The sequence below is a fragment of the Jaculus jaculus genome, chromosome 4, assembly GCF_020740685.1.
Source record: "Jaculus jaculus isolate mJacJac1 chromosome 4, mJacJac1.mat.Y.cur, whole genome shotgun sequence".
NCBI classification, from domain to species: domain Eukaryota; kingdom Metazoa; phylum Chordata; class Mammalia; order Rodentia; family Dipodidae; genus Jaculus; species Jaculus jaculus.
Window position 1 is genome coordinate 3,082,210 of NC_059105.1, and position 122,121 is coordinate 3,204,330.

The 122,121-nt window shown below is 48.5% G+C and overlaps 1 protein-coding gene across 3 annotated transcripts; it reads right to left on the reverse strand.

Annotated features, from left to right (window-relative positions):
* Window positions 1-32,264: 32,264 nt before the first annotated feature.
* LOC101616850 (ankyrin repeat and SOCS box protein 1) lies at window positions 32,265-121,316 on the reverse strand. 3 transcript variants are annotated; one of them, XM_045146697.1, is made up of 19 exons: window positions 121,188-121,316; window positions 116,690-116,758; window positions 115,683-115,844; window positions 113,213-113,350; window positions 112,690-113,115; window positions 108,578-108,649; window positions 107,429-107,504; window positions 93,638-93,658; window positions 92,097-92,181; window positions 91,618-91,701; window positions 89,527-89,650; window positions 89,312-89,348; window positions 88,168-88,244; window positions 66,530-66,753; window positions 64,646-64,807; window positions 49,088-49,234; window positions 46,187-46,489; window positions 38,385-38,770; window positions 32,265-37,171 (listed from the first exon to the last, which is right to left on the reverse strand). In XM_045146697.1, exons 1-19 carry the CDS (start codon window positions 121,308-121,310, stop codon window positions 37,044-37,046), a joined length of 2,844 nt encoding a protein of 947 aa, XP_045002632.1. In that variant the 5' UTR covers window positions 121,311-121,316; the 3' UTR covers window positions 32,265-37,043. The 3 variants fall into 3 exon arrangements, with proteins under 3 accessions (XP_045002632.1, XP_045002633.1, XP_004662915.1); XM_045146698.1 differs by lacking the exon at window positions 38,385-38,770; XM_004662858.2 differs by lacking the exons at window positions 64,646-64,807; window positions 66,530-66,753; window positions 88,168-88,244; ... (10 more) ...; window positions 116,690-116,758; window positions 121,188-121,316 and adding an exon at window positions 52,801-52,942 and having other exon boundaries at window positions 49,088-49,229.
* Between the last annotated feature and the right edge of the window lie 805 nt (window positions 121,317-122,121).

Consider the following 122,121-nt stretch of genomic DNA (forward strand, 5'->3'; position numbering starts at 1 on the left):
GCAGAAAGGGAGGGAAGAAAAGACGAAGTAGAGGAAGGGAAGGAGGGAGCCAGAGGAGGAGGGAGGAGGGAGGAGGGAAGAGAAGGACCAGGAGGCATAAGAACCATGGCTCTAGGATAGCTCAGATTTTGTGCTCAACTGCTTTCATTTCCTCACATCTACTTTTGTTTTGGGTTTTTTTTTGGGGGGGGGAGGGTGGGAGAAGGCTAAATTTTTAATCACATAGAATAATTAATATACACACAAAGACCATCTTCCAAGAGGTACAAATGAGTAAATAGCCCAGAATGTAACCAAAAAGCTCTATTGGGCAGTGGTCAGCCAGAGCTTGTGATATATTCAGCAAGTAGGGTGAGCAGGCACCAGGGAGAACTCTAGCCAGATCCATATGGGGGCTGCAAGCTCGGGCTTGCCGGAGCCTTCTCACCCGGGCAGACTCACTGTTTGTGGACTGCAGAGCCCTTGAGTTCCCACCATGTAGGTTCCTCAGGAGGCCTTACAGCAGCCAGGGATGGAGTGGGGGTGTTTCCCCTAAGGCCCTTGGAGAGCTTCTAGGGTGGAAGATGCCTTCCTGAGAAGGAGTCAGGTAGCTCTTTCAGGCAGTTAGGGTGACCCCTGAAAATAAAAAGGCATGACAATGTGCACTTGCTAGAAACTGAAGGATGATCTGACTTCCTATCTCTTGCCTGGTTCCCTAGACCTGTTCTTCCACAAACAACTTGGACCCCTCCTGGAAGGAAGGTCTGTCCTAGTATTTAAGTCTAATGCTAACATTGTGCTTGGTCAAGCTGAGACCCCAGAACTTAGCTAGCCTCTTCCTGAGTTAGCCCCTAGCCGTAACCAATCTGCTGTCCCTCTGGCTCGCCTGAGCTGGAAGGTAGGGCCACCACCATAGGGTTATAAATATTGTTGCTGGGGGACAACAAGCCCCCTGGGGTGCCTGACCTCTCCTGACCGCCTAACTCTGGTGAGTTCCTCCTCTGCTTGGCCCAGTTGGGGCGAGCCAAGGGGAAAGCCCCAGGTGCCCTCACCCTCCACATGGGCTCTTCCCCCTCCCGCTTGCCACATGGAGGAGCTCTCTGTACTTTCTCTTCTGACCTCCCCATGGTTTTTCCAGGCCCTCCACATGGACTCTCAAGCCATGTGAGTGTATTTAGTCTCCTTTCCTTGATTCTGCACTTCCCTAAATAACTATAATAATTTAATAATTATCCCTATCAGTCTAATTTTATTCAATCCTTTGATTAAAATTAGAAATGAGCCTATGGTTTGCATTTCAATGACTTTCCTGAACCCCTAGCACCCCATTACATTCCTCCCTCTAACACAGAATGTAGATCATCCAGACCTGGGTGTCAGCTTGGAGTAGCTACTTATAAGGCACAACAGATCCAAGAGGTTCTCAACTTCCAGGGACCACCAGGAAAAATGGCTTTGCACCGTGGACATCAGGTATGAAGTCCTCACCTGACTGCAGAATCCCTGAAGGCCATTCTATGTCTTCAGTGCCTGGCACACACAGGCCCATAACACCACCTATGGCCAGAAGTAGATGGCTGAGGAAGGAGAGGAGAGGCTGAGGAGAACTCAACTATCCTGAGGTCAGCCTGCCAAGGGGTTGTGGACATTTAGAGAACCTTGCTGCTCAAAGCAACCAACTTGCTTCCAGGTGTGAAAGGGTAGGGGAGAGACTTGCCAGTACCCAGTGCCTGAGTTTACAGTTCCAAAGCAATGTGGTTCAAGCCTAAGAAGAAAGGCTGCTGTTGCAGTCAAGTTCATGTTGCTGGCAGAAAACACCTGATCAAGAGCAGCTTGTGGGAGAAAAGGGTTTATTTTGGCTTACAAATGTGAGGGGATGCTCCACAATGACAGGGGAAAATGATGGCATGAGCAATGGGTGGACATCACCCTCTAGCCAACATAAGGTGAACAATAGCAACAGGAGAATGTGCCAAACACTGGCAAGGGGAAGCTGGTTATAACACCCATAAGCCCACCCCCAACAATACACTGCCTCCTGGTGTTAATTCCCAAATCTCCATCAGCTTGAAACCTAGCATTCAGAACGCCTAAATTTATGGGAGACACCTGAATCAAACCACCACAGCAACTCTACACAAGTTTTCAGGACACGGGCATAGCAGCAAGCCTCTCACACAAACTGCTTCCAGCCTAGTTGGAGCAAAACTCTTTCTCACCCTCATAAGCCAAACATCACATTCCATAGTTCTTAGTACATTCAGGGCTTTCAACTCTGACCAGAGTAGTCCATGAAGCTGTACTTACAGCACTGCAAGGTGTCTCTTAGGGCAAAATTTTAAATTCTTCCACATTCCTTCCTCAAAAATCAGCTCCAAATGGCCAATAGCCACACAGTCAGGTTTTTAGCAGCAATAATCCCACTTCTCATTAGAAATTTTACTGTTGCAGTCAGGTTCACATTGCTGGCAGAAAGCACCCAACCAATAGCAGTTTGTGGGAGAAAAGGGTTTATTTTGACTTACAGATTCAAGGGGAAGCTCCATGATGGCAGGGGAAAACTATGGTATGACCAGAGGGTGGACATCACCTCCTGGTCAACATCAAATGGACAATAGCAACCAGAGAATGTGCCAAACTAGCAAGTGGAAGTTGGCTATAATACCCATAAGCACTCACCCAATAATACACTGTCTCCAGGAGGCTTTAATTCCCAAATTGCCACCAGCTGAGAACCTAGCATTCAGAACACATAAGTTTATGGGAGACACCTGAATCAAGCTACCACAGCTTCCTTCCTTGCCTGTTTACACATCATTCACTCATTCCTTTATACACAGCACATGCACGTGTATGCGCGCGCACACACACACACACACACACACACACACACACACACACACACCTGCTTGCTGGTCCCACACAGACATAAACCAGTCACTGGAATCACACATCATTCCAGGGCTCCAGCTTCTACACACAATTCCCAGGGCTGAGTCAGCCCCTGAAGTGGGGGTCATGGCCCCCTTCAGCTGCGGCAGAGGGATTCCTCATTGCAAAGTCCTTCTACAAAGTGCTGCTGGCAATTTGTGGTTTTCCTTCGAGAGGAGCCAGAGCAGTTCTACTCATTCCCTCTAGGGGACAGGAGAAACTAGAGGGAAGGCAGGGCAGGCAGGAGCCAACATTCCCTTCCCAATGGCTAGTGGCCATAAATGCTGTGTCAGCCTGGGCACAGCCCATAACAGTCCATAACAGGAGCATGTGGCCCACAACCTCAGGCGGATCCAAAGCCCTGGTCACTCAAGCCTTGCTTCAGGCCTTCCTGGGGGAGGTGGGCCACAGAGCTAAGGGGAAGTATGGCTGGGAGGGAAAGAAGTTTGTCAAGATGATGATGGCCAGAATACAAGAACTACTCAGCCTGTGATCAAAGAGCGGCCTCTCCCACTTCTGAATAACTCTAAACACGTTGTAAGAATGTGGACCCCACCCCCAGCCTCAGCCATGTAGGCCAAAGGTGAGGCTAATTAGAAGCAACTCGTGGGAAGGCCTGGCGTGTGTAGGATGTGGTGCAGCGTTGCGGGGAGACTCCAGCCCCCGAGGAGCACTCAGGGACAGCGCGCCAGCTAAAAGCTGGCTCAGATCTTGTCCAGGATGATATCATTAGACTTGAACTATAAACCATGGGCCCTAAACCAGGCCACCATCTGTCTGCCCTTCCCCAACCCTGATCTTCTAGGCTGTTACATAAAAATCCTAGCATCCACAGTTACCTCCATTGTGAGGCTCAGGCCTCTCAAGGTCCACAGGCTCCAGAACACTGCTGTCCCTGAGGGAGCCAAAATCCTTGGGCTTGTGGCCAAGGTTCTTCCTTAGGAACCACATGACAACCCAGCAAGACTCTGTTATCTGTGCACAGGTCACTGGGATAAATGCCCAGCTAGTAGAGCACTGGCCCTTTCACCCTGTGCCAAACACAGTGTCTGGTGGCTAGTACTCAGGACATGCTGTGGTGACATAAAACAAAGAAAGTATCCTTTCATTGTCCTGGAGCCAAAAGTCCAGGAGAAAGGTGTCAGTGGCTTTGGTTCCTACCAGAGGCTACGAGAGACATTGTTCCAGGCCTCTTTCCTGCCAGCAGCCCTGGGCGTTCCCTGGGTCCTTCTCCAGTCTCCATGTGGCCTTCTCTCCCTCCTGTTTCTCTCCTTGGACAACAGGCTGATGCAGGGCCTACAAACCCAGCATGACCTCATCTTGACTTGTCACATCGGCCAAATTCACAGGTAGCCCAGGTTCTCACCAGGACACTGTTTAGAGGATGTCACCACAAGAGGAAGGGACAGAGCCTGGCCCTAGATGGAAGCATCTCCAGTGCTCTGACTCCCTAACTGCCAAATCCCTCAGTGAGGAACTTTCCTGCACAGAAAGCTCAGTGCAGGACCCCAGGGGCTGTCAAGGGCCACCACCCTGAGCCACCACATCCCAGGTCTGGGACCCACACATGGACAGCAAATATACAGTGATCCCAAACACACATGCCAAGCCACTGTTATGGGAACATACGCAAGACTGGATGTACTTATGCATGTAATGGGAGTATGGTGGTGTGCAGTCTGTGCTGTATGACATGGTGTGAGTGTGTGTGGGACATTCCATGGGTTGCCTTTGCATGTAGTATGTCACGTGTGGTGATGTATATGGTATGTATGGTGTGTAAGGTGTGTGGTGTGTACATAAAGTATGATATATGGTATATGTGATGTGGGTCTGTATGGCTATAGTGGGTGCGTATATACTATATGGTGTTTGTGATATTTTCCAAGTGTGGTATGTAGTATGTGTGACACATATGTGGTGTGTGTGCATGTGGGAGTACATGTGGTATAACAAGGGGGCTGTGGAGATGGGATGACATTTATAGTATATATGGCATGTGGATAGGGAGTGGGCATGCGTGCTTGTGGGATATGTGGTACATATGGTAGATGTGGTTATGATGTATGCTGTGTGTGGTGCGGGGGTGTATAGTGTTGACAGTAAACTCCATGTGTAGTATATATGGGCGTATTGTAATACATGGTATGGAGGGGGTGGTTTGTGTATGATATATACATGGTGGGGCACATGGAGAGTACAGGGTATGATGAATGAGTATGGCATGGTGGGGGGCGGAGTGTGTGTGGAGGGCAGGGGCATGAGGAGGAGATGGTAGGTATGGTGGATAGGCAGGAAGGTGACAGTTCTTTGTTCTCCTTAGTAAACTTTGTAGGCAGAGGACTAGATGTGCTGTGTATGATAATATTTTTAAAAAGCCAAGAGAGTTGGATATGGTGGCACATGCTTATAGTTCCAGCTACTCAGAAGGCTGAGGACAGAGGACTGCACACTCAAGGCCAGCTTGGGCGACCTAGTGAGACCCTGTGTCAAAATCAAAGGTAAAAAGGATTGAGGTTATAGCTCAGTGGTAGACCTTGCCTAGTATATATGAACACTAAGTTCCAAACCAGTGCCCAAAAATGTTGTGTTTTTTTTTAATGAATTAAACCAGGGGCTAGGGAGATATCTCAGTGGTTGAGGCACGTGCCTGAAAAACCTAAGGACCTGGGTTTGATTCCCTAGTGCCCTCATAGAGCCAGATACACAAACTGGCCCATGCATCTGAAGTTTGTTTCTCTCTCCTCTCCTCTCCTCTCCTCTCCTCTCCTCTCTTCTCCTTGTACATAAATTTTAAAAACAATTTGGCTTTTCAAGGTAGGGTCTCACTCTATCCCAGGCTGACCTGGAATTCACTATGTAGTCTCAGGGTGGCCTCAACTCACAGCAATCCTCCTACTTCTACCTCCCAAGTGCTGGGATTAAAGATAAGTGCCACCACACCTGGCTAAAAATATTTTTTAAAGGAAAAATAAACTTAGAAGAGGACTGGGGACATGGTTCAGCCATTAAATGGGCTTTACAAAGGCTGCAGCCCAGGCTCCATTCCCCAGTACCATATAAAGCCAGATGCACTCTGTTGCATGCACTTGGAATTTATCTGGAACAGCAGGAGGCTCTGAAGTGTGTTCTCTCTCTCTCTTTCTTTCATAAATAAGTAAATAGAATTTTTTTGAGGTAGGGTTTTACTCTACCCAGGATAACCTGGAACTTACTCTGTAGACCCAAGCTGGCCTTAAATTCATGGTGATCCTCCTGCCTCAGCCTCCCAAGTACAGAGACTAAAGGTGTGTGCCACCACACTTGGCTTTTTTATTTGCTTTTTAATAAAAAAAAATATTTAAATAAACACACACTAAACCAAGAAGAATGTGTGGCTTCCCCAGTATAAAGAAGCTCTGTTTCAGGAGAGGGCCAGTGCTAAATGAGATGTGCTGGTCAGCTCAGGCCGCAGTAACAAAGCTCTCTCTGCAAGCTGGTAGCTGGCATGGCATGAACTCCTCTTCACAGCTCTGGGGCTGGAAGCGCAAGGCCAGCATGCTGTCTGGCTTGGTCTGGTGAGGGCTTCCCTCACTCCCCACGGTGTCCTCTCACAGCATTTCCACTGCATACAGGAAGAAAGAAAGACCTTCCTCTTCCTCTTCCTTTTCTTATGTCACTAGTCCTGTGTATCCAGCCTATAACCACACACTTAGGCTTAATCAACCATTAAAGGGCCCATCTCCAAATTCAGTCATGCTGGGGCTAGGACTTCTGCATGTGAATTGGCAGGTGATACAATTCAGTTCATAGTGAAAGGTGATTTGGGGAGATAGATATCAAGGTTGAGTCTACTTAATGCTGTCAGGAGAAAGGACACCTGAGCTGTGCTGAGAAAGGACAGCCCATCTTCTCTCCAGGAGGCTAAGGCAGGAGGTGGGCATATGATCAGTTTAGCAGTGGCTCTGTGGGAACCATGTGAGGCTGAGGAAGTGTACCCTGGACCCATGCTCACAGGAAGCGAAAAGAGCACATCTCACAGGAACAACTGCCAGGTGTCCCTCCAAGTCCCCTGGAGGGTCTAAGGAGGACGAGTGGGAGATGATGCATAGACTCCAGGAAGCTGGCCTGAGAGTTCTGGCCTTGAGCAACAGTGTCAGGGAACCTAATACCACCTGTCTTAGGCGTATCAGTGATCCTCCAAAAATGCACTCACAGCACAGATACAAAAGACAGTCTTAGAAGCAGCATATGGGCGCCTGACACCCACCTGTTCTCCCAGACCCTCCCTGGGGCCAGCGCTGTGAATGTTAGACCCTCTATCTCCGTGTCCTGCTCGTTCGTCACACACCCTGGAAAGTTCAGTGACTCTCAGGGAAGCGACTTAGGGAGGAGCACACCTCCTGACAGATGGGGATGGGGGGCTTCACTCTGTCAGTTAGACCTGGAGAAGGGACCCTCTACTGAGGCTCAGGTCCCAGCAAGGCTTTCAGGGTCTATCTGAGGGTGGGAGGGGTACCCTCCCTGCATAGACAACTTCCTCATCTTTCCATTGCTTTCTCTCAGAAAAGCTAGACTGAGTGGTATTCTGGTAGTGAAATCAGTTCACAAGCTGTCAATACCAGCCAGGGGTTCACGATTCAAACACACGGGCGGGGAGGGGGTGGGGAGGGGGCTGTATGGTCCTTGGCATTAGAAGCATGTCAGAAGCAGCCACCTCCACCACCAGGGGGACCCCCACTTCTCAGTTCTGCCTCTCAGGCCTCAGCTTAGGGGAGGTGGCGATGGCCTGGCTTTGCTGTGAGTAAAGCAGGTTCATTCACTGCTGGAATCTCCCAGTCACTTACACTAAAATAATTGTGTCCACGTGGTATTCGTGTACCAAGCATTTCAAGTGTTTCATGGAGGGCCTTTCCTTTGACTGAATGGCTGGCTGGGCCACCACCCACCAGGTTCCTGTTTCCATAGCTTGGATTCCATCAGATGACCTCACAAGGCATCAGACAAGGGTTAAGATGGCGTCCCATAGACTAGCTTTGTAAATCTGTCAATCACTCAACTTCAGTGTCCTGATCTGAAGGTGGGGATGGAAACTTTGTCAACACCTCACAGGTTATTATGATAACCACAATCCTGAAATCACCTGACAACATTCTGTGAACTGCAAGTTCTGCGGAGACCAACAGTGTTAGACTTATGTCCATCTGCCTCTGGCTGGACAGAACAGGATGTATCAGACCAAGCTACCTGCTGCAGCCCTAAGACCCCGGGGGAGGGGAGCTATGGGCAGCTTTCCCCTCCAGGAGCTGGAGCACTCCTAAGCAGCATGGATGTCAGGAGGAAAATCCACAGGCAGAGGCCAGGAGAGGAGCCTGTGCTGAGTCCTTCAGTGTCTGAGCACTACGAGAACCACAGTGGAGTTCATGTCTGTCAACTCAGCCAATGGCTCAGGGTCAACCTCCTCAAGGTCCTGACTGATTGGCCCTGGAGAGGGCAAAAGTCAAGTGTCTACAAAACCCAAGAGCTCTGGCAGTCCACTCTGCTGTGTGGCGTTCAGGGTGCAGGAGCATCAGGCAGGAATGAGGATGACCTAGACACGAAGGTGGCCTTGCAAGGAGTGAGATCACCCCAGCAGCTCACTGCCTGCTTGCATTAAAATGATCTGCCTCAGTCTGTGTGTCATGGGCAACAGTAAACTTTCTCTAAAAAGGAAGGAAACACCATCAGAGCTGCAAAAATCATAACAATGTCTGACATGGCATCAAAAATTACTGGACACAAACACACACCTCTTCTTGCTACCATTATGTGACTGTCCCAGGTCCAGGCTGCCCCTTCCTAAACTTCACTGACATCAGTCCTGTCTCTGCCCTCTACCACCTGCCCCACCACAGGCCCCATGGCCAGCGCTAAAGCTCGACACCAGCAACAGCCACACTGTGGGCCTCTCTCAGGCATCAAGGTCACTCCCACCAACAGTTGCTCTTTTCCAAGTGCATGTCCCCTCGGACTGCTGTGATCACCCCTACCATACTGTCACATAGACACTCCATGACCTCCACCTGCTGACCTCTCTGACCTCCAGGTGTCAGCACGTGTCCCCACTGGGCTCCTCAAACCTGCCCCTTCCATTAGGAGCTCCTCTCAGATGTCAGACTTGAGCTAAGTGCAGCTTCCCATCAAATCCCTCTCCCTGGAGGCATGGCTCACCAACCAGTGGTCTTTAGGCACCAAAACCTTCTGGGCATGCCTGTGAGGGATTATCTTGATTAGGTTAATGGAGGTAGGAAGACCCACCTTAAACTGTGGGTGGCACCATTCCACAGGCTAGGCTCCTGGACTGCATAAAAAGGAGAGAATTTGGGGTTGGTGATTTAGCTCAGTGGATGAGTGCCTACCTAGCAAGCACAAGGACCTGAGTTCAATCCCTAGCACGAGGGAGACAAAAAGGAGTTGGCTGAACAGCAGCATTCATCTTCCTCCTCTCTCTCTCTCCTTCCTCACTGTTGGTTCAATGTGACTAATTGCCTCCAGCTCCTGCCGCCATGCCTTCTGAACCATGATGGACTGTAACAGCCATAGCAATGAGAAAGTAACAAATACAGCCTTGCTCTGTAGATGTCACACAGCCCAGAGAAGAGAGGGGAGGGGAGGGGAGGGAAATGGAGGGGAAGGAGAGGAAAGGAGAGGAGAGGAGAGGAGGGGAGGGGAGGGGAGGGGAGGGGAGGGGAGGGGAGGGGAGGGGAGGGGAGGGGAGGGGAGGGGAGGGGAGGGGAGGGGAGGGGAGGGAAGGGAAGGGAAGGGAAGGGAAGGGAAGGGAAGGGAAGGGAAGGGAAGGGAAGGGAAGGGAAGGGAAGGGAAGGGAAGGGAAGGGAAGGGAAGGGAAGGGAAGGGAAGGGAAGGGAAGGGAAGGGAAGGGAAGGGAAGGGAAGGGAAGGAAGGGAAGGAAGGGAAGGGAAGAGAAGAGAAATGGCTAGGGTCTCAGAGCTGGGGACAGGCCCTGCTCTTGAGAAAGAATAAGAGGCTCAATTCTCAACCCATGGATGGAGAAAAGGTATGTATAAGAAACACAGGGTTGCCAGGTGTGGTGGCGCACACCTTTAATCCCAGGAGGCAGAGGTAGGAGGATCACATTGAGTTTGAAGCCACCCTGAGACTTCATAGTAAATTCCAGGTCAGACCGAGCTAGAGTAAGACCCTACCTCAAAAAAAAAAAAAAAAAAAAAAAAAAAAAGAAATAAACAAATAAAAAAACAAAAGAAAAGAAAAAAGCCAGGTGTGGTGGTGCACACCCTTAATCCCAGCACTCGAGAGGCAGAGGTAGGAGGATCGCAGTGAGTTCGAGGCCACCCTGAGACTACATAGTGAATTCCAGATCAGCCTGGGATAGAGTGAGACCCTACCTTGAAAAACCAAAAAAGAAAACAGAAAGAAAGAAAGGGCTGGAGTGGTCAGGGTCCACCCTCTGCAGTGCCCCACCCCCACCCTGCCCATTCTGCTCTCCCTGCATGCAGTAGCTACAGGCATTCCGTTAAGTGTTTCTCAAGGAAGCAGACTGAACAGTCTTTCCCACAGATTTAAACATTCCTTACAATAAAAATGTCAAGGGTGAACTAAGACAATGCATGTTCTCAACCCTGTATCAGGCCAAATTACATACAAGGGCTAACATCTGAATAATAAAACTCTGAGAAGGGTCACCTTGGACTTCCTAGAATCCTGGTTAAGATCAAAGCACTCAGAGGTTGGAGTAAAAGTCTTCATTCTGCAAGGCTTTGCAGCTATGAGGCATAAATCTACTTGGCCCTTTCCACCCTCCTCCCAGCCTGCCCCTGCTTACCACCAGGCCCTGCAGACCATTGCGGTGCCTGTAAACCTCCGTGAATTTGACTGAGAAATTGCTCTTGCCAGAATCACAGTCCGCCCCATGCCTACTCTCAGTGCCTCTGTGGGAGGGCAGCAGGAGACACCCCTTCCTAGTTGGTGCTGGGTTCCCTACCTGCTCAACTAAAGGGAGGGCTGCACAGGCATACCCCACACAGGCCAGCTCTGCCAGGCAACTGGGATAGCCTGAGTCAGTGTCCACCTGACTGTACCAGGCTGGGCAGAGCTTGGGGTCCAGACATCCAGCACAGGGCCCATCATTGTCCTTTCTCTTCAGGGCAGCTCAATCCCCTGCTTCCTACTTTGGGGGAGAGGGAGAGGGTCTCATTCTATAGCCCATACTGCCCTTCAACTCAAATCTTCTACTTCGGCTTCCTGGGTGCTGGGATTACAGATGTAAGCCATGTGTGGCACATGCATCTATGTGATTGCCCATTTAAACAACAACAACAAAAAAAACTATTATTTGGGTCTGAAGGAACCGGATTCCTCTCCCAAAGTAGATAGAATCATCTTTTGGTCCCAACACCAGTGTTGTTTGAAACAGCAGTGCCCCTGGGAACTCGTGACATCAGAAGACCGTGCCCAATTCTCTCAGAGCCTCTGAATGCATGGCACCCAGTCTGGGTCTGTGGAGCCACAGCGCTTCCCCAGCCTGCATCCTTTCCCCAAGCCAACCTGTCCCCAAGATTTCCCTTGACAAACCAGTGTGAGATCGCCTCAGCTTTTTGGGACCTGAATGGTGGCAAAACTGATGTCAATGTTGACCTTGGGGTGGGGGAGGGTAATGTTTTCTAGAGCTGCACAAGTTGGGGACTGTCCCTGTGATGCACTGGTCCCCAAAACCTCATTCTGTTCCCTTACTCAGGACAACCACATTCAAATTCCCCACACTGACCTACTATGCAAGGGAAATCCAGTCTCCCAATAGTTGTGTGCCTTACCAAACCTGATTTTCAGCACAGACGGGATAGGGAAGTCCAAGTTTCTTGGACTTAAGTCACTCTCTGGAGCCTGTGTCCTGCCCCCTTTATTTGCAGAGGAGGAAAACAGTTCCAGAGCATCGGTTCATCCAGCACCAGACCCAAAGCCCCGGAGCCCTTCCCCCATGTTCTGCATCCACAGAAGGCTTGCCTTGCTTAGGACAGTGTGGCCAGTTCCTTCCACAAGGTCTGCTATAGCCAGGCCGCGGCTGCTACGCCTCCACCTTGTCTTTCTGACTCTATAAAGCTCTTGCATTTTCACACAGTTCTCCATGGAGATTAAGAGATAAAACTTGAAACTTTTGGTCCTTTGGGTATTGATGACAAGGCAACATTGGATAAAATTTTCCAAATAGAGTGAAAAAAGCAAAACTATAGATTCAAGAAGCGATGTGAATACTGAAAGGCCCAAGAATTCAGAAGCCCAGAAATACTATCACGCTCCAAAGGGAGCTTAAGCGGGCCCCTGCATACCTCAAACTCCAGGCTTTACTCTCTGTTGGAAGCAAGTAAAGAATCCCTCTTCTCATTATATCAGAGCCCGCTCCTAATATAAAACTAGGTAAAAAGGGCATGAGATAGCCCTCAAGGATGGGAAATGAGTAATGAAGTGAACCACTTATTTGGTTTCTGTAAATAGCCTGCACCATAAGCCTTAATAGCCCACACTGTAAGCCTTAGTAGCTCGCACCATAAGCTGTAGCAGCCTGCCTCAGACCACCAAGGTCATAGGAGGCTGATACCATACTCTGTTACCCCCACCTAAGGAATTGCGCAAAGGCTGACCTCCAAGGTCACAGGAGACTGATACCACACTCTACTACTCCCACCCAAGGACCTGCGCAAATGCTGACCACCAAGGTCATAAGAGAATGATTGGTCCACGAGGGGCATGAACAAATTAAACTAATTGGCTTAGAAACTATGGGGTGGCACAAACTGACTGGCTCGCACCCCGCGGGCTCCTGATGTTAAAAAAATGATTGGTCTAATGCACAGGCTTTGTTAGAAACCCTATAAAAACTGTCCCGTTCCTGCATTCGGGGCTCTGCAGTCCTCTACCCCTGTGCGGTGCATGACTGTGGGCCCCAGTGCGCTTGGAATAAAATCCTCTTGCAGTTTGCATCAAGACCGCTTCTCGTGAGTGATTTGGGGTGTCGCCTTATCCAGGCAGAGCGTGGGGGCCCCCTCCTGGGGTTCCTTCAATACCAAATAGGATAACCCAAAGCAGGCCTCTCACAACACATCGTACTAAACTAAGGATAAAGAAAAAGTCTGTCTGTTTTGTGGTCCTGGGGGATGAAGCTGAGCCCCACTATGCTAAGCAATTGCTCAACTATGACACTGTATTCCTAACCCATAGAAAAAGTTAAGGCTGTTGACTGCAAAGCCAAAGGACCCAGATTCAACTCCACAGGACCCACATAACCCAGATGCACAAGGGGCGCACACATCTGGAATTTGTTTGCAATGGTTGGAAGCCCTGGCATGCCCATTCTCTCTCTCTCTCTCTCTCTCTCTCTCTTCTTGCCTATTTCTCTCTCTCTCTCTCTCTCAAAACTAAATAAATTTTTTAAGATTTAAAAATATTAAAAAAAGAAATACCACCTGTCCTCTGAGAGAAACACCACCTCACCTAGGACAAAAATACCACCTGCCCTCTGAGAGAACACCACCTCACCATGACAGAAATACCACTTGCCTCTGAGACAGACACCACCTCACCTACGACAGAAGTACCACCTGCCCTATCAGAGAAGCCTTTGAATAATGGCAGATTTCCTCTCCAAAACCATAGGGCCCAGAAGAAAGTGGCACAACATTTTTTCATTGCTTAATAAAAGATGTGTCAGTGAAAATATCCTTCAAAAATGAAAAGGATTCCGGACGTGGAGTAGCTGTGGCATTCATGACCTCACAGCACCACAATGTTGGGCCCATCAACATGTCATCATGGAATCATGGATAATGGAAAGAGGCAAAAAAATAAAAAATAAAAAAGACATGAAGTAGAAGAGGAACCAGTTGGGAAAAAGAGGTCCAGAAGAAGGCAGATGATGGATGGGGACAAAAGACAGTGATGTGAGAGAGCTGTGATCAAAATATATTATGCACATGTATGAAAATTGTTTTATTAGAAATTTTTTATAAATGATTATGTTCCATAAGAGATTTTTCAACAAATGAAGAGGCGGGATGGAGAGATGACTTAGTGGTTAAGGCACTTGCCTGCAAAGCCTAAGGACCCAGGTTTGACTCTTCAGAACCACAGACCATGACATGCTAAGTGCCTCTCTCTCTCTGTCTCTCTCTCTCTGTCTCTCTCTCTCTCTCTCATAAAAATGAAGAGGAAGTCAATGCATTGTCATCAGAAGTAAGTCTCTAGGAGAATCTGTCTCCACCTGACCCAGCCTCAAAGAATGGCTAAAGGAAGAAAAACAAATGATGCAGAAGAAATCTTGGAATAGCTGGAGAAAAACAACAGCCAAAAGAGTAAAAGTGTCATCATTTGAAGGTCCTTACTCACAGTACATGGTGGTGAGCAGCGGGGAACGTCCTGTGGTTGTTGGGAGCTAATTTAAAGAGATAAATTCAGGTTCCACAAAGGAAAAATGATGTCTTATCACTCTGCTTTTCAAAATATTCCCTGTCCTTATTTATGTCAGATTTCCCACAGGGAGCATTACACACTCATAAAATCTTGAATGTCAAATCTCAAGTTTATACCAAATGAAGTTGCCAGAGTTAACCAATAAAAATGCAAGAGTGCAGTTAAATTTAAATATTGCATGGGACGTAGTTATACTAAAAACTGCTCACTGCTTACTTGAAATTCAAACTGAAGTGGGCCTCCTGTATACAGACTCACAGCCCGATGGGGTGTGAGTCCCCAGACTCTGTAAACAGGGGCTCTTCCCAGTCCAAACAAATAGCTCTTCAGGAGTCAATTCATCAGCCCTGGACATAAGGAGCTCTTCCTCAGAAGTGTCCTGTCACCATGGTGCAGTGGTAGAATGCAGATGGCTTAGGCAGTAGGTGGTGGACCTGAGCCCACATCCCCAGCACCCACATAAAAGCCAGGTATGGTAGTGCACACCTGTAACCCCAGCATTGGGGAGGAAGAGGCAGGAGGATCCCTAGGGCTTGCTGGCTAGCTACTCTAGCTGAATCCAGGAGCTATGGGCTCAGTGGGAGAATACTGTCTCAAAAATAAAGTGGACAGGCTTTGGGAAGATACCTGACATCAATCTATGGTGCACACACACATGTGCCACAGGCATACAAACATGCATTCACATATGCACACATGTCAAGAAATGGAGCTTGGGCTCAGCAGTTAAAGGCACTTGCTTGCAATGCCTGCTGGAGCAGTTCCAGTTCCCCAGTACCCAGGTAAAGCCAGATACACAAAGTGGCACGTGCATCTGAAGTCCATTTGCAGTGACAAGAGCCCTGGTGTTCTTTTTCTCCCCCTCTCTCCCCACTCCCTCTCTCCTTGCAAATAAAAAGGTTTTCTGTTTTGTTTTGTTTTTCAGTGTAGCATGTCACTCTAGCCCAGGCTGACCTGCAATTCACTATGTAGCCCCTAGCTGGCCTCAAACTCACAGTGATCCTCCAACCTCTGCCCCCTGAGTGCTGGGATGAAAGGCTTGTGCCAGCTTGCCTGGCCCAAGTGTTTGTTTTTAGTGGATCTTCAGGGAAGTAGCCAGGCTCATTTGCCTCTCTGCACTTTCACCATGTGAAGACTGTCACCAAAGCAGAGACCTGCCCTCATAGGACACCAAGTCTGCTGGCACCTTGATCTTGAACCCCCTCAATTTAGCTGTGGGAAACAAACTTTTATTATTTTAAAGATATCCCAACTTTGTTATAGTAGCAGAAACAGAATAAAAAAACTTGGATCATGTGACAGTTAAGTTCTGTTATCAACTTGATTCAATCAGGAATGATGTGAAAAACATGCCTCTTGGGTGGGTCTGTGAGGGTGCTCCCAGGAAAAGAACTGAGAGAGGAAGGCCTTCCTCCAGAGTGGGTGGCCTCCCCGTGGGGCTTTCCATAAGAAGCTCCAGGAGGCTGCGGGCCGGTTCCTCATCCATGGGTCTGTTCTGCTCACAGGCGCGCCCCGCCACCTGGCTCGCCCTGCTATGTGCTTATGTGTGTCTACTGTTGAGCTACCCTCTGTGGACATTGGACATTGCATCCAGACTCCTGGACTGGGCACCTCCTGGACTCTCAGACTCTCCAGCCTACGGACAGCTATTGTTGGACTGTCCAGCTCTTATCCTGTAAATCCAATAAACTCCCTTTTTAATACCCACTCATTCTATTGGTTTCATCCCTCTAGAGAACCCTGACTGATACAGACTGGGATGCTGAGTTTTTTGAAGTTTTAATTTATAATGCTAAAGCATATCTGGTCCCAATGGCCTTAGAGAGGAAATGAGAGACTCTAAAGCTAGCCAGGCAGAGACCAACTGGGGGCATGTGTGCAAGATGACTCTCGCACATCTCTGAGGCCAGGCTTTGGCCCACATGTGTGTACTGAGTGTGATTCCAGCCCCTTGACATGGGGAAATGACTAACCTGCACTTCAGTCCTCATGACAAACACTCATCTAAGATTTGCCCAAGATTGCAGACCTAGTGGGGGCCATAGAGATGGAGGGGTGGGAAGTCTCAGCAGAAGGGGCATCTAAAAGGGGGCAACTCTTAGAGAGCACGGTACTAGGAATGAGCAAGGCCTGGCTAGAGGCAGGTCTGCTGGGCACAGGACTCACCCTTCCCAGGCTGCCACAGCAGTGGTGGGAAGCAAGGAATGAGCTGGACTTGGCAGCATTTGCCCAGAACTTTCAAAGTCAAGCCCATCAAATGCAGCTTTCTTGCACACCTGGAATTCCGATTGGGTTTTACAAGCCATGAAATGCGAGCTCTTTGGTGAAGCAGGACCCCCTTCTGGCCAGCCCCATGGTCCCCAGAGCCACCCCAGAGCCCACAGCTCACCACAGCTTGGCTCAGGGCCACAGCCACTCCTTCAAAAACAACATGGACAGCCCACTTGGGATTTCAAAAGCATAAAGCATATGTTCCAAGAGCTCCCTTCTCAGGCTGCTGGATGTCAGGTCAGAACCCCCCAACGCAGGAGCTAGGAAGGTGCCTCAGGGCCACAGGGAGCCCAAGACAAGGCGATGGCATGTCATGAGCTTTGCAGTGGGTTCTACAAAAACAAGTTTCAGTCTACAAAATACATTCATTCTTTCCAGAACATATACTCACCCATTTATTCATTCATCCAACCAACCAACCTTTATGAAGCACCGGCCTGTAGGAGTGAGCAAGGGTACCTGCGAAGGGAGCGGGCTATCCTTCCCCAGCCACAGGCACCAGCCTCTGCGAGATGCCATCCTAATTCACGCTGACATGCCCCCAAAGAGCAACCTTATCTCCAAGCACCTGGGGCGGGGTGTGGCGTGGGGAGGCTCTGGCATCGCCAAGCTAGAAGAGCGAACCCCCCCTAGCAGCAGCTGCGCCCCTCCCGTGCCTGCACCTCACCAGATCCAGCCCGAGCCTCCACTACAGCTGCTGCCACCTCAACGCCCGGCTAAACCAAGGAGGCCCGGTGCCCCGCCTGCCGCGGGGGCTGTGAGAGAGCCACTGAGAGCAGACTGCGCGCTCCACGAGAGGAGGCGGCAGTCACTTCCTCCCTCCAGAATAGAAGCTGAGGGCTTCCCGGCCCTGATCCAAAGCACTTGGGTCCAGTAATGCTGTGGACTTTCAATTTTTCTCTTATTTTGGAATATTTGCACATGGATAATGAGATACCTTGGAGTTGAACCCATCTAAATGGTAAGTTATTTTGTGCTTCATAGACACCTTCAGCGTACTTTGAAGGTAGTTTTGGATGCATTTTTAAGACTGTGCAAGAAGCAGTTTTAGGGTGGAATTTTCCACTGCGGCGCGGCGTTGCACTGATGCTCGGGCTTTGGATCATTCAGATGCCGGCTTTCCCCCGGGGTGCTCAGCCTGCGCCTCCACACAAAGAGGTGAAGGAAGAGAAACTGCAGGCCTAACATCAGAATACGGGGACCAGGAGACTCATGTCAACAGCACGTGTGGAATTTGATTCAGAGATCAAACCACAGGCCTACTGGTGGATCCAGTGTTCTGTAATTGGGGCTCAGGAGGCCCACCTTGTGCATGGGAGCTTTCTGTGGGAAACCAAGACCAGAACTAGGAACAGTTAAAGCCCTGATGCTTAATTCTGTCAGGCCTGAGTCCCCACCCAGCTCACCAGCATACACTGGAGCGCTTCCAAGTCTCCACAGCATCTCTCCAGATCTGTGAAGGCACTACGTGACTGCAAGCCACGCTGGAAAGGCCTGGGTGCCATCATCACTCAATAACAGAAGCGCCACGTTTGTTTTTTCTGTCCAGCAGACACCACTGTCCACATTCTGCCACCGCAGGGTGCCAGGAAGCATGACAGTGAGAGGGGGCACCCAACCGTGACTGGCATGCTCAGTTCCTCTGCCAGCACAGGTGTTCTGTGTGGGTGAACAAGGCCGCACGTCCTTCTGAGCAGGGGACCTGCACTGTGTCATTGGTCCTTCCCAATGTACCTCAAAATAGCCATCCCTACCCGTGGACTCCACATCTGTGGATTCAACCAACTATGGGTCAAAAATATTCTGAAAAATATGGGCTGGAGAGATGGCCTAGCAGCTAAGGAACTTGTCAGCAAAGCCTAAGGACCCATGTTTGACTCTCCAGATTCCTCATAAGCCAGATGCACAATGGTGAGGCAAGTGCAAGGTCACACATGGCCACTAGGTGGTGCAAGCATCTGGAGTGTGATTATATTGGCTGAGGGTCCTGGTACCCCAATTCTCTCTCTCTCATAAAAATAAATTTTTTTAAATTCCAGGAAATAAAGCCTCATCTGTACTGAACATGTGCAGGGAGGTTTCGTGCCATGACTCCCTACATGGCAAAGTGTAACAGCTGTTTGAATAGTTTGCCCTGCTTTGGGTATTATAAGCAATCTGGAGATGATTTAAAGGTCATGGGGGTGGCGTTTACAGGCAAAACTTTCCCTTTTTAAGCTGTATGTGGTAGTACACACCTCGGACCCTGGGGAGACACTCAGGAGACAGCAGCAGGAGGAGCACTGCCAGTTCCAGGCCAGTCAAGGTTACACAGTGAGACCTAGCCTTAAAAATAGCACTGGGGAGATGGATCCATGAGTAAAGTTCTTGCCCCAAAAGCATGAGGACCTACTTTCAGTTCCTTGGCATTCATGTAAAACTGGGCCTGTTGGCACACCTGTAAGCCCAGCGCTGTGGGGAGGAGGATCTTTGAGACTCACTGGCTAGCTAATCCAGCTGAACCCAGTAAGCTCAGGCTCACTGAGAGCCCTTGTCTCAAAAAGGAAAATATTTGAGGGAAAGTGGTTGGGCATACTATATCCATTTATGGTTTATGACCTCCCCAGCAATAAGCTTTTTTGTAATTAAGTAGAAATTTCGTATGGACACATCATGTGTTGGTACCACTATTTCCCTCCTCCCGGCCCCATTCCACTGAGGGCCCTCCTGAATGGGATTGCTGGAATTTGCCATGGAGTGGTGGGTTATAAGTTGTGAGAGCAGCAGTCAGTCATGGGGAGGTGGTGGGAGCCATGTTTTTGGATAGTCCCTTCCACCCTGTGCTCTTACAATCTTTCTGCCCTCTCTTCCACAATATCCCTGAGTGGTAGGTCTGTTTTAAGTCTACTTCAGTGTTGAGCTCTTAGCAGTTTCTGGATTCCTGCTTTATGCATTCTGAGTCTCCTCAGTGTCTGTCTCCATCACCCTGGCGCAGGCTGTCAGCTCACCATGGAAGCAGCCCCCTTGCTCATCTCGCCGCTGCCTCTGTGGTTTCACCTGGGCCGTAACTGCTGTGCCAGAGGTGATTTATCTCCTGCCAGGGGGCAAGCTATCTTTTTCTGTCTTGGTAGCATTGGTTGTCCTTGGTTCTCAATGCCTTCTGAAAAAGAAAGCTTCTCCAGTGGAGGGCGAGAGAAGCATAGGTCAAAAGGGATAGGAATTGCTAATGTAAAGGTATTTTGATGGGTGTAGCTTGTCTTTTGGCTAAAGACTAATTAACGGGAGTTTCTCGTTGGAGTCCATATTCTTGGTCTCCATAGGTCTGATTCAGTTCCCTGTTGCAGCTATGGCTTCCTTTCCACTGAGCAGATCTCTTAGCCAATTGGTTACCCACCTAGGCCGGGCACACACTGCACAGGTGTGCACATCTTGTCAGGCTGGCTGCTTCTGTATATCAGTGTCCCTCCTTGCTCACAGCATTGTTGGCTGTTTTCCCCCAGAAGCTCGTGTAGCGCTTTCCAGCACTATATGCACTAACCATCTGCGGACTGGCTCTCTTCCAGATTCCAGCCGGGTCTCTCCGTGCTCTGTGTTAGCAGCATGTGGTGTCTTCAGCAATAGGGTCTTACCTTTACCTCAGGCAGGTAACCAAGGGTTTTGACAGAAGCCTCTTTTGGGGGGGACCTTGTAGTTCTCTCCAATCAATAGCTCAATGTGGGTTGTAGCCAATTTCTAATACTGGGGGTTACAAACCAGAGCCAAATGTTTTAGGGTTAGGCTTCATCCCACCCTCTCCAAGGCCCTTATTACCAGTCAGTCCCCACATACTCCTGTTGAGGGTTGTATCTTTTAGTCTGCTATTCAGGAGGAAGGTTTCTATGGTACCAATTCATTTGGATTTAGTTTTATGTGGATCTCCCCACCTTTCCATCCGTATTATGTGTCCCTTGAGTGGCCTGTCAGGTATGCCTGCAACTCAAGCCGTTCCAGGTTAGGAACTACACGAGGGAGAACATGAGATGTTTGTCTTTCTGTGCATGTGAGTTTGCTTAGTATGATTTGTTCCAACTCTGTCCATTTTCCTATAAATTTCATATTGTTTTCCCTTACTGCTGAGGAGAATTCCATTGTGTATATGTACCACATCTTTATTATCCATTCATCAAATGATGGGCCCCCCGGTTGATTCCAGTTCTTAGCCATTGTGAATTGAGCAGCTGTGAACATGGTTGAGCAAATTTCTGTGCAGTGAAGAGAGGAACCTTTAGGGTAAATGCTCAATGGAGGAATGGCTGAGTTAGTTGGTAGCTCTACTTTCATGTTTTTCAGCAGTCTCCATACTGATTGCTATACTGGTTGTACAAGTTTGCACTCCTACCAGCAGTGAATGAAGGTTTCTCCATAAGCTTGATTTTAAAATGTTTATTCATTTGAGAGAGAGAGAGAGAATGGGCATATCAGGGCCTCTAGCCACTGAAAATGAACTGCAGATGTGTGTGCTACCTTGTACATCTGGCATTATGTGGTACTGGGGAATCAATCTTGGGTCTTTAGGTTTGTCAGGCAAGCACCTTAACTGCTGAGCCATCTTTCCAGCACCCAACCATAGCTTTTGATTAGGTTTTCCATACCTGGTATTAATTCCCTCCCCTCGAGAGGACCTTAAATCCAATTAGAGAACAATTAAGTTTTCCCCAGAACTGACATGCCACCAAGTTGGCACATTTTGCCTGACTGGCCAATTGTATAGTTTGCAGGGTCCACTGTGGTTATCTACACAAGACCTGTATAATATGAGGCAAAAATTTATGACATTGGGGCTGGAGAGATGGCTCAGCAGTTAATGTGTTTGCCTGCAAAGCCTAATTACCCAGGTTTGATTCCCCAGTACACCAACATAAAGCCAGATGCACAAAGTGGTGCATGCCTCTGGAGTTCCTTTGCAGTGGCAAGAGGCCCTGGTGTGCCCAATGCCCCTGCCCTTCTCCCCTCCCTCTCCTTGCAAAATAAATAAATTTATTATAATTAATTTTTTAGTAACAACTTCCATGATTGTAAACAATATCCCATGGTAATGCCCTCCCTCCCCCCACTTTCCCCTTTTAAACTCCATTATCCATTATATTTAAACTCCATTCTCCCCTTCCCCTCTCAACCAGTGTATCTTTTATGCAAAATAAATATTTTTAAATGATAACATCAAAATAGAAGAGCCAAATGTTACATGTTCTCTCTCATATATAGATCCTAGCTACAAATGTTTAAACATGTATGTGAATTGGAGTAAGAAATCAGTATCAGAGACCAGTAAGCTAGAAAAGGGCTATGAGCGAGGGAAAGCAGGAGAGGACTTAAGAGGATGGTATTGTATATATGGAAGTAGATGAACAGATTACTGGGGTGCAATGACCTAAGTGAAGTCATAGGAACAGATTGAGTAAAAGAAGGGTGGGGGAGAGTTAATCAAAATTCAAGATGTGGGCTGGAGAGATGACTTAGTGGTTAAGGCACTTGCCTGCAAAGCCAAAGAACCCAGGTTCGATTCCCCAGAACTCAGGTAAGCCAGATGCACAAGGTGGTGTATGGGTCTGGAGTTCATTTGCAGTGGAAGCTCTGTGTGCCCATTCTCTCTATCTGCCTCTTTCTCTCTCTCCTCATGAATTAAAAAAATCTTTAAAAATAATCCAAGAGGCTGGGCATGGTGGTACACGCCTTTAATCCCAGTTCTTGGGAGGCAGAGGTAGGAGGATTGCTATGAGTTCAAGGCCACCATGAGACTACATAGTGAGTTCCAGGTCAGTTTGAGCTAGAGTGAGTCCCTATCTCAAAAAAAAAAAAAAAAAAAAAAAAAAAGAGGTTATGAATGAGCCATATGGAAACCTACTTTTTTGGATAATGGCACACCCAGAAGCCACTTACTTTCTATTCCTAGAAAATTTTCAGTGCCAAGGATGAGATACCTTCTACTGAGCTGTTGTTGTCAGGGAGGTCCTTGATGCCCCCAGAACATTACAAGCCACTGTCAAGGTTCTTGGTTTCCCGCCAGAAATAGATGGTAAGACCCTATTGCTGATGACTCCACATGCTTGGGATACATTGTTACTGAGAAATCAAGATGAAAACAATGGACACTTCAAGCCTTAATTTGGCCAGCCAGGCCAAATGACTGAGCAGGTGCAATAGTGGCATGTCTGTTATGGGGGAAACCAACTGCTCTATGATTGTAATGGAGGCCACTCCATGGGAGGAAATACATGCCTGAAAACTTAATCTATGGCAAAAACTTAATACTATGGCAGGGGAGGTCATGAGCCCTAGGAGTGTAACACCTACCCTTGTCTGGCTAAATGCATATATTATGCTCACCAACCTGCCCAACAGGGGGACAGGAGAAGGAGAAGAGGTGGTAGAAGGGGATTATGATCAGAATACACTGTATATATAAATGGAGGTTGTCAATAAATTTTTAAAGGTAAAATAATATGAAATAATAAAATACTACCCTCTTCTGTGGCAGGATTTGGCACAGTGGTTTGAGGTTCTGTATTTCCCATGGACACTGAGGGAGGACTGTGCATCTCCATGGAGGCCCATCATGTCACTTCAGAACCGAGCTCAGTGGCCCACAGCTCTCCCAAGGTCCCACACACTGTTGTCAGAGCTCTGATCCCAGAGCCCTGTCGTCCCAGCTCAGCACCACCCTCAAACAGCTGCAGTGTCACAAGAGGGAAGCTGCTCACCCGCTCTCCCTCTCCATCCTTTCTTTCCATTCCTTCCTCCCTCTTTTTCTCTTCCTCCCTCTTCTTTTCTTTTCTCTACTTCTTTTACACAGAGTCTTTTGTAGCCCAGGCTATCATTCTGCCTCAGCTTCCCAAGTACTGGGATTGTAGACATGAGCCACCATGCCTGGCTCCCACCCAGTTTATCAAATGGGAATTATTGTGTTCTACACCTTGCAGATGAAAAACTGACAACACAGGGGCCTTGGAAGCTGCCTCAAGGCCTTGTGGTCAGGCAGTGAGTGGTCAAGTTAGAACTCAAGCCCAGCAGGCCAGTGTCAGAGCCTGCCACAAAGCACAGAACAATGGACCTCAGGGCTCGGAGCAGGGGTTAGCTAGGGCTGAGCAAGGGCTCTAGGTTGTGGACTTTTTCAACTCATTGGGGTTTAAGAGAAAAAACAAAGAGGCAGACAAGCTACAGACCTCAGGCACTCCTAAGGTTGTATCTATTCTGATCTATGGGAGGGGAAGGGACATAGGAGCATGGAGAGCAAGAAATGGGCCCCAAAACTGGCTGATCCCATGGGGAACACAAATACCACCTCAAAATTAGAACCTGGGAAGATGGCTCAGTGGATAAAGCACTTGCCATGCAAGCTTGAGTACCTGAGTTCAGATCCCTAAGACATACATCAAACCAGATGCTGTGGCAGGTGTCTGCAATCGCTCCCAGAAGGGAGGCTGAAGCCAGAGAATTTCCTGAAGGCTTGTAGGACAGCTATCCTAGTGAACACATTTTAAAAAGTGTTGTTGACAACCTCATTTATACACACGACGTACACTGATCATAATCCCCTCCTAGCACCTCTTTTGTCCTCCTTTCCTGTCCCCACACCGCTCAACCTCTTCTGTATCTGATCTTCTAACATCTCACAACCCCATGCCTAGGGAGCTTTCATCTTCTATGCCCAGGCATGCATGCTAGCTGCCAAAAGCCTGCAGCAGCATCCCACTGGTGAGAAGTGGGCAGCACCACAGCTAGGGGAAGGCGAAGTGCCACTTTTGGTGGAGGGCTAGCTGACAGAATAAACCCACAGTAGTCCCAATGCATTAGATCACACACATTCCTAATGCTCACCAGCTGGGTGCGTTTTCCTTAGGACTTAGCATCTGTGCTTACCAAGATAGGCTGGTATGAGGCCCTTTCTCCCACTGTCTTCTGGGTTTTGGCACCAAGGCTGTACCATCACAGGAGTGCCCTGCTCATGGTGGTCAGGGCACCACATCTCAGCATGGCCCTGCTAGGATCCTGGGTCCTTCTCTGCTCCCTCAAGATTAGGCTCTTTCACTTTCAACCAGCAGAGGTCACCAGAGGGACACTGGAGGAAGACACAGCTTCCCTTCCTGTCTCCTCTGGGCATATCCTGCTGGACTCAGCTCCCAGTGAGTTTCAGGACAGCCCAACTGGCTTCCCCATGGAGGGCTAAGGGCCTCTCCCCCAGGCAACTCCCCAGAGAGTATGGCGGGTCCCCCAGCCATCCCCATAGAGGGCTTCTCACCAGCTAGCCTGCCAGCCCAGCTGGCCCCTGCAGGTTTCAACAAGTTTGGCAGCAGCTTCCATCTGCAATGAGAAACTTCCTCATGAAGCGAGGGCACCTCCCAGAGTGGGCTGGGGAGTGGCTGCCTCCTATGTCAGCTCACTATCCTGTGCTCACCCATCCTGGTCCCACGAACATGGACTATTTCTGGTCCAGGTAAACCAGCCAACTTCGCCATCAGCTGAGCTGAAACCACACATCATCTCTCAACAGGTTTTCATCTCTATCTTAGGAAGGGCTTAGATCTGTAGCTACTAGAGTGAATCCAAAATGAGCTCCCGGGTCAAATACACACTGCGCCCCAGGCATAGCCTAGGCACCTAGAAAATGAGCAGGATTGTCTTACTTACCAGAGAAATGCGTGGCAGTGGCCCCAAGAGCAAGGAAACAATGTACAACCAGAGCCGACTCAACGTCCTGCTGGGTAGTTGCTAGGGGCCCTAGAACTAATAGCTCCACTTGAGCAGCTGGAGGGGGCCTGGCAGCTCACCTACTGCTTGGCTGACGCTCGAACTCCGAAATGGCATTTGCTAAGATTGGGATGCACAGAGGACAGGTCCCAAGGGGATAGACAGGGCGCCGGGGATGCTGGACCGCAGTCTGCATGTTACCTGCCTCCCAGGGGCAAGCTTCAGGGAGGCCGAAGAGCCCATTCCACTAAGGCACTCAAGGCAAGCCGAGAGCAGCCTGCGCCCTTGGGAAGTTTCAGGACAGCTCCCCTTGGTGGCAGGGGCAGGGATGATGGCATTCTGGGGCAAAGGTCAAGTGGGTCAAATGGGAGGCAAAGGCAATGGATATACATCCACCCCAGGAGAGCAGCACGTACATGCTGGCAACCAAAATGCCTTGGTCCACTGGAATATGGCTAATTGAACATGGTACCCCTAAATATACAAGATTAGTAATATCTCACCCCTCAAGAAAGGAGGGGAGAGCCTGGCGTAGTGGTGCACGCCTTTAATCCTAGCACTTGGGAGGCAGAGGTAGGATTGCTGTGAGTTTGAGGCCAGCCTGAGACTCCATAGTGAAGTCCAGGTCAGCCTGAGCTAGAGTGAGACTCTACCTCGAAAAACCAAAACACAAAGAAAGAATGGAGGGGAGAAGGCTCTCCCTCTGAGAAGGAATCCTGCCACCCTGCCTCCAGTAAGCACATCACCAACCTCTCCATTATCCATAGCTCTGTCTGGGCTCTGGCACTTCTGACAGTGGACATGAGGGGAGTTTATCAGTGGAGTGCACTGGACATGCACTGGGAAAGATACGGTCTATCTCCCTGGCTCCATTTCACTTTCTTTTCTTACCTTGCTTCCTAGTACGTGGCTGGGCGCTGGACACCCAGCTCACCTATCTCCACCAACTTTCAAGTTCTGTGGCCACCACCAATGGCTGCATTCTACACAGGTCCTACGCTGGCTTTCCCAGCCACATCCACTCACATGGCATTCCCAGGTAGCCCACCCTGCTTCCCAACAAGTTCAAGGCATGCCCTCCCTCTCCCCAGCAAGCGCTTTCCTGACCAGCTTTGCTCTGGGCCCAAATTACACCACTGGCCCAGGACAACCCAATGAAATTCACAGCTTGCAGTAGGCTGCAACCAATATGAAGCCTTAGATTATTTGCTCTGAGAGAGCATAGCTATACAAGACACAGGTCTGGGGGTCCTGTTTCCATACACGCCAGGCTCAGAGGACACTTACTGACAACTGTGAATGTCTTGACTCTCACTTTGGTTGCTGCAAGGACACCTGAGCAGGGGTGGTTTCGTCTGACTCAGTACAGTTCTGGAGGCTGGGTAATGCAAGATGAGGAGCGCCCTGGGGAAGGGTGATGCTGCCACCATGGCCTGAGGCGGAGCAGGGCAGTCGGCACAGTAGGCAGATGAGGGCAGCCTTGCTCTACTCCTGTGGTAACTAAATCAGTCCCAGAAGAGTGCAAACACCCATGAGACAGCACGAGTCCAGTCAGAAAGGCAGAACCCTCACAACCCACTTCTCCTGAGACTGAGGGACACCCTCAAATCAACAGCACCCTTTTCTGGGTATGGGTACAGCCCATATCAGTGAATCCTGAGAAATGGCATTTTTGTTACAGGGTGCAGCTTCAGTTCTGTGACAAACACTCATATGCCACTGAATGCCAGACCAGTGACCACATGGTCAGTCAGAATACAACCTGAAGTCTGATTAGCTACATATTTCCAGAAACTTACCCCTTCCTTCTAAAAAAATTGATAGCAAATTTCAAGTCTTTCCTCAATTTTCATTTATCATGATGAAGTTGTTTGATACCCTTATCCTTTTTTAAGATATTTGTTTATTTTTATTTATTTATTTGAGAACAACAGAGAGAGAAAGAGGCAGATAGAGAGAGGGAGAGAGAGAGAGAATGGGCACGCCAGGACCTCCAGCCACTGCAAATGAACTCCAGATGCATGTGACACCTTGTGCATCTGGCTAACGTGGGACCTGGGAAATCAAGCCTTAAACCGGGATACCCTTATCTTTTAATACCTCCATGTTTAAGAAAAACCTTTGCACTTGGATGGCTATAAAGGCAACAACTTTTTAAAAATGCATAATTTACTTCCTGAAATGTTGGTACTTGTCTTTTCATGTTGTTGACAAGCACACAGTTGATAAACTCTTCTATGTTATAGTAATATAACATATCAAGGCTTTATTCTTTGTGGTAAATCATGCTTTATGGTGTCACAATAGGAACCAGCATTCTAATTAGATTTACTATATGGAGATATGGTTCAAATAGGACTAATAGAGTACACTGAACACTAAAGCTATGAAACAATTACTTTTTTATACTAAAAAGACCATGGATTTGACTTATGAAAACCCAAATGCAGGACAGTAATTTCTGTTTACTTTTTTAGCCAAACTGAATTTTTGGAAGGCTATTGTAAGTATTAAAAAAAAAAAAAAGAAGCAAAGCTGGGCTGGAGAGATGGCTCAGCAGTTAAGGCGTTTGCCTGCAGAGCCAAGGGATCCCAGTTTGATTCTCCAGGACCCACATAAGCCAGATGCACAAAGGGGCGCATGCATCTGGAGTTCATTTGCAGTGGCTGAAGGCTCCAGCATGCCCATTCTCTCTCTCTCCTTGCCTTTCTCTGCCACGAATAAATAAATAAAATACATTAAAAAAAAAACAAAGCTGTTTTATCTAATACTGTTAAGTAGTTGTCACTCATGGAAAATGTAGTGGTTTTAGAGTTAAGGTATCTCCTCCCCTTGGCTAGGGAAGAAGAAAGCCCTTCGCCATGTGGAATGATGCCCTGGCTTTCAGCTCCATGTCACAGTTCTTTTGAGAATTACATTTGGTGATTATAATTACAGAAACCAGTTTGCTGGCAGATTTAGCCCAGTACATAGCACTCTGGGCAGGTTGAGGTGTTCTTTCACTATGGATGGTCTGTAACACTGTAAGTTACTGATCTTTACAACTGTTTAATCTGTTTGGTTTTTTGTTGTTGTTTTGGTTTTTCGAGGTAGGGTCTCACTCTAGCCCAGGCTGACCTGGAATTCACTCTGTAGTCTCAGGATGGCCTCAAACTCAGTAATCCTCTACCTCTGCCTCCCAAGTGCTGGGATTAAAGTTGTGCCCCACCACGCCCGGCTCAGTTTTATTTTTGTACAGTATTAGTGACCTGAGTTATTTTTTTTGCCATTTTGTAAATCAACCAAGTTGTAAAAGAGGAGTCTGACAGTCGGTATTTTGTACATATGTTGTGTAAATAAAGTTATGATTAAAAAAAAAAGTAAAACCTTTAAAAATGTTTAGTAGTAATGGCCAGCCATAGCAGTACATGCCTGCAATCTCAGCACAGGGGAGGCAGGAGCTCAAGTTCATCCTCAGCTACACAGCAAGTTCAAGGACAGCCAGGGGTGGTAAAGTCCCTGTCTCATAAAACAAGGCTTTTGGCTGGAGAGATGACTTAGGGCTTAAGGTGCTTGTCTGCGAAGTCTAAGGACCATGTTTGGCTCTCTAGATCCCACCTAAGCCAGACACACATGGTGACGCAAGCGCACAAGGTCGTACACGCGCACAAGATGGCACACGCACCTGGAGCTCAACTGCAATGACTGCAGGAGCCCTGTTCCCTCTCATAAATTAAAAAAAACAAACAAACAGCAGGACTGGAGGAATGGCTTAGCAGTTAAGGAATTTGCCTGCAAAGCCCAAACTGACCCAGGTTCAATTCCCCAGGACTCATGTTAGCCAGAGTTCATTCACAGTGGCTGGAGGCCATGGTGTGCCCATTCTCTCTCTCTTCCTTTCTGTCAAATAAATAAAAGTATTTTTCAAAACAGGGCTGGAGAGATGGCTTAGCGGTTAAGCGCTTGCCTGTCAAGCCTAAGGACCCCGGTTCCAGGCTCGATTCCCCAAGACCCATGTCAGCCAGATGCACAGGGGTTGCACGCATCTGGAGTTCCTTTGCAGTGACTGGAGGCCCTGGCGTGTCCATTCTCTATCTAACTATCTGCCTTTCTCTCTCTCTCTCTCTCTCTCTCTCTCTGTCACTCTCAAATAAATAAGTAAAAATTAAAAAAAAAAAAAAAAACAGCAGCCGGGCGTGGTGGCGCACGCCATTAATCCCAGCACTCGGGAGGCAGAGGTAGGAGGATCGCCATGAGTTCAAGGCCACCCTGAGACTACAGAGTTAATTCCAGGTCAGCCTGGACCAGAGTGAGACCCTACCTCGAAAAAAAAAAAAAAAAACAAAAAAAAAACAGCAAAACAAAACAAAAAATTATCAATGTCTTTTAACTTAACTGAAAGCCTGTTTCCCTGAAGCAGTAATTGTGATTTTCATTACACATCTGGAGTGTTTACGAATCTCCGCCCTTCACTGCTCTTTAGGCTGTCCTCTGGCCTGTTGATTCTCAGCCCTTCTCCCTGTGAGGCATGTCCCTGACCCCTCACCCACACTTCTCCTGGAACCTCCACCCACCCTCCATCCCGTCAGGCTCTGGCACTGTTCCCTGGGTGCCATTCTCCTTCCCTCAACTGTCACATTGTATGACTTTTTCTTTCTTGCCTATTTTTCCTTAGTCATGCTCCTTACTTTTCTATATACTTAATAACCCCGGCAGAGAAAGAAACGTGCTATGAAGAGCTCGTGAGCATGCGAAATTGTATTCTGTGCATTTGATTAGAATCCCAGCTCCTAGTCAGCGCAGTCAGAGGCAGCAAGCGAAGACTCCCTACTACATCTCGGGAACGTCTAGCCTAGGTGCACTGGCCCATTCCTGGTGGTGGCCTTTCTGCTGGGTCCTCCGTTCCATCTCCACAGCCTTCTCTTCTCCTGGCTCACCCCTCATTATGAAGGTGTTCACTTCTAGCAACTTCCTAAACAGACAGTGCCCAGTCTGTCAACATGACTTTCTGCATATGAAGCACGTATGATGTATGCATGTGTTGTGCACCCATGCACATACATGTAGAAGACAGAGGATGTTGGGCGTCCTCCTCTACTGCTTGTCTCACTGAATCTGGAGCATCCATTTTTTGACCACACTGGATGACCAGCAAGCCCCAGCCATTCTTGTCTCTTCCCCGCAGGACTGGTGTTACAGGTGTGCATAGTCATGCCCCACTTTAAAAAAACTTTTGAGAGAGGCAGAGAATGGGCACACCAGGGCCTCCAGCCACTCAAACAAACTCCAGACACATGCGTCCCCTTGTACATCTTGGCTTACATGGGTCCTGGGGAATCAAACCAAGGTCCTTTGGCTTTGAAGGCACATGCCTTAACCACTAAGCCATCTCTCCAGCCCACACCCCACTTTTATATAGGCACTAGGGACTTAACCCAGGCCCTCTTACCTGATGAGTCACCTCCCCAGCCAGACTTTTAATTGACCTGGAAATAATTTCCCTTCAGAAATCTGGATAAAGGTCCACACTGTCTCCTTGCCACTGTGGCATTTGAGAACTCCAAAACTGCTGACTCCTGGTGCTTTGTTCAGGCAGTGTATTCTCCTTTCAGTTCCTTGTTCTTGACAAAGAGCTCCCTTCTCCTTCCCCTCCCCACAGTGACAGTACTGGGTTTGGCCTGGTAGCTTGGAAACTTCAAATCTTTGTTCTCAGAATTCTCTTACCTGTCAGAATCCACTGTAAGAAGTGTGAGATCATTTCTGCAGCCACATCCAGCACATGTATTTTCAGATCTTTCCTCTGGGCTGCTGTGATTCCCCACAGAAGTCTTTCTGCTTTCTTGGTGCCTGGAGGACAGTGCTGAGGATTTTGTACCCTGAAAGCTAAATGTGGTCTTCCACTGGGGCGAAGGAGGCTAACTGTCCACCATGTGGGAGCGGCTGCCTGCCTTTGAGACAGACCGACAGCCAGTCCCCAGGGCTTCACCCTTTCCTCAACTATTTCCAGAGCTTCAGGAGCTCAGATTCTATTTCCACATTTTCCTTACAATGTCATATTCTTGGGGATTTCTAAATAAGTCACCATTCATCTACTTCTTAAAAAGTTCTAAACTTCATTGGTAATTTTAGTCATCCTATTGAGTTTATGCTTCTCTAAAAAATGTCCTGTCATTTCAAGGGCATTAAGGAGGAGCAATGGTAAATGGCCACATTTGGCCATACAGATGGTTGAGAGATGCAGTCCTTATCATGTGACTCCAAGTGTCCAGCCCTAAATGAAGAGATCCATTGTGGCAGACGGAGAAGATGGGTGGCAAATGGGAACTGGCAACCTTCCTCACTCAAGTAACTGGTAGGACTGAGGCCATCTGCCAGGGAGCCTGCCTTACCTTCAGCAGTGTAGTGGGGCGGGGGACTTCGGTGTAAGGAATGCAGAAAACATCTCAAGGGCAGAGGCAGAGAAAGGGAGAGACTGGAGGTGAAAAATACCTTTATTCAGATCATTCATCCCATGTTCATCACACATCTTTCCACCCTCACTCCCACCCTCCCACTGACAGAGTAAGTCATGAAACAGGGGCCACAAATGAGTGTTCATGGCCTCTCCAGACCGCAGAAGGCATAGTGTGCTGGCTGAAAAGCGGTGGGCTGCAAATACTCTCAAGGGCACAATTCGCTTCCATCCAAGGAACCATGGCTACTACATCCAACAGGGGGTCAGGCAGTTTATGACCACGCTGCATTTTGGACTCCTCCTTGTAACCCCAAGGTCCCTGGACCAATGGCCAACACCTGCTTCAGAGCCTTCTCTTCAATCCCTGGAAAGTGTCCAAAGAGTTCCTTCTGCTTGGATTGTGCACACCAAGATTTCACATGGCTAAAGCGTCTACCTGAGACACACAGTCCACAAAATTAAGGCATTTGGGAGGGGGAGCCAAGCATTTAAAATAAAGCATTTATTCAAGTTATAACACCAAAATGTCCATCACACTTTTGAGAGCTCTGAACTAGGCACAAGGGCAGAAACAGACAGTTGTGGCCACTGTAGACAAGCTCATGCTCAGTCTCAAGGTTGGTGATGAGCCTTCTCTCCAGCAAATCACCAGGCACACAGTCCCCAGGGCAGGTCACATTTCACATGCCCAACAGCTACAGAAGCAGTGGGAACTGTGCCCACATTGCAGGACAGAGCAGGTACTGCTTGCTAAATGTCAGATGCACACTGTATGTACAAGACAGCTACCTTCTTAAATGCCAACCTCAAGTCAGATTTAAGCACATTTCCCCATTATTCTGTATACCTAAGAAAGCATGAAATTAAAGCAATTTAATAAAAGAACCATCACTGGAGGGTTATCTTGTCTATTATGCCCAGGCCCTGGGTTCCATCCCTAGTATTGAAGGCTGCAATGAGGAGCTCCATGCATTCCTGACACTGAGCAATACAAGTTAAGACAATCTAAGCCCTCCAGTAAGCCAGCCCCTTTAAACTGCTGTGCTACCTCACCACCCTGTAAGACCCCTTGTGTCCTGGGTCCATCTCCACCCCAACTAGAGTGTATAGTATATATCCCATGCACTAGCATCTACTTCAAAGCCTACATGCTCCCTGTGTGGGACTCTCCTGGAATGGAAGGTGCAACCTGGCACCCACTTATGCATGCCTACCAAATATTTTCAAATGCTTTATTGCACTGGGAGCAGAGGTAGGGAAGCAAGGCAAAAGTGCGCACAGAAGAGAGAGGTGCTCCTGTAATCAACAGGCACTTTTGGGAGTCTGTCTGTACCGGTGGAAAGTTCAGATCCCTGTAGGCCACAAATGGTTACTGAGTGCCTGATGGGCTGGCACAAGCCACCTCTGATGCCATCATCAGCATCCCATCGTAAGCTTCTTGGTCCTCAGAGACAGGGCAATGCTCACCAAGGCCACACCACTTCACATGACTTGGAGTGGCTGGAGGTCCAGCAGAGATGTCTATACATCTCAGACCAGTCAGTGATCCCAGGATTTACTACCAGACCACAGTGGTGGGAAAGCGTTCATGCCCTTCACCAGCAGCAAGTGACTGAAGAGCCCGAGATTTTCTCCCTAATACGTAAACATCCACTACCACTGCACTGTGGCTCCCTAACTTCAGGATTCCAGCAACAAGCTTAATCTTAATTCAAAAAGGAAGTCTGGAGATTGACAAAGGGTAGTTAAAATTTTGTTCTTCAATCAGGAGCATTGCAGAAAGCAGAAGTACCATCCTAGGCTGGAGAGATGGCTTAGTGGTTAAGGTGTTTGCCTGCAAAGCCAAGGGATCCCAGTTCAATTCTCCAGGACCCACATAAGCCAGATGCACAAAGGGCACATGCCTCTGGAGTTAAGTTTGTAGTGGCTGGAGGACCTGGCATGCCCATTCTCTCCCTCTACCCTCTCTCTCTCTGCCTCTTTCTCTCTCTCAAATAAATAAATAAATAAATAAAATTATTTTACAAAAAAAGTACCATCCCATGTCATGACTTTGTTTAGTTTGTTGTCTAACTGGGAACACTGGACCCAGAAATGGACAATTTTCCCCAAGTACGACACACAATCCTCAGTCTCTGCCTGCCTGCAGAGTTCTCATACCCGCTTACCATAGCCCATGGAAAGTGCTATGCACGTGAGCTCATACCAGCTCACCAGAGCCCATGGAAAGTGCTGTGCACGTGAGCTCACACCTGCTCACCAGAGCCCATGGAAAGTGCTGTGCACGTGCGCTCATACCAGCTCACCAGAGCCCATGGAAAGTGCTGTGCACGTGAGCTCACACCTGCTCACCAGAGCCCACAGAAAGTGCTGTGCACGTGAGCTCACACCTGCTCACCAGAGCCCATGGAAAGTGCTGTGCACGTGAGCTCACACACCAGCTCACCAGAGCCCATGGAAAGTGCTGTGCACGTGAGTTCACACACCAACATGTGGAGCCTAGCAAAGGTCCCACAGGAAGAGCTTCCAGTGCTCAGGACAGAGCTGAGCCAGCTCAGGCATTCTCAGGCACATAGTTGCTGCCCATTGCTTTTTTTCTTTCATGAACATTTTAAGAATCCATGCATCAAAGAAGTAGAAGAAAAACCTTAAAACAATGGCACTCATGCATGGAAACAGAAACATTGCTAGGAATTTACTAATTTACCTGTTTAATGAGTATATTTTGCCCATACTTACCTAATATCAAAACAAAACATCCAAAGACAAAAAAAAAAAACGCTGCCTTAAGCCCTCTTTTTGAATTAGGAAAGGTATAAATAAATAAATAAATAAAACAAACAAACAAACAAACAAACAAACCAACCAACCAACAAACAGATGTGAAACAGTCAAAGAATGTGTGACATTAGCAGGTTTCTGGAAATTTATCTTTAAAACCCAGGACAGCAAAGCTGAATTCTGAGCCATCAGTGCGGCCTCGACCCGTTTGCCTAGCCCATCTATTCACAGCAGCCAAGACTCAAGGTGCACGGCTCTATTCACGGCCGGTGGCTGTCCCAGGAGTATTAACAGTCACACAGACACTCCTGGGATGAGCTGAGGCACCCATCGAAGGCACTGAGCTTCTCTGCTGGCGACAGCCCAGGGCCAGGAAGCAGCAGCTTCAAGCCCCACCACACTTCTTTGCTATGTAAGACATGGTACCAAGGGTTTAAAAAGGGCTCACACTTACAGAGCTGCTCCTCTGTGCCCATCTTATCCCTGACCTCCAAGGAAATGTAACACATTAGAAGAGCACCATTGGAGACAAGGAGAAACAAACTTAGTCACCTCCAAATGCTGCTCCATATTCAGGTCAAGCAGCTATAAGGTCCAAAACCTAGCATAGGGGAAGCTGACCATGTCCTCTACAAGTGAAGAGCTGTGTGACTCAAACTTCCGCATAATGATTCCTCACACCCTAGAGCTACTGCCTGGGCCACAGTCCAACTTTGGTTCTCATCCCACCTGGAATGCCACAAAGAACCCAGGGAACCGGTCTCTCTCTCGCACTAGGCTCCAGCTGCATGCCTGCACACACCACCCGCTGCTCCTCTCCCCTCTGAGGAAGGCTCCCTGACTTCACCCACAGGAGCAGCAGTGTTACTGAGCCTCAGCAACGCAGCCTGCACTTACATGCCATCCCTGCTCCAACCATGTAACTTCAGCTAAGTGTGTGCCCCACTGACTCGGCTGGTGGCGTTTCTCCCCCAAATTGCATGTGGCACATGTGAGCCAGCTAGGTCTTCCTGCAGAGCCCACCTGAGACTCTCAAGGCCACAGAACACAAAGGACATTCACTGCCCATCTGGTCAGGTGATCACATAGTGATGATGATGATAGGTTCGATTTCTCTTATGGCTGAAAATCTAAAGAAATTTAAAACCTGCTTGTCCCAAAATATGCAGTAATGATGATTATTAAAGGTTAGATGTTCCTTGTGATTGAAAATCTAAACAGATTTTTAAAATCTTCTGAACTCTGGAATCACCACAGCTCCACACAAAGGTCCTCAAAGGCTTCAAATGACTTGACACAACTTCCCTGGGAGTAGCAGGGAAAGCTCAAAGCCAAAGCCTCTGGCCCACCTCACCTGCCCATGACTCACACGGCTGCACAACTGGGGCAGGACAGCAAGCCCTGCCCACACAGGCAAAGGCACTAGCAATGATAGCTTACGTCCTCTCACCCACCAAGCCTGGGCACAACAGAGTTCCAGCCTCCCTGCCACCCATTTGCACACTCGAGGAGCACCTACCAAGGCATTAGGTCCAAAGAGGGAGGCTTGAGAAAGCACTCATCAAACATTCTGCCCGTGCCCAAATAAGTGCAGCTGGAGCCACCCAGAGGACCAACGACATTCCCAAGTTCTGATACGTGAGGGTCTGGAGGGCATCAGGTGTCATCTTCTGTGGGGACTGGCAGTGAGAGCTGTTGATCTAAACGGTCTAAATGTGGGCAGTCACTTACTGGCAAAGCTCTGTGTGGGCCTCCTAAGGATAATCCCTGTCTGGAAGTTCCCTAGGGTGACATGACAGAAAACTCCTTCTACCTGCCGCCCTGATTCAAGGCACGGGAGAGAAAAGCAGGTGCAGCACTGGGACCTTCACACCTGGGGTAGCAGCAGTGCGAGCAGCCAGGAAGCCATCCTGGGATGCAGACAACTCCCAACAGAGGACGCAGCGGCAGAAAGGAGTGTGCGTGCTCCGCATGCAGCACTGAACCCCAAGAGCAGGAAGACAGGCCAGCGAGTTCATGAACTGTATTTCTGCTCCTACTTGTTACCCGGCTCCCTTATCCCTTGATACCAGGCCCTAAAAGAACAATTAAGTTGCAAAGTAGGAAAACAAACGGAAGCACAGGTCCGGAAAATGCAAGGAGTCTTCCTTTCTTGGGGTACCAGCAACCCCAAACCTCAGCCCACACTGCACACATTCTACAGCCCAGTTCATTAATATGCAACCACAAAAATCCAAAACAGATAGTTAGGAAGAACAAAATTAAGTTTTGTATGTGCCTCTCGGTTAACAATGACCCCAGGAGTGTTCAATGGCCCAAGCACCTGAGATAAAATCACAATCCATGAAAACAAGGCCGTTCCTTGTTGACCAAGAGCCAAGGGAAAGTTGGCAGCACAGGATACGGTTCACAAAATGTGCGGGTCAGTGTGAGCGCTCACGGACAACACCTTGTTCCTCACTGTAGTCAATGCTGCCACTCAACTCTACTCATAAAGTAGAAACTTCTTTACGGGGTCTGGCAGAGGCAGCAAGGGAACCAGATGTAGCCGGTATTTGCCAAGTGCTCTCCTCACAGCCACTCGGCACAAACTCAGCAAGGTCCTGGGAACACCTGCAAAGCAGAGAGAGAAAGGGAGAGAGAGGCAGGAGGTTAATTCCATTCTACTTCTGAAGGCCCAAGGCTGGCTGTGCCAGACAGTACCGCTCCCCAGCTTCCTAATCTCAGAGTCAGAAGGATGGGGCCTGGGAGCAAGGCCTTGTTATCTGCTTGTCTTCACTGCCTCCTTAACCAAGGGTAACCTTTCCTGCTCTGCTACCATGAGTACCCTAAATAAATAAGGGCTCCCCATCAAAGGTTCCCAGCTCTCAGTCTGTCCTAGAAGGTCCCAAACGGCCCAGGACATGCAGTGTGCAGTACTTGAGGGGAACAGGCTGACACTCCCGGCCCAGATCACTTGTTGAACAGGGTAACAGGTACAACAGTCAAGGACACAGCAGCTTTATATCCTACATGAGTCCCACCTGACCCAGAGAATAAAGAAGAGCACGTTTCTACTAACAGAACACTGTAGTGAGTGTTCTGAGGTCAGATGTCCTCTGATAGGAAGGCAGGATGGCAGTGGTGTACAGGCAGAAGACAAGGGAACACGAAAGGCCAAGCCACAGATCATTCCAAACTCTTTGGCCATTAGTTTAGTAACTCCTTAGCAAAATCCTTCTATACAAATAAGCAACTGTGGACATTATTCTAACAAAAACTTGACTTAATCACACCACCAAAGCTAATGATATGTGAGTGGCACTGAAGGAAAGAAAGTGAGGAACTCTAGAAAAATGTAAACAGGGAGAAGAAAGAGGTGAATAAGAACAAAGTATAATGATATGTGTAAAAATGTCACGATGGAACCCACTATTTTTTGTTTGTTTGTTTTTTGAGGTAGGATCTCACTCTAGCCCAGGCTAACGTGAAATTCACTATGTAGTCTCAGGGTGACCTCAAACTCACCAGTTTTTATACAAATTTAAAAATGCAAAAGTGGTGAAAAGGAGCCATTACCTAAGAACATGGAATCATGGAGCCGCACAGAGGGGAGAAGAACATAGTTCTAGGAACTCTGAAAGGGACATGTACTTTTACAGACCTTCTGGAACAGCTTTTGGTACTCAGCAGAAATCTGTCTGAATGGCCATCCTGAAAACCTACGGACTGGTCCTGAGACTGGGGTCGAGTGCTCATCCGGAGCTCATTTTGGCTGGTTTCTGATTACTACTACATCTCATTGAGTCAGTCAACTACAAGTCAGAGCTGAGTTCAGGCCACTCACTTCTGGCCTCTCTGAAGACCTGCAAGGCCTCGGGATCCACCTTCCTTCTGCCTCTCGCTTCTGGGCCCAACGATTCCCACTTCACCAGATTCAGGTTGGCTCCAAACTCGACCAGCAGGCTCACAAAGGCAGCCTCACAGCCATGGCGTAGGACAGCATCCATGACACAGCCAGGGGAGCCTCTGTAGAACTCCTGGGTGTTGACAGGGCCATTGCAATTGAAGTCGGGGTTTGCCCCAGCCTGCAGCAGCAGCCTGAAACACTGCAGGTTGTGGTAGGCCGCGCTGATGTACAGGGGGCAGACCACCAACGAGGTGAGCCGCCGGGAGAAAGGGGGCTGAGTGTCAGCAGTCAGGTGGTGGTTGACATCAACGTCTGCCCCGTACCTACAGCAGAGAGGAAAATCAAGCCATGTAGAGAGTCAACCTCCATCCACAAAGACAGCCCAGCTACCCTGGGGGAGGTCTTGCTGCAGTGACTCAGGGAGCTACTGGAGGCTCCACATATCAAAAACACAGCCAGCCTTCTGTGCCTGCAGGTTCCATAGAGAATCAAACTTACTGGGGGGAGGGGTGTAAAAAAACTGAGCACACAGTGAACACCCAATCACTCTGTTATTACTAGAGCAAACACACAGTCACTCTGCCATTACTGCCTAAACAAGAGCGAACAACCACTGTTTACATAGCACAGTACAGTGGGCACTGCAGAAATCTTGTCCTAGAAACCACTCAGAGCAAGGACTGGGTGCACAGAGGCCACATGCAGAAACTAGAGCACCTTATAGAAGGAACCTGGGTATCCTCAGATCCTGGTTATCAGAAAGGGGTCCTGGAACCCATCGCCTAGAATTTACTTTAACTCCAAGACTATCTGAAGTACTTCAGAGTAAAGAAAGAGGAGGAGAGCTGGGCGTGGTGGCAAACGCTTTTAATCACAGCACTCAGGAGGCAGAAGTAGGAGGACTGCTGTGAGTTCCAGGCCACCCTGAGATTACATGGCGAATTTCAGGTCAGGCTGGGCTACCATGAGACTCTACCTTGAAAAACCAAAAATAAAAATAAAAAGAAAGAAAGAAAGAAAAGAAAAGGAAAAAAAAAGAAAGAGAAGGAAAACTTTCAAATTCATCTTATGAAATTAGCACAATAACCAGATTCAAATTTAGCAATCTTAACAAGCACAGAAACTAGCAAAGAAAATCTGAGCATCTATTTAGAAAGCAATATACCATAACCTCATGGGAAAGTTAGTTCCAGTATTAGAAATCCCATTAACATAATCTATCATATGAATAGAACTAAAGGAAAAATCCCAATTATCACGACAAATTCAAAAAGGGGGCATATTAAAAAACTTAACATGTTTAAAAATTCTATAAAGGTTTGGAGAGATGGCTTAGCAGTTAAGGCACTTGCCTGCAAAGCCAAAGGATCCCGGTTCAATTCCCTAGGACCCACATAAGCCAGATGCACAGGGGGAGCATGTGTCTGGAGGCCCTGGCACACCCATTCTCTCTTTGCCTCTTTGTCTCTCTCAAATAAAGAAAATGTATTTAAAAAAACTCTGGATAGTGATGACTATATCCTTAGAATGATAAAATACATTTCCTCAACCCAGAAGGCATCTTCTCCCTTCACCAGTATGTGCTAGAGATGCTCCTGCTACAGGCGAGCACAACACAGGCCCCCACATTCTGACCTCTGTGCAACATTGCCAAGGCCATCAGGAGTGCAGGAAAGCAAAGGAAGGCAATCCAATGAACAGAAGAGCACTTCCCACCCTAACAGGAAGCAGTCTCTATGTCTAGAAAGGCCTAAACCAGAAACATAGCAGTAAAAGAATTTAGCAATGCAGCCACTTGTAAGATTGACTGCCTTCTTTTATGTTCACAAACAAAGCCAAATTTAAAGATAAATTAGAAGACGCCCATTATGACAGCAATAAATGGCCTACCTAGGCATTAACACAACAATGAATGCAGAACCGATAAATTACCAGTGAAAGCTATGAAAACAGACACCAAATACTGGAGAAGACTCAACATATTATAACAGCAATTATCCCTGTTTATATAAATGAAATGTCATCCCTGAACTATTTGCACAGTATCCCTGTATAAAGTTCACTGGGAATATCAAACAAGATGGAAAAGCAAAACAACAGTCCTGGGGAGACAGCCCAGCCCTCCCATAAATGAAAATAGTTACAAAGGCCTGGAACAATATAGCAACAGCATGTGGACAAACCATCAGACCCATGAAACTTTACCAAAAATCCAGAAGTAGATCAAACAGCATGCAGAAATTCAGTATACAGTAAGACAGCATCTTAAGTGTATCGGGGGAGGACATATGAACTCCTCAGTAAGGTTTTTCAGAATTAGATATCACATGGAAAAAGATAGTTCAACTCACTTACCATAGCATACACCAGAATAAATTTCAAACAGCTCAGGATTTAAAATGTAAAATATGAAAGAATACAGAAACTAGGAGAGCTGGGCATGGTGGCGCACACCTTTAATCCAGCACTAGAGAGGCAAAGGCAAGAGGATCACTGTGAGTTCGAGGCCAACCTGAGACTACATAGTGAATTCCAGATCAGCCTGGGTTGGAGGAAGACCCTACCTTGAAAAACAAAACAACAAAACAAAAAAGAAAAAGCCAAACTAGGAGAAAAAACAAAACTCCAAGTAAATTTGTCACCTGGTCACAAAAAAGAAAGGAAGGGGGGTTGTTGTTCTTCGGGTTTGTTTGGGTTTTTAGTCTGAGTGTCACTGTAGCCCACACTAGCCTTAACTCACAGGAACTCTGTCTCAGCCTCTCAAATGTGGGGACTACAAGTGTGATTCACCATACCCAGCTGAAAGAAACCTTTTTAACATGAAAATTAAAGAACATATCAACCCCACAAAAGCAAGCAAACAAAAAAGGCAATATAAGCTGAGTCAAATAATAAACTCCAATGTTGACAGACACTTCTTATCCCAGCACATAGAAGCTAGAGGCATGAGATGAGAAGTTCAAAGCCAGCCTGGGCTACGTGAGACCCTGCCTCACATAAACAAGTAAGCTATAAATGGAAGCAATGTAAAGGTCAGTACCTTCACATGCAGTGCTACTAAACAGCAAAACTCAACCATGCAGCACTGGGGAGAGAGCGCAAGGGTCAGAGTGCTTGCTGCACAAAACTGAGCGCCTGAGTTCAATCTCCACAGCTCACATGAAAAGCCAAGCATGGCTACAAGTGCCTGTAACATAGTCCTGCAGAGGGGGAAACAGGAGAACCACTGGGGCCAGTCTACTCCAAAAACAGCAGCTCCAAGTTCAGTGAGAGACTTTGTCTCAAGGAAATGAAGAAGAGCTATACAGAAGGACACCCAATCTTCTCTTCTGGTCTCCCTAAGCATGGGCATGAAGTGTATGCATCTATATATACACCCCAAGAAATTTTAAATAAAGTAAGCTTTCAAAAAAAATCAACAGTGTTATTTAGAAAATAAACTAGGGAAACAGACAACTGTAAACACGAATGCAAGGTCTGAAATACCCTAAGGTCCTACCTCTCACATATAAGTCTAGGAAAAACTCCAGGTTTATTGACAGGCCTTAAGGAGACAAGAAGCCTCATTCACTGCTGAGGCAATGTGAAATGAAGCAGTCACAATGCAGAATTTGGCAATTCTAACCAGAATTGCAGACACACTCTCACCCTTTTTGGGACCTATTCCCAAGATACATTTGCAAACAGAAGTGTGCATAAAGCAATTCATTAAAGCACATTCTGGAGCTCACCCAGACTGGCAACAACCTCCCAAGCCACTTGGATTCCAGCACCAGGCCCAGCCTCACTTTAGTTTCTATATACCATTCTTCACTGAGAGAAACCAGATTCCTTGGGAAAGAACTAATTCTAGGACTAATACAGGCAAAGTCTATGACAAACTTGACACCTTGTTATATGAGAAACTCCTCAAAGAATGATGGGGTCATGTCAAAATCACGCAGAGCTGGTTCAAAGCATCTAGTGTTAGCCACATACAAGACAACTTGATCAGCAACGTAAGTAACTAATGGTAGATTTTCACTCCCTGGACAAGGTAAGAAACTCCACATGATCATAACAAACACCACAGTCTACATGAAAGATGCACAGAAAGTAGACAGTCTGCTTCTCCACTCACAGGACAAAAGAGTCACTTGACAATGGGAAGCCTGACAGATGCATCATAATCAAAACATCAAATGAATCACTGCAGTAATGGGACAAACTGAAATGAGGTGCCACCTGGTAGCAGCTAATGAGACCCAGAAGTTCCCTGGCTCTAAAGTGAGCTAACACTAGACAGCTGGCACCTGTTTTCTTGAGTCGTCTTCAGCCCCAGCCAGACAGCCCTGTGATGTCACACAAGCTGCGACATCACCTGAGTATTTCATCCGAAATAGGAAACAGCAACAGCGAGAGTGATGACAGGGGTCCAGGGAAGATGACTTGGTAACAGCTGACCAAAAGTCACGGCAAGCAATCCTGCTTTCTAATGTCTCCTTAGCATTCCAAGTGCCCAAAGGAACTTTCACCTAAAAGTGCTTCTTTGGGGTGGCATAGCCTGCGCACAGGCCATCTTTCCCTCATGATGCCACACTTGCACTAAACATGCAAACCTCATCATTCTCCAAGATGCTCTAGGAATGAGAATACTCCAAAAGATCCATATGAAACCAACCAGAAGCTCATGTCCCACTTCACATATTCACTAAGAGAAAGAAAACTAGATTTACTTCATATAGTAATTACTTTCCTCCTCCTCCTCATTCTTAGGGACACGTCTTCTAAAACATTTATAACTGTGGGCAGTGTGATCATCTTACACTAACTGAAGTGTGGGAAAGACAGTCTTGAACCACTTATAAAAATATTCTGGATGGGATCCAGTTAAATTTAATTCCCAAACTGTTTTTAATGTCTCTGGCATGGAACCACTGGGACAAGTCAATCAATAACGTAACTTACACACACAGAAACATCACCTTCCATTACAAAACATCAACAATATGGAGTAACAACAAAATGAAGGTTACTTACAGAGTTAGGAAATTACAATAGTGAAAGAGGAGAAGCCTCACAGACAGGCAGGCAAGTTTAGATGACACTGAAATAGAATCACCTATTTAGTAACTGGGCAGTATCACTGCCATTTTCCAAAAGTCAATCATGCTGGAATTTAGACTCTAGAATTCTTCATGGAATAATATATTTTCCTGGTACTGTCTTGTATAGTGTCCTGTTTCACAGAAAACAGGATGCGCTGACTGGATACTTGAAAAGGATTTCTGAAACCAAAATGGAATTTCACTGATTAATCCTACTCAAAAATGTTCCACATTAGCACCTTAACATTCTCCAACATGCAAAGACATGGACTGGGGTAACCTGGTTTGTGAGCATAGAACCCTTGAGAAGAAGCTTCAGGGCCAGAGAGATGGCTTAGCGGTTAAGTGCTTGCCTGTGAAGCCTAAGGACCCTGGTTCGAGGCTCGATTCCCCAGGACCCACATTAGCCAGATGCACAAGGGGGTGCACACGTCTGGAGGATGTTTGCAGTGGCTGGAGGCCCTGGCACACCCATTCTCTCTCTCTCCCTCTTTCTCTCTCTGTCGTTCTCAAATAAATAAATAAAATGAACAAAAAAAATTTTTTAAAAAAAGAAGCTTCAGAGCTTGATCACTGCTACTATATAAAAACCTTCTTGCTCTCACTTTCCCCTAAGCCCACTCTGCAGCCATTTAGAACATTGGCCTTTTGAAAGAATAAATATGTTCTCAAAACATGGCTCAGAGACCATCACCTGTGCCAGTCAAGGAGTCTGGTTGCTCACTTGACCCCACTGACTGCAGCCTCCAACAAGGAACTCACCTGCTCCTTTTCTGTAAGAAACAACCTTACCAAGAACTAGCTACCTAAGCTGGAGAAGCACACCCCAGAACCACTGGCCTCTAGAATAAGGAAGAAAAAGGCATCTATCAGAGAAAGAAGTCACTGCGCATGAAAAAGGAAAAACTAGTTCAAGCAAAAACAAAGGTAACTGTTAGTATGATTAAAATAAGATTGTAATGTAACCCTTTTAAGCAATAAAAGAGGACAGCAAACAACACATCATGAAACAAAAGATACCAAATAAAGAAAATAGCTAAGACACAGACTGATAAAAAAATACACTCGGGGGCTGGAGAGATGGCTTAGCGGTTAAGCACTTGCCTGTGAAGCCTAAGGACCCCAGTTCGAGGCTCGATTCCCCAAGACCCACGTTAGCCAGATGCACAAGGGGGCGCACGTGTCTGGAGTTCATTTGCAGTGGCTGGAAGCCCTGGCACGCCCATTCTCTCTCCCTCCCTCCCTCCCCCTCTCCCTCCCTCCCTCCCTCCCTCTCTCTCTCTCTGCCTCTTTCTCTCTCTGTCATTCTCAAATAAATAAATAAAAATGAACAAAAAAAAAATTAAAAAAAAAATACACTCGGGCTAGAGAGATGGCTTAGCAGTTAAGTTGCTTGCCTATGAGGCCTAAAGACCCAGGTTCAATTCCCCAGTACCGACATAAGCCAGATGCACAAGATGGCACATGTGTCTGGAGTTTCCTAGCAGTGGCTAAAGGCCCTGGTATGCCCCATTCTCTGCCTCTTTCTCTCTCTTAAATAAATTTTTTAAATTAAAAAAAAAAAAAAAAAAAAAAAAGAATACACCAAACATCAGCTATGGCAGTAATACTCACTGTATTTAAAACAAACCAAATTCCAGAGAAATGTGAGCACACAGAAAACTACTTCACTGCAGAATTCTACAAAGTACCTTAAAGGAACCAGCAGGGCTCATCTGGATAATGGGCGCAATCCATGAGCAACAATTTTTATGCACCCAATTAACAACCAAACAGTCAAAGAAAAACCTAATGGAAATATAGGGGAAATGACAAAAAGAGGAAACAGTGATTAAGGATTCATAGATTGCTCTCAGTCTTGCAAGTTTGATGGCAAAAATGTACAGAAGAGCACGAGGGACTCTGAAGAATAACTTATGCTCACAGTGCACAATACAATGAACTCCATGTGCTTTATCTCAAGCACTCACAACAATGTAGCTTGCTATTAGCAAAAAATAAAAACCCTAACGCCTCAAATTATCTGCATACAATACAATAAAATTAGAAAGTCACAGAAAGCTCTATTACAGCTCTCTCTTCCTTCACTATAAGGCCACAGAAGATATTAATTTGCAAGTACAACTATTTAAAAACTAAGGCTCTTCTGAAGATATAGCCAAAGCTGTAAACAAAGGTAAGTTAGACTGAAAGTTGACATTATTAATCAAAAGCATGGATAAGCATACAATTCAAAAACTTAGGAAAATAATGCTAAGACTACCTATAAATGAATCTTTTCAAGACAAATAGCCACATTCTCTACCAAGTATAATCTTTTTTAAAAAAATATTTATTTATTTGAGAGGGAAAGAGGGGGGAGAGAGAGAGAATGGGTGCACCAGGGCCTCCAGCCACTGCAAATGAACTCCAGATGCATGCACCCCCTTGTGCATCTGGCTAACATGGGTCCTGAGGAACCGAACCTGTGTCCTTTGGCTTTGTAGGCAAACACCTAAACTGCTAAGCCATCCCTCCAGCCCCCAAGTATAATCTTGAAGGCAGAGGAAAAACAAACAAAGAAACGAGGTGGGAGGAAGTGGCTCATGGCCTGGCAGGGGGAGTCAGCCACCTGCTCTCCAAGACAGCTACAGCAAGCATCCCAGTACTGACCTGATGAGAGCCCTCAGGATATCAGCCCTGCCCACGCGAGAGGCATGGTAAACAGGGGTGCTGCGGTGGTGCCGGCTTCCGTTGGGGTCAGCACCAGCTTCCAGAAGGATCTCGGCGCTCTCTAGATGCCCATTCACAACAGCTACATACAGTGCAGTCTGTCCCTTGACATCTACCAGATCCACCTCAGCTCCCTTGCGAATCAGGAAGTCCACACAGTTCCCGTGGCCTGCAGTGGCTGCAATTCGCAGTGGTGTACAGGGCAGCCAGCCACAGCACCAGACAGACTTCTCGTTGATGCGGCTAAGGGGAACACAGGAAGCTTGTGAGAGGCACTTGGGCAGGCAGGCCACTCTTACCTTGTCTCACACTGCAGCGTGTAATCAGATGCTCCCAGGGAAATCAGACCCTTAGGCAGCCAATCCCTGGGTTTGAAAATTGCTCCACTTGTGATGTTTTCTTTCTAACAATGTTTGAAACTGAGCCCAAGACTTTTCACATGACAGGCAAGCATTCTACCTCTTGTGTTCTGCTTCCTGAAATGCTGCCATGGCTTTCCTATCCTGGGCCTGGGCAAGGCAGCAGGAACAGCCCCTTCTAGAGATCAGGAAACTTGAGGCTGAGACAGAATGATAAGCACAAAAACTCAAGAGTTCTAGTTGTTAGATTTCCTGACCCACATTCCAAAGGCTGTTCTACAAAGCAGAGGTCCACCAGAAAGAGGGCCTGGAAATCTGTCAGGGTCCTGTATCCCCTTCTCACCAGTAACCACTCATGAAGGCCTGAGGTTGGGGCTCTTTGAGAAGAGGTCACTATGTCCACCAACCCTGGCCCAGCATGACTGAGAAGCGAGTATTCACTAGGGTGGCATAAGGCTGCACTCCTAGGCAATAGCACTGACAAATTATCCACATTGTTCTCAGAGTATGACCATCAAACAATAGCCTGTGCTGTCCACCGGTACTCCTTGGTCAGTAACCAAAGTGGGGTTCTTTCTACTGAAGTAGGGACTCAGGAACATGCAGTGGGCAGTGTGATAGTTTGAATGGATGTCTCCCAATAAATTCAGGAGTTTTAGTCAAGCTTGTAATTTGATATTCAGCCCTAACGTGTGTTTGGGGGCAGCTATGAATTCCAGTCTAAAGATATGCAGAGTGCTTGAGCTCAGCCTGGGGTTCCTGGAGCGTGCTTGCTGGTACTGGTGATGGTCTTTCTCTCTGCCTGGGCTTGGGTGGGGGGGCAGCTTCTTCTGCTGTTGTGGAGCATCCCCCAGATCTGTAAGCTTCAATAAATCCCATTCCTCCCAGAAACAGTGTCTGGTTCCCAGGTTCATCCCAGCAATGTAAAACTGACTGTGCCAGGCAACATCTCACTAACCAGTCCTCAGCCTCCTCCTCTCCCAGTGGCACATGGGTTGAAGACAATGTAGGACCCTCCAGAACTCATCACTAGGGAAATGAAGAGCAACAGAAAAGGCCTTAAAGAAATGGCATATTCACTAAACCTGATTTAAGAAAAAGGGAAGCAGCGTGGTTGAATACACCTATATTCCCAGCAATCGGGAGGGTAGAGGCAGGAGGATCAGGATTTCAAAGCCAGTTGTGACCACACTTCGAGTTCAAAGGCCTGGCTGGGCCTGGCATACTGAGCCTTTGCCTCAAAATAAAAAAAGATATTGTATACATGTAAGTAGAATGATTGAGATGGGGAGGTAATATGATGGAGAATGGAATGTCAAAGGGGAAAGTGTGGGCGGGAGGGAGGGTATTACCATGGGATTTTTTTTATAATCAGGGAAACTGTTAATAAAAATTAAATTAAAAAAATAAAAAGAAAAAAAGGTGTAGAGCACAATAGGGACCCAATGAACTCTCATTCTACTATTACATTTGCACGTTGAAAGCTTTTAGGGGCTTGAATCACATTAAATAAATTTAAAGTAAATGTCTAGAATACTGATAATCTGCTCTGATCACTGTGGTAAGACAACAGAAGGACAAGATGCTCTTGACCTGTGAAAACCTTCTACATGGAACTGTTCACCAAAAACAGTATTTCCTTCTCCATGGACCTGTAGGTACTTCACTTCTATCCCCATCCACAAGGAACACAGAAACAGGGAAGGGTGATGGAGAGTGGAGTTGCAAAGGGGAAAGTGGGGGGAAGGGAGGGAGTTACCATGGGTTATTGTCTATAATTATGGAAGTGTCAATAAAAAATATTTTAAAAAAAAAGACATGGAGAAGGTTCCAGTTGCAGTTGTCTTTAAAGTCTAGCTGGGAATGGCTTAGTCACACAGAACAATCAAGGACCACTCCAGAGAGGAGAGGTCCTCTCCTAGTGCTCTGCACAGGAAGGTGAATGAGCAGGATTCCCTGCTATGAAGCAAGAGCTGGGCTAGAGTGAGCCTGGTAATCAAGAGGCAAGACACTACAGACAGGAGAACAACAGGGATGACCTCCAATCTGTAGCCAGAGGGTCATCGGGCCTATGGCCAACAAGTACAAGCCTGGGAAACGAGGGAGAAGAGGGTCCCAAGTTAAAGTAAGGTGGCTGTGGACACAGAGAACTACCTGGGATGAAGAGCCATGGGGGACTTGGGAGGGGCAGGGCCATAGCTGAAGATGCTAGCGGTGCTGGATTCAGAAGTAACCCTGAGGAAGCTGGCATCCAGAGAAGGCCAGCAGTTGTCAGAAAAATGACACAAAGGTCAATGACAGAGCTGGACTTGAACCCAGGTCCCCTGCTCATACTAGCTGTCCATCTCCTTTAGCCTCCCCTTTTGTTCAGTCTCTAAAACTGGAATGCACTTGTGAGCAATAAGTGTAATCTAAGCTGTGAGTCTTGGCCTTGTGCAGACCCACAAGGCAATACCTGTACCCACCTGACAGCGATGCTCACCTCAGGTAGCTCTCCTCTTGCAACAGGTTCCTGAGGGTCTGAAGGTCTCCCACATAGGCCGCATCATGGAGCCTCGTATCTTCACAGTGCTCCAAGGGGTGGTCACAAAACTGCTCCCTCAGCCACTCCTTCAGATTGGGACCTGCACTGAAGAGAGGGCTCCTGTCAACACAGGGAAACCTTAGCAAGGCCAACCAAATGGGGCACCATCTGCAGTGGGCTGTTCTTATTTAGCCACAAGGGTACTTTCAAACTCCTAAGAAATAAATCACAAAGTCGGAGTTCCCCATATCAAACTAGTACATTCCTAACACCAAGCCTAAGGAATTTAAAGAGTGCTGAGTATATGAGTCAGCGAATAAGGGAACTCACTGTAAAGCTTAAGGACCCAATGCCCAGCACCCAAAGAAAAAGCTGGGTGTGGCCTTGCACAAATGTAATCCCAATGCTGAGGAGGGGGCAAAGACAGGAGAATTGCTGGGATCACCAGCCAGCCATTCTGATGGAAACAAAGGTAGCTCCAAGTAGAGAATGGAAATAAGATGGAAAAGCAAGATGATTCCTCTGGCCTCAGCCTGTGTGCACATGTCTACATGCACCCACTTGCATATCTACATACACCACAATACTAAAAACATACATATACCAAAAAATAAACAAATGGACTAAAGGTGCCTGCTTGCAAAGCCTATCAACCCAGGTTCAATTGCCCAGTCACCCACGTAAAGCCAGATGTAAAAAGCAGCACATCCTCTGGCAGTGCCGAGAGATCCTGGCATGTGCACACCCACACACAAAACATAAATAAATAAATCTTTAAAAAAAAAAAGGTGATGGACTGGGAAACAACACAAGTCAAAACTACTTCAAAATACAGAGGCAAAACCTTGAGTATTATATCAAGCTGAAATCAAGATATTATACCAAAAAAATCTAGCATGCAATTACAACAAATATCATAAAATTGAGGCTGAGGATTTGGCTCAGCAGTTAAAGCTGCTTGCTTGCAAAGTTTGCTGACTGGGGTTCGGTCCCCCAGTACCCATGTACAAACTGTTGAGAGCATGTCTCTGGAGTTCATCTGCAGCGGCAAGAGGTCCTGGCATACCCATGTGTTTGTTTTCTCCTCTCCTTCTCTCCCTCTCTCTCTTCACACACCCATATACTCACACAAATAAATGGTAAAAATATTTGTGACACATCTTATATTGGAGAACTCTTAAGGGAGAATGACAGCCATCTCCCGTCTTAAAAAGATTCCAGATTAGGCAGGCAAAAGCCAAACGAGGGTTACTACTTGGAACAGGGTGAGTCCCCTACCAAGCTGCTGTGGGAAAGTGTCAGGTAAGAAACAACTCACAAGTGTGCTACTGTGCCCACAAAGTCATGTATTAGAGGCTTGGTCACCAGTGTAGCTAGCAGTCCTGGTAGACAGCGTAGACTTTTAGGAGGTGAGGACTTGTGAAAAGCTGCAGTATTGGTGGGAGAGGGTCTTCCTACAGTTTCACTGGGGAGCCTGGCTAGTTCTTGTCAGAGGGTTGTTGTCAGAACCTAAGCCTGGCCACACCCAGTGACTGGCTTTCTGTTTAAAGATGTGCAATCACATGTTCTCACCACAGTTATTTGCCATGAAGTACTTCAGATAAGAGGTGACACCCACATCAGAGACTGCAGGCACCATGCAGTTCAGCCTCCCAAGCTGTGAGCTAAATAAATCTCTTTTCTTTATAAAGTTAGCTTGCCTTGGGTATTTCACTAAGGCAATGAAAATGGACTAAAACAGGCAGCAAACATAAACAAAAACAATAAAGCAGAAAAATCATACCATATACTGGGATGGGAAGATTCAACATAAATGAATTTTAATCAATCTTTTTGGGGTTTTGATATCAGATATACCAAAAATATTCTAGCTTATAGTGAAATATATAAGGGAAAATAGCTTTCTTTCCTCTTTTTAGTCAGAATAATGAGAAAAGAGACACCCTACTATACTACATAAGAGAATTCTCGTCAGAATGAAAAATAAAATAAAATAAAATAAAATAAATGAAACAGAACTACCCATAAAGACCTCTGGACAAACAACTTAGTTTATAACAAATGGACATCAGAGACAGAAAAGTAGTCAATGAAGGGTATTTGTGCAATTAAATACCTACTTGGAAATACTTGGGTCTGCACTCACACTAGTGGAAAAAAAAAAAAAAAACCAACCTCCAGCAGCTGGAAGAGCTGTGCACAGTAGGTAAGCACAGAGAATTAATTTCATCTCAGACTACCTGGATTCAAGTCACGGTCCTGCCATGCTCCCCTAGCATGTGACCAAGCACATCCCTCCACAAGTAGGCTTTTTCCACATGTTCAAGTTGTTTTTTATGTTCCAATAAATCCCCCTTTGAGTTCTTACTGTATACAAGACCCAGTCTCGGATGCAATCTAGGTGATGAGCGGGGCAATGATTAAGTATCCTTGCCCTCCAGGATCTAACATCGCTAAGATGCCAAGGTCAGCAACAGCAAGGTTCACGCGTGCACAGGCTGTCCAGTGTTTCCACAAACAGACTACAGCAGATCAACCAGCAGGCATCAAGCCTGGAGCAAGCCTGTAAAACATTCTCTCTCCTAGTCCTCTTTCTATCTACCCTCCACTTACACCAGAGATGGCAAAGATGCAGTCACTGTAGGGTGAAAAAGTTCAAAGCAGAAGTGGGGCAGATTCAGATGTAGGTATTAGTTGTCAGCTAAGTGGGAGCCACAGGGCTTGACATCAAGTCCTCGGAACCTCCCTTTACCTGTCTCTTTTAACAACCCGGGCCAGCTCAACGCACCCTTGCAATCTTCCCCAGCGAACTCCAGAGTGAAAAACAACTTCAGGTTGGCAGTTTTCTCCTCAGCCACGCCAATGACACCACTTAGCCTTGCCGTTCACCCTAATCCGGAAACACTAGTAAAACAGGTACCAAAAAAAGGAGAGTCTTGTGTAAAGCAACCCAAAGTTTCTTGCACAGGACCCAACGGAACACACACCACTGGACCCATCTCTACTCCTGCATGGCAGGACACTCCACACTGTCCTCGCTGTGCCTGGGGTCCAAGTTAACAGCAAGCAAGCCCAGCGGTGGGGGAGGCTTCGGATAGCCCTTCCGATAGCCCTTCCGTTCCCGGGGCACCGCAGCAGGCCCTCGAGCCACGGTTGTTGACTAAACCGATGGGAGGAAGGCGGCGGAGGCAGACGACTCGCACGGTCTCGCGGTCAGCAGTGGCCTCCGGAGACGTGTGCACGTTCAGAGGACACTTTGGACAGGTTTCTCCCCCAAACCTCAGGTGAGCAAGTAAGGCACCGTGCACACACGGCGAGCTCCGGAGGGTGAGAGCCTCCTCCCCGTCCCCGACCGCGGCACTGCCCGGCGCAGGCTCTGCTCTCGAGCCCTTCCGTCCGCGCTGTGTCACCGCCGCGCCCGCGAGGGGCGGCGGGAGGACTTCCGGGAAGCGCCCGGCGGTCCGGGCCGCCGGCACGAGAGGAGGGGAGACCCCGGCCCGGCCGGGACCGACACGGGCTTTGGTGAGCTCAGGGCCCGAGGACGGTCCCGTCCCGGGTCACGGCTCGCACGGCAGTTACAAGGCTGTGCACGCGAGGCCAGGGACGTCCGAGGGCGCCGTGACCCGGCTCCGCCAGCCAGGGACCCCGGCCCCCGGGGTCGCGCACGTTACCTGCGGGCCCCGGGCCTGCCCGCCCGTCGGGGCCACCGCCCTCCGCCATGCGGACTCCGTCCCTCAGCTCTGGCCAGATCCTCGGAGCCCCGTCCACCTCGCCGGCGACGCCCACAAAGCACGGCCCACCGGCCACAAGCAACGCTCCGTGAACACTTCCGGCGCTGCGGGCAGGTGGACCGCGTCGGGGCGGCGACTTCCGGCGGGCCCCGGCCTCCCTCACACACGCCGCGCCGGACGCCCGAGTCTCCACTTCCGGCCTCGCGGTCGGACCTGAACGCTGGGGCTGGGCTGCGAAGTCTGTGCCGCAGAGGAGTCTGGGAGAATGCGTTTCCCTGGGGGCGGGGCCTGACTTGCCCTGAGACCTGTGATTGGTCGGTCCGTCGCGGAGGGGCGGGGCCTGTCAGGAGAGCGCGGGTCGCGCAGCGCTGTGCCCCGCAGCACTGCCTTACGGAAGGGAGCCTTCGGCCCGGAGTATGTTAAGTGGCGCTGGGTGTGTGTAGCCCCAAGTTCCCCCACCATGCCGGACGGCGTGTCTCTGCTCACATCCAGTGCCTGACCCGTTAACCGCTGAGCCCTGCGCTCTCCCGGTTCCACCTCCACACGTTTGTCCAGCCAGGTGCCCCGAGTCCGTGCTCTTCTCCTTGAACTCCCTCGGCTTCTCCCGTTCTGCCCAGCCCGGTTAGGGGAGGCCTCGTGGAAGGCGCCAGCAGACAGGGCAGCAGTGGGAGGAGCCCCGTGGGCGCTCTGGACGAGTGCAGATGCAGCAGTGCACAGTTGATGGTGACAGCAGGGCACCGCAGTCCCTAGCAAGGTAGCGGTTATAAGGGAAACAAAGGCTTTTTTTTAATATTGTTGGGGTTTTGTTGTTTTTCGAGGTTATGGTCTCACTCTAGCCCAGGTGACCTGGAATTCAATTTGTAGTCTTAAGGTGGCCTTGAACTCATGGCGATCCTCCTGCCTGTGCTACCCGAGTGCTGGCATTAAAGGCGAGTGTCACCACGCCTGACAATAAGAGAAACGTTTCGAGGCGAGTTTGGAAGAAAGAAACATCTAGAAAGCTCAGTGGCAAAGAGCTGGCTTTATTCAGAGTTCAGAGCCTGGGAGGGGCATCTGAGGTTCCAGAGGCACTGTGACCCTGGAGCTGAGACAGCGCGCTGTGCAGGACTCGGATGGGGCTTTTTGAGGCTTTAAGGGTAGGGGATACGGACGTACTGGAGCAAAATGAAGAAGGGGTAGTAAGGAAGTGGGAGGTGTAAGCTGTTTGATCAGTTACTTTAGCTTCCCCTGGGGTCGTGGGTCAGCAAGCTGCTTCTTGTTCCCCAAGATAGAGGGGCCATTGGTTATCTCCAGGCGGACTGTTGCTCAAGCTTGTTTGCAATCTCCAGGAAAACCCCCTGGGGCCCATCCAGGGTCTGTGCAGACTCCTGCAGCTGTGGCTTGCCGGCGTCCTTGTGACAGCACACCAAACCGGAACACAGGAACCTTCATCTGGGAGCTGACAATCCTCAAGTGTTCTCCCAGTGCCATACCCAGGCTGGCTCAGATGCACAGGACCTGTGGACTGGGCAGGGCAACTTGGTACAGAGCCAGCAAGCCCTGTGAGGTGTTGAGGGAAGAGAGGCTTCCTGCAGTGCTGTGGGAGCTTGATAATGGCAAAGAGTACCACTGGCCTGAGGAAGAGGTGGCAAGGCGCCAGGGGTGTGTCCAGAGCTCCTGGGACCCTCCCACCCTGCAGCCTAAAAACACACACATGAAGGATGAGTTCACAGCCGAGTGTGGTGGTGTAGTCCATCCACACTGTGGACTAGTATTCAGACTTAGAAAAGGAGATTCTGGGGGCTGGAGATAGCTCTGTGGTTAAGGAGCTTGCCTGTGAAGCCTAAGGACCCAAGTACAATTCCCCAGTACCCACGTAAGCCAGGTGCACAAGCTGGCACATACGTCTTTGTTGGCAGTGACTAGAGGCCCTAGTGTGCCCATTCTCTCCCTTCCCCTCCCTCGCCCCTCTCTAAAATAAATAAAATATTAAAAAAAGAAAAGAAAAGGAGATTCTGGCCCAGGCTACAGCATGGACACACCTGGAGGTGCTCAATTAAACCAGCCAGCACCAAAGCACAAATGCTGCATGACTCGATGCATATGGGATCCCTAGAGAAGTCAAATTCACAGAGACAAAGTGGAATGGTGGGTGCCAGGGAGCAATGGGGACTTAGTGCTTTAAATGTCCATTTGGAAGATGTGGTGATTTGAATATATGTCCCTCTTAGACTCACGTGTTTTATTAACGCTTGTAACTTGAGTCTCTGGCTGGAGGAGGTGTCACTGGGGGGTAGATCCTGGGGTTCAGCCCTAAGGTGTGTTTGGGGATGGATCTGATTTCCAGACCAAATGTATGCAAAGAGGTCTGAGCTCTGGGGGTCCTGCTTCCCATAGTTCCCTGCTGCTTGTTGTCAGTTGGTGTCTGCCGGCTGCTGGTGGTTTCTCTCTGCTTCGATGTATGGAAGCAGCTGATGGAACTTCCCCCAGATCTGTAAGCTTGAAATAAAAAGCCTTTTTTCTGTAGAGAGCCACACCAGTAGAAGCCATTGACAAGGCACAGCGTGTTCACCTCCAGTTGAGCATCAGAGATCAGAGTAGGGCACAGCCCCTCCTTTATTCCTCCTCTCAGACTGTTTGTATGGGCCTGATCTTGTGAAGACAGTACATGCAGGAAAACAGTCTGCAACTGCCTCATTCCTACATCGTCTGGCCTTGTGTTACAACCCCCCCCCCCGTTCTCATGCTTTTTCTATATTTGATAAAAGAAAGTTGTCAAAGCTTTTCTGAGTGTGTATAAAATAAGTCAGCACCAGTTAGGCATACTGCAGTGTCTGCATCAGAGTCTGCAGACCACTCGATCCCAAGTTGCACCTCTGTTCTTTGTGCCTTCCTCCCCACTCCTCTCTCTCTTTCTCTCTCTCTCTATCTATCCTTCTTATCCTCAAGTTGCCACAACAGGTCAAACCAAGCTGATCGTGGCATTCCTCCCCTAAACTGTGCCATGCCTGGTTTGGATGTTCATCCCAGCAATGCAGAGCTGACTACAACAGAAGGTGAAAGGGAGTTAGGGGATGATTACATGATATGAAGGTTTGAGTTTTGTTTTTCAGAGTCTCCTGTAGCCCAGGTTGTATTCAAACTCCCTTCATAGCTGATTTTGACTTTGAACTCCAGATTCCCCTGCCTCCACCTCCTGAGTCCTGGGATCACATACATGTTCTACCATGCCTGCTTCATGTGGTGCTGGATGTGGAACCTAGGGCTTCAGGCTTGTTGAGAAGCACTCTACCAAGCTACACGCCCTGCCCACATGATGTAGATTCCTCATTGAACTGTGCCCTTTAGAAAGGTTAAAATGGTTAACTTTGTGTATATATATTTTACTATAATTTCTGAGAGAGATTCTGGTGAGGTGGGTCTGGAATGTGGCCTGGTGTTGGACTTTCAAGCTCCTGGTGACTTTACTGTGCAGCCAGCTTGAGAGCCAGTATCACCAAACAGCTCAGCTGTGCAACCTTCCTATAGGGTCTCAGCCCCAGTGGCTATCTGTGTGTCCTCGGCCTTTGTAGCCAGGCATTCAGTGGCTCGAATAGTCTCACTCCTGCGCTTGGGCATCCACATTTGCTTTGCTGCTCCCTGGGGGGGGGGTGTCTCTGTTTGCTCTTGTGAGGAACTGAGGCACCCCTCAGTGTATCGCCCATTCCCATTCTTGGTGAGCACATGGCAGCATTCTCAGTGCCAGCAGCAGTGCAAGTAGAAGGTCATGTTCTCATTGGCCCACACTGTAGCATTACTCTTATTTGCAGGATCCCAAGGTCAGGGAGCCAAGCCCATAGTACTGTGCCCAAGACCTCGTGGTTGGCAGGGGGCTGAGTCAGGCTTTTCCCCAAGGAGCACCCAGCCCCATAGCCTGTCTCCTCTCCTCAAGACTCCCACTCACTGCAGGTCCTCTGACTCCAACCGTCCTGCCACAAAAGTCACTCCATGCATGCTGGAGACAGAATTAACTCAGGCGCTGGTAACTGCCTCCCTCCAAGCCAGTAGCACCTGTCACCACCAGCACCTCCTCCCACCAGAAAATCACCAGATGCCCTGTTGTCAGCGGGTGGCTCCAGCCTCCCCACAGCTGCCCACTCCTTTAGAGGCAAGACAGAAAGATAAGGAATTGTGGTGGCATAGGGAGAGAAGCAGGCAACATGAGGGTGTGCTGTGGGGATCTGTTATGCCGACAGAGGCAGGGTACTTAGGGCAGCTCTAATGAAAGTCCAGATGGCACACAGGTGCAAATTTGGGCTTTCCAAAAGGCAAAGACAGTAAGTAAACTGCTCACATAAGCCAAGATCCTGCATTTGTAAAGACCCCTCCATCAGGGAGTCAAGGACAACAACTAAACGATGCTTGCTGAGGGCCAAAGTGATGCCTAGCCTCAAGTGTGCACTGCTCCTTTCTAACCCTGTCTGGACAGTACCCTCATAAATCCACTTAGAGCTGTGTTTACAAAAAGTTAGTTACAAAAATTTTGTTGCAAACTGCATTCTCTGGGCAATGTTACAAAGAGGGGTGGGGGCTGGCGAGATGGCTTAGCGGTTAAGCGCTTCCCTATGAAGCCTCAGGACCCTGGTTCGAGGCTCTATTCTCCAGGACCCATGTTAGCCAGATGCACAAGGGGCACATGCATCTGGAGTTCATTTGCAGTGGCTGGAAGCCCTGCCCATTTTCTCTCTCTCTATCTGCCTCTTTCTGTCTCTGTCACTCTCAAATAAATAAATAAATAATGAAAAAAACTCCTAAACAATGAATTATGTCAGTCTTATATTAAAAAAAAGAGGGGTGGGGGCAGTTTCTTAGCAATCTTTAGAGATGTACGTGGAAAGCCACCAAACCTCTGTGTCTACCTATTACAAGACATTTAACTGTGGCTGTCCCTAAAGAATCCACACTTATCCTATCAAGTGTCCTCCTTCCCTGCCTCTCTCCGTCTTTCTTTCTGTTCTTAAATATAACTTTGCTTCATGTTGGCTCAGCCTGAAGTTCCTTTCTTAGTCAAAGCCATGAATCCCAGTTCTGCCTTAAGGGAAAAGAGAACACTTCAGGCTGCTGTGGAAGTGGAATGGAGCTGTGCTTCAGTTCCTATCACTGCCAACACTTTCCAGTTCCCAGAAGAAAACATCCAATATCCCCAGATGGGTCCTCCCTGAAGCCTAGCCCTGTTTGAGGCATCATGTGGCAGCATATCTAAGTTGAGATTCTAAGGACTCCTCAGATGTGGGAGGGGCTTAGCTATGGTCAAGTTCCTGCAGAATACAGGTTCTCTGCCTCAATATCCCAGGAAGGGTCTGGGATATCTCCTGCTTGGGAGTCCCTGTCCTGCTCCACAGCTGAGGCCTCTGGGTGGAAACAAACTGCCCTCTAATTGGACTGGAGGCCTGCTCCATGGGAGGGAATACATCCCTGATACTGAAAACTTAAAACAGGGTTAGTCATGAGCCCTGGGGGTGTAACATCTGCTGCTGTCTGGCTAAATGTATACACTATGCTTATCAAACGGCCCAGCAAGCACTTCTCTTAATGTTCATACCCTTATGTTAATGCTACTGTCACTTTGGGTAGAGAATCTTCTCTTTCCAGATGGCAGTGACCTTGGGATCACTCAGAAGGCATCATGGTGCTGGAAAGAAATAACCAGAGTGCTCAGTACTATTATATCTCTAACACCTTCCAAGGCTCCTGTGTCTATGGTGGAAGAAGTGGCAAAAAGAATATAAGAGCCAAAGGAAGGGTAGGACTCCTTGCAACATGCTCCCCCCAGACACAAAATGGCCTGGATATCCAGGACCTCACAGTGCCTGACACTACCTACACAAGACCCTCATAACAGGAGGAAAAGATCATGACATCAAAATAAGAGACTGATTGAGAGGGGGATATGATGGAGAATGGAGTTTCAAAGAGGAAAGTGGGGGGAGGGAGGGCATTACCATGGGATATTGTTTATAATCATGGAAGTTGTTAATTTAAAAAAAGTTGAAAAGAAAAAAAAAGCTGAGGCCTCCAAACGGAGCTCACCAGCTGTGCAGGCAGTGGGGCAAGGCTGCAACAGGCCTACACTCTTGCCTGCGTATGGGGCCTACTGTACACTGGGGAGACTTGGAACTGAAGAAACCTCAGCCTGAGGGGGAAGAGGCTCACAGGACCCCAGGAACAGAAACTCTGGCAGCGGAAGTAGGTCTGAACGTGACCGCACCCCAGATGAGGCGTGGCCATTAGCCCAAGACCAACAGATGCCACATTGCAGGCCAGCCATCGTCCTGTCCCCTCTGCGGCCTAAATGCTGGTAAAGTTTTCCTCCCACAACAGCTGGTCTCTGTCACGGTGACTCACAGATCCTTTGATGACCCTTGGAAGGTGCGGTGGCTTGATTCAGATGTACCCCATAAACTCAGGTGTTCTGAATGCTAGGTTCCCAGCTGATGGAGATTTGGGAATTAACGCCTCCTGGAGGGAGTGTATTGTTGGGGGCGGGCTTATGGGTGTTATAGCCAGTTTCCCCATGTCAGGGTTTGACACACTCTCCTGTTGCTATTGTCTACCTTATGTTGGCCAGGGGGTGATATCCACCTTCTGCTCATGCCATTGTGGAGCTTCCCCTCGAGCCTGTAAGCCAAAATAAACCTCTTTTTCCCACAAGCTGCCCTTGGTGAGGTGATTTCTATCAGCAATGCGAACCTGGCTGCAACAGAAGGCCTAATGCTATGTTCCTTAGCTGGGTATCTGAGGCCCTTCACAAGAGAACCCCTTCTCCAGCTCCCATGTGCACATGCATACAGTCCCTTCCCTCCCCACATCACCCCAGCTGTCATCCACACCCATGCAGGGCCCTACAAGCAAGACCTGGGACTCACAGCCTTCCTGCACCCATGTGCTCTCCCATGGCAATTCTCTCCTCACTTCTCAGCTGCCCCTAAAGCTATCTCCTGAAGACACGCAGGGTCCTCTCTTGGGACTAGCACTTGTTTCTCTCGTGGGAACCTGTTATTGGATCAGAGTCATTCATCAGCCAGAACTGACAAATCTCTTGTAGGCACCGGGGTAAAGAAGTACTGGGACAAGCAAAGTAGAACGTTGTCCCTTAAAACCTATAGTGGGTTAAAAGCGTGGCCTCTCAAAACAGACAGGCCACAGTCTGCCCTGTGGATGCAAGCTAACTTGGGAATAGGGTCTTTGTCAATGTCAGTTAAGGCTGTCGGGATGAACTCACCTTGGAGTTAGGGTAACTTTGTTATGACTTATCCTGTAAAAGGCCAGGCCAGTGAAGGCTTAGTCCTCAACTTGTGGCGTTACTGGAAGGGGGTGAGACCCTTTGGAGGCAGGAGGCCTAGTGGCACAATGTGAGATCCCTGGGGAAATGAGGGGCCTGCCCCTTCCTTACTCCTGTCCGTGGAGTGAGTAGTTTGTGCCATCACATCCTCCCATGAGCTGCAATCTCCACAGGCTCAACTGTTCTGTTCTATGGCCTGTTACGAGCCATCAGGCTCCAAGCTCAGCAGTCACAGGAGAGTCAGTTCTCCCCATGTCCCCACACACACCCAGAGAGCAACTCTGACTTCCCTCATGGGTCACATGGCCACTACAAGTCAGGGGCAAGCCCAGCCATAGCCCTGCTGGAGTTAAAGGAGAGCTCTCCAAAACACCCGGAAGAAAGGAGAAGGGGGAAAGACGCAGCGCCCAGCTCCCCAAGAGCACGTTGTTAGGGGGACGTTTCTCTCAGAAGGTAACTCACATGCCTGGACTTCTTTCCTCTGGGGCCTAAGCCAGAGAACACGCGCTCAAGCGGAGCTGTCATGGAAGCTGAGGCCGCCACCCAGCTGCCACCAGGCTGTCTTCACTGTTTCTTTGCGGAGGTCACACTGGGGCCAGGCGCAATGGCATTGCCCTGGGCAAGGAACAAGTGGAAGGCTATTTCTGAAGTCACAAAGCAACAGAGCGCCTTGTGTCGCAATTAGGAACATCACTGTTGATAGACAGGAACAAAGCCAGCCTTCATTTCTTTCTTTAGTGGCCCATTTGGTGAAGCACTTAAGAGCAGCCAGTGCCAACATACACATAATGGGTTTAATTACATCCTGTGAATTTATTTTTCCAGGGAGAAATATTTCTGGGGGAATGTCCATAAAAGCAATGTTAGTGGAGTGTGATTGTGTGTGTTTCCTATAGGAAATCTGTTTAGTTTAAGTCCCAGCTTGTGAGCGCGACATTTTACATAGCTAGGGTACGCAGAGCAGCCTGCTGACAGCCTGAAGGGGGCAGTGTGGTGATGGCGAAGTCCCCACGGCCGGACTCGGGACTCAATTGTCCACACAGGAATTCTGAATTGCTCTTAGGAGAGCAAGGGGGCCCGGTGTTCTGTCTCCCACCACTGGACTGCTTGCAGTCTCTGCTCCCATTCAAGAGCCTTCTGTACACTGGCACTTCTCAGTGGCGAGAAAACGGGTGTTGGAAATGAAATCGTATTTTGTTTGGTGTGTGTTGTATAAGGTGTGTGTGTGGGTGCGGCATATGCTCACGTGCATGCAGATGCACACACTGCGTATGCATGCAGCGCCTACAGCAGGGTGTAAGGCACCCTCTTCTATGGCTCTTGTCTTACTTCCCTGCAACAGCGTCTCTTAAGAACCTGGCGCTGCCCACTTTTCAGTTAGACCAGTGTTCCCCAGAGGTCCACCGGCCCCTGCTCCCCCAGCACCGGGGTAATAGGCATGCGGCAGCCGTGCCCAACCTTCTTGTTGTTTCCAAGGTAGAGTCTCACCCTAGTCCAAGCTGATGTGGAAGGCACTCTGTAGTCCAGGCTGGCCTTCAACTCACAGCGATCCTCCTACCTCTGCCCACCCAGTGCTGGGATTAAAGGCATGCACCACCATGCCCAGCTCCCAACTTTTTTTAATAAAACTTTTTTAAAAGTATTTTATTTATTTATTTGCAAGCAGAGAGATACACAAGGGGTGGGGATGGGCACACCAGGGCCTCTAGCCACTATAGAAGAATTCCAGATACATAAGCCACTTTGTGCATCTGGCTTAAAGGGTAATGGGGAACTGAACCCAGATTGTTATGCTTTGCAGGCAAGCGCCTTAACCACTGAGCCACCTTACCAACCTACTTTAAAAATCTTATTTATTTATATGTTTTTGGTTTTTCAAGGTAGGGTCTTACTCTGGCCCAGGCTGACCTGGGATTCACTATGTAGTCTCAGGCTGGCCTTGAACTCATGGTGATCCTCCTACTTCTGCCTCCCAAGTGCTGGATTAAAGACATGCACCACCACGCCTGGCTACTTATTTATTTGAGAGAGGGAGCATGGGAGAAAGAGAGAGAATGGACCTCTAGCCACTGTAAATGAACTCCAGATGCATCCACACCACGTGCATCTGGTTTATGTGGGTACTGGGCAATAGGACCTGGGTCCTTAGGCTTCACAAGCAAGTGCCTTAACCACTAAGCCATTCTCCAGCCCATAAATTTTTTTAATGTGGGTGCTGGAGACCAAATCCATGCCCTCATGCTTGCATATCAAGTGATTTTACCCAATAAGCAATTTTCCTAGCCCCTGGAGTCCTATTTCCTAAGGGAAGTCACAAATTCAAAGCCTTTACCAGTCATTCTTGTATGCAACTCAACCATCTGTTTGACAGCCAGTTCCCTACCTAAAACTTGTCCTTTTTAAAAAGTCACCATTTTAGGGTGTATGCCAATCATTAATCATCCTTCCTTGTACGTTACTCCTCACTTGTTACATAGCTAACACCATAGACACAATGACTATGGACCAAGTTCTACTCTGGCACCCTCGGATTTTAAGCTTCCAGGACAGGCCTGTTATTCCTCAGATGTTTTTTTCCCAGAGACTTCCCTAGCTCTTGTGAACATAGATTACTATCAGCTGAAGCTGTAAGTCAAATTCCTCAAGTGGGACTCCAGCTCCTTGCAAGCGTATAAACCATGGCAGGGTAAATATTTAAAAATTACACCTCTATAGTTTCCCAAAATATTAAGAAAGGTTGGGACTAAATTATTTGTATATTACATGATGCAGTAATAATCACAAGTAGAGAGGCCTTCAAATATTTCCTACATGATATTAGATTTTTTGGTAAATGATTACTTATCTCATGAAACTTCAATACACCAGAAAGGAATACAGATCACCCTGTATACATCTACAGAATTGAAACAACAAATGCTTATTTGTTCCTGTCCCAACTGATTGCACAATCCACACTCTTCATAGGAAAAATAGGTGATTGTTTTAATGATTTACATATAAAAGAAAATAAACTTTATGATACAATTTCATAGACTACATCATAAAAAATTTTACTCACATACAATGTATGTAATTTTTGCAACATAAAAATTCTATTCATATATACAAATTCATAGAAGGCATATATCTCAATTTGAAGCAAAATGGGGTCCATTTGGGGTTATGGCTAAGACATTCAACTCAGTAGAATTGAGATTAGGAACGCACAAAGGACTAGTTAGCTCACAACCCCTCCCCCAAACAGTTTTCAGTACAATGCCATGAGTGAAGGTGTGCGGTGCGCTTGAGGAAAGGACCAGTGTTCCAACATCATTAAGACTCAAGAGGCTGCGCCACTCCCTTACTAACACTCATTCTAGAACTGCAGAGACAAAAACCAAGCGAAATAAATGCCATCAGGCAACTCTTCACACTTAACATGGCCCTCTTTGGGTTACATAATAAATACAATATCTAGAATGTAAGGATTAGGACCAAGACCTTAAGCCCATCAGTATGTCTCCAACACAGTGAAATCCTTTATACAATAACTTAAGACTTTAATAAGTATTTACAATATTATATGTAGGTAAAAAACTAAATATAAACCATGTTTTAAAAAACCTTGCTTTAAAAAACAATTTAAAAAATGAAAAACATCAAACAGAGATTGTAACTCAGTGCACCCTTTTTTCCACAGTTCCTTCCGGGCTTGTCCCTCAGGTACACACACCTGCGCACAGGGAAAGTGACACATCATGGAGGCTAGGGCGCCACCAGCAGCCACTTGGAGAAAGCCCAGAAAGACGCCGAGGACTGGGAGGAGGCCAGTCTGTGGCAGTATCTTGCCACACCATGCCCTGAGGTCAGACTGACTCTCCTGTAGATGAGTGAGCTGCAAGGGCTAGGAAGGGGAGGGCCAATGAGATGACTGCATAAAGAAGCACGTGCAGTTAATAAAGAGGGACACCTCACACAGTGACGTGTGCCTTACAAGGACAGAGGCTGAAATTAGCACTTTGAAACAGGTTAAAAATATGGTTTAACCATTTCAAGACTCATCCCATTTATAAATGGCCTACTAAAAAGCATAGTCAGCCATGCTCAGCTTGCCAGTATGAAGTCCTTTCAGCAGAGTTAAAACAGAAAAAAGGGTTGCTGTTTCCCTAGTGGGCTGACATTACTTACCTGCTAGAAAATTATGGTACAGGGTTAAACAGATTGCAGCAGAAACACAGAGAACAAGAGGGGAAAACAACATCCCACAGGCATTTTGGAGAGCTATTTATAAACAGCAAGCACTGTGTCTGGAAGGAGGTAAGAAAACATGGCCTTTTAATGTAGTTAATGTACCCAGGTTTTAACGCTCTGAAACGTGGCTGGATCATGACATCATAAACAGTCCATTTTCTCAGCAAACTGGAACTCAGAGTTTATTTCCTGGTCTTCCTTTCCATCCTCAACCAAGGGGACTTTTCAAGTCTTTGAAGGGTGGGCACTCACCTCCGTGAGGTCAGGTTGATGCTGTGCACCATCCTCTGAATCTTCTCCTCATTCTTTAGGATGTTGGCCTTCACGGCGCAGATCTTGTCTTGCTGGTCTTTGATCAGCTGCTCCAGCTCTGCCAGCTCTGCCTTCAGGGGCTCCACAGCACAGTCCGTGATGCTGCCGGAGACACAACCAGCGGCCGTAAGCCTCCTGTCGGCTCTGTCTGCCTCTCACCCAAGCACCGAAAGACAGTGGAAGCAAAGGAATGGCTTCAGCCCAAGAAAAAGGGGAAGCCAAGTCTTCTCCAGGAATGACAGGAATGGCCACCACTCACACCTGACACAGCAAACCGGAAGTCAAACCGGGGGTGCCTGAGGTCCTGAACTGTGAACTTCCTGCAGGCCAGGTGTGCTGCCAGTGAGCTACATGGGCAGCTCACGAGACTTACACACAGAAAACAAGACTGAAGAGGAGGCTAGTGTTTCTCAGCGCAGGCTTGGAGTCCTTAAACTACGTGTGCGACAGCAAGCCGCAGGGACAGCAGGGAAGTGGCAGGAGCCGAAGTCCAGCCCCTCCGTGGCAGAGGACCCCTCTTCACAAGACGAGGCTCACCAGGCCTGGAGGGTCTCCGTACTGCTCAGACAAGCGGCTCACCTGTTAGCAGGGACAGCTCCCAAGCGTTGGGATCACATGTAGGAGCCACCGTGACTGGCCTGACACCCCTCTCTAATGCGACCAGTCAGACTGGAAGCCGTGCTAGCCATTACCATGCAGACCACACCAAGTCCTGGTGACGTGCTTCCTCCACCTGCATAGCTCCAACCTTAACAGACTTTTCAAAATGTTTCTGTTTATTTATGTACGGAGAGAGAAAGAGTACACCACAGCCCCTAGCCACTGCAAATGAACTCCAGACACATATACCACCATGTGCATCTGGCTTACATTCTGGGGAATCGAACCTGGGTCCTTAGGCTTCAAAGGCAAGTGCCTTAACTACTAAGCCATCTCTCCAACCCCCCTAGCAGACTTTTTAAAGAATAAACAGACGAACATGAGAAAGTAGGACTGCATTCCCATGCAGCTTTCTTATCATATGGACGGACGGGTGTACTCTCTGTCAAAGCACAGTTCCCGAAGGCACAACTTGATGTAGCTCCGTTCTTTCAGGCTCACTGACTATAAATACAGGCTAACATTTACCTAAAACAAATGTTGCCTCTTGGTGGCTTTTTTTTCCTTTGAAGGCACAATTTTAAATGGATTTATTAGCATTTCTTTTAGAGTAAAACTAAAAATACTTTCAAATCAAAAATAGAAAACTTTGGGAACTGTTGCCAAATATGATGGTGCATGCCTATATTCCAAGCTACTTGGAGGCTGAGGCAGGAGGAGCACAAGTTCAAGGACAGGCAGGGAAACTGAGTGAGGCCTTGTCTCAAAATAAAATAGCTGGAATATTGTCCAGTGTTATAGTGCTTACCAAGTATGCAGAAGTCCCTAGGTTCGATCCTCAACACTAAAAACAAAACATAACAACACAAACGGTGGGGGACACACGGAAAAGTGTTCATATACAAGGTTCTGTGTGTCTTTGAAAATCTCGTCTGTGGACACGAGCTCCCTATCTTTTCTACGGCTATGAAGACAGGTTGACTGTGGTGAGGCACAAGAAAAAACAAATTCTCCTCTGGATGGGAGAAAGAATGAAAGGAAAAGAGAAAGTAACTTAGAGGGAGATTTCTCCTGTCACCTCTGCCCTCAATCTCTCTACTCCTCCTGCAGCCTCCCCCAAACGTATACGTACGTGTATGCGCACGCACGCACGCACGCACGCACACACGCACGCACACGCACCTCTCCTCCTAGCAGCCCTCCCGCCCCCACCCCCTGCCCCACCTCTGCTCCTTGTGCAGGGCCTCTGCGTGCTGCCGGTTCTCCAAGTGCCACAGCCGCAGCTCGTTCTGCATGGCATCCACGTCCTCCTGGATGTAGTCCATGATCTTCCCCAGGGGCAGGGCGCTCTTGCACAGGGTCTGGATGGACACTCGGAGCTTCTCCATCTCCTTACACACGATGTCCTTCTCCTTCTTCCATGCTGACTCAAAGACTAGCGATCTCTCCTTCAGTCAGGAAGGCGGGGGAACAGAGAAGAGCCTGAGTCCTGAGGTGGGGCGTGGGGAAGGGCCAGTGCTGGCTGGGGACAGGTTCCTTCTGAGGGCAACACGCCTACCAGAGTAGGCGGGAGGTGCTGGACATCTTGGGGTGGCAGCCTCGGCCTTCCCTCCTCAAAGAGAGGGGACATGAAACCTGCCTTATCAAGAAATCTGTAAGAAAGGCAAAATTCTATATAGTAAGATTTTATCCCAACTGACAGAAACATCGTTGCTGTTAAAAAATACCTTAGTGATGGGATTTTCCCAAACAGCCTAGCAGAGAGGACCCCTCCATGCCAGGAGGGAGAAAAATGGTGATGTGGAGACAAGGCAGGGAAGTGGCAGGAGGGCACAGTCAACAGCACTACAGGCAGTGGGGAGACCACGGCTGATCTGAGGTGACCAGCTTGGTGCGAAACAGAATACAAGGTGGGCATGGCACCTGAGCAGCAGCAGGTGGAGGCGGTGAGGACACAGAGATTGTCTTTATCAGTGACCTCAGGAACTCTTGGGCTCTTGGACAAACAATTTGGAGTTTTCTTCAAATGATCTTTTATAATCTCTCTTTTTTTTTTTTTTCTGAACTTCAAAACATGATATAGAGGCTGGTGAGATGGGTCAGCAGTTAAGGACACTTGCCTGAATAGCCTGCCAGCCCAGGCTCCATTCCCCAGTCACCCATGTAAAGCAGGATGGACATTCATCAGCAGCATCAAGAGACCCTGGCACACCCATACACACATGCATGCATGCATCCACACACACCTGCAAATAAATAAATAATTTTTTAAAGTTTAAGGTAAGCAGAACAGAAACAACAGGCATGCTGGCCAAGGAAACATTTCTTGGAAAACTAATATTACTTTTAAAAAAATCATTTATTTGCAGGCAGATAAAGAAGAGAGAATGTCTGGGGGGGAGGGGTGGAGAATAGACACAGCAGGGCTTCCCGCCACTGCAGGTGAACTCCAGACACGTGTCATTCTGTGTGTGTGCCTTTACATGAGTCCTGGGGAACTGAACCCCAGCTGTCAGGCTTTGCAAACAAGCGCATTTAAACCACTCAGCCACCAGCCCAGCCCCTAACACTTCCTCTTTAGGAAGTCCTGGACATCTCACAGCCACCACTCACAGGGTGGGTCCATGCGTCAGGCTGGGAGGGGTCAGTGCAATGTGACTGTGTGCTGCACTTCTAACTCTGCCGCACACCTGAGGCTCCCGGAGGGCAAGGCCCTGTGCCTGGGTCTGCTGTGGCCCATATAAGCTCTCTTTAAATACATGTTTAATACAAGGTTGGTATTGTATATATGTAAATAGAAGAATAGATTAACAGGGATGAAAAGGCCCAAAGTGAGGGCAGGGGAAGAGATTGAGTAAAGGGAAGGTGGAGGGAGGGCTAATCAAAATCTAAGACTATGCAAATAAATCATAAGGAATTCTAAGGTTTCGGACAATGGAACACTCAGGAGCCATTAATTGTTGTTAGAAAATTTTCAGTGCCAGAGATGGGATATCTCCAGTGAGTTGTTGGCCAGGAAGGTCCCTGGTGCCCCCAAAACATTATAGGCCATTGCCAAGGCCCTTGGTTTCCCACCAGGAATAGATGGTAAGACCCTATTGCTGAAGACTCCACATACTTGGGCTGCAAGGCCAGAGAAATCCTGTTGAAACTGAGCTGAAAACCTCCTCCATGTAGACCAGCTGACAGAAAGCTGGAAGAAGCCATTCTACATGTAGTTCAATAGGAGAAAGAGATACCACCAGTGAAGATACTCAACAGTGGACACTGCAAGCCTTTTAATTGACCAGCCAGCACAAATGAGCCAACGGGTGCAATAGTGGCACCTCTGTCATGGTGGAAACCAACTGCCCTGCAACTGGACTGGAGGCCCGCTCCATGGGAGGGAATACATCCCTGATACTGAAAACTTAAAACAGGGGTAGTCATGAGCCCTAGGGGTGTAACATCTGCTGACGTCTAGAAAAATATATATAGTATGCTTATCAAACTGCCCGGTAAGCACTTCTCTTAATATTCATACCCTTATATTAACGCTACTCTCACTTTGGGTAGAGAATCTTCTCTTTTCAGATGGCAGTGACTTTGGGATGACTCAGAAGGTATCATGGTGCTAGAAAGAAATGGCTAGAGTACTGAGTAACATCTCGATCACACCTTCCAAGGCTCAGGGTCTAATGCGGAAGAGGTGGCGGAAAGAATGTAAGAGCCAAAGGAAGGGAAGGACTCCTTACAACGTGCTCCCTCCAGACATAAAATGGCCTTGATATCCATGACCTCACAGTGCCTGACACTACCTACACAAGACCATCATAAGAGGAGGAAAAGGCCATGACATCAAAATAAAAGAGAGACTGATTGAGATGGGGAGGGGATATGATGGAGAATGGACTTTCAAAGGGGAAGGTGGGGGGGAGGGTATTACTATGGGATACTTTTTATAATCATGGAAAATGTTAATAAAAATTGAGAAAAAAAATACATGCTGAATACATTTAATGAACACAAGAAGTCACCTATCATCATCCTAACTCGACCACTTGATGGCTCAGGCAAGGATAACAAAAACCAGAGCATTATGTTGCCACATAGAAAATGTTAAATGACTCAAGATATTTCACTAACTAGCGAGATGGCTCAGTTAATAAAGGGGCGGTGAGCGTGACAGGCGGGGGGCGGAGAGCGTGACAGGCGGGGGGCGGAGAGCGTGACAGGCGGGGGGGCGGTGAGCGTGACAGGTGGGGGGGCTGTGAGCGTGACAGGTGGGGGGGCGGTAAGCGTGACAGGCGGGGGACGGAGAGCGTGACAGGCGGGGGGCGGAGAGCGTGACAGGTGGGGGGGCGGTGAGCGTGACAGGCGGGGGGGCGGTGAGCGTGACAGGTGGGGGGCGGTGAGCGTGACAGGCGGGGGGGCGGGGAGCGTGACAGGTGGGGGGGCGGTGAGCGTGACAGGCGGGGGGGGCGGTGAGCGTGACAGGTGGGGGGCGGAGAGCGTGACAGGCGGGGGGGCGGGGAGCGTGACAGGTGGGGGGGCGGTGAGCGTGACAGGCGGGGGGCGGAGAGCGTGACAGGCGGGGGGCGGTGAGCGTGACAGGCGGGGGGCGGTGAGCGTGACAGGCGGGGGGCGGTGAGCGTGACAGGTGGGGGGGCGGTGAGCGTGACAGGCGGGGGGGCGGTGAGCGTGACAGGTGGGGGGCGGTGAGCGTGACAGGCGGGGGGGGCGGTGAGCGTGACAGGTGGGGGGCGGTGAGCGTGACAGGCGGGGGGGCGGGGAGCGTGACAGGTGGGGGGGGCGGGGAGCGTGACAGGCGGGGGGCGGTGAGCGTGACAGGCGGGGGGGCGGTGAGCGTGACAGGTGGGGGGCGGTGAGCGTGACAGGTGGGGGGGCGGTGAGCGTGACAGGCGGGGGGCGGTGAGCGTGACAGGTGGGGGGGCGGTGAGCGTGACAGGTGGGGGGGGCGGTGAGCGTGACAGGCGGGGGGCGGTGAGCGTGACAGGTGGGGGGGCGGTGAGCGTGACAGGCGGGGGGCGGAGAGCGTGACAGGCGGGGGGCGGTGAGCGTGACAGGTGGGGGGGGCGGTGAGCGTGACAGGCGGGGGGGGCGGTGAGCGTGACAGGTGGGGGGCGGTGAGCGTGACAGGTGGGGGGGCGAGAGCGTGACAGGCGGGGGGCGGGGAGCGTGACAGGTGGGGGGGCGGTGAGCGTGACAGGCGGGGGGCGGGGAGCGTGACAGGCGGGGGGCGGAGAGCGTGACAGGTGGGGGGGGCGGTGAGCGTGACAGGCGGGGGGGGCGGTGAGCGTGACAGGCGGGGGGCGGTGAGCGTGACAGGTGGGGGGGCGGTAAGCGTGACAGGCGGGGAGCGTGACAGGCGGGGGGCGGAGAGCGTGACAGGCGGGGGGGGCGGTGAGCGTGACAGGTGGGGGGGGCGGGGAGCGTGACAGGCGGGGGGCGGAGAGCGTGACAGGCGGGGGGTGGGGAGCGTGACAGGTGGGGGGGCGGTGAGCGTGACAGGCGGGGGGCGGTGAGCGTGACAGGCGGGGGGGCGGTGAGCGTGACAGGTGGGGGGCGGTGAGCGTGACAGGTGGGGGGGCGAGAGCGTGACAGGCGGGGGGCGGGGAGCGTGACAGGTGGGGGGGCGGTGAGCGTGACAGGCGGGGGGGCGGTGAGCGTGACAGGTGGGGGGGCGGTGAGCGTGACAGGTGGGGGGGCGGGGAGCGTGACAGGTGGGGGGGCGGGGAGCGTGACAGGCGGGGGGGCGGTGAGCGTGACAGGCGGGGGGGCGGTGAGCGTGACAGGCGGGGGGCGGTGAGCGTGACAGGTGGGGGGGCGGTGAGCGTGACAGGTGGGGGGGGCGGTGAGCGTGACAGGTGGGGGGGCGGGGAGCGTGACAGGCGGGGGGCGGAGAGCGTGACAGGCGGGGGGGGCGGTGAGCGTGACAGGCGGGGGGGCGGTGAGCGTGACAGGCGGGGGGCGGTGAGCGTGACAGGTGGGGGGGCGGTGAGCGTGACAGGCGGGGGGGGCGGTGAGCGTGACAGGCGGGGGGCGGTGAGCGTGACAGGTGGGGGGGCGGTGAGCGTGACAGGCGGGGGGGGCGGGGAGCGTGACAGGCGGGGGGCGGAGAGCGTGACAGGTGGGGGGGCGGTGAGCGTGACAGGCGGGGGGCGAGAGCGTGACAGGCGGGGGGCGGGGAGCGTGACAGGCGGGGGGGCGGTGAGCGTGACAGGTGGGGGGGGCGGGGAGCGTGACAGGTGGGGGGGGCGGTGAGCGTGACAGGCGGGGGGGCGGTGAGCGTGACAGGTGGGGGGGGCGGTGAGCGTGACAGGCGGGGGGCGGAGAGCGTGACAGGCGGGAGGGCGGTGAGCGTGACAGGCGGGAGGGTGGTGAGCGTGACAGGCGGGAGGGCGGTGAGCGTGACAGGCGGGAGGGCGGTGAGCGTGACAGGCGGAGGGCGGTGAGCGTGACAGGCGGGAGGGCGGTGAGCGTGACAGGCGGGGGGCGGTGAGCGTGACAGGCGGGAGGGCGGTGAGCGTGACAGGCGGGAGGCGGCAGGAGTCACGCAGGGTCAGGGTTTGGGATTTGATCCTGAGAGCCAGAAAAAGCCACTAAAGAAATTTAAGTAGCAATGAAACCCAGTTCATATGAGTTAAAGAAACAAACAGAGAGACAGTTCAGTAGTTAATGGGCCTTGTTTGCAAAGCCTGCCTGCCTAGGTGTGATTCCTTAACACCCACATAAAGCCTCATACACAATGCGGCACATGCACGTGGAGTTACTCTGTAGAGGCAAGAGGCCCTGGCATAGCCATTCTCATATCGTCTCTCTGAAATAAAACCAATTTCAAAACAAACCCCTGTCTTCCTACTGGAGGAAAGAGAAACAGCTCAACCTGGGACAGTCAGCTACAAGTCACCACAACCTGAGACAAACAGCCACAAGTTACACAACTGACAGTCAGCCTCATGTCACCACAACCTCAGACAGTCATCCACAAGTGACACAACCTGAGACAGTCATCCACAAGTGACACAACCTGAGACAGTCGGCCACAAGTCACCACAACCCGAGAGAGTCGGCCATCGTGACACACCTGAGTCAGGCCTCCACAAGTGGCACCACCCTGGGCTCTACAGGACGGGGTCTACCTGCCCCTCCTGTCACAGTAGCCAGAGGAGCTGAGCCACAGGACATGATAATCGCTTCCTGGAAGAAGAGAACAAAGGTCTGAACGACAAGTCTAGTCAGTGAGTGTGACAGCTGAACCCCCAACAGGGTTGTCATAATACACACATTTACATGGAAATGAAAGGGCCAGTAGTTGCCAAGGGACGGCGGAGTAGAGGGCATGAGGTCTTGCCACAAAGCTTCAGTGACTGGAGCAGGCTGGGGTCATGCAAGATGGCTGGAACAGTGGAACCATCCCTGTCTGTTTTTCTGTATAGCCCACGAGCAAGGAATGATTTTCACATTTATAAACAGTTCTGAAAACGTTTCTGAATATTTTATGAAATACAAAATGTACACAAAATTCACACTTGATTGCCTTTAAATATGGCTGCTGGAACACAGTCCCGCACATTGATCCCACACTGCCAAAGACTCTCTACCAATGCCATGGCTTGGATCTGGCTAGGGCGTCCTCTGAGGCTGAGGCACACAGTGGACACTTGGAACCCAACAAAGAAGCCCTCCATTCCTCAGGCAAGCCACAAAACATCACAAGTGTCAACCTCTGAAATACCGAAAGTTGCCCGAAGTGCCTTTCCTGGCCTTAAGTGTTCTACTTGCTCCTAAATCGCCTTTCACATTTACTTCACTAGAGAGGAAGTCTACTCACACAGTAAAATCTTTGTTATGCTACCTGGAAAGCCAGTCAATTCCCAAGATACAAACAAATAACAGTAACTCCTAAGCTTTAAGAACTAACAAAACATGGAGTGCTACAAAATATTATTAAGATATGGGGTGTTTTTGTTTATCTGTCTATGGCATTTTTTAGTTGTTCCTTTTAAAAGAATTTTATTTATTTATTTGCAAGCTGACAGAGGGTGAAAATAGGTGCACCATAGCCTCTAGACACTGCAAAGGAACTCCATATGCATTCACCACTCTGTGCATCTGGCTTTATGTGGGTACCGGAGAAGAGAAATCAAGTTGTTAGGCTTTGCAAGCAAGCATGTTAACTGCCAAGCCATCTCTCAAGCCTGTTGCTGGTTTTGAGACAGTGTCTCATGTAGCCCAGGCTGGCTCAAACTTGCCATGAAGCTGAGAATGACCTTGAGTTTCTGATCCTCCTGTCTTCACATTTGAGTGCTGGGATTACAGGTGTATGCCATCAAATCTGACTTAAGAATGGTGTATTTTAGTTACATATCTTTCAATCACCAGGCATGGTGGCACATGCCTTTAATCCTAGCACTTGAGAGGCAAAGTTAGAAGGGTCACTGTGAGTTTGAAAGTTCGAGGTCAGCCTGGGCTACAGCAAAACACTACCTCAAAAAAAAAAAAGAAAAGAAAACCTTTCAGGCTGGAGAAATGGCATAGCAGTTAAGCACTTGCCTGTGTAGCCTAAGGATCCTGGTTCAAGGCTCGATTCCCCAGGACCCATGTTAGCCAAATGCACAAGGGGACACACATCTGGAGTTCATCTGCAGTGGCTGGAGGCCCTGGTATGACTATTCTCTCTTTCTCTCTCTCTATCTGCCTCTTTCTCTCTCTGTCTGTTGCTCTCAAATAAGTAAAAAATAAATGAATTTAAAAAAACCTTTCAATACAAGTTTTATGCAATTGTTTAAAAATATGTTGTATTTATTTATTTAGAGAGAGAGAGGATGGGCGTGCCCGAGTCTCCAGCCATTGCAGACGAACTCCTGATGCATGCACCCCCTTGTGCATCTGGCTTATGTGGGTCCTGAGAATTGAACCAGGATTCTTTGGCTTTGCAGGCAAATGCCTTAACCGCTAAGCCATCTCTCCAGCCCTGTTTTATTATTTTTTTAATTACATCATTAACAGACAAGAGATTGAAGGCCAGGAGGAATATAGATGCGCTTTAAGCTGTCAACCCAATTTTGGATCCCCAGAACCCATGAAGAAAGCCAGATGCAAAGTGTCTGTAATCCCAATGCATCTACAAGGAGAGTCACCATCAAAAGGATCCTGAAGCTAGGCTAGCTAGTTTGGACTTCCAGCAGCAAACTACAAAAGAGACCCTGCTTCAAATAAGGTAGAAGGAGAGGACCAACCCCCCAGGCTGCCCTCTGACTTCCACACGCACAAATGCATACTGTGGTATGCACTAACCATATACTTGTGAGTTTTGATTTTCTGTATCTATTTCTTCTCCTCCTTCTCCCTTCTTCTTCTCCTTTTTTTTTTTTTTTTTGTGAAGCTTATATTTGAACCTATGGCCTCACATATGCAAGGCAAGCACTCTACCACTGAGTTGTATTACTAGCCCTCAGATTGATTTTATAATCCTGGATTTTTTTTAGAAAATATTTTTACTGGGGCTTGTAGTGATAGCAGAGCAGTTAAGGTGCTTGCTGTAAAGGCTAAGGAGCCAGGTACCCACGTAAGCCCATGCGCAGGGTGGCGCATGTGGCTGGGTTTCATTTGCAGTAGCTGAAGGCCCTGGCATGCCCATTCTTTCTTTCTCTCTCTCTCCCTAATAAATAAATTTTAAAAAACTATTTTCAAGGGGAAAGGAGGGAATGAGAATCGGCAAGTCTGGGTCTCACTTCTGCAGACTAATTCCAGATGCATCCGCCACTTTGTGCACCTGGCATTACATGGGTACTGAAGAATCAGGCAGGCAGGCTTTGTAAGCAAGTGCCTTTAACTGCTGAGCCATCTCCCCAGCCCCTAATCAAGGATCTTGTTTCTATAGCTGGATAACTCCAATTCTCTTCATCAGACTATTGCACTATTCCTGTATCAGAAACAGATACCATCCTAATTTTTCAGATATCCTTGTTTTTAACTGTTGTGGCTTGCTGAATCAAAGCAGCTGAATTTGAAACAAGTTGAGCATCATTTTCCTCAGGGCTGTCATCTTTCTGGGCTTGAGATACTGGATAAGCAAAACCTGTCCTCGCCTGAACCCTATCTTCAGATCCACAAGAGGCTCATTCTCCTGAATGACGCTCATGATGACTGGAGCTCACACACACCTCATCTGTGACAGAGCCCAGTGTAAGGTCCTGGTCGCGTTCTCTACATGACAGCAGACAGTGTGAGCATTAGCCAGATACTGAGCCCTACATGGATGTGACTGAAGTCCTCCCAAGTGTTCCCTCTCGGGCCCTTCACAACTGCATATCCTCACAGAGTGATATCAACATCTTCTGGAATGTCAATAGTCTGACTTCTGAAAGCATTCTTCATTTTCACACAAGATGTGGCAAAGGGGAGCTACCAATTATTGATAATGCTTAAACATTTCATTTAAATTTTATTTTCACTTTTTTTTAAGGATTTAAGACAATTCTCCCAAGTTTTAGACTTACATAGAATAAAGCTTACTATAAATAACACTAGCCTGTGAGCCAAACATGGTGGCTCATGCTTTTGATGCCAGCACTGGGGAGGCTGAGGTAGGAGGAATGCTGTGAATTTAAGGCCAACCTGGGCGGGTGACAGAGTGAGCTTCAGGTCAGCCTGGGCTGGAGTGGAATTCAAAGAAAAACAAATTGTTGCAGTCAGGTTCACATTGCTAGGAGAAATCACCCAAAAGCAGCTTTTGGGGAAAAAAGGATTTGTTTAGGCTTACAGACTCGAGGGGAAGCTCCATGATGGCAGAGGGAAATGATGGCATGAGAAGGTGGACATCACCCCCTAACCAACAGGAGAGTGTGTCAAACACTGGCAAGGGGAATTTGGCTATAAAACCCATAAGCCCGCCCCCAACAATACTCTGTCTCCAGGAGGCATTAATGCCCAAATCTCCATCAGCTGGGAACCTAGCATTCAGAACACCTGAGTTTATGGGGGACACCTGAATCAAATCACCACACCAAAAAATAAACTTCCGTGTGTCACTAAGCAGGTGTTGACTCTGGCCTCTATGACAAGTCCCAAGATAGAAGAGGCCTTACTGTCACCACTGAGGAAGGAGCCATGGGCAAAGTTTCATCAGAAAAGCCTTAATAATATTCTCATACGCAAAGTTACGTATTTATCCCTGGCATAAACAGGAAATCAAAGAATGTGAATGTTAAATGTTGAATATTTTAGCTTTTCTTTTCTCTAAGACATCTTGTTTCATCTGCCCGTGGAGAACAGCAGCTCTACGGACTGCTCCAGGCACCCAGTCTCCCTGACGCTGACAGACCACACCGAGTAAGCCTTGACAGCTTCTCCTGCCAGCTCCTCCCAGTCAGAAGTGGACCGGCAGAAGAATGGCAGACAGACCCATAGGAACAAGACAAGCATGTTTCTCACTGAAGACCCGGAGTTCAAGTGAGTACAGTTTAAAAAGGACAAAAATACATCTTTAGACTTGTACATGAGCTGGAATAAAACTCAGTATCAGAGGCCAGTAATCTAGAGAGGGGATATAAGGGAGGAAGGAGAGAAGGGGATTAAAGGGGATGGCGCTGTATATATGTAAGTAGAACAGATTAACGGGGGTGGAAAGGCCTAAGTGAGGTCGGGGAAGAGACTGAGTAAAGGAAAGGTGAGGAAGGGCTAATCAAAACCTAAGAGGATATAAATAAGTCATATGGGAACATTTTTTGGAGAATGGTGCACCCAGTAGCCATAAGTTGTTACTAGAAATTTTTCATTGTCATGGATGGGATACCTCCCAGTGAGTTGTTGGTCTGGGAGGTCCCTGATGCCCCCAAAACACTACAGGCCATTGCCAAGGCTCTTGGTTTCCCACCAGGAATAGATGGTAAGACCCTATTGCTGAAGACTCCATATACTTGGGCCACAAGGTCACTGAGAAAGCCTGCTGGAGCTGAGCTGAAAACCTCCTCAGTGTAGACTAGCTGGTAGAAAGCTGGAAAAAGCTATGCTGCATGCAGCTCCATGGCAGACAGAGAAGTCAACAGTGGAGATAAACAACAGTGGACACTGCAAGCCTTAAATTTGGCCAGCCAGGCCAAATGAGCCAACAGGTGCAATAGTGTCATGTCTGTTATAGGGGTAACCAATCACTCTCTAATGGGACTAGAGGCCTGCTCCATGGGAAGGAATACATGACTGATAATTGAAAACCTATGATGGGGAGGGTTGGGACATGAGCCCTAGGGGTGTAACGTCTGCTGGTGTCTGGCTAAATGCATATATTCCAAACTTTCCGGTAATTACTTCTCTTAATGTTCATACCCACATATTAATGCTACTCTCACTTTTGGTTAGAGAACCTTCTCTTTTCAGATGGTGAAGACCTTGGGATGACTCAGAAGGCACCATAGTGCTGAGAAGAAGTGACAGACACATGCCTAACGCTGAAACATCTCTATCACACCTTCCAAGGCTCAGGGTCCATTGCAGAAGAGGTGGCAGAAAGAATATAAGAGCCAAAATAAGGGTAGGACTTCTTACAATGCACTTTTCCAGACACAAAATGGCCTGGATATCCATGACCTCGCAGTGCCTGACACTACCTACATAAGACCCTCATAACAGGAGGAAAAGATGATGACATCACAATAAAAGACAGACTGAGAGGGGAAGGGGATATGATGGAGAGCGGAGTTCAAGGGGGAAGGTAGGGGGACAGAATTACCATGGTTTATTGTCTATTATTGAAACTGTCAATTAAAAAAAATAGAATGGAGCCGGATGTGGTGGCGCATGCCTTTAATCTCAACACTCGGGAGGCAGAGGTAGGAGGACTGCCCTGAGTTTGAGGCCACCCTGAGACTCCATAGTGAATTCCAGGTCAGCCTGGGCTAGAGTGAGACCCTACCTCGAAAACAAAACTAAACTAAACAAAACAAAATAAAATAAAGCCGGGCGTGGTGCACACCTTTAAATCCAGCACTTGGGAAGCAGAAGTAGGAGGACTGCCAAGAGTTCGAGGCCACCTTGAGACTACATAGTTAATTCCAGATCAGCCTAGACCAGAGTGAGACCTCTATCTTGAAAAACCAAAAATAAAAATAAATCCTGTAATAAAAAGGACAAAAACAAACAAGACTTATTCCACAATCCTTGGAACAGCTAAGTACAGCGAAGCCACGTAAGTGTGGGACGTTAGAATTAACGCAACCCAGGAACCCCGGGGCTCACCCGCAGCATACGCCTGGCTGCCAGGCTGAAGGCTGCCACAGTCAGGGTGTGCTGTGGGCACAAGAGCTGTCTGGCAGCACGTGCTGGTGAGCCAAAGCCCGTGCACCCAGAGAAGCCTCAGTAGCACCCTGTAAGGAGAGCCAGTCATGGGGGTTCAAATCCATGTCTCCAGCCCTACATGGCAAAGTCAGGGTCAAGGTCACAATCCAATCCAGTTGCAATCACTCTCAAAGTGAAGATCATGGAGAGATAAATGAGCCATGGAGGCCCGAGTCAGCTAAACTCCAGAAACACACACTCCTCAGGGACAGCATTTCTAGACCACTCCTTTAAGGAAAAAAAAATTGGGGGAGGGGTTGGCTTTTTGTTTGTTTGAGGTAGGGTTTCGCCCTAGCCCAGGCTGATCTGGAATTCACTATGTACTCTCAGGGTAGCGATCCTCCTACCTTTGCCTCCCAAGTGCTGGGATTAAAGGCATGGGACACCATGCCCAGCTAGACCATTCCTTTAAAATTCTGTATTTTTTTTTTCCTGAATCAGTTTCACAGTTCTCTAATGTCACTCTACCTCTTAAAACTGAGCTCCCCAGGGTGTCTGGCCTGAGGTTAGGCACTGTTCAGTACTTTTGAGAATGTTAACATGCTAGGTCTTTATGGTAAGTACTTTTTAGTGATACTTGTTTGAATAAACTAAGCTGTCAGCCATTCAGCCCCTTGAATGGCCGCTGACGCACCCTCCCCTGTGCCGACAGCAGGGTGGCCCAGCTGTTTCAGATACCCACACCGGTGCTAAGGAAACCACGCCAGCTGCAAGGACCACCGTTAACTCCTCAAGAGGACGACCAGTCTCCAAACAAGTTGGCAACAACTTTGGAAATGAGTCTAGCAGACCCAGCTCACTCTAACGCCACTTTCCTTCAGGACAGTGACTCAGAGAAAAAAGCCTGTGACTGGTGCCCTGTGAGAGGTCCTTCCTTATGTGAGGCTGTGGCTGGTGGGACTGGAAGTCGGGCATATGCAAGGTGATGACCGGTGGAATGGCAGCGTGAGTCCAGGTGTGCTTGCCCCTCCTCTGGCATCTACAGCAGACCATTTGCCACTCTTTTGGGTTTAGTCTGGAGGGTTTCTCTACTGTGTGTCCACTCCCACCTCCTGAAGAACATTGGGCCCAATGGTCTTTCATCGCCCGTGTGTGGTATGTACCATGGGTAGAGTAGAGTGAGCTGCTCACACAAAAAACAAGAGCTCTGGGGGTTTTAGGCGCAGACCCACCTGGGAACGACATGGCGGCTAGCGTTCCAGAAAGCAGCTTCGAGCAGAAACTGGACTGCTGAGGAAAGAGCCTAAGGCAAGCACTTCAAGCCCTGGTTGCCAGAAGGGCTCCCGAGAGCCAGCAGACTATCAAATGCTGAGGGTGCTGGGGGCTAACACTGCTGAGTGTTGGGCTGCTGGCCCTGAATGCTAAGCCACAAGCCTCCCTTGCGCACCAGTCTCTGGTCGTGGGCAGTAACCCTCTAGCTCAAGGCTGCCCAGCTGCAAGTAAACCACGGGCTTTGAAAGCCTAGGGGTGCTCCAACCTGACCACCTAGAGCTGTAAGCCCAGAGCCACAGGCCTCTGGCTCTCAGGCCAAGTGCTATCCACCTCTGGGTCTGTAAGCCCAGCCACTGCCTTAAGCCTCAGGACTCCAGAGCTCGGAGCTGCCAATGCTAAGGAGCTTTACCCATTTGAGATTCACTGGAGTTGAGCAGCTGGCCGTTACTGACAAAATCAGTGAGACAGAATCCTTAGTCCCGAGGACACACCCCTGTGGATTTCTTGACTTGGAGACCAAATCCCTTTAACCTCCCCTCACACTCCCCAGACGCCGCCGGAGGCTCCTCCAGAGCTCTTCACAGTCAATCCACCTGCCTTCAGCTGAGTTCTAACCTTCATCCACAGATGCACCGGCCAGCACATCGCCTCCCCTCCCTGCGCACACACAACATGCGGCTGCGAGTGGACCCACCGTCAGGCCCACTATCTGGTGACTCGACTGGCAGCCACACCCACTCGACTGCAGACGGCAGCGCGCAGCATGAGCGCTGATGGAATGAGGGCACAACCAGCTGATCCGGAAAACAGAGGGGCGATGCAACGTAGGGTTTCAAACACACATTCCAAGGAAAGCCAGAACCTTTACTCGCCACATTGCCATTGCCTGAGCAAATACAACAGACAAAAGATGAGGTATTTCAGTCTGGAATACTTGTAAGAACATAGCTGATCACCTTTTAATTTTATTTATTTGATAGAGAAAGAGACAGAGAGAAGGAATGGGCATGCCAGGGTCTCCAGCCATTGCTGACAAACTCAACACATGCACCACCTTGAACATCTGGCTTACGTGGGTCCTGGGAATCAAACGTGGGTACTTTGGCTTTGCAGGCAAGCACCTTGACCACTAAGCCATCTCTCCAGCCCTGATTACATTTTTATACTCAGATTTTCTTAGACCATGGTGTGTCAGTTATTTTTCAAATATTCTGATGTTTTATCTCTATCATGAGCTTTATTTATATATAGAAGACCTAATACTTCTTAATTACCTTCATAAAATTCAAATACATGTAATGTTTAAATGGCTTCCACACCATTCATTTGGTATCCAATATACCTTCTACATAAATATTTTAAGCAATACTGTCAGTGTCTAGTTTTTGCAGGATAAGGTGATGGTGACAATGGATTTCATACCCAAAACTTAAGATCCCCATTCGGCATGGCGGAAGACATGACATGAAGAGACATGACTTGTTCTCTGTCAGCTTCCTGCTCTAGGTGTGTACACTCTTCCCTTCTCTGTTCCCTCTTTCCCTCTCTCTTCCTCCCTTCCCCCTTTTCTCTTGTTCCCATTAAAATAAAGTCTTAGAGCCAAGGGGGAAGAGAGAGAGAAGGAGAGGGAGAGAGAGATGACTTGGAGACACAAAACTACCACCTTACTTCCTGGGAAAAGAGAACGGGGGAGGGGAGCTGAGAGGATAGCTCACACTTGCCACACAGCATGAGGACCTGAGCCTGATCCCCAGAACCCACGTAAAACACCAGGCATGGCCACACACACCTGCAACCCAGTCCTGGAGGGTGGACACAGGATTGCTGGGGTTCACTGGTCAGCCAGTCTCGTTGGAAGCAGCAACTCCGAAATCAGTGAGGGACTCTGTCTCGAGGAAAGACAGCAGAAGGGCAACAGAGGAGGACATCTGACCTCTGACCTCTGCACGTGTGCACATGGGACATGTGCATCTGCACATATACATGTATACATCTCTCTCTCACACACACACACTCTCTCCCCCTCCCCCAAACTAACAAACCTTCTCCTTAACCATTCATGACTGAAATAAACTCTAACAATTCCCAATTTAGCTGCTAAAGTCAATGAACAGATACCACAGAAAGGTGGGTGTGGTGGCACACACCTTTATCCCAGTACTCATGATGTTGAGGTAGAAAGACTGCCATGAGTTCAAGGCCAGCCTGGTCTACAGAGTGAATTCCAGGTCAGCCTGGGCTAGAATGAGACTGAATCTCTTAAAAAAAAAAAAAAAAAAGAGGAAGCTAACATACCATATGTGTCCTTTTATTATTTTGTTGTTTGTTCTTGTTGTTGTTTTTAAGTGGGGTCTCACTTTAGCCCAAGATAACCAGCACTCACTCTGTAGACCCAGGCTGGCCTCGAACTCAGCAATCTTCCTGCCTCTGCCTGCCAAGTGCTGGGATTAAAGATGTATACCATCCACACTGGACCTCCTATTTCTTTCATAGAAATTTCAATGGAAATAATACACTCCAGTAATAGTAGAGCCACAAATAAACTAAACCAGATAAAAATCCCTTCACCTGGGTAGACTTCAGAGCAGGTGATCTGAATGACATTTTTCTAGCAGGGCTAAACATCTGTGGTGGCATCGCACCACCTAGCGGCTAAGAGCCTGAACTACATGTAGACTCAGCGGTGTAGACTCACTACATAAAATAATGGCGATGGTACAATTATTTTATCCTCCAAGAGGTATTTCAGGACACAGCAGGTTCTTATATTTGCAAAGCGATTTTTCTGTGCAACAGCTGTCCAGAATCTCTTCACATTTACTTCCCTGCACCCTTAACAAGCCTTTCTTTCAGAAGCTCAATGAAATCACGTACAAAGGAGACACAATGTGCCCAGTTCCCACCTGCACACGGTGCTGTGACTGCCAGCACCCACAACAGGGCACAGTTCATGGCAAGAAGAAAGCAAATCACCAGAACTTCATGAACACAGAAATCTACAAAAGGGGTTACTCCAACAGCCTGCCTCAAAGTCAAGAATTTAAGTTGAAAGGAAGAGCAGCTGGCGTTCATTCAGTCATAAAATAACAGAGTAACGAGACAGTAACAAAAGAGGAGAGTGAAACATTAGGAGGGAGAGTACTTAGCTCATGCTGTAAAGTGAATGAGTGATCTCTGAAGCCATGCCTCTAAAGCATCTTTATTTATAAAGCTCTGCAAAGCAAGAATTTTTATAGCATAAGGAACACTGTTAAGACTGCATTTTTTATTGTTTTTCAAAAAGTTCTTCATAAACCTAAATTAAGAAAAAATGCTGGCAGGCTTACTCTTAACAAAGTTTATATTTCCTCTTGAAAAGCAAGTATATAAGTCAGGATAAGGGAAAATGCTCAAAGCATCTGACCCACACATTTATCCTGTAACGCTGTTCAAGTCCATTACCACAGTAAGAAAGAGCTTTTCTTGAATGGAACTTCAAAGACAGCCTGGAGAGATGGCCAGGCTACAAATACGTATTTCCTTGGCATTGAAAAAAATTAGTAGAACTGGGTGTGGTGGTGCACGCCTTTAATCCCAGCACTCAGGAGGCAGAGGTAAGAGGACTGCTGTGAGTTTGAGGACAGCCTGGGCTAGAATGAAATCCAACCTCAAAAAAGCAAACAAGGGCTGGAGGGATGGCTTAGCAGTTAAGGTGTTTGCCTGAAAGCCAAAGGACCCACGTTCTATTCCCCAGGACACACGTTAGCCAGATGCACAAGGGGGCAGAGACATCTGGAGTTCATTTGCAGTGCGAGAGGCCCTGGTGAGCCCACTCTCTCTCTCTCCCTCTTTCTCTGTCAAATAAATAAATAAAAATAAAGCAAACAAAAAGCTTAAAGTACTTCCCCCCATAAAAAAACAATGGGACAAGAGGCACCAACAATATAGGCACCTGGCAGAGAAATGCCTATTTGGATGTGTAAATGAGGCAGAGAGAAGAGAATGAGTGTGGTAAGAGAGGTGCGTCCCTGGCAGCAGACGAGGCCTATGGAGTGAGATCATCTCACTGCTGAGTCCTGAATTCAAAAAGACCTAGACAGGAACCATGCTCATGCACGTAAGCCATTTACAGAAAGTGATCACAGACTACACAAGGAAGTCTCGTCAATTCCTAGTAACTAACAACTGTTGTATTAGATGTTGTCATAAAAAGAACTTTAAAAGTTGCACTTAGGATTTAGGGGGAGGGATCAGTGGGTAAGATGCTTGCTATGCAAGCACAAGGACCCAAGTTTGGGTCCCCAGCACTCACATAAAGGCCGGCATGGCAGTAATCCCAGCACTGCAAAGGTAGAAACAGAGAGTCCTTGGGGCTTGCTGGCTAAGCTAGTGTATCCATCTAGCCAACTCGGTGAGCTCTACAATCAGTGAGACACCTTGCCTCGAAAACAAGGAAAAGAAGAACTGAGAAAGATATCCGACATCCACCTCTAGCCTCCATATCCACACATGTACATACACCTATGCACACACATGCACCCCAACATACACACACATATACACAAACATGTGTAACACACCAGACACACAAAAACAATTACGCTTGAAAGCTTAAAACAACCCTCCCATAACATCACACACACACACACAAGGGAAGAAATCATAACAAAGGACTTGATATTAAAATTTGAAGAGCTTAAGTCAGGTGTGGTGGGGCATGACTTTAATCCTAGCACTCGGAGGCAGAGGTAGAAGAATCGCTGTGAGTTTGAGGCCAACTGGAGACTTCATAGTGAATTCCAGGTCATCCTGGGCTACAGTAAGAACCTACCTCAAAAACAACAACAACAAAAACCCTAAAGAGCTTTAAATACTCAACATCAATTTAATTTTTTTCTTTTCTTTCTTTTTTTTTTTTTTTTTTTTGGTTTTTTGAGGTAGGGTCTCACTCTAGCCCAGGCTGACCTGGAATTCACTATGTAGTCTCAGGGTGGCCTCAAACTCACGGCGATCCTCCTACCTCTGCCTCCCAAGTGCTGGGATTAAAGGCGTGCGCCACCACGCCTGGCCATCAATTTAATTTTAAAGAAGCTTACAATGTTAAGGTAAAGCACACTTATAAAATGTACAATTATAAATATGTCAACTTTTAAAAGAAAAAGGACAAAAATTGGGCTGGAGAGATGGCTCAGTCAGCAAAGTGCTTGCCTCACAAGCAATAGGACCCATGGTCCATCCCCAACACCCACATAAAAAGGTGTCAGGCAAGGTGATGCAGGCCTTCAATCCCAGCACTTGAGAGGCAGAGATAGGAGAATCGCTGTGAGTCCGAGGCCATCCTGAGACTACATAGTGACTTCCAGGTCAGCCTGGGCTAGATGCAGTGAGACCCTACCTCACAAAAAAAAAAAAAGAAAGAAAGAAAGAAAGAAAGAAAAACTGGTAGTGGCATACACTTGTAATGCACAGTCAGAGGGGCAGAAACAGGAGGACTCCCAAGGGTCAATGGCTAGATAATCTAGGCTACTCAACTAGCTCAAGACCAAAATAGGCCTTGTCTCAAAAAAAGCGGAACAGTGTTCCTGAGAAGCAACACTCAGGCATGGTCTCTGCCCTCATCAGCATGCATGAATATGAACATACCCACACAAAAGTAAAACCAGAAAAAAGTAAGGGGGCTGTCTCACCCAAGTGCTAGGAAATTTAAAGAAAAAACAAAGGTAATGAAATGAAAACAGAAGTGTCTAAACAGCCCTAAACTGACTGCTCCCGGCTGCTCTTTTCATAGCTTGTGAAAACATATAGACACAACATCACTCAAGGAGAGGACGGCTGTGACTACACCCGGCTCTGTGAGACCATGAGGAGAATGTGACTACACATAGCTGCGTAAGACCATGAAGCTGTCCTTCAATTGTCAAACAGAGAGCCTTCTCCCACTTTCCCATAAGCCTGGCATGTACTACCTCCTCAACATGTTCAGAGCACGTCAACAATTCTGAACATTTGGCATGTCCTGACCAGTGGTAACAGAATCTCTGATTGGCAATTAGCTAAGCCAACTAATGCTAAGATGAAGATTCCATTTCATGTCCTCCTTATGACAAACTTCCACTAAGTATCCTAAAAGCAAAGGATATGCCTTCTCCTTCCCACTAGAGTATAGCCCTATAGGCTTTGGCTAGGACAGCCATCTTGTACCATGAAGTGCCTGAAAGAATAAAGATTTGGCATATGCACGTAACAGAATGAGGCAGAAAGAGTGTTGGGCGACATCACCTGGACTGTGGCCTTCAGACTTGATTCATCAGACAAAACACTTTCTACCTCATTGAAACTACTATTATTTTGAATCTTTCTTTTGTTTGCAGGCAAGTCTAATCCTGAAATATTACCAAAATAAACTGAAGAAATAGAAAAACAGATATAATTACTAAAGAAATGGGCTTGGGAACCAGGCATGGTGGCACACCCCTTTAATCCCAGCATTCATGCGGCAGAGGTAGGAGGATCGCCAAGAGTTCGAGGCCACCCTGAGACTACATAGTGAATTCCAGGTCAGCCTAGGCTAGAGTGAGACCTTTCCTTGAAAAACAAAACAAAACAAAAAACAAAAAAAAAGAAAGAAAGAAAAAGAAAGGGGCTTGGTAAATAAAGTTTGAAAGAGCAAGAAAGGTAAAAGGTTTAAGATCCACCACTCAGAAGAGGAGTACCAAGAGGAGGGACAGGTGAAGGTCACAGGGTAACCGGGACGGAGCAGGGCCAAAGTGCACGGAAACCCGGAACAGCAAAGGAGAGGGCAGCCAGTGCATTAATGCCGGGACACTCCTATGAGGCAGGGACTGGGAAGCAAACACTGGGCCCAACAGAAACCAGGAGTCCAGGTGACCTTGTGAAGTGTATGCAGTTGAAGGTCATAGCCATCCTGTGCCTAGATTCCCACTGAGCTGAATGTCAAGAAACATATGGCTCAGAGCCTGAAATGCTATCGTAATGGCCAATGGCTGAAAGAAGCAAACTTCCATCAAAGGAGGAAGCGGCTGAGACCGGAGTCGTCAATGCAAATGAACACTCCTGACCTGCAGGGCCTGAGAAAACAACATGCAGAACACATCAGCAAGGAAGTGAAGGAATTGCTACACATGTCAAAGCAAGGGCACGTGCCACACTCTTCAACAGTTGCCCTTGAAGCAGGGACAACACTCCTGCTTTTCTTCTTTTCTCTCTGTTTCTTTTGCGAATGCACAATGTGCTGGGGTGTGTGGGCAGTGTATGCACGCGTATGGCTTTGTGTGCTCACCTGCAGTGGACAGAGAAGACCATTCATTGCGTGTCCCTCTCCATCAAGTCACCTGCCAAGTTTTCCTCACAAAAATGTCTCTTAGGAGCCTGGAGCTTGCCATTCAGCTGGCATGTGTGTGTATACTCTCACACATAAAACTTCTAGAATTGTTAGCCAATAAAGGTTACTCTCTAAGAAACTCCTTCTGTTGATCCATATATTCAGGCTGGGTACATGGCTCAGTGCAAGTACGTGCCCGAGGGAGCCTGAGACCCCTTGAGCTCAATCCCCAGCATACGCATACACAGCGGACATCACCACGTATGTCTATAATCCAAGTCCCACAGGAGGTGGAGCCTGGAGAATCACTAGGACTCATTGGTCAGCCATTCTTAGTGAAAACAGCAGCTATGAGTGCCAGGCTCCATCTGAAGGAAATGTGTAGTGGAGCAATGGAAGGGAGCCCATGACTCTCTCCTCTGGCCTTGCTCTCACTCAGGCCCACAGGTATGCATATCTGCACACACATGTACATACACTACACACACACAGCAAATAAATAGATACTTTTTCTTACTATGTACAGGAACTACAAGACGCACTTATGTTTATGAGTGACATGTGAAGGACAGCACGTGACCAAGGAAAGAGCAGCGGCTGAAAGGATGCCCTGGACTCCCACAAACCACATCACGCATCTGTGAGGAAGACCCTAGGAAGGAGATACATAAGAACTCATACCTACAGCCAGGCTTGACAATCCCCAGCTCCTATCTTTGTGATGAGCCAGGGCAGGAGTTAGCCTGCCCACCCTGCAACAGGGCTGGGGAGGAGGGCTGGGCAAGACAAGAAGGAGAACAGTGGAGCAGACGCACAATGGGCCCCTGGCTCCTGAGCTCCCAGCCAGGAAGGACAAAGCCCCATGATCCCCAGGCCCCCTAACTGGGACAGGAAGAAGGACATTTAAGCATGCAAGTAGGCATTAGCAATTTAAAAAGATAAAACCAACCCTAACATCGGCAAAGATGGGGTTGACAGCACTGAGCCATACCTTCTCGCCAGGCTTCGGCGACGGCTGCAATTTTTCATAGTCTTTCTTAGTCTCCAAAATTTTTTTCACAAGTCCACCTGTTAAAAATCAATGGTTTTACATGAAAGCTTAGCCTCTGGTCCAAGAAACTACTTCCAAACAGCAGTAGGTTGGGGAAAATATCTTTTGTCTCTCTACAATAAAAAAAGCTTCATAACTTTATCTAGTAAAGATAGACTGCAGCACAATGCAGCAGCAGCTGGTGGGACTCAATGCATGGTAAATGCACAGAGTGAGGGCCAGGCAGCATGACAAAGATGATGACTGCGTATACACACACGGTGAGCGAGGGCGGGCGGAGGGAGAGGGGTGAGCACTGCGCATACACACACGGTGAGCGAGGGCGGGCGGAGGGAGAGGGGTGATAAAAATCCTCAAATCTTATTTCCACCATTGCCAGTAGAAGGAGGGTCAGTACAGGGGAGGAGGAACACAGGTCAGCACTCCCGTATTGAAGCACAGATGTGGTGGCCCACACCTGTGATACTAGCACTTGGGAGGCAAAGGCAGGAGGATTGACCCAAGTTTGAGGTGAGCCTGGTTTTCAGAGTAAGTTCCAAGCCAGCAAGTTCCAAAACAGTAAATCTCTGTCTCAAAAATAACAATATAACCTCACACCTCCTAATGGATCTTGTTTACACTTGACCTTACAGCCATCTGAGTATATTATGTAAATAAAACCAAAGGTGAGCTGTGTGGTAGACATGCCAGTAACCTAGGAACCTGTGACAGAAAGACAGACATTTCTAGGCTAGCCTAGGCCAAACAGCAAGACCCAATCTCAAGAGGAACAAGACCCAAAGTGTATAAACATACACATCAATGTAAAAAAATGAGAGTAAAACAAAATAAACTTAAGAATTTCAAGCTGACAGCAGAACACAAGGGAGGGGTGAGGAGACGCCGCCTGAGCGGAGCAGGCGCCAGTCTCAGGCCCTCACAGCACGGCGGCAGCGCCCCCTGCAGCAGGGACCCCAGCCGAGCCCTGCATCGGGCGCCGTTCACGCGGCCAGAACCGAGCCTGTGGTGGTCACCTGCAGCCGGCCTTTCCGGCGCACACTGAGCGCAACTCCCGCAAAGCCGTCAGCGCCCTCACCAGACTCACCGTGCTTCTCCTCGTCCTCCAGCTCCATGGCCGGCACCTGCGCAGGAAAGGAAGAGAGATCAGGAATGCTCAGCCCTCAAAGTCATGGTTTAGTGGACCTCAAAACAAGTAAAGTAGGGGAACTGACTGAAACAGAGAGAAGCTGTGTGTACATAAATCCTAGCCCAGTGTTGTTTGAGTGTGATTCCAAGGACACCACCCTGCAGTGAACTGACCATTTCAATCTCAGACATCTCTGAGAGCTGAGGGGCATCTTCCACCACGAACTGCTCATCATCCTCATTGTCAGAGTTCTGAGAGTCTATGATCACATTGGAGACAGTCTTGCCACTCCCTGACCTAAATAAGAAAGTTTACATTAGTTGTGTGTACCGACCACAGGATTTCATCAGCTCCACACATATAAAACACCAATGATCATTTGCAAAAAAAAACTGAACCACGAAACAGGTGTGAGAAAAGGGGAACTGCTGGGGACCACCCTCCACTACCCTGCCACACACTCCACGACACTCTGAGCTCGTGGCCACAGCCATCCCACTCTGCTCCAGCTGCTCCACAAAAGCCTCAGTGCTTGCCAGTTCCTTAACACCTGCTGGGCCCAGACCTTCACTGCCACCCTCTACCAGACGGGTTCCTTCTCCAAGTGGCATATCTCTGGCCAGGAATGCCACAAATGGTCCTGAAGACCAGGGCTGCCCACAAACCTCACCCATGCAAAAGCAGCTTTTCCAGGGCCCTCACTAGTCACTAGATCCACATGATGACCCAACCTCTCTCTCTGTTGAGCAGCTCACTTGCTTCTCTTTTCTCACTGGTCACTAGATCCACATGATGACCCAACCTCTCTCTCTGTCTAGCACCTCACTTATACGTCTCTTTTCTCACTGGTCACTAGATCCACACGATGACCCAACCTCTCTCTCCGTCTAGCACCTCACTTATCCGTCTCTTTTCTCATAGGTCACTAGATCCACACGATGACTCAACCTCTCTCTCTGTCTGGCACCTCACTTACTTCTCCAAGTCCTGCCAGCATCCTGGGCAAGACAACATCCAACAGCATGACCCATAAGCCCCGGACCTGCGGACCAGTGACCTCTAACCAAGACCCTCTCATGCCCTACAGCACTCTCACAGCATGGTCTTACCCGATGTCCCCACTCCAAACTGATTTTAGCTTCCCCCTGCAGAGGCACTTACAGCTACTGCATCCGCATCTTAGCCACAGACCTCAGACTCATACATTCTCCACCCATTCAGGCCTTCCTGCTTTCTTCTCATGCAACTTTTTTTTTTTCCATACAGATCTCATATAGACCAGGTTGCCTGCAAACTCATTATGTACTTTGGGGCTGGCTTTGAACTTGTGATCTTCCTGTCTCTACTTCCCAAGTGCTAGAGAAGAAGTGTGCGCCACCATACAAGGCTTGCTTATATAACTTAACATGGTCATGCTTTAAGCCTTCTCAATTCCCCTGCCCGACTATCACCCTGTAGCACTTAAGCACACACATATGTACATGTATGTGCACACATAAACACTCCATTTCCTCTGATTTCCTTTGCAGCAAAACTCCTACAAAAACGTGTCTTTGCTTCCTACCTCCACCAACATGCCAGTTCCTGCCTCATGTCCTATCAGAACCCATCACGATCAGCTTTCTGTTGTCTTTATAATTTGTATGACTTTGTATGACTTTTGAATAACTTTTTAACTTTCATGGAATTAAGCCTTTAACTCTTTTTGGGTATTGTTTGGGGACTAGAGAGATGACGCCGTCATTAAAAATGTTTGCTAATTATTTTAGTATAGTTTGTAGGGGTTTTTGTTGTTGCTGCTGCTGTTGAGGCCATGTCTCACTCTAACCCAGGCTGACCTGGAACACCCTGTAGCAAGGCTGGTCTGTGACTCAGGCACTCCTCCTTCCTCAGCCTTCTGAGTCCTGGGGTTCAACGTGGGAGCCACCGTGCTGGCTGTTGTCTACCACTCTTCGGTTCCTCTATGCCCCTCACTGGCTTAACGCTTAGAGTCTTCTATGCAGAGGACAGCTACAGCCCACACTCTGAGCGCGTCTGCATGCGGGCACGCCTACTTCCCTCTCGCCCACCTGGAATGCACGCTGTTCTATGGCTTGAGGCAAGAGCCAAGCCCTACTTTTCTCCGACATAAGTTTTCCCAGTACTACCTGCTGCACCCCACCATCTCTTGGTATATGCCCAAGGCTCGTGCATCCCACTGTCCCACACACTGAAGAGAACATGCGGCCTGTGTGATAGGAGCCTCCCCGCCAGGACAGCCTTACCTGTCCACCACCAGTGTCTCTGAGCTCTCCTGTCGTCTGACGCGGGGAGGGGCTGGCCTCGCACTCCCAGGCCGAGGTATTCTTCTACACCCAGATATTGAAAAAGCAGAAGAACAAACTGAAGCTCACACATCGCGAATGGACAAAAGAACCCCAGCTAATGGCAGCACTAATTCCCATACCTCCACCAACAAGCCAGCCAGGACACACTCTACGACATCTCAGTGACATGACACAGCTGTCACCCACCAACACGAGACAGACCTTAGCTGGTCTAAGCAAAACTGGTGCCCTGCGCCAGGCTCCATTACATAACCCAGGCACAGGAAAGTTATATATGTAGTTTGGACTGCTTTGTACAAATGACTCGTCATAATTTAGCAAATGCATTGAATAAGCAGCAAATGTCACAGCAGGAAGCACAGGCAGGCAGTGTCAGGCGCAGCTGCGCTGCCTGGGCACTGGGAAAGGACACCCACCTGAGGCTGGAGGAGAGCTCACTGAGCACTTCCGAGTTTTCTGGCACCTCGGGCTTCTCTTGGCCAGTAGGTCTGGCTTCTCCTTCTAAACGGGTGACAATCCAATCAGCAAATCGCAGAGAAACACAAATATTGAATTTAGAGGTAACATGCTTTATTCAAATATAAATATCAGTTAATTTAAATATAAATATCTGAAGAGACATCAATCAAATTGTTGTAAATATAAACAAGTTATCTTTTCCTCCATTGTTTTTAAGAAGATTAAGCAGGCAGACGTCTGACATACAAATGTCATGAATATCTCGGGATATTCAAACCCTGTTCATGCAAACTGGCTCAACCACTCAAAATGCAGGCCGAAGAACAGGCGCATCCACTCAGCCATTTTCCTTAAGGGAAATGAACCCAAGCAAAGTCACGGGCATGTGTAGCTGCACTTCTGAGAAGATGCCCACTGTCACCACGCGGGAGTGACAGCTAGTGGCTAAGTACGTTGTAGTCTATCGCACACCCCTCATCATCCTAACATGCACTTCACAAGACGGCACGGGGACATTAGCAATTACATATGTGACCACATGTGGCGGTCCCAGGAGCAGCTCACTGAAGTTATAAGCAGTGCATTCACTTTCTTCACACTTGGCTGTACCTTTACACTACATGCATTGGATATGTGACATATTATTCTATAATTTTTATAAACAGGACATAGTTTTTTCCCAATTTGATAGAAAGATTTAACTAGCAAATTACAAACCTAAACTATTAAGACAATAGAATTTATCACATTATTTTTTAGGGCTGGAGGGATGGCTTAGTGGTTAAGGTATTTGCCTGCAAAGCCAAAGGACTCAGGTTCAATTCCCCAGGACCCACATTTAGCCAGATGCACAAAGTGGCACATGTGTCTGAAATTCATTTACAGTAGCTAGAGGCCCTACTGCGCCCATTCTCTGTCTCTCTCACACACACATACTCTCTATCCCCCTCCCTCCCTCTTTTTCTCTGTCAAATAAATAAACAAATAAATAAAACATTATTTTTCTAAATTTTATTTACTTATTTACACTTGTGTGTGCACATGTGTACATGGGCATGCCAGGGTCTTCTGCCACTACAAACATTTAAATGCACATCCAACTGTATGTAGGCAGTTGTGGAACTGAACCCAGGATGGCAGGCTTTATAAAGAAGCACCTTTAACCAGTAATCTCCCTAGGCCCCTATCCCACTATTTAAAGTGAAAAATTTATACTTTAGAAAATAGTAAAATTGAATCAGAATCTAAACATTAGAAATAAGCTTTTTTGAAAATTTTATAAAATATAAAATCTATAAAATATAATCTTTTCAAGATTAAAACAATATAAGCGCATGTATAATCAATATGCAGGATAAGAACTTATGTTAACTCTCAAATTACATAGTATATTTCTTAAAGCAAAGGGACTTTCAATAGCACAGTTATGAAGCACAGAAATGTTCTCATTCACTGACATCAGCATGCACAGCCACACCACACATTAGAGCCATCTCACCTGCATCACTGGGGGAATCACCTAAAAAAAAAATCAGAAAATTAACTTTTATGTTAGTATATCATCTGAGCAGAATTAGAGAAAATACACCATGAATAATTGGGGGTATCTACTAGGAAAAGAGGGATTTCCCTAGGGCCTCTTTTTCTAGTATCTTACCACCACTGTGTACTATTTTTTTTATTATTATTTCTTTTATTTTTAGAGACAGAATTGGCACGCCAGGGTCTCAGGCACTGCAATTGAATTCCAAACACTTGTGCCACCTAGTGGGCATGTGTAATCTTGCATTTGCCTCACCTTTGCATGGCTAACTTGGGAGCTGGAGAGTTGAACATGGGTCCTTAGGCTTCGCAGACAAGTGCCTTAACTGCTAAGCCATCTCTCGAGCCCCATTATGTACTATTTTTAACTAGACATCACAAGCACCTCCATATTAAAACTGGCAACAGGACTGTGAAATGTTTCAGAGAGAGATGAAGCTAGCGCACAGGAGGGCAGCTGGAGGAGCCACGAGACTCGGTCCAGGGCTGCTGTGGCAGCCCTGTGTAGCAGGCTGCACTTCCACACACAGACGGGGATGGAAGCAACAAGCTCAGTCCATCCTACAAACCTGAGAGCAGGCCCCACCCCCGCCCTGCCCGCTCTGGGAGGAGACACCGTGCACTCTCCCAGGGTCCCCTCTCAGCGCTGTGCTGGCTTATGCAGTCACAGTGGGTGAGGGCAGAAGCACGGAGGAGGGTGGAGTCAACAAAGGTCAAGGCTGGGAGTGTGGCCAGCAGCAGAGCTAGCTAAGCATGCACAGGCCCTGGATTCTACGCCTAGCACGACAGAAAACAATGCTTAATCTTGGTCCCACTTAACACACAGGAATACATCTGTAGCAGGGCCACCACTACATGAATTCCCACGAGAGCCAAGGACACCATGATGGGGAACAGGGAATAATACCTACTGCTCTAGACATGAACAAGCATCAGTGCTCCTCAGCCTCTGGGGTCTGCCTCCCACACAAGGTTTTCCTGTGAGCACCCCAGAAGATGGCGTGTGGACAAGGGGCCTTTGGAGGACGTAGGACCACTTGGGGCAGAGGCAAGGAAGGCGCTCTGCAACTCTGCAGCTAAGGAGCCCCTGACGAGGCAGTGGTGAGGACCAAAATAGGGGCCACAGGCAGGGTGGTGTGAAAACAGCAATGGGACCACTGGCGGGACCATTTGGGGCCCAGAAATGAGAGAAGGGGTAAGGGACTCTGCTCCAAACAGGGACTGACTACTGAGAACAAGAGGTGCCAGACATACACATGTGATGGCACTTGGCTCCCCTCAGGTGTCTCAAAAATGAGACCTCTTTCCTACACTAATTCTACAACTCTGCCAAATTAACACAGCTCTTTAAATCCTTATGTGACTAAGTCATTCTTGATAGAAAAGATCACCAGCCTCCACTGCTCTACAGTGAAGTCTAGCTCCCTCTTCAAAATGGCAGAACCTGACTGCTCACAGGCTGGCAGGCTCTTCTGGTCCTCAGGTCACCTTTAGTCCTTCCCACCCACCCTCTCCCAACAACTCCTGTTGAGTGTCTTATTCATTCTGTCCTGGCAACCTCAGCTCAGCTCCTATGCTGACACCAAGGCAGGGCAGGGGCCACTCTGACCCTGTTCTCCAATGTACTCCCTACCCTTGCCTGACACTCGACAGCCCTCAGACAAATGCTGTGTGTTTGAACTAGCAGGCAAACATCAGGTGGCACCTGGCCACACCCACCAGCAGAAGCCCAGCTTGTTGGAGGCTTCTAGGCTTTAAGAACAGGTTTCAGGGCTGGATGGATGGCTTAGCGGTTAGGGCATTTGCCTGCAAAGCCAAATGACCCAGGTTCAATTCCCCAGGACCCACATAACCAGATGCACAAGGTGGTGCAAACATCTGGAGTTCGTTTGTAGTGGCTGGAGGCCATGGTGCGCCCATTCTCTCCCCCCCTCTCTCTGTCAAATAAATAATAAAATATTTTTTTAAAAGAACAGGTTTGTGTGTACTTTACCACAAGCCTTCTTGAGCTGAGGAAAACGCTGCTGAAGGAACTGAAACCTGAGACCCCAAGAGCATCACAGACCGAAGACCAGGCAGGAAGTAGCCTGGCTGGTTAAGGCCTACGAATAAGAAGTGGCCCACAGGACTCTGAGAAGTGGTCCTGGATCCTACTTCAGGGATATTCCTGACATTTCTCCTGTCAAAAAGCCCACTCCGGCATAGGAATGTTCTGTCTGTACTACCAAGCAATGACTCTAGCTGACACAAAAGTCACAATGTGTCTTCCTTGCCATGTCCGACTCCAGGGGATGCCTCAGCCCTGGCTGCACCCTGACAGCTAGCTTCCTCTGGCGTGCTCAGTCTCCTCCCTCTGACTAGGCATGAAAGGGGGGCATTCTTACATTCCTGCTTTGCTGCTGGGTCTGCCTCAGCATTCCCATGCCATAGACTGAGTTGCCACCTGAAATACTAGTTCAGTTAGTATTCATTTTTTTTGCTCCTGACACAAAATAGTTTTAACTGGTGACTAGGGCTGTGATGGAGGGCTGGTGAGCAATGGCCGGGCGGGCATGGCACACACTTACTCATCCATGGCCTCCCCTCTGCAAGTTATATCAACGACTGACAAAGGCAGCTTTCCAATGTTCCTCCCCCACATGTGGCTCTGGGACTGGCACAAAGGAGAAGGCACCTGACAGTAAGCAGGCCTTATCTGTATCCACTCAAAGCCAGCTGGAATCTTGGGACATTCCCATCCAAAGCAGACTGGTACCCAACCCCCATTGCCATTTGCTCCCAGAAACCAGACCTGGAAATTAAGTTGACTACTTCAAAAAAGTAGGAGGTGCCGGGTGTGGTGGTGCACATCTTTAATCCCAGCACTTGGGAGGCAGAGGTAGGAGGATCACCATGAGTTCGAGGCCACTCTGAGACTACATAGTGAATTCCCATCAGCCTTGGCTAAAATGAGACCCCACCTCGTAAAAGCAAAAAAAGAAAGAAAGAAAGAAAGAAACAGAGGTAAACAAAAATATTTTTGTCACAGTGCATAGTCTTATCCATAATGAATAGCCCCCAAACATTTGTCTACCAATTACTAACTGATGCTCTGGAGTTTACAAAAAAAAAAAATGACAAAATAAAACCAAATACATGAGAAATAAAATATTTTCTTATTAAAAGCCAAAAGGGCAAGGGAGGTACTTGCAGAACAGGTTTTGAATCATGGGGGACCGACGTAATGCTATGCACAGACCCATCAGAGGACCCCCCCACTTTACAGGAGAGAAAATAACATTGGAAAATATTTTCTTTCCGGAAGCCCAGCCTTATAATTTCTTAAAGCTATTCAAAGAAATAGCTGACATCAGAATCTGCCTACCATCAGCCATCCCCTTGCTGCTTTCTGTACGACTACAGAAAATAGGCGTGCATGGGTTTGAAAGGCAATTCTCCTCAATGTACAAGAATGTTGATGCACACAGTAGGGATCAACCAGTGAAGAGTGAACACGGGACAGTATGATCTAAAGATGAGCACATGCCTGGCTACCACATGTTGATCACCAACACCCTAGCATCCTAAGTTGTCACAATATGCAGGTACAGCATGGTCTGACTGTAGTCAGAGGCCATTGGGACACTGCTTCCTTTTGGCAGTTACAGGCAAGCATCCTATTCCTGAGCCAAGCCTCTAGCCATATTTTATCTTTTCAAAGCTCCACTGCTGACATCCTTTCTCTCTCTCTCCCTCTCTCTCTCCCTCTCTCTCTCTCTCTCTCTCTCTTTTTTCTCCCAGACAAGGGTTCATGAAGCCCAGGCTCAATATAGCTAATGCTGCCCTTTAACTCCTGATCTTCCTGCCTACATCTCCCAAATACTAGAATTACAGGTGTGCCCTATCACACTGGGTTTCTACTAGCATTCTTTTTATTTATTATTATTTTTATTATTATTATTATTAGTGAGAATGAGAGAGAAAGAATTGGCACACCAGGGCCTCCAGTCACTGCGATCAAATCCCAGACAAGTGCACCACCTTGTGCGCATGTGCGACCTTGAGCTTGTGTCACCTTGTGCATCTGTCTTACATGGGACCTGGAGAGTTGAACACGGATCCTTAGCTTTCACAGGTAAATGCCATAACCACTAAGCCCTCTCTCCAGGCCTTTAATAGCATTCTTAGGTAGTCTTTAGTGAATTGCAAATTCATACAAGTGGAAAGAACATAGAAACTGACTACATATTCATTAGTGACATTATAATCAATTCTCAATCACACAAGGCTGATTAATCAATTTGTTGAGGAGCATTTTTTAAAAGACTAAATAATGCACTTATTAAAAATTGAAATTACTGGGCTGGAGGGATGGCTTAGTGGTTAAGGCATTTGCCTGCAAAGGCAAAGGACATAGGTTTGATTCCCCAGGACCCATGTTAGTCAGATACACAAGGGGGCACATATGTCTGGAGTTCATTTGCAGTGGCTAGAAGCCCTGGCATGCCCATTCTTTCCCTCTCTCCCTCCCTCCCTCCCTCCCTCCCTCCCTCCCTCCCTCCCTCTCTCTCTCTCTCTCTCTCTCTCTCTCTCCCTCCTTTCCTCCCTCCCCTTTTCTCTGTCAAATAAATAAATATATAAAAACAAAATTTTAAAAATTTGAAATTACTATCATCTGACTTGACAATCAAGGAATCCTTGCCCTCTGCTCCCTGGACCTACATGGTTACAGGCAAAAATATGAACTCCACAGCCAAGATGCTGCACTTACACCTGCAAGTTCCTCGCCTATCCTGAGCTGCAATGTGCCCTCCCTCACAGAGCTGTGGTAAGACTCAACAGGAATACGTGTGTGAAGCAAGAAACCAGAGAGTAGGTGCCTGGCTTGAAGATTCCAGCTCAGCTAGTAACTGGAAAACACCAAGTGGGCAGCTGTCCATAGCACCTCTGCAAGCTCACAGGCACTACCAGCATTCTGCATAAATTTCAGCTGTGCTGAGGAACAGTTAAATATGATCACATAACCAATACTTTTACACCACAGAAACATTTTGAAATAATTAAAACAAAGCTTCAATTTTACATAATATCAGAGATGAACTTTACTGAAAATGACAAATTTTTTGCTATGTAGGAGAAATGTCTGTTTTATTGTATTGTATTTGGAGGCAGAAGTATTTAGAGACAAATTATTAAGGTTTTAAAAAAATTTGAATTCACTCATAAAAATACGTAACTAAGGTGAAGTAAATATAGCAAAGCGAGAGGTGCACGGGAGCTAACTGCACCGTCCTCTCTGGTGAGAGGTGCACGGGAGCTAACTGCACCGTCCTCTCTGGTGAGAGGTGCACGGGAGCTAACTGCACCGTCCTCTCTCGGTGAGAGGTGCACGGGAGCTAACTGCACCGTCCTCTCTCGGTGAGAGGTGCACGGGAGCTAACTGCACCGTCCTCTCTGGTGAGAGGTGCACGGGAGCTAACTGCACCGTCCTCTCTCAGTGAGGAGTACATAGGAGCTAACTGCACCGTCCTCTCTCAGTGAGAGGTGCACGGGAGCTAACTGCACCGTCCTCTCTCAGTGAGGAGTACATAGGAGCTAACTGCACCGTCCTCTCTCGGTGAGAGGTGCACGGGAGCTAACTGCACCGTCCTCTCTCAGTGAGGAGTACATGGGAGCTAACTGCACCGTCCTCTCTCGGTGAGAGGTGCACGGGAGCTAACTGCACCGTCCTCTCTGGTGGGAGGTGCACGGGAGCTAACTGCACCGTCCTCTCTCGGTGAGAGGTGCACGGGAGCTAACTGCACCGTCCTCTCTGGTGGGAGGTGCACGGGAGCTAACTGCACTGTCCTCTGTCAGTAAGAATTGTGCAGGTGCTCTACCTTGCTTCATTTTCTCATAATAAAAAGCTTAAGCTCACTGGAGTAATGGCTTATGTGGTTTGATTCAGATGTTCCCCATAAACTTAGGTGGTCTGACTGCTAGGTTCCCAGCTGATGGAGATTTGCAATTAATGTCTCCTGGAGGCAGTATATTGCTGGGGGCAGGCTATGGGTATTATAGCCAATGTTCGGCACACTCTCCTGTTCCTGTTGTCCACCTGATGTTGGCCAGAAGGTGATGTCCACCCTCTGTTCATGCCATCATTTTTCCCTGCCATCCTGGAGCTTCCCCTTGAGTCATAAGCCAAAATAAACCTATCTTTCCATAAGCTGCTCTTGGTCAGGCAATTTCTGCCAGCAACGCGATACTGACTGCAACAGCTTAGCAGTTTAGGCACTTGTCTGCAAAGTCAAAGGACTGAAGTTCAGTTCCCAAGGACCCACGTATGCCAGATACACAAGATTATGCATGCATCTGAGTTTATTTTCAGCGGTAGAGGCCCTGGCACGCTCATGCTCATTCTCTCTCTCTTTCTCTCCCTCCCTCTCTTCCAAATAAATAAATAAGTTTTTTTAAAAGCTTAAGCAAACAAACAAAAAAAATGAGGCAAAGTAGGCAAAATAAAGGTATGGCTTAATGTTCCATAAAAGCTTACAAATGTCTAACAGGCACAAAAACAACGCATGCCACAGATGCACTGCCACAGGGAAGGCAGCCAGGCATGTTGGTCACACCTATAATCCTAGCACCCAGCAGGCTGGGGCTGGAGGGTCCCTGTGAGTTTGAGGCTAGCCTGGGCTACAGGGTGAGTTCCAGGGTGAGTTCCAGGTCAGCCTAGGCTAGAGTGAGACCCTGTCTCAAACAAAAACAACAAGGAATGCAGGAAGAAACTGTGATGGTTTGAAACAGAAATGGACTCCTCACTGAGCTCTTCAATTCACCTGAAAAAGCAAGATGATAACAAAACCCACAAGCTCTCTCCCAGCGACCCACAGGGCAGCACAAGTCAGGCCGGCAGTGGCATGGGGCTTGCAGGGCCTGGGCAGCCAACACAACACAACACAGCACAACACAACACATCACAACACAACAGGGCCACTGCTCTTCTTAAGGATTGAGCTTACGTTATTTTCACACCTGTAGAGAAGACCTATAAAGTGCTCAATATATGCAGAAAGAACAGTTTCGGTGCATTTCAATCCTTGATCCCACCTCTGACTGAGCTGTAGCTCACCCACCGTGGCTGTCAGTGAAGCAGATGCCATTCATATGCAACCTGTAGGCCAGACACTGAGTGAACAGACAGCAGGTATTTCACAACCGATGCAAGGAGGAATACACTGGGATGTGGCTCAGAGAACCCACAAGCTTGATCAGGGCAGGAAGTGGGAAGAGAAGTAGGAATTGTCCACTGGTCTTAGATAGGGGGTCCTAGCCTATCTCAGCTGGATTGGCAGGGCTGCTTCTAAAGCTTTCACCAGTATCCACTTCCCTCTCCTGATGGTGTCCTCCCTCCACCCACAGGAGCCACAGATGAGAAAAGCTCCCCATGAAATAAAACATACTATCATAACACGGGACCAAAGGGTAACACACCTGCCCATGTTGGCGAGGTCTCACCAGTAAGAATCAGTCAGCTCCAATGCAGAACTCATATTCAGCCATCCCATACTGCTGAGAAGCGTGTACAGTCACCCTACTGTACCTTCCCACTGAGCCTGTGCATAAGTGAGGGGCGTTTGGGCCATTCTGCCCCTCTCCAAGATGTGAGTTCTAAAGGAATCCAGGCACACAGGTGAGCGCACCATCACTCCTGCTATGCTTTTGTTATTTTACAAAAACAGGGAAGATATAAGGCAAATGAAACCTTGAAACTGTTTATCTTGTACAACCAAACCTGGCACGATTTTTTTTCCCTTGAGTATAGTCAAGAATTCTGCTTCTGACCAAGTGTGGTGATGCATGCCTTTAATCCCAGCACTCAGGAGACAGAGGTAGGAAGATTGCCATGAGTTCAAGGAGACCCTGAGACTACATAGTGAATTCCAGGCCAGCCTGAGCCAGAGTGAAGCCCTACCTCAAAAGCCAAAAAAAAAAAAAAAAGAAAGAAAGAAAAGAAAAGAAAGAAAAAGAAAAAGAAAAAAGAAAAGAAAAAAATAATTCTGCTTCTGAAGTACAGCTCCCCCAGTATGCCACAAATGCATTTTAAAGCCTTTATTGTGAAGGACTCTTAATGGAACAAAGAAATGCCAATAAAGATATAAAGAGTAATGTTTCTATGGAGCTACTGACAAAACTTTATAAAATCCCAGTATCAAGATTAAGTGTCTTGTCTTCAATGTTACACACTGTGTACACCCACTGTACACATTAAACATGTACATGTTATACATACAGAGGTATGTAGCTGAGTATTGTGGCTCATGCCTGACATCTGGGAAGCTGAGGCAGAAGGATTGCTACAAATTTGAGGTCTATGCTACAGATAAGACACCATTTATCAAAAAAAAAAAAAAAAGCATGAAAAGATTAACTTCAAACTAACTTAATAAAATTATCATATCACTTAACAAATTAAGTCAAACTGAACGTGAGTCAAGTCATATCAAATCTTAAATATCTCTTTTTTAAATTCTGGTATTAAAATAGAATAAAAATAATTCATAACTACCTTGAGATATACACATTTCATAGCAACATAGTGAGGATTTAAACTAAAGGATACATTTTTCTTACCTACTTCTGGAGCTGTAGTTTCCTGATCTGGCTCATTATTTAATCCAGACACTATGGAGTCTAAAATTTTAGTTGAAATATTATCCTCCTTCCTTCCTGACATAAAATAGTTAAGAGCAGATTAAAATCCTATAAAGATTTTTGTATTTGGTTGGTTTAGTGGGATTTACAGGGTCTATTGCCTCAGTCACCAATAAGCTGCCTTGTCCACTCAATGGTTACCTCTCAGGGATCATAGGCCGCCCCCAAAAGACTGCACAAGATGCCCTCTCCCCTCCCCAACAAGTTCGCCCCTTGGCATTGAGGACAACCACTCTCCAAGCCTTCCTCCAGTGTGATGAGCATGTTCCTGATGCCAGATCCTGACCCTCCGGCCTATGAGTCTGGTTGTTTCAGAGCTTCTTTCTCTTTCACACTCACAGTGTGATAACGCACAACACCAATGCCACACTCCCAGGAGCACCTCACTGGAAGCTGACGGTGCTCAGGTTTGTCTCACCGCTGGGTTCTTTCCTCTCCCTCACTATCCACACCCTGTAGTCTTGCACACATCTATATACACCTCTGCTTGAGTGTTTCCAATATCTCAGAGTTGGTGTGTCCCAGAGATCATGGCCCTGCAAGGAAGCCCACCAACCAGCCTCCCCAAGCCTTTCATTCCAATAAGCAGCACCGCCCCAGTGCCCAGAGTGCCAAGGGGGCCTTACCTCAGCCCCAATCCTTTCTTTTTTATTTTAATATTTATTTGTTTATTTGACAGAGTAAAAGGGAGACAGCGAGAGAGAATGGGTGTGCCAGGGCCTCCAGCCACTGCAAACGAACTCCAGACATGTGCGCCTCCTTATGCATCTGGCTAATGTGGGTCCTGGGGAATTGAACCTAGGTCCTTTGGCTTTGCAGGCAAAGGCCTTAATTGCTAAGCCATCTCTCCAGCCCCCCCTCTCCCTTCTAATAACAGTCTCCTAGATGGATCTCCCCAAGCCCCTCTCCTTTCAAACAAAAGTCTATCAGAGTCATATCCTCACCCTAAACCACCTGCTCCCTCCGTGGCTCTGGGACTGAGTCAGCAGTACTTCTCATGCTGACTCACCACCCGTCTCATCCCAATACCAAGCTCCTTGCTGCCTCCAGCCTTCATTTCTTCCCTCCAGGGTCAGAAGGAGGTCCTTATAAGATACAATTAGGGCTGGAGAGATGGCTTAGTGGTGCAGGCGCTTGATTGAGAAGCCTCCCCAGAGGCCACATAAGCCAGACGCACAGGTGATACATGTGCACCACAAGGTGGCCCGTGTGCACACGGTGGCACGTATGTCTGGAGTTTGACTACAGTGGCTAGAGGCCCTGGCTCGCCAATATTCTCATTATTTTCTCTCTCAGAAATTTTTCTAAAGGCAAGTCTGTTGGGCTTGCCTCAAAAACAAAAAAAAAGTTACAAGTTAAATCCCAGCTCTTTCCTATGCAAAATCCCCCAGAACTCTGCAACCCATCCTCTAACCACTGCCTTTTCTTTCTACTCCTGCCCATGGCTGGAATTCCACTGTGTAGACAGGCAAGCTGGCACCTGCCCAAGATCTCTGCTTGGAGTCCCCGCGACAGCTACCAGTCTCCTGTTCCCCAGTAAGCTCTGAACAGATGTCCTAGCTCAGCAAGGCCCTTCCTGCCTATGCCTCCCCTTCTTGCTTCACTTTCCTTCAGAACTGTTACAGGTGCACACTCCTCGCTTTCCCGATGATTTGAATTCCACACGGTAAAGAAAGGAAGGTGCAGTCCAGGGCTGACTTAAGAGTAGGACAGCCTGTGTCCTCCTGCCCCGTCCACTATGGGCAGAGGCTCCACCGTCATGTAGGGCCCTGTGTGACCACCTGTGGAGCTCCATGGCCAGTGACGACCCAGAAGCAAAGGGCCAGGCAGTAGACAATTCTGACACAAACACCCATTCTGCCTCACTGCAGCTCACCACCTTCCAAGCTGCCTCACAGCATGTTCCTACTTAGCCTTATGGGAGAATGCATTATGCTCCTTCTCAGGGGAAAGACTATCTTCAGTGGCTCTAGAGTCCCTTCTTCCTGACATACAACTAACTATACACTGAAAATAGGCATTGCATTTAACACAAAATGCTGCACAGTTAATAGACAAATGAGCTCACTGACTTAGTTTCCACTTCTGCTGCAGGGCACTGCTTCAGCAGGTAAGATGACTGTATTCTTAGGCAGGATGTTTTTCAAGTGCAACAGGAACTGTAGAATGGCATTAAGAGTCCATGCATGTTAACATGTGTGCCTACAACACCTCAAACTCTACTGATACAAGGCTTACCTCAGAAGCAAACACAGAGGCCCACCCCTTCAACACCTCAAACTCTACTGATACAAGGCTTACCTCAGAAGCAAACACAGAGGCCCACCCCTTCAACACCTCCGGGCCTGGGTATTTGCGCGAACGCTGACCCAGTCAAGGCAGAGGGTGCAGGGGTGTGGCTGTGCTGGGGACAAGCCTGTGGGGTCGCTGTCCAGCCCACAAGGCAGTGAAAAAGGGTCCACCAGGTGCTGCCAGCTCGGTGAAGCCCACTGTCATAAAGCCTACACATCCCTAACAGTCAATTTTCGTGGAGCTCATAGAAAGAAGAGGGGGAGGAGCAGAGAAGGGGAAAGGAGAAGAAGGGGCTGATACAACTGTGCTTAGAAACCATAAAGAGCTGCGGAGCCGCGACTAAGCAACTAGCCTGATATGAGACACTGTTAAAAAACCAGTAAGTACCAGTCAGTCACAGTGGCAGATGCCTTTAATCCCAGCACTCAGGGTGCTGAGGTAAGAGGATTGCTGTGAGTTCTAGGCCAGCCTGAGACTAATTTCAGGTCAGCCTGGGCTAAAGCAAGACCCTACCTTGAAACAAGAAAAAAAAAAACCAACATCTATAGACTAACAAGCACGTCAGAGAAGCCATGGAGCAGAGCTGGAAATAATAAGTGATGCGTTCACAGAGCCCAGCACCCAGCAGCTACGGCAGGAGGGTTACAGTGAAGCCGGCCTCCGAGTGTGAGGCCAGCTTGGGCTACATTGTGAAACCCTGTCATAGCACATGTGCGCACTTCCTAAAGAAAAAGTATCATTTCCCAAAACAGCTAAAAATATCACAAGGTTATCACAATCACCTTGACTGACTGCAGACACCTCGGCACAAACCCACACATCTCCCAGAAGACAGAAAACATCTACCAGCGTCCCAAGCTAAGGAAAACTGTGGACGTAAGTCAGCTGAATCTTGACAAGTCAGTCTGTTTTGTTTTTTACGGGAGGTGGGATGGTTTGAGTAATAAAGTGATTTTAAATTTTGAATAAGCAAATAAAATAGCACAGCTTAAAATCCCTTGTTTCTTTTCAGAATCCAGATAGGGAGCTGCTGCTCAACACATTGGAATAAGGAAGCAAGCACACTCAGAAGGTGTCCAGAGACAGGGAGCACGGATGACTAGGAAGTAAGTTATTCTAAAGCAAGTAAGTCCAGGGCCTCACATTGTGCCACGGGTTAAAAGAAAGGGATAATAGAAAAGATTAAATATAAAAATGTCTGATAAAACAAGAATGCTCAAGTCTCAAATCTCTGGACAAATTTCCAAAACCTATATGTACATAAAATATGAAACACTCAGGCAAGTCAGAAACTAAACCAAGCATAATTAGCAGAAACAAGCTCTAAAATAAATACAGAAAATGAATATTTGAAAGTTGTGAGGTAGTGTAACATACTGGGATGCATACAAAATAACACAACTGGACTCCAAAAGAGGTGAAATGTCAGGCTAACAAGGGACAGGCAAACCTGAGGCCCAACAAACCCGGCACACAAAGAAAACTGCCGTCCCTCCAGGAACTGTATGTCCACGTCCACCTACCAAGTCCAGTTACCGGTAAAACACTGGAGAAGGGCAGGGCGAGAGGCACCACGCATGCTGGGGACGGGCAGGGTGGTGGGCACCACACACAGCAGGGGAGGGGAGGGAAGTGGGCACCACATCTGGAGGCGTAAGTGGGGAGGCAGGCACCACACGTGATGGGAAAGACAGGGTAGCAGGCACCACACACGTGGAGCTCTCATGCCGCTGGCTGCTCCTTTGCGAGTTTCTTCCACAAACAGCACAGAGAGGGCAAGGGCTCTGGCTCACAACTAGCATGAAGAGTCACACTTATAAAACAAGTTTCACTGCTAGGTGAAAATTCCTACTACTATATCCCTGCTACTGTTTACCTTACACAGTTTAGGAAGAACATGATTCAACAGGGACTCTTGTTTATTCAAAGCCACTGAATCCCTCAACCAGAGTTTAGCATCCACACCACGGGTCCATGGAACTCATACCTCAACCAGAGGTAAGTCTCCACACCACACCACAGCTCCCCACCACTTATACCTCAGCTCTACACCACTCACATCTCAACCAGAGGTATGTCTTCACACCACAGTTCCACAGCACTCACACCTCAACCAGAGGTATGTCTTCACACCACAGTTCCACAGCACTCACACCTCAACCAGAGGTATGTCTTCACACCACAGTTCCACAGCACTCACACCTCAACCAGAGGTATGTCTTCACACAATCCCATAGCACTCGCAGCTCAACCAGAGGTAAGTCTTCACACCACAGCTCCCCACCACTCACACCACAGCTAGAGGAAGTCTTCACACCACAGCTCCCCACCACTCATACCTCAACCAGAGGTTAAGTCACCACACTTCCCTGTGACTCTCTCATCCTGATTGCAAGCCCCAGACCCGGCTGTGAGCTGCCCTCTCGGCATGACTCCATCTGTGAATGCATGAACTGTGGCTGCCTGCATGCATTCTATCTACAAAGGCAAGAGCAGGAGCCAATGAAGCCATGATGATGACAAACACTTCCGCGATAGAAACTCTTACACATTCTGGATTTTAACACAAATCTCTAGTGCTGTGAGCTTGTACACATACGCACACATCCCAGGAGATACGCGCGTGTAGAAGCCACAAAGGCCCACTATTTCTAGCCCGCTCATTCCCAGATAGGAGAGGCCTGTGTTTTTGCCAGGAGTTCTCTGCTACAAGACACTGCCTAAGGCAAAGAAATGAAGTCCCATATCTCAGCTACACACAGAATCAGCTTTGCAGTACCTTCCACAGAATTCTTGGATCGCCATTTCGATGTTTTTGATGTCAATGACCTGGATGCTCCTATGCAACTCTCAGCCTTAAAGAAGAGAAAGGACAATTAGGTGATGCATATGCCCAGCAGAGCCAGCAGATCTACGCTCACACTCTGCTTATCAGAGTAGACAGGAACAGGAACAAGTCGATGGACTTTGGGAGACCTACCAATACAATGAGGCTAAGCCCTCAAGACTGAGGGAGAACCAGAAGGAAGTCCAACATCCTTCACCCCAAACACACATCTGTTTCTACAGCTCCAGGTAGGCCATCACCTGACCTCACCTGGACAGTCTATCAGATGTGCTTGAGGACCCACCTCTACTGCTACACAGTCTTAAGGACACAATATACTTGGAGAACTATGCTCTGTAAGCAGGTGACATCCATCCCCATACACCAACAACCCACAGTGCATGTGCCCAAACTAAGATGCAGCAGTCACACAAGGTAAGACAGTCTGATAGACCCACCATCATATATACAGTCCATCATGAACAGAGATGTGTCTACATGGCACATGACTGTCCTTTACTGCAAAACACAATTCTGCATAGCTCTGAAAGTACAACCTACCCTGTGTTCTAACAGAACAGAAGTTGGGGAGCAGTACACCTCCCGTCTCCATATGTGGGCAGAGTTCCAGTCTCCCCTCCCCAAGCAGCCCCGATGGCCTCCTTGTCCCTGCTGCAGCCTTCTGCATCTCCCCTGTGAATACTTCAGGTTGTGTTATGAAAATTGACTTTAACTCTTCAGTGGTCCCCACTACTTGGGATGAATCTACCCTCCGTAGGGGTGGTGGGTCATGACTACCACAGCCCAGGAAATACATTATAGGCTCCTAGACGCATCAGGCAGGGCTTAGAGGGTCCCTCCAACTAGCTCTTTCTCACCAACTGAGTGATGTGACCCCTCTTCCAGATGCCACCTCTACCCTGTCTCCCAAGTGACCCCTCATCCATTTGTGCACCACACAGCACACTTGTCAAGCAGAGTTGTAGGCAAACCTAAAAGGGCCCATAGAATAGCACCCCACCTGCCCAGCAGGTGCTCCCCACCAGGCCCAGCAGACAAGCATGCACTGTGACAGCCCAGCAGTGAACTGTTCCTTATTACCTCTGCATCTGCTTTGGAGTCTTTGAAAGATCCATCCAACGTCTTTCTAGAAGTCTCTCCTGAGCTTGCTGACTATAAGAAATATACATATTGTTATCTTCAAACTTTAGAATTATTGAAATCTACAAGATCTAACAAACCATAACAATTAAAGGAACAAAACACAAGAGATGGTTTATCCAGCCTTCCTCATCTCCCCTGTGAATGCTTCAGGCTGCATTATGGAAGCTGACTTGGACACTTCAGTGGTCCCCACTACCCGGATGAAACTACTCTCCACAGGGGTGGTGGGCCATGACTGCGCGGCAGCCCAGGAGACACATCGCAGGCCCAGATTCATCAGGCAGGGCTCAGAGGGTCCCTACGCAACAACGAGTGACAGATGAGGTGACCCGCCCACAGGGAGCACTGCCACTCTGCATCTGATCAGCTGCTGTTCCTCTGCTAGTGAGTGCCGAGTCTCCTAAGCAAGTGCAGAGGATCAGGAGACTCCTGCGGGCAAGGGAACACCATGACATGACATACCTGCCAACCGAGGAAGCATACCCAGGGAGACACGGGGACCCAGAGGTGGGGGGAAGGTGATCACAAACCACTCCTCCCTGCTAGTGGAGTAACTTCACGATGGAATGACTTCAGAGTTTAGACAATGCATGCTGACAGTTAATACCATCCTACTCCCTAAGTCAGTTCTCCAAAAGACACATCTGTACACAAGGGGGCATACTGTCATCAGTAAGATGTCAGAGGATGTCTGTTCAATATCTGAGCAATGAAGCCTGCATATAAATGGATGGTAAAGGGATTGATGGGTTTCAGTGCAGGTGGGACTGGTCCATGTTACCCTCATGCCCTCATGGCCATCAAGTTCCTGCCCTTTCAGAGGCAGTTAGACAGTGGCCAGGCCCCACAGAAGTCCGAAACCGTGTCTGGGCTCCAGTGTCACCCTGTAGCCTTGCTGACTACACACATCCCACATTTCTTATTAGCACATTTGAAGGAGTGTGAGGACACCTCCTCCTAGAGGAAGGGAAGGGAAGGGCAGGGGTGCGAGGAGGCCAAAAGCAAGTGGCTGTGGCAAAGCCACTTACAGCTTGATTCTCTTGCTCCACTGAGATATGCCACCCCAAAACTGCTCCACATGTCCCTGAGATGGGGTCATCTAGATGTCTCACAGCAGCCACCCTTCCATGTACTTCTGGCCACAGGCAACTACTGTTTCCCATATCACACAGCTCAAGAAAGATACTCTGAGACTCTGCAACAGAAGAGCCCAGGCAAAAACCACTAGGAGATACTTCACCACGCTCTCAAGTACTTTGACAGAACCTTCGTTCACAATCACACTTGGCTCTGATCCATTTCCCAACATCAGTGGCAAAAGCTTCTCTGAAACTTTCTTTCTGCCCATTTAAAAACTAGTCACAGCACCAGCAGCTTCAGTGAGCATAATGTGGGGATGCTCAATTGGTCAGGAGTCCTAGAGAGCTGGAGAAGGTTAACCCACCCAGGGGCTGCCTCACTCAGAGTAAAATACTCCAGAATAAAACAGTCATTCTCAACTAGCAAGACAATGAAAAATACTTTCTCTTAGATGACTAAAAAGAAGCAAAGGGAAATTCCTCTCTGATTTCAAAACTCACAAAAGAACTCAGCTTTCACAACATCAGTCATAGGACACATTACTCCAGAACACGTATGGGACGTTAATAAGTGACTTCTTAAATAATAAAATGCCAAGTGCTAAACAATTTGCTAACAGAGTCGAGAGGTCTCCTTGGATGGGTACCCTTTTCTCACTGCAACAGCCCGTTCATACACTCAGATCCAGCATGCACAGACAACAGGTGAGAGTTCTGTTCACACCCTTAGCCCTGGCACACATAGACAAGATAACAGGTGAGAGTCCCTTTCACACCAGCAGACGAATGGTGAGAGGGGCCTGTTTATACCCTCAGACCTGACACACACAAACAAATGGCTGACAGCCACCATTCACGTCCTCAGACGCAAGTCCTGACACATGCAGACAGCAGGCAGGAGCCCCTTCACCCCTCTGCACGGCGCAGACAAGGCGCACTTGAGAAAACCCTCTCCAGCTCTGGAGTGCTGCGTCCTCTACAGCCTGGCAGGGGTCACCAACTCTGAGGAGATTCCCCCAGCGTTCCCCTCCATGGTGCCTCACGGCGCCCTGGGCACGGAGGCCTAGCAAACCTCACCACCTGCTCTGCTCTGGCCTCTGAGCAAAGGTCTGAAAAATCTGTCACCCCTTGTCTAGATTCTCAATTCACTCCTTCACCATCTACTACAGAATACTACGTGCCAGACATTCTACTGAGCTGGGAATTTAACAGTGAACATTCACGTGATATCCAGCCTACCACTCTTATGCTATGAAGTGGAAACTGATTTAAAGCTTATGGAGTAATGATTTAATAAATAGTTAAACCACAAAATAGCATTAATGAATGACAAAAACATTTTTTAAAAAATCACACCTTCTAAGGCTCAGGGAACGCTGTGGAAGAGGAGGTGAAAGCAATGTGGTTAAAGGAACTTGCTTGCAAAGCCCAGAGGCCTGGGTTCAACTCCCCGGGACCCATATAAAGCCAGGTGCACAAAGTAGCACAAGTGTCTAGAGCTCTTTTGCAGTGGCACTAGGCCCTGGCATGCCCATTCTCATTCTTTCTCTCTCCCCGCTTGCAAGTAAACTATTTTTAAAAAAGAATGTAAGAGCTAGAGGATTGGGAGGAGCACTTTGTAACAGTCTCTTCTTGACATGAGGTGACCATTACATTCATGACCTCATAGCAACTGCTGTTACCTGCACAAGATTGTACACCTCAATATTTTATAGTGGATGATGGAGAGCAACACTGACAAGCAACAAAAGAAAGCCATCAAAAATAACAGTGAGCGGGCTGGAGAGATGGCTTAGCGGTTAAGCGCTTGCCTGTGAAGCCTAAGGACCCCGGTTCGAGGCTCGGTTCCCCAGGTCCCACGTTAGCCAGATGCACAAGGGGGCGCACGCGTCTGGAGTTCGTTTGCAGAGGCTGGAAGCCCTGGCACGCCCATTCTCTCTCTCTCCCTCTCTCTGTCTTTCTCTCAGTGTCTGTCACTCTCAAATAAATAAATAAATAAAAATGTTTAAAAAAAAATAACAGTGAGGGCTGGAGAGATGGCTCAGCAGTGAAGGTGCTTGCTTGCAAAGCCTGATGGTCTGGGTTTGATTCTCCAGTACCCACATAAAGCCAGATGCACCACGTAGCACACACATCTGTAGTTCACTTGCAGCAGCAAGAGGCTGTGGCATGCCTATTCTCTCTCTCTTTCTTTCCCCCTCTTTGCAAATAAAAATATTTTTAAAATAAAAGTAATGGAGTGACTAATTGGAAAGAAGGGGTTCAGTGAGAGGGTGGAGGAAGGGGAACAAAAACGGAAATGAGAGGGAATTGTGATCAAAATACAAAGTTAAAAATCTCCGACTTCTCGCTGCACCACGAGCACAGCTTGAAAGCCCAGAAGTAAGCGCAGCACAAAGGACCCGCGCTGCAAGGCTGCGTCAGTGGGAAGCCGCAAACAAGCGAGACAGGAAGTTTACCAGCGGCTGCCAGGAGCTGGGCTGAGAAAGGAAACTGGGAGCAACTGCCCTGGATCCTTTTGGAGGTACCAAAAATGTTCTGAAATCAATTAAATGGTAGTGGTAGTTACATGACTTTGTGAATATACTTTAAACACCACTGAAGTGTATGTTATCTGAACTGTATTTCAATAAAGCTGAATTATTTTTAGGCAGGGTCTTACTTTAGGCCAGACTAACCTGGAACCAGGCCAGCCTTGAACTCACTGCAATCCTACATCAGCCTGCTGAGTCTGGGATTATACCTGTGAAGCACCAAGCCTATGTAAAGCTGATTTCTTTTTTAGGAAAAAAGAAAGAAAAAAAAAAGACACCCCGCAAGAAATAGCGCATTATTGGGTTACTTCTGGGAACCCAAGTCTACCACAAGTCAGATTCTTAAAGGAAAACCAGCTTTCGAAGCACACCATAGGACAGACACAGTCCAAGAGCCACACAGGCTTTCTCAGCCCAAGTTTGAGCGTGAATGTACCTTCTTCTCCAGCTTGTCGGGCTCTCTGCTCTTCTCCCTGTCGGGGTCCCTGGAGGGCTCCCCATTCTTCCCTCTGCGCCGTTCCCGGTCCTTTGCCTTGTCGCGCTCCCGGTCCCGGTCCCTCACCCTGTCCTTGTCCTTCCCGCCCTCGCCTTTCCTCTCCCTGTCCCTGTCCCTGTCCCTGTCCCTGTCCCGCTCGGCCTCCCGCTCCCGCTCCTGCTTGGTCCTCGCCCGCGCCCGCTCCCCCTCGCGGTGCTTGTCTCTGTCCAGCTCTTTATGCCGCTCTCGGTCTCGGTCTCGGTCACTCTCCTTCGTTTTCTCCTTGTCCCTTTCCTTTTCTCTTGGTTTGCTTTGTTCTTTCAGTTCTTCCTTCTGTTTTCGCTCTCTGCTTGTACTTCTCTCCTTTATTTCAGAGTTTCTTTTATCCTAAGAAAAATATGCATACACACACGTCACCTACAAATGCTTTCACTTAAACCCCAGATCCACTCTTGTTTTCAAAGACTTACAATTTGCAGCTCACCTCTTTGTGAGTCCTGGACTCTCCTTCCTTCACGTTCTTATTGTCAGACTCGTGAGCTTTAGAGGTCCGTGAAGCCCTTGCCCTGGCATCTCCCTTCTCCCCGGCTAAAACTCTCTTCACCGCCTCATCGCTGGACAGCTTCGTCACATGTCAGGAAAGGGGAAGATGCGTTAGCATAGCCAACAAAGCAGCAATCCAGGCTCTTCAGTACACATTTCCATCTACCAGCGAGTGCCGGAGAGTAAAACAGTCAAATCGAGTGACTGCCACAAAGCACAGCATTCCTTGAAAACCATTAACAGCAGGACCCACCCAAGCTAATGACTGCTACATAGGCTGTCGGTGTGAACATGTGTGTGGCTCCAGTACAGCTGACTGCAGAGCCCTACATAAGTCTGCGACTGAGACCACAGAACCCAGCTCAAAGGTTAGGTATGATCTAACCTTACACTTGTCAGTACAGCTGCTACAAAACAAACGGACAAAAAGTAATGTGCCAGTGAGGAAAAGTGGAACCCTGGAGAAAACAGGAGGGAAGGTACAATGTTGCAGTCCCTAGAGGAAGCACTATTGGCAGGTCTCTAAAGTACTAGACCCAGAGTTATAAGTGCAATCCAGCAACTTCCCTTCTAGGTTCATACCCAAAACAACTGGCCTCAAAGACAGTGCACAACACCTCATTCAGAGAAGCATCATTTACGACAGCTAGAATACGCAGGCACCTAAGTGCCCTTTGAGAGATGAATGGGTAAGCAAAATGTAGTCCACCCAAAAGGAGGAAATTCTGACCTGTGGTGCAACATGGGTGGTCTTTGGGGATGTGATATTAGTGATATAAAAAGACTATAAAAGACCACCTATCTGAGGTAATGAGGATAGTCAGATTCACGGAAAGGGGAACAGTGGTTACCAGGGGTGAGGGAGGGAGAGAGGAAGCTCTTGTTTGGTGGGTACAGACTGTCAGTTTTGAGAAATGCAGAGTGGATGACAGTAATGGTCACACCAACTCATGAACATATTTCATTCCATAAACAATGCACAGTGAGGTAGTTTAAATGGATGCCCCCCAAAAGAGTCAAGGGTTTATTCAATCTTGTAACTTGGTGTCACTGTGGCTGGATTCTAGGGTCCAGCCCTGAGGTGTGGGGTGGATCTGGAATTCCAGTCTACAGGTATGCAGGGTGCTGGAGCTGTGCCTGGGTTCCTGGAATGCGCTTGCTTATGATGCTGCTGGCAGTATTTCTCTCTGTGTGGACCTGTGAAAGGGGGCCAGCTTCTTCCACCATTACGGAACTTCCTCTGGATCTGCCAGCTTCACATAAATCCCTTCCTCCCATAACTTATGCCTGGCTTGGCAGTTCCTCCCAGCAACATGAAGCTGACTACCACACACAGCAACCTGGTTCAGATGTCTACACTGCTTGGATCTGTGAACGGTAACCTGGTCACGTTACTTCCATCAAGCACTGAGACATGGAAGCAAAGCAGAGGAGAGCCCACAGCACACGTCAGAGGGCACAGTGTGGCTCAGTGAGGGAACAGACAGAGCCTGAAGGGAGGAAGCAGCAGGCTCCTAGGCCAAGCCAGCTGTGCCCCAGGCAGTGGGAAGCCAGCAAGGTGCAGGAGAAAGGACAGAAACCAGAGCTGCATTTCAGGAACAGGAGCAACATATGAGGCTGGGGACCAAAGGCAGTATGCTAGTAAACTCAGTTAAGCCTGAGTGCTGGACCAATGCCTCCTAGAAGTGGCATGACACCACCATGCCCCTCGTACCCCACTGCTGCTCTGCGGGCTGACCCCACCTGCCCACATTCGGGCACGTCTAGAGCTCATCCCAGCCAGCCTGCCTTAGCCACACTCTTGGTAAAAGACCCGCTCTGCTCCACCGTGGGAGGCCACTTGGCTTGTATAAGGATGGAAAGCCCTGAAAGTGACCTCCTCCAATGTGCAGGCTAATGAGACCCAGGCTGGAAATGAGAGAAACTGAGGCCCAACGCCCAGGATGCCAGCCACAGCAAGGAACATAGGAAGCCCAAGTCCAGCCCGCGGACATCAGGACAGGCTTCCTTCAAAGGTAGCATGAAGACCCATGTTCCCAGGTGGCACTGACACCTGCAGGTCCTGGGCAGTGTGGCCTGCTTTACATCACAGCTACAGGTGTTGAGAAAATCTCCTTAAAACACCCACTATGGGCTGGGGAGATGGCTTTGCAGTTAAGCGCTTGCCTTTGAAGCCTAAGGACTCCGGTTCGAGGCTCGATTCCTCAGGACCCACATTAGCCAGATGCACAAGGGGCACATGCATCTGGAGTTCATATACAGTGGCTGGAGGCCACTCATTCTCTTTCTTTCTCTGCCTCTGTCTTTCTTGTCACTCTCAAATAAATAAATTTTAATTTTAATTAAAAAAAAAACACTATGCTGAAGTTCTCTTGCCCACACAGAGCCCTTCCTCAGCCCCTACCACATACCTTGTTGAGACAACACTTGCCAATTGTCTGAAGCAGTTCATTGGTTTTTTCAGGCTCATGCCCTGCCACGATTCGGGCTGGTTTTGCCGACAAGGGCTCTCCTGACACCATCATAACCACATCAATGGCCTTCTGTAGGAAGCTAATTTTTGCATCTTTATCCTGAAATGTTTCCATTTAAAAAAACAAATGTGCAAATAAATACTTCTAAGAGTTTGTACTATCATCAGCACGTTCAACGGCAAGGATGTATCATCTTAAAATAAAAATGTAGAATTACTGATCTTTCATAACCTTGTATAATCTTTTATTCTATATACAAAAACCATTCATTAAAGCTTTTAATGTGGGTAACGGGTTAGCACTAACCCTTGAAACATGAATCCTGATTTGGGTTTTTAAGAGACATAGGGTCCTGCTGTGTTGCTCAGGCTGGCTTAACTTGAGGCCCTCCTGACTCAGCCTCCCATGCACTGCTCCCACACCTGGACTAATTCTGTTTTTTTCTTTTCTTTTTAAAATTAGGCCTTGTGGGTTGCTGAAATTGCTTAGCAGTTAAAGTGTTTGCCCGCGAAGCTGAAGGACCTCGATTCGATTCTTCAGGACCCACGTAAGCCAGATGCACAAGGAAGGGCATGGGTCTGGAGTTCCTTTGCAGTGGCTAAGGTCCCTGGAGCACCCATTCTCTCTCTCTCTCTATCTATGGCCCCCCCTCTCAAATAAATGAAAATTTGTGTCCCTCCTCCTGACTCAACATTTGCATCCTGGGATTAGAGGTGTGCAACCCCAGGCCTGGTTCTAGTGCCGCTTTCCAGTGGATAAATGTAGCATGGCATGCGGGCACCACAAAAGGGTAAAGGAGATGAGAGAGGGTGCCTATCAAGTCAAAACTATTGCACTGTCTACCACCACAGACACGACCCATTCAATAGTGCATAACCAATAACAGCAGCTCCTTTCATGAGGTGGCGGGGGTGTGGTGAGAAGGAACCCTCACCCAAACTTACCTTGACATTATCTGACTTCATCTCCGTGTCTGTGTAGAGACCTTTCAAGAAGCCAGTCATCCTGATCACCTTGGAAAGACAGAGCAAGGCCGTCACACACACCTCACAGGAGCCCACATTAACCTCACTCTCAAGAGTGGCCAGAACCAGGCACACCCATCATCCACCACTCCCTTCAACCCCTTCCTCAACAGAAGTTTGACATCTACTACATAAAGGGTCCAGGCTTGAGAACAGCCAGCTGTGGGAAACGCAAAGACCATACACATGAAGCAGTACTCACTAAGGAAAGAGGAGGGGAGCCAAGGTGGCTTCTTAGGACCAGACTCTAGCAGGGGAAGAGTATGCCCAAGAAAACAAACAAGTCCAGTCCAGCAGAGTCCCCCTCAACGATCTTCAAAGATGTAGGACAGGAGTCTGAGCTGAAGGTCCTCTGCAGCCATTTGGGACCACAAACCTGAGACCTCGAGCAGTTCCAATGCAGCAAAGGTCCCGAGCACAGAGCCTTTCATCAGCCTCGCTTGGATGCAGCCAAGGGACTGTCCAGAAGAAGAGGAACTATGGAGCTCGGGTACCTAAAACTAAGAGTTCCTTCTCCTCCTGCTCATGATGGGAGTGTTCTCCAGTGTATCACCTTGGCTCTCCCTACCCGCTGCCCTCCACCAGTAACTTGGACCCCTGATTATCCCTAAAACTTCCCCACTCCCATACCCAGCTAGTGTCCTGGGTTCTCAAGAAGCACAGGTTTCTATAAAACCAACAAAATAGGTAGCAACAGCATTTTCCCAAAGAAAGAAAGAAACAGAAAAACAGAAGATACCAGGTGCATGGCATATAGTGGGGACATATATGTTTGAACATGTGTCATTCATATATATATATATATATATATATATATATATACACACACACACACACACATATATATACATATACACACACACAGTGGGAACATGCATGCCTCTGCATGTCTCATATACACACACACAGTGGGAACATGTATGCCTCTGCATGTCTCATATATATACATACACACACACACAGTGGGAACATGTATGCCTATACATGTGTCATACACACACACACACACACACACACACACACAGTGAGAACATGTATGCCTCTACATGTCATATATATATATATATATATATATATAAACACACACACACACACACACACATATATATGTATACACACACACACATACACACACAGTGGGAACATGCATGCCTCTACATGTATCATATATACATATATACATATATACACATACACACACACACACACACAATGGGAACAAGCGTGCCTCTACGTGTGTCACATATACGCACACACAGTGGGAACATGCGTGCCTCTACGTGTGTCACATATACGCACACACAGTGGGAACATGCGTGCCTCTACGTGTGTCACATATACGCACACACAGTGGGAACATGCGTGCCTCTACGTGTGTCACATATATACACACACAGTGGGAACATGCATGCCTCTATGTGTGAGATATAGATATATAGATAGGTAGGTAGGTAGGTAGGTAGGTAGATATACACATACACACACACACACACACAGTGGGAACATGTATGCCTCTACCTGTGTCCCAGGTCAGCTATGAATTACATTACTAGGAGGCACGTTTTAAAAACAACAGCAACCTTAAACCGGGCATGTTGGTGCACGTCTTTAATTCCAGCACTCGGGGGGCAGTACGAGGTACACTGTCAGTACGAGGATCGCTGTCAGTTCGAGGCCACCCTGAAACTCCATGGTGAATTCCAGGTCATCCTGGACTAGAAAGACCCTACCTCGAAAAACCAAGCAAAAAAAAAAAAAAAAAAAAACAGCAACCACACAACCCCATGCTAAAGTTGGCTTCTCTGGACGGTGGCTTTTCTGGAGTCAGGCTGCAACTAGGGAGGCAACATAATGTTAGTTATTAACGAATCCAGAAGGTTTCACCTCACACAGGCCACCTAGGGCCACACTCCTGGGTGCTGTGTGGCTCGAGAAGACTGCTGGAATATGCACTCAGCAGCCCGCACTTCATACTCCTGGAACTTGCTCACTCTGTCCCTGTTGAGACTTTTCCAGGATGCTAGCAGTTTAAATTATGAGCAGTAAATTGTGATAGAGACATTAATATCACAGAATGGAAGCTTAGCTTAATGAAAAGCAGTTATCTAGATCTAAACTAAGACGATAACTTGAACCTAATATGTAGAACTTTCCAGGAGACTCTCCTATAATCGGGGAATGTTTTCAAAATGTCAACTGCTCTAACAACACTTAACAAGAATGTGACCGATTATGGATTTAGCTTTATACCAGCAGAGAATAATTTCAGCACTAGATTAGGAAAAGTCCGCAAGGAAAAGCAGTCCTGCCCGTGACAGGCAGCACACACCCTATCCGTCATGTGTCTATCAGCCCCTCACTGCAAGCACACAGCTCATCCCTCATCTGTCTACCGGGCAAGAGTCCACCCCTGCTTCAGTGTTCCCGCTCCCTGCCATGCAGACTTCTTCCCACCCATCCCCAGAGAACGCGAGCGTCGGCTCAGTGAGCACTCTCCCTGTACGCCAGGGGGTGAGAGCACTCTCCCTGAACGCCAGGGGGTGAGAGCACTCTCCCTGTATGCCAGGGGGTGAGAGCACTCTCCCTGTATGCCAGGGGGTGAGAGCACTCTCCCTGTATGCCAGGGGGTGAGAGCACTCTCCCTGTACACCAGGGCCGAGCAGGACTAACAGAAGAGCACAGGCTCTGCCAGCCTTGGCTGTGACGCGCCAGCTCACGTGCCGGCTGGTTCCGCCTTGATCCCTCGGGTCACAGGCTGGCAGCTGCCTACTTCACAGGACAGTGGTGGTGCTGCGGGCCCGGCTCCCACTGGTGCTCCCCAAACACCATCCAGACAGGCTGGAAGGAGGAGAACACCAGTCCAGACAGCCCCCTAGGACATGAGCAGATGTCTGGAGTACGTTCAGTTTTTAACATTCCAGGACACTACCCGTTACAATCTAAGGTAGGAGTTGTTAGAATAGTAAGAAGTGCTCGGCCTGTTGAAAGGAAAACGAAGTCTGAGAACCAACACTAGGCCAGGTATTGAGCTCTGGAGCCACCAAGTTCAACCTGCCTCCTAAGTCCCAACCACACCCGGAAGCCATGTTCCAGTGCCCTCAGGTACACCATGCAGCGACATTGTCACCTCCTGCAGCGACACTCCCAAGTTACCAGGAGCCCTGACAGACTCCGAGGTGAATGTTTGTTGTGCCACTGCTGTGTACCTCACCCAGTGCAGCTCGGCGGACACACACTAACAAACCAGCTCTGGTCTGTCACTGAGGGATGCACCATCCTTGAGTGGGAAAGTTACACAAGGCAGCCCATGGAGTTTACCAACAAATACCAAGCTGGACTTCAATCCTTCCCTCTGAGGCCCCTCTATAACTAGTACATTCACCTACATGTATTTTCTAAGAACTCAGACTGGGGACCCCTGCACCTAACAGCATGAAAACTTTGGTGGTGGGGAAGGGGATGGACACAACGAGAAATTTTCCCAGGATTCACAAGCCTTCCTGGAGGCTGTACCAACAGGGTCAGCGAGAGGAATGTAGCGGGCTTATGGGAGGTAAGAAGACACAAAGGGCTCTGGCAGGCAGAACGGAAGCGATGTTCTACACACAGCAGCAGGTGACAGAGTGTTAGGTGGCCAGGAGTCTCCCTGTAAGAGGCGGCACAGGCCATGCCCGTGCAGAGAGTGGCCCTGGGACCTACTGACCACAAATCTGGGTCTGACTCTGAACCCCTCCGGGCCCAACTTTACCAAGGCCACAGACAAGCACTTAGGCCCTGTGGAACAACAACCCCAACCACAGCCCAATCTCAGACCTGTGACATACAAACCCTCCCCTGCCCAGCACCCTGATCCTGGACTGGCCCCTGGCATGGCCCTGGCCCAGGTCTCCATCCCAACCGCAACACGGCCACAGCCGTGGATACTGTCCTAGCCTTCATCTGCAGCCCCTAGCTGGCCTCAGCCCTCTGACCCACAGCCTGATCCTGGCCTCCAACCCTGAACCAGGCCTCAGACCCGCATCCTGACCCTGAGCAGTGGACCTCGACTTGAACCAGGCCTCGGCCCCTGCATCCAAACCCTGGACACTGGACCCGGACCCTGAACTAACCTTCAGATCCGCACCCTGACCCTGGACACAGGACTCCAACCTGAGCCAGGCTTCAGACCCGCTGTCCTACTCTGGACACTGGACATCGACCTGGGACCAGCCCTCAGACCCGAATCACACCGGACCCCGAACTACCAAGGCCGCACGGCCGCACCCGGACCCTGAACCAGCCTCAGACCCGGCGGGATCGACGCGCCAGGCTCCTCCCCGGCCTTCACCAGGCCCCGGCCCACCCCGGGAGGGCCGCAGCCCCCGGCCCCCGCCCGGCCCGCAGGCCCGCATCCCGTCGGGGCCAGGCCGGCGCGCACCTCGGTGATGATGTCGTGCAGGTAGCGGAACGGGGGCTTGCTCAGCAGCTTCTCCGTGAGCGGCGGCCTCCGAATCACCTTGCCCAGCGCCTCCTGCGTCCGCCGCGCCACCGCCGCGTTCATGGCGCCGCCCGCCGCCCGCGCCCGCGCCCCGCCGGCAGCTCCCGCCGCGCCGGCTCCCAGCCCACAGTGCGCCGCAGCCCGCCGTGCGCCTGCGCGCGCCCGGAGCCCGGTCGCTAGGGCCGCGCGGCCTTGGCAACGGACGCGCGCCGCCCCGCCCCGCCCCGCGACGCCCCGCGACGCCCCGCCCCGCCCCGCGACGCCCCGCGACGCCCCGCGACGCCCCGCGACGCCCCGCGACGCCCCCCTGCCCCGCGACGCCCCCCCGCCCCGCCCCGCCCCGCGCCGCCCCGCCCCGCCCCCCTGCCCCCGGAGTGCGGGCTCCAGGGTGGCAGGAAAGGGAGCCATCACTGGTAAGCGGAGTGTCTGAGAAGACATCAGCTCACAGGAAACCTCCGGGGGGCCAGCTGGTGGTTCCCTGTGCTGAGAAAGCGAGGCAGGAGGATCGCTCTCGCCCCAAGTTCAAGACCAGCCTGGGCGCGCAGTGAGTGAGACTCATCTTAAACTCTGGATCCTGCCCCCATACTTAGTGTGGCTTCTCAGGGGAATGGCCAGTTTTCTCTGAGCCTCCATTTCTGCTCCTGACGTGCCAGCCTGCCTTTCCTACTCCACAGGAGGTGAAGTCCACTGTATTTTTATTTTATTTTGGTTTTCTCAGGGTAAGGGCTGACTAACTAGCCCAGGCTGACCTGGACTGAAACTCACTCTGTAATCCCAGGCTGGCCTCGAACTCACAGTGATCCTCCTACCTCTGCCTACCAAACGCTGAGGTCTAAATGATGTCCTATGCACAGAGCCCTGGCCCATCCCCCTT

Coding starts and splice junctions, on each gene's coding strand:
- LOC101616850 (XM_045146697.1), bottom strand. CDS start 121,310: ATGAACGCGGCGGTGGCGCGGCGGACGCAGGAGGCGCTGGGCAAGGTG. Junction 64,808..66,529: donor GCCCTGCACAAGGAGCAGAG/GTGGGGCAGGGG, acceptor TGTCTCCGGCAG/CATCACGGACTGTGCTGTGG. Junction 38,771..46,186: donor ATCCTGAGGGCTCTCATCAG/GTCAGTACTGGG, acceptor TCTCTGCTGTAG/GTACGGGGCAGACGTTGATG.